At 42.3% G+C, this 102755-nt stretch overlaps 4 protein-coding genes and 1 pseudogene across 4 annotated transcripts; 3 read left to right on the plus strand and 2 right to left on the minus strand.

Annotated features, from left to right (window-relative positions):
• Nucleotides 1-24465: 24465 nt before the first annotated feature.
• Nucleotides 24466-53765, minus strand: LOC120053764 (AP-1 complex subunit mu-1-like). The gene is made up of 12 exons (XM_039001003.1): nt 53557-53765; nt 49396-49552; nt 49037-49104; nt 48667-48797; nt 48283-48430; nt 47967-48093; nt 47494-47636; nt 39384-39455; nt 39084-39242; nt 38777-38902; nt 32269-32344; nt 24466-25524 (listed from the first exon to the last, which is right to left on the minus strand). Exons 1-12 carry the CDS (start codon nt 53596-53598, stop codon nt 25502-25504), a joined length of 1272 nt encoding a protein of 423 aa, XP_038856931.1. The 5' UTR covers nt 53599-53765; the 3' UTR covers nt 24466-25501.
• A 4333-nt stretch (nt 53766-58098) lies between these two features.
• fam32a (family with sequence similarity 32 member A) lies at nt 58099-59667 on the minus strand. Its single transcript, XM_039000525.1, has 4 exons — nt 59546-59667; nt 59068-59209; nt 58879-58932; nt 58099-58775 (listed from the first exon to the last, which is right to left on the minus strand). The coding sequence occupies exons 1-4, from the start codon at nt 59620-59622 to the stop codon at nt 58707-58709; spliced, it is 342 nt and encodes a 113-aa protein (XP_038856453.1). The 5' UTR covers nt 59623-59667; the 3' UTR covers nt 58099-58706.
• A 9026-nt stretch (nt 59668-68693) lies between these two features.
• On the plus strand, nt 68694-70629 carry mrpl54 (mitochondrial ribosomal protein L54). Its single transcript, XM_039000526.1, has 3 exons — nt 68694-68914; nt 69625-69781; nt 69984-70629. The coding sequence occupies exons 1-3, from the start codon at nt 68731-68733 to the stop codon at nt 70114-70116; spliced, it is 474 nt and encodes a 157-aa protein (XP_038856454.1). The 5' UTR covers nt 68694-68730; the 3' UTR covers nt 70117-70629.
• A 1526-nt stretch (nt 70630-72155) lies between these two features.
• On the plus strand, nt 72156-78891 carry LOC120053168 (annotated as a pseudogene).
• Nucleotides 78892-79163: 272 nt separating this feature from the next.
• Nucleotides 79164-88607, plus strand: LOC120053765 (scaffold attachment factor B2-like). Its single transcript, XM_039001004.1, has 19 exons — nt 79164-79422; nt 80404-80494; nt 80601-80665; nt 80772-80954; nt 81078-81143; nt 81262-81307; nt 82055-82484; nt 83260-83306; nt 83456-83565; nt 85059-85208; nt 85372-85445; nt 85716-85848; nt 85950-86092; nt 86230-86535; nt 86836-86976; nt 87236-87278; nt 87414-87505; nt 87612-87728; nt 87850-88607. The coding sequence occupies exons 1-19, from the start codon at nt 79258-79260 to the stop codon at nt 87968-87970; spliced, it is 2523 nt and encodes an 840-aa protein (XP_038856932.1). The 5' UTR covers nt 79164-79257; the 3' UTR covers nt 87971-88607.
• Nucleotides 88608-102755: the final 14148 nt, after the last annotated feature.

The following is a 102755-nucleotide window of genomic DNA, read 5'->3' on the forward strand; positions in this document are numbered from 1 at the left end:
GGCTCCACCAGTCCCGGATGGTGTATAAGTTTGTGATATGTCCACATTATTGCTGTTGAAGTGACAGACTGGTGTGTCCACATTATAGCTGTTGTAGTAGGACAGACTGGTGTCCACATTATAGCTGTTGTAGGGTAGTGTCCAATTATAGCTGTTTGTAGGACAGACTAGTGGTCCACACATATAGCTGTTGTAGGACAGACTAGTTGTCACATTATAGCTGTTGTAGGACAGACTAGTGCCACATATAGCTGTGTAGGACTAGTGTCCACATTATAGCTGTTGTAGGACAGAGATAGGTGTGTCCACATTATAGCTGTTGTAGGACAGACTGGTGTCCACATTATAGCTGTTGTAGGAACAGTGTCCAAAATTATAGCTGTTGTAGGACAGACTAGGTGTCCACATTATAGCTGTTGTAGGACAGACGTATGTCCACTTATAGCTGTTGTAGGACAGAAAGTGTGTCTAAATTATAGCTGTTTGTAGGACAGAGCTAGTGTCCACATATAGCTGTTGTAGGACAGTGTCCACATTTTAGCTGTTGTAGGACAGACTAGTGTCACCTTATAGCGTTGAGGACAGACTCAGTGGCCACATAGCTGTTGTAGTACACTAGTGTGTAACATTATAGCTGTTGTAGGACAGACTAGGTGTCCACATTATAGATGTTGTAGGACAGACTGGTGTGTCCACATATATGCTGTTGTAAGGAACAGCTAGTGTGTCTACATTTAGCTGTTGTAGGACAGACTGTGTCCACATTATAGCTGTTGTAGGACAGACTATGTGTCCACATTATAGCTGTTGTAGGACAGACTGTGTGTCCACATTATTGCTGTTGTAGGACAGACTAGTTGTGTCTACATTAGCTGTTGTTTAGGACAGACTAGTGTCCACATTACTAGATGTTGTAGGACAGACTAGTGTGTCCACATTATAGCTGTTGTAGGACAGGCTAGTGTGTCACATTATAGCTGTTGTAGGACAGACTGAGTGTCAACCATGTATAGCTGTTGTAGGACAGACTAGTGTCCACATATAGTTGTTGTAGTACAGTGTCCACATATAGTGTGTAACAGACTAGTGTGTTACATTATAGCTGTTGTAGGACAGGCTAGTGTCCACAATAGTTGTTGTAGGACAGTGTCCACATTATAGCTGTTGTAGTACAGACTAGTGTGTCCACATTATAGATGTTGTAGGACAGACTGGTGTCCACATTATTGCTGGTTGTAGGCAGCTAGTGTGTCTACAGCTGTAGGGACAGATAGTGTCCACATTTATAGTGTTGTAGGACTAGTGTCCACATTATAGCGTTTTAGTAGACTAGATCTAGGTGTGTCTAACATTATAGTGTGTAGGGACAGGCTATGTCCACATATAGCTGTTGTAGAGACTAGTGCCACATTATAGTGTTGTAGTACAGACTAGTGTGCACATTATAGATGTTGTAGGACAGATAGTGTCCACATTATAAGCTGTTGTTATGGCAGACTATGTGTCCATAATAGCTGATTGTGGACAGGCTAGTGTGTCCATAATAGCTGTTGTAGGACAGACTGGGTGTCCACATTATAGCTGTTGTAGACAGACTGTTGTCCACATTATAGCTGTTGTAGGACAAGACTAGTGTCCACATTATAGCTGTGTAGGACAGTGTCCACATTTAGCTGTTGTAGCCGACTAGTGTGTCCACATTATTGCTGTTGTAGGACAGACTAGTGTGTCACATTATAGCTGTTGTAGGACAGACTAGTGTCCACATTATAGCTGTTGTAGGACAGACTAGTGTCCACATTATTAGCTGTTGTAGGACAGACTGAGTGGTCCACATTATAGCTGTTGTGGACAGTAGTGTGTCCACATTATGCTGTTGTAGGACAGAATTGTTTGTTACATTATAGCTGTTGTAGGACAGACTAGTGTCCACATTATAGCTGTTTAGGCCAACTAGTGTCCACATTATTGCTGTTGTAGGACAGACTGGTGTGTCCACATTATAGCTGTTGTAGGACAGACTGGTGTCACATTATAGCTGTTGTAGGGTAGTGTCACACATTATAGCTGTTGTAGGACAGACTAGTGTGTCCACAATATAGCTGTTGTAGGACAGACTAGTGTGTCTACATTATAGCTGTTGTAGGACAGAATAGTGTCCACATATAGCTGTTGTAGGACAGTGTCCACATATAGCTGTTGTAGGAACGACTAGTGTGTCCACATTATAGCTGTTGTAGGACAGACTGGTATGTACACAATTATAGCTGTTGTAGGACAGTGTTCCACATTATAGCTGTTGTAGGACAGACTAGTGTGTCCACATATAGCTGTTGTAGGACAGACTGGTTATGTCCACATTATAGCTGTTGTGGACAGAAAAGTGTGTCTACATTATAGCTGTTGTAGGACAGACTAGTGTCCCACATTATAGCTGTTGTAGGACAGTTGTCCACATTTAGCTGTTGTAGGACAGACTAGTGTGTCCACATTATAGCTGTTGTAGGAACGTAGTGTCAATAAGCTGTGTGTAGACAGACTAGTGTGTAACATTATAGCTGTTGTAGGACAGATAGTTGGTCCACATTATAGTGTTGTAGGACAGACTGTATGTGTCCACATTATTGCTGTTGTAGGACAGACTAGTGTGTCTACATTTAGCTGTTGTAGGACAGACTAGTGTCCACATTATAGCTGTTGTAGGACAGACTAGTGTGTCCACATTATAGCTGTTGTAGGACAGATGGTGGTCCACATTATGCTGTTGTAGGACAGCTAGTGTGTCTACATTTTAGCTGTTGTAGGACAGACTAGTGTCCACATTATAGCTGTTGTAGGACAGACTAGTGTCCACATTATAGCTGTTGTAGGACAGACTAGTGTGTCTAACATTATAGATGTGTAGGACACTGTGTCCACATATGTGTTGTAGGACAGACTAGTGTGTCTACATTATAGCTGTTGTAGGACAGACTAGTGTCCACATTATAGTGTTGTAGTCAGTGTCCAAATAAGTGTGTAGTACAGACTAGTGTGTTAACATTATAGCGTGTAGACAGGCTAGTGTCCACATTATAGTTGTGTAGGACAGTGTCACATTATAGCTGTTGTAGACAGACTAGTGTGTAACATTATAGATGTTGTAGGGACAGGACTAGTGTCCACATATAGGGTTGTAGGACAGACTAGTGTCCACATTATAGCTGTTGTATGGACAGGACTTCGTGGTCATATTATAGCTGTTGTAGGACAGAGATGTGTCCAATTATAGCTGTTGTAGGACAGGGTGTGTCCACATTATTGCTGTTGTAGGACAGACTAGTGTCCACATTATAGCTGTTGTAGGACAGTGTCCACATTATAGCTGTTGTAGGACAGACTAGATTACTGTGTCCACATTATTGCTGTTGTAGGACAGACTAGTGTGTCTACATTATAGCTGTGTAGGACAGACTAGTGTCCACATTATAGCTGTTTAGGACAGACTAGGTCCCATTATTGCTGTTGTAGGACAGACTGTGTGTCCACATTATAGCGTTGTAGGACAGACTGGTGTCCACATTATAGCTGTTGTAGGGGAGTGTCACATTATAGCTGTTGTAGGACAGACTAGTGTGTCCACAATATAGTGTTGTAGGACAGACTAGTGTGTCTAACATTATAGCTGTTGTAGGACAGACTAGTGTCACATATAGCTGTTGTAGGACTAGTGTCCACATTATAGCTGTTGTAGGACAGACTAGTGTGTCCACATTATAGCTGTTGTAGACAGACTGTGTTGTCACATTTAATATGTTGTAGGACAGTGTCCACATTATAGCTGTTGTAGGACATACTAGTGTGTCCACATTATAGCTGTTGTAGACAGACTGGTATGTCCACTTATAGCTGTTGTAGGACAGAAAAGTGTGTCTAACATATAGCTGTTGTAGGACAGACTAGTGTCCAATTATAGCTGTTGTGGACAGTGTCACATTATAGCTGTTGTGTACAGATAGTGTGTACATTATAGCTGTTGTAGGACAGGCTAGTGTCCACATTATAGTTGTTGTAGGACAGTGTCCACATTATAGCTGTTGTAGACAGACTAGGTGTCAACATTATAGCTGTTGTAGGACGACTAGTGTCCACATTATAGCTGTTGTAGGACAGACTAGTGTCCACATTATAGCTGTTGTTGGACAGGCTAGGTGTCCAATTATAGCGTTGTCGTAGGACAGTGTGTCCACATTATAGCTGTTGTAGGACAGACTGTGTGTCCACATTATTGCTGTTGTAGGACAGACTAGTGTCCACATATAGCTGTTGTGGGACAGTGTCCACATTAGCTGTTGTAGGACAGACTAGTGTGTCCACATTATTGCTGTTGTAGGACAGACTAGTGTGTTCACATTATAGCTGTTGTAGGACAGGACTGGTGTCCACATTATAGCTGTTGTAGGACAGATAGTGTCACATTATAGCTGTTGTAGAAAGACGGTGTGTCCACATTATAGCTGTTGTAGGACAGACTAGTGTGTCCACATTATTGATGTTGTAGGACAGACTAGTGTGTCACATTTAGCTGTTGTTGACAGACTAGTGTCCACATTATAGCTGTTTTAGGACAGACTAGTGTCCACATTATTGCTGTTGTAGGACAGAGTGTGTCCACATTTAGCTGTTGTAGGACAGACTGGTGTCCACATTATAGCTGTTGTAGGGTAGTGTCCACATTATAGCTGTTGTAGGACAGACTAGTGTTCCACAATTAGCTGTTGTAGGACAGACTAGTGTGTCACATTATAGCTGTTGTAGGACAGGACTAGTGTCCACATATAGCTGTTGTAGGACAGTGTCCAATTATAGCTGTTGTAGGACAGACTAGGTCATAGGTGTCCACATTATAGCTGTTGTAGGGACAGACTGGTTGTCCACAATTAAGCTGTTGTAGGACTAGTGTCCACATTATGTGTTGTAGGACAGGGACTAGTGTGTCCACATTATAGCTGTTGTAGGACAGACTGGTTGTCCACTATAGTGTTGTAGGATAGAAAGTGTGTTCTAAATTATAGCTGTTGTAGGACAGACTAGTGTCCACATATACTGTTGTAGGACAGTGTCCACATTATAGCTGTTGTAGGACAGGCTAGTGTGTCCACATTATAGCTGTTGTAGGACAGACTAGTGTCCACATATAGCTGTTGTAGACAGACTAGTGTGTTAACATTATAGCTGTTGTAGGACAGATGTGTGTCCACATTATAGTGTTGTAGGACAGAGTGTGTCCACATTATATGCTGTTGTAGGACAGACTAGGTGTCACATTTTAGCTGTTGTAGGACAGACTAGTGTCCACATTATAGCGTTGTAGGGACAGACTAGTGTGTTCCACATTATAGCTGTTGTAGGACAGACTGTGTGTCACATTATTGCTGTTGTAGGACAGACTAGTGTGTCTACATTTTAGCTGTTGTAGGACAGACTAGTGTCCACATTATAGCTGTTGTAGGACAGACTAGTGTCCACATTATAGCTGTTGTAGTACAGACTAGTGTGTCAACATTATAGATGTTGTAGGACAGACTGGTGTGTCCACATTATTGCTGTTGTAGGACAGACTAGTGTGTCTACATTATAGCTGTTGTAGGACAGACTAGTGTCCACATTTAGGTTTAGGACTAGTGTCCACATTACAGCTGTGTAGACAGACTAGTGTTTACATTATAGCTGTTAGGAGGCTAGTGTCCACATTATAGTTGTTGTAGGACAGTGTCCACATAAGCTTGTAGTACAGACTAGTGTGTCACATTATCTGTTGTAGGACAGAATAGTGTCCACATTATAGCGTTGTAGGACAGGACTAGTGCCACATTATAGTGTTGTTGGACAGGCTAGTGTTCTGTCATATATAGCTGTTGTAGGACAGATGGTGTGTCCACATTATTAGCTGTTGTAGGACAGACTGGTGTGTCCACATTATATGCTGTTGTAGGACAGACTAGTGTTCCACATATAGCTGTTGTAGGACAGTGTCCACATTATAGCTGTTGTAGGACAGACTAGTGTGTCCACTTATATGCTGTTGTAGGACAGACTAGTGTGTCTACATTATAGCTGTTGTGGACAGACTAGTGTCCACATTATAGCTGTTTTAGGACAGACTAGTGTTACATTATGCTGTGTAGGACAGACTGGTGTGTCCACATTATAGCTGTTGTAGGACAAGATGGTGTCCACATTAAGCTGTTGTAGGGTAGTGTCCACATTATAGCTGTTGTAGGACAGACTAGTGTGTCCACATATAGCTGTTGTAGGACAGGGACTAGTGTGTCTACATATAGCTGTTGTAGGACAGACTAGTGTCACATATAGCTGTTGTAGGACGAGTGTCACATTATAGCTGTTGTAGGACAGACTAGTGTGTCCACATTATAGCTGTTGTAGGACAGACTGGTTGTCCACATTATAGCTGTGTAGGACAGTGTCCACATATAGCTGTTGTAGGACAGACTAGTGTGTCCACATTATAGCTGTTGTGTAGGACAGATGTGTCCACTTATAGCTGTTGTAGGACAGATAAAGGGTGTCAAATTATAGCTGTTGTAGGACAGACTAGTGGTCCACTATAGCTGTTGTAGGGACAGTGTCCACATTTTAGCTGTTGTAGGACAGACTAGTGTGTCCACATTATAGCTGTTAGTGTCCACATATAGCTGTGTAGTACAGACTAGTGGTTAACATATAGCTGTTGTAGGACAGACTAGTGTGTCCACATTATAGATGTTGTAGGACAGACTGGTGTGTCCACATTATTGCTGTTGTAGGACAGACTAGTGTGTCTACATTTTAGCTGTTGTAGGACAGACTAGTGTCCACATTATAGCTGTTGTAGGACAGACTAGTGTGTCCACATTATAGCTGTTGTAGGACAGACTGGTGTGTCCACATTATTGCTGTTGTAGGACAGACTAGTGTGTCTACATTTTAGCTGTTGTAGGACAGACTAGTGTCCACATTATAGCTGTTGTAGGACAGACTAGTGTGTCCACATTATAGCTGTTGTAGCGACTAGTGTGTCAACATTATGATTGTAGGGACAGGCTAGTGTGTCTACATTATAGCTGTTGTAGGACAGACTAGTGTCAACATTATAGCTGTTGTAGGACAGACTAGTGTCCACATTATAGTTGTTGTAGGACAGTGTCCACATTATAGCTGTTGTAATACAGACTAGTGTGTTAACATTATAGCTGTTGTAGGACAGGCTAGTGTCCACATTATAGTTGTTGTAGGACAGTGTCCACATTATAGCTGTTGTAGTACAGACTAGTGTGTCAACATTATAGATGTTGTAGGACAGACTGGTGTGTCCACATTATTGCTGTTGTAGGACAGACTAGTGTGTCTACATTATAGCTGTTGTAGGACAGACTAGTGTCCACATTATAGTTGTTGTAGGACAGTGTCCACATTATAGCTGTTGTAGTACAGACTAGTGTGTTAACATTATAGCTGTTGTAGGACAGGCTAGTGTCCACATTATAGTTGTTGTAGGACAGTGTCCACATTATAGCTGTTGTAGTACAGACTAGTGTGTCAACATTATAGATGTTGTAGGACAGACTAGTGTCCACATTATAGCTGTTGTAGGACAGACTAGTGTCCACATTATAGCTGTTGTTGGACAGGCTAGTGTGTCCATATTATAGCTGTTGTAGGACAGACTGGTGTGTCCACATTATAGCTGTTGTAGGACAGACTGGTGTGTCCACATTATTGCTGTTGTAGGACAGACTAGTGTCCACATATAGCTGTTGTAGGACAGTGTCCACATTATAGCTGTTGTAGGACAGACTAGTGTGTCCACATTATTGCTGTTGTAGGACAGACTAGTGTGTCTACATTATAGCTGTTGTAGGACAGACTAGTGTCCACATTATAGCTGTTGTAGGACAGACTAGTGTCCACATTATTGCTGTTGTAGGACAGACTGGTGTGTCCACATTATAGCTGTTGTAGGACAGACTGGTGTCCACATTATAGCTGTTGTAGGGCAGTGTCCACATTATAGCTGTTGTAGGACAGACTAGTGTGTCCACAATATAGCTGTTGTAGGACAGACTAGTGTGTCTACATTATAGCTGTTGTAGGACAGACTAGTGTCCACATATAGCTGTTGTAGGACAGTGTCCACATTATAGCTGTTGTAGTACAGACTAGTGTGTTAACATTATAGCTGTTGTAGGACAGGCTAGTGTCCACATTATAGTTGTTGTAGGACAGTGTCCACATTATAGCTGTTGTAGTACAGACTAGTGTGTCAACATTATAGATGTTGTAGGACAGACTGGTGTGTCCACATTATTGCTGTTGTAGGACAGACTAGTGTGTCTACATTATAGCTGTTGTAGGACAGACTAGTGTCCACATTATAGTTGTTGTAGGACAGTGTCCACATTATAGCTGTTGTAGTACAGACTAGTGTGTTAACATTATAGCTGTTGTAGGACAGGCTAGTGTCCACATTATAGTTGTTGTAGGACAGTGTCCACATTATAGCTGTTGTAGTACAGACTAGTGTGTCAACATTATAGATGTTGTAGGACAGACTAGTGTCCACATTATAGCTGTTGTAGGACAGACTAGTGTCCACATTATAGCTGTTGTTGGACAGGCTAGTGTGTCCATATTATAGCTGTTGTAGGACAGACTGTTGTGTCCACATTATAGCTGTTGTAGGACAGACTGGTGTGTCCACATTATTGCTGTTGTAGGACAGACTAGTGTCCACATATAGCTGTTGTAGGACAGTGTCCACATTATAGCTGTTGTAGGACAGACTAGTGTGTCCACATTATTGCTGTTGTAGGACAGACTAGTGTGTCTACATTATAGCTGTTGTAGGACAGACTAGTGTCCACATTATAGCTGTTTTAGGACAGACTAGTGTCCACATTATTGCTGTTGTAGGACAGACTGGTGTGTCCACATTATAGCTGTTGTAGGACAGACTGGTGTCCACATTATAGCTGTTGTAGGGCAGTGTCCACATTATAGCTGTTGTAGGACAGACTAGTGTGTCCACAATATAGCTGTTGTAGGACAGACTAGTGTGTCTACATTATAGCTGTTGTAGGACAGACTAGTGTCCACATATAGCTGTTGTAGGACAGTGTCCACATTATAGCTGTTGTAGGACAGACTAGTGTGTCCACATTATAGCTGTTGTAGGACAGACTGGTATGTCCACATTATAGCTGTTGTAGGACAGTGTCCACATTATAGCTGTTGTAGGACAGACTAGTGTGTCCACATTATAGCTGTTGTAGGACAGACTGGTATGTCCACGTTATAGCTGTTGTAGGACAGAAAAGTGTGTCTAAATTATAGCTGTTGTAGGACAGACTAGTGTCCACATTATAGCTGTTGTAGGACAGTGTCCACATTTTAGCTGTTGTAGGACAGACTAGTGTGTCCACATTATAGCTGTTGTAGGACAGACTAGTGTCCACATATAGCTGTTGTAGTACAGACTAGTGTGTTAACATTATAGCTGTTGTAGGACAGACTAGTGTGTCCACATTATAGATGTTGTAGGACAGACTGGTGTGTCCACATTATTGCTGTTGTAGGACAGACTAGTGTGTCTACATTTTAGCTGTTGTAGGACAGACTAGTGTCCACATTATAGCTGTTGTAGGACAGACTAGTGTGTCCACATTATAGCTGTTGTAGGACAGGCTAGTGTGTCTACATTATAGCTGTTGTAGGACAGACTAGTGTCCACATTATAGCTGTTGTAGGACAGACTAGTGTCCACATTATAGCTGTTGTTGGACAGGCTAGTGTGTCCACATTATAGCTGTTGTAGGACAGACTGGTGTGTCCACATTATAGCTGTTGTAGGACAGACTGGTGTCCACATTATAGCTGTTGTAGGACAGTGTCCACATTATAGCTGTTGTAGGACAGTGTCCACATTATAGCTGTTGTAGGACAGACTAGTGTGTCTACATTATAGCTGTTGTAGGACAGACTAGTGTGTCTAAATTATAGCTGTTGTAGGACAGACTAGTGTCCACATTATAGCTGTTGTAGGACAGTGTCCACATTATAGCTGTTGTAGGACAGACTAGTGTGTCCACAATATAGCTGTTGTAGGACAGACTAGTGTGTCTACATTATAGCTGTTGTAGGACAGACTAGTGTCCATATATAGCTGTTGTAGGACAGTGTCCACATTATAGCTGTTGTAGGACAGACTAGTGTGTCCACATTATAGCTGTTGTAGGACAGACTGGTTTGTCCACATTATAGCTGTTGTAGGACAGTGTCCACATTATAGCTGTTGTAGGACAGACTAGTGTGTCAACATTATAGCTGTTGTAGGACAGACTGGTGTGTCCACATTATTGCTGTTGTAGGACAGAATAGTGTGTCTAAATTTTAGCTGTTGTAGGACAGACTAGTGTCCACATTATAGCTGTTGTAGGACAGGCTAGTGTCCACATTATAGCTGTTGTAGGACAGTGTCCACATTATAGCTGTTGTAGGACAGTGTCCACATTATAGCTGTTGTAGGACAGACTAGTGTGTCTACATTATAGCTGTTGTAGGACAGACTAGTGTGTCTACATTATAGCTGTTGTAGGACAGACTAGTGTGTCCACATTATAGCTGGTGTAGGACAGACTAGTGTGTCTACATTATAGCTGTGGACAGACTATCAGGATTCCATCAAATCAAATCTTTACCGTGGATTCCCAAAATGGCCACAAAGAAGTTTAATGCAACATGTTGCTATTAATTTATGCCTAAGACAGTGTTATTTTAAAGAGCCCAGCAAGTGAGGACTTCACTTGTGCCCATGCCTGTACGCTCCTCCTTGCTCCTATATAATTCCACATGAACATGCCATATAACAGTGGAATGGAATCCAGATGGACTATTTATTGAATGTTATTACTGGCATTTTCAGTATATTACAGTTTCTGTAAATCTTTCACCCACTCTCTCCCCTAAAGTATAAAGGCCTCAGTCTTCAGTCCTAGTAAATGGAGCATCAGCCTTTATTTGGTGATCTGAGCATCAACACACTCCTACATCCATCACTCCATTTGAGAGACAAATCACTGAAATTAGATTTCCAATGCCCCCCCCACCCCCGCTCCCTCTTTATTTCTGTGTACTGTATAGATCTTCCTTTTTCTCCCTCGTTTTCTGTTCTGTTGTACTGTAAAGTATTTACATTTACATAGGGCTGGGCGGTACACTCCCAGATCATTCAACAAAGCCTCATAAAGAGAAATAAGGAGCCAACTGGTGAAGGCTTTAATGCAGCAACATGCGCATTACCATTTAACAATAAACACCTTGTATTGAACATCCACTTTGAAGCTTCCTTTGCAGATCCAGTAGTAGTAGCCTAATTACCACAGGCATACTGGGGAGAGCCACTGAAATAAGGTGATAGCACAGCAGTCTGGAGATGTGTCTGTCTGAGAGCCACCGCCATTCATACTAAACAAGTGCTCTGCCTTCCTTCTGTTCTGTCTGATAGGTAAACACTGAAGGATTCAGTATTATCAAGCCCGAAACCCAGTCTAATACTAGGTTAAAAAATCTTTGTTATATGTGAATACATGTTTGATCCCACTGTTTTTGCATGCATTAACAACAGGTTGTATTGTATGGTGATGTTTTTTTATAAGCTTCTTTCATGCATTTATACAATGCAACAATTCAGTGCATTCAATGCACTCAGTCATGAAGTTGTATTTGTTTACCAAAAAACAAAAGCAGGTGGAAGTCATTCTTAACTTCAATATAGAGGCCTTGAGACCAGTAGAGCCCATTGTTTGAAATGCTGCTTACTGTACTTGGATGTGCTGCTTACTGTACATGGAGGTGCACTTAATTACCTCACAAACTAACACACATGGCCTACTACAGGACTAAGGTCTGGGAACACCTGAACACAATGTATGTCCCATTGTCCTATTTGTGTGTGTTTGTGTGTGTTGGGGAATGAACCTAGCTGAGTCAGGCCCCATGCTTCCCAGTCTGATCCCCTCTTTGAATCACTTCCTTCTCCACATTCCAGGGCTTTTTTCCAAAATGCTGCTTTCTGTGACTCAGGACGTAACCTCACAGTTGCCCAGGCTGGAGCTGCAGCATTCACACAGTCACAAACCCCCCACAAACCAACCATGTGTAACATAGGTTTCAAGGGCAGACTGGCTGGCCCTGTCCAGCTTTCAACACATAGGGACAGCATCGGACTCTCTATCTCTCTGTGTGCGTGTGGGTGTGTTGACAGGTAAAACAGCCTGCCACTTCCTGGTCCATGAGAATGCAAATCAGACCCCTTGTTTGCAGGCAATTATTTGTTTTATCCTTCATACACAGCCAACCATACACTGGCAGCCTTTGGTTTATAGGCAATGTTGTTGTGTTTTGTTGTTACATTGTATCAGTGGAAAGGGGGAGGAGACACAAAAATAGATTTATATTTATTTTTTACACAAAAAAAAAAACACACACACACACACACACACAAACAATGACATCTACTCTGGCCAGACCCGCATGCTCACACTTCCGTCCCTAGTGCTTGTATTATTGTTTGCCACATGGTCTTAAACTGTAACAATTCGTTTTTTCAATAACAAGTCATTCGATTTTTCCACTGTGTTAATGATGGCGGATGAAGTGACTTCCAAGTTTTTAATATACATTTTTTCAAGATGAGAAGAGAATCGTCCAGCCCATTGGGTATCTCACTACACCCCCATATGCCATGTCTTGAAATATGCAGACAGACAGATTAAAAGTACGTTTCCATTGTAATACTTCTGACAGCCAACTTTCTAGCTCTGCCCATAATTTTTGGACTTCACAGTATTCCCAGAAAGCATGGATTATTGGATCATTACATTTTACAATTGAGACATGACTCTTGTCATTGTGCTTTAGAATTTGTGAATTTTGTCTCTTGTATAATAAATACTATACATTAATTTATAGTGGATTAAGAATACATTTTCGTTAACTGTATTTAACAATAGTTATGCTCCAACTTTCCCTCCATCTTCTGCCAACATCAGTTCTTTTTAAGTCTTGGTTCCAATAATAAATAAAAAAACTAAGATATGCTCTCTCCAAGCTTTTGCATATCTTACCTATCACATGAACATTCCCTCAAGGTTGCTCTGATGTCTAAAAGATTTCAAATGCAAATTGTGAAATGCAACTTAAGGTGCATGTATTTGAAACTATCTACATTGGTCAGTCCAAAATTACTTTTTAACTCTGTCATGGAAATAAATGTACTTCCTGTTACCAAGTAATTTACGGTTTATATGCCTTTAGTTTTCCATGTGGACCAATTTAGCTGTGAATTCTGCAAAGCTATCCAAGGATTGTTCCATAAGGTTGTGTTTTTAGGGAGAGATATTGGTTCTTTAAAATATGTTTCAATTCCACATTGTTATAGTGCTCTTAACTATGAAGTTAATGTTCTTAGCTTTATCCTTTGAAAATAGACACGTAAATATATTCTAGGGATGAGCATGCACATCTTCAATATGAACCCATTGTTCCTCTTTAGTGCATTGAATTACAGTGCATTCAGAAAGAATTCAGACCCCTTCCCCTTCCTTTTTTCCACATTTTGTCACGTTACAGCCTTACTCAAAAATGTATTAAATGTTTTTCTCATCAATCTACACAAAATATCCCATAATGACAAAGCAAAAACAGGCTTACACATTTTTGCAAATGTATTAAAAATAAAAAACATGAATACCTTATTTGCATAAGTATTCAGACCCTTTGCTATGATACTCGAAATTGAGCTCAGGTGCATCCTGTTTCCATTGAGCATCCTTGAGATTTTTCTACAACTTGATTGGAGTCCACCTGTGGTAAATTCAACTGATTGGACATGATTTGGAAAGGCACACACCTGTCTATATAAAGGTCCCACAGTTGACAGTGCATGTCAGAGCAAAAAACCAAGCCACGAGGTCGAAGGAATTGTCTGTAGAGCTCCGAGACAGGATTGTGTCGATGCACAGATCTGGGGAAGGGTACCAATAAATGTCTGCAGCATTGAAGGTCCCCAAGAACACAGTGGCCTCCATCATTCTTTAATGGAAGAAGTTTGGAACCACCAAGACTCTTCCTTTAACTGGCCGCCTGGCCAAACTGAGCAATCGGGGGAGAAGGGCCTTGGTCAGGGAGGTGACAAAGAACCCAATGGTCACTCTGAGCTCCTCTGTGGAGATGGGAGAACCTTCCAGAAGGACAACCATCTCTGCAGCACTCTACCAATCAGGCCTTTATGGTAGTGTCCAGACGGAAGCTACTCCTCAGTAAAATGGACTTGACAGCCCGTTTGGAATTTGCCAAGAGGCACCTAAAGAAAGACTCTCAAACCATGAGAAACAAGATTATCTGGCCAGATGAAACCAAGATTCAAGTCTTTGGCCTGAATGCCAAGTGACATGTCTGGAGTGTGACGACCCTCCCACTCTGTCTGCCGTATTCTCTCTTTGTTCTTGTTTCCTTATTAGGATGTCGGTGGGCGGAGTTGGGAGGGTCGTCAGCTACATGGGAGACACCTGGGCCCAGTGTCTCCCAGGATAAATACACCACTTCCCCATTCATGGAGGAGACTCTCTCCATGCAGACACCTTGATAGATTTTGTTGTGGTTTTTTGTGACTTTTTGGTTGTTTGCTTTAGCACCTTTCAACACAACGCATTATCACATTCATGCATGCCAAAACACTCACTTACACTACTGATTACTGATTACACACACCATTGTTAATTGCATTTAGGTTACTTTATTTAATAAATATATTTTGTTACTCCTTAGCTCCACGTTGTCTCCCTTTTGTTACGGGCTTTGAGCCGGTTCGTGACAGGAGGAAACCTGGCACCATCCCTACGGTGAAGCCTGGTGGTGGCAGCATTATGCTGTGGGGGTGTTTTTCAGCAGAAGGGACTGGGAGACGAGTCAGGATCGAGGCATAGATGAACGGAGCAAAGTACAGAGAGATCCTTGATGAAAACCTGCTCCAGAGTGCTCAGGACCTCAGACTGGGGTGAAAGTTCACCTTCCAACAGGACAACGACCCTAAGCACAAAGCCAAGACAATGCAAGAGTGGCTTCGGGACAAGTCTCTGAGAGCCCGGTCTTGAACCCGATTGAACATCTCTGGAGAGACCTGAAAATAGCTGTGCAGCAACGCTCCCCATCCAATCTGACAGAGTTTGAGAGGATCTGTAGAGAAGAATGGGAGAAACTCCCCAAATACAGTTGTGCAAAGCTTGTAGCTTCATACCCAAGAAGACTCAAGGCTGTAATTATTGCCAAAGGTGTTTCAACACAGTACTGAGTAAAGGTATTGAACATCTCTGGAGAGATGTTGATATGATGGCACCGGTGGGTAGGGCCGTCTTATCGGCCCTCAACCAATCATGCTATTTTGTTTGTTTGCGTTGTTTGTAACTTGTTTTGTACATCCTGTTGCTGCTAGCGTCTCCAATTACTGAAAATAGCTTCTAAACATCAGAACTGGGATTTCTCACCTCAAACTGGATGAAGAGTTTTTCTTCAATGAGTCGTAACGCGAGGGATATACTGTTGACATCCGATCAGGCCTTGATCCCCATGATTCGCTGGAGAAGGAAACGTAGATTGAGGCAAAAGATCAGGGTTCCTTGTGAAGACCAGGCGACGAGTGGCGAATCTGCCCTTGCCCTCCGTTCTGCTAGCTAACATTCAATCGCTAGAAAATAAATGGGACGAACTGAAAGCACGTATATCCCACCAACCGGACAATAAAAACTGTAATATTTTATGCTTCACCGAGTTGTGGATGAATGGCGACATTAAGACCATAGAGATGGTGTGTTATACACTCCATCGGCAAGACAGAACAGCAGCTTCTGGTAAGACACGGGGCGGTGGCCTATGCATTTATGTAAACAACAGTTGGTGCACGATATCTAAGGAAGTCTCAATGTTTTGCTCGGCTGAGGTGGAGTATCTTAACTAGCCACTTTAAACAATGCCACTTTATTTAATGTTTACATACCCTACATTACTCATCTCATATGTATATACTGTACTCTATACCATCTACTGCATCTTGCCTATGCTGTTCGGCCATCACTCATTCAATATTTTTATGTACATATTCTTATTCATTCCTTTACACTTGTGTGTATAAGGTAGTTGTTGTGAAATTGTTAGGTTAGATTACTTGTTAAATATTACTGCATGGTCGGAACTAGAAGCACAAGCATTTCGCTACACTCGCATTAACATCTGCTAACCATGTGTATGTGACAAATAAAATTTGATTTGAAATTCTAGACAACCTCTGCTCCACATAGATGCGTACAAAGCTCTCCCTCGCCCTCCATTTGGCAAATCTGACCACAACTCTATCCTCCTGATTCCTGCTTATGAGCAAAAATTAAAGCAGGAAGCTTTAAAAAAGTGGTCAGATGAAGCAGATGCTAAACTACAGGACTATTTTGCTAGCACAGAATGGAATATGTTCCGGGATTCTTCCGATGGCATTGAGGACTACACAACATCAGTCACTGGCTTTATCAATAAGTGGATTGAGGACGTCGTCCCCACAGTGACTGTACGTACATACCCCAACCAGAAGCCATGGGTTACAGGCAACATTCGCACTAAGCTAAAGGGTAGAGCTGCCGCTTCAAGGAGTGGGACTCTAACCCGGAAGGTTATAAGAAATCCCGCTATGCCCTCTGATGAACCAACAAACAGCCAAAGCATCAATACAGGACTAAGATCGAATCATGCTACACCGGCTCCGATGCTCGTCGGATGTTGCAGGGCTTGCAAACTCTTACAGATTACAAAAAGGGAAGCACATCCGAGAGCTGCCCAGTGACACGAGCCTACCAGACGAGCTAAATGCTATGCTCACTTCAAGGCAAGTAACACTGAAACATGCATGAGAGCATCAACAGTTCCGGATGACCGTGTGATCACGCTCTCCGCAGCCGATGTAAGACCATTAAACAAGTCAACATTCACAAGGCCGCTGGGCCAGACGGATTACCAGGACGTGTACTCTGGCAAGTGTCTTCTCTAACATTTTAAACCTCTCCCTGCCTGAGTCTGTAATACCAACATGTTTCAAGCAGACCGCCATAGTCCCTGTGCCCAAGGACACTAAGGTAACCTGCCTAAATGACTACCGACCCGTAGCACTCATGTCTGTAGCCATGAAATGCTTTGAAAGGCTGGTCATGGCTCACATCAACACCATTATCCAAGAAACGCTAGACCCACTCCAATTTTCATACCGCACCAACAGATCCACAGATGATACAATCTCTATTGCACTCCACACTTCCCTTTCCCACCTGGACCCTGATCTCCTTTCCCCCGTGCCCTCAAGAAAGTTGACTTTGGTCTGAGAATTCCAGTTTACATATGATCATGCGAGGGTATTTAGCGTTCTTCTGCTTCACGCCGATCTGATGGCATCACTCCAGATCCTCCAGTGATTCATCCACGTCAAGCCCTTCTGATATCAGCTTGAATGGTCCCCTTTCCCCTCCATCTTCCGGTAGGGAGAATATTCTCATAATTGTTTTGCTTTTCTAGCTGATCCAGTTCATGTTCTGAAGTTTGAACCTTTGTTTCCAGAAGGCCAATTTTGTCTTATTTGTCCACGCGCCCGCCTTGTATATGCATATCTGAGACATATCCTCGAGGAGACACTTCTGTTGTGTAAAGGGCAGACCAGCTATGCAGAACTGGTCTTTGTATCACCATTATGATCTAAAGCTTATTAACTGATACAATGGCAGATTTGTTTTAGAGAGCGAGAGAGACTCACAGGCCTGCATGCTATTCACACCCCAGTGTTCTGCAGGGAGATACACCATTCTGGTCTGGAGCCGGAGCATGAGGAATGCACGCAACACAGCATCTAGACTCACTGACAATGCACTTTCTACTCTCCTCAGTTGTGATGTAACACAAATGGGCTGTAGTGATAGATATCCAATACCTGTTAGCATAAAACTATTCAATTTTGGAATACTTTGAAAATGCATCCTTCCTCCCACACTTTCTTGAAATGAATCATTGGTCGAACAAGTTTGGCTAGGTGAAAGCAGGGGTGTCACTATTTTGCATTCACAGATGCAGTCAAGTCAGATAAGTGATTACTTCAAAGGATGGATGCATTTTTAAAGTATTCAAATGTTGCCTAAACATTCTGCAGACAATGCAGTAGAAAGTCTGCAATGAAGTTGGAAATAGTTTAATACAAAATGAAACAGTAAAGCTCTTTTTGATAACTTTTATAGATGCTTGATTTTTTTTTTTTTTCGATTTAAAGTTTTATTAAGTTTTCAATCAACCAACCCCACATTCACAGATGTGACAGACTTAAAAAAAAAAAATGTTATATATATACATACATATATATATATATATATATATATATATATATATATATATATATATATACATATACATACACACACACACACACACACACACACATACACACAAATAATAATTATAACAAAATTTAAAATATAGAACTTGCAGCAGCACTATCAAGGTTCTTATTAGCTATTTCCAGCCTTAGCTGAGATGACGAGCCAATGATTAGTTTTTAGATTTTACAGCACCTTACACAACACGCATCTGCTCACCTCCCCGATCCCCCCATTCACTCTGTCCAATTTGAGATATAGTTGAGTAGTGGAGACCAGAGTCTATCAAACTTGGGCTGTCTCTTGTGGAGGTCATAAGTGAGCTTTTCAAGAGGGAGAAAGTCAACAATCTGGTCAATCCACATTTTAAATGTAGGAGAGGTACTAGAGGCCCACAATAGAAGAATACATTTCTTAGCAAAGTATGTAATGGTCATGAGCAAATTTTCTCTGTCAGGATCAAGAACAAAGTCCTGCTGGGCATTAAGAAGATAGAGACACAGGGTCATATCAAACTGTACATCTAGTATTCTGTGCAGCAGTATGTATAGATTGCCAAAATCTGGCAATCTCTCTACAGCTCCAAAATACATGCATATAGGTTCCACTTTCAGAGGTACATCTTTTACAGTTAGGAGAAATGTCTGTTTTCATTTTATGGAGTCTCAAGGGAGTGTAATAAAATTTGTACAAAAATTTGTAATTAGATTCTTTCATTTTTACATTAGTAGAGGAGCAGTATACCCTGTCGCAAACCTCCGCCCATAACTCATCACTGATAGTCAGACCAAGGTCCTTTTCCCATATTATTTTCAAAGGAGTAAAGGAGGAGCCTCCTTTCTCAGAAAGGAGTCTATAGATATAGGATATTTTGCCTTTAATGGATTGTGCTGTGACAAGAAGGGTTTCAACTTCATTCAACTGAGTTCTAAATCTCCTCTTGGAAGTAAATGAGGAGATGACATGTCTAATTTGAAGATATTAAAAAAAATGGGATCTTGGCACATTGAATTCACTGCAGAGCTCTTGAAAGGATTTCAGTGTAGTGGTCTTCTGATGAAATAGGTCTGAAAAGGTCCTGATTCCCAGAGTATGCCATAGATTAAAGTTGGCATCCCTCAGGGCTTTTGGCAAGTCTGGGTTGCCTACTATAGACGAGTGAGAACATATTTGGGAAGAGATGCCCAGGTATTTCTTACAGTCCCTCCACGCTAGTAGGGTGCTGTAAATCACAAATGTTTTGGCTATGTTGCCCACTTCACTAAAGTTATTAATGAATATAGTTGAGCTTAGTGGCAATGAACCACAGGATTGGGCTTCTATCTGGATCCACGTTGACTCTTGTCGTTTGTGATCCATGTTAGCATGTTGCGGATTTGGGCAGACCAGTAGTACAATTGAAGGGAGGGAAGGGCAAGACCACCCTTAGATTCAGGTTTCGATAGAGTGGAGAGCTTGATCCTAGGTTTTTTATTGCCCCATATAAATTTGGTGATGCTTTGGTTAATTGTTTTGAAAAAGGAAGCTGGGAGATAGCATGGGAGCATCTGAAATAAATAGTTCAGTCTAGGGAGGATGTTCATACGGATTACATTAATTCTTCCTACTAAGCTAATTGGGAGGGAGATCCAGGTTTGGAGGTTGTTCTTGATTCGATCCAGGAGTGGAAGATAATTCTCCTTGAAAAGCCTATTCAGATCTGGTGTTATGAATATCCCAAGGTATTGAAACCCCTGTGTCTTCCATTGGAATGGGCATAGTGTCTTCATAGAACTGGTGAGTGTAATATTGAGAGGGCAGACAGTGGATTTGTTAAAATTAATCTTATAACCTGAAAACGTGCCATACTGAGCAATTGTGTCTAAAATGGGAGGAAGGGATTTCTCAGGGTTGGATATGTAGAGCAAGACATCATCCGCGTAAAGCGAAATCTTGTGCTGCAGGCCGCCTGCAGGAACACCTATAATACTTGGATTGCTCCTTATCAACTCTGCCAGAGGCTCCGCCCCCAACAAGTAGAGCAGGGGGGACAGCGAGCACCCTTGTCTTGTGCCCCGTCCTTAAGGGAATCTGTCAGAGTTCAGTCCGTTAGTAGTCACCATGGCATTTGGATGAGAGTATAGTGATTTGATCCATTTAATAAAGTTTGGGCCCATATTGAACTTTTCTAAGACTGAGAACAGAAAGCTTCACTCCATCCTGTCGAACGCCTTCTCAGCATCCAGTGAAGCCAGCAGGACAGGGGTCTTCTGTGCGTTTACTTGATCAATAATATCAAAAAGACGGCGAATGTTATCAGAAGAGTATCTGTCTCTAATGAATCCAGTTTGGTCCGCTTTTATTATTTTGGGAAGAAGAGTGTTTATTCTTTTGGCGAGCAATTTGGTAATTATTTTGTAGTGGAAATCCAACAAGCTTATGGGACGGAAGGAGGAGCAGGATAGGGGGTCCTTGTCTTTTTTGAGCAACACTGTAATGCGAGCTGTGTGCATTGAGTCTGGGAGAACTCAGTTTTTGCAAAAATCCTCCAGCATTGGCATGAAAATAGGGCTAAGCTGGGGCCAAAAAGCTTTGTAGAACTCTCTGGGGAATCCATCTGGGCCTGGGGACTTGTTAGGTGGCATGGAGGTAATTGGCTCCAGGATCTCCTCAGGAGTGAAGGGGGAGTTGAGATCTTCTTGGTCGGTCTCTGATAGTTTAGGTAGCGAGATTCCCTCTAGGAAGGAGTGGAGTTCTGCCTCCGTGTGTTTTCTCTCAGAGGTATATAGTTTGCAGTAAAAATCATGGGTCAAAATTTTTGGGTCATATGTGACCTCGTCCTCTGCTGTTCGGATAGCCATAATTGTACGCTCTGACTGCTCTTTTTTTAATTGATAAGCAAGCAATCTACTAGGCCTATTCCTATACTCATGGTATTTCTGTTTAGTAAAGAAAACCTTTTTTTTAATCTCCTGAGTATAGTCCAAATTCAGTTTGGCTTTGGCTGCTTTAAGTTGACTCCAGGAGGTGCTGTCTGGGGATTGTTTATGTACTTTTTCACAGCGTTCCAGCTCCCTCTCCAGATCTAGCCTGTGTGCTTCCATTGCTTTTTTCTTAGAGGAAGCATATGCAATTAGATGACCTCTTAGTGTGGCTTTAGCAGCGTCCCACATTGTGGCTGGAGAAACAGGAGAATCTTTGTTGTCTTGTGTGTAGTTGTCTATCCATGTAGTTACCAATGTATGGAATGCTTCGTTTGATAGCATGGAGGTGTTGAATTTCCAGCTCTTTGACCTCGGGATGTTTTTGCAGAGGTCAAAGCGGAGGTGGACAAAGGCGTGATCCGAAAGCGCTATGGGTCCGATTGTACACGTGGCTGAATTTATGAAACTCTTTGGGATAAAAATGTAATCTATACGGGAGTAGGTGTTATGGACATTAGAGTAGTATGTATAGTCCATAGATGAGCTATTAGTCTCTCTCCAGATATCTATCAGTCCCATCTCTTTAGTAAGAGAGTTCAACATCTTTGCAGTTCTAGGATTTGCGGTGGGGACTTGAAATGATTTGTCTAGGGTTGGGTTCAGGGTACAATTAAAATCTCCAGCCAACACTCCAAAGGAAACACAATGCTCATTGAACAGGGTTATCATTTTCGACATAAAAGCAGGAGTATCTGTGTTAGGGGCGTATATGTTTAAAATAGTAATTGGTTGCCCATACAGTGACCCAGTTATCAAAATAAATCTCCCCTCCGGATCAGATATGTATTTGTCAATTATGAATGGAACATTCTTATGGATAAGTATGGCTGTACCTCTGCTGTTGGATTTGAAAGATGAGAAATACACCTGTCCCACCCAAGCTCTGCGGAGTTTGGCATGTTCAGCATCACAGAGGTGTGTCTCTTGCAATAGCGCGATGTCTGCTTTTTCCTTTTTTAGAGCACATAGTATCTTTTTCCGTTTTATTGCATGACCTAGACCATGGCAGTTCCATGTCAATAGATTTAAGGTACTAGTCATCGTCATCGAACAGTAATCGAACTTTAGTGCAAGTCATCTCTGGGTAAAGGTGGATAGTAGTTACAGCTGCGTTCACATAAAAGGAAAATAAATGGTTTACATAAAATAACAATCTCTGAACACCCCAGCCGAGTTCCCAAACAACTCGACATATCCCGTTGGATCTATTACCTCCCCGCTCAGTCACAATTCTGTGTTCCAACAACAACAACAAAAAACCGGGAACAGTTAGCAACGCACAACGTCTCCCCCTCCCCACCAAAGAAATGCCTCATCCTCTCCGCCCCGCATTGAGTAAATGACAACGTAGCCCCCGTCCAGACCCCATTAAAAATGGGAGAAAATAAAATCAATAGCCCAGCCTACATATAGTAGGCCTAGGTTATAATATGGGGCCTATCCATCTCAGCTAAAAGAACATAAATATAGATTAGACGGCTATAATGACATTTAGCGGGGCGGGTGGGTCTTTGGATATCGGCTATATGTTGTCTTACCTCCTTTAGTAATAATAGTAATCGCATTTAGTCATTGGTCCATTTCTCATTGACCTGGGTTGTCTTTCAAAAAACGTTTTGCCTCTTCGGGAGTTTTGAAGTGTCGCAGGGCTCCTTGGTGAAGAATCCTGAGCTCGTTTGGGTATTTGAATCCCCTAAAGATGCCTCGGTCAATGGAGCATTTCTTCACCTCGTCAAACTCTCGGCGCTTTCGGCGTATTCCAGCTGACAGGTCCTGGAGTAAGGTGAGTTTGGCGTTTCCCACTGTAATGGTGTTGGTTTTCGCCGCCTGTAGGACTCGTTCCTTGTCGGTGAATCTCAGGAAACGTATGGTGATTGGGCGCGGTGGTTGTCTGGCTGCTGGTGGGGGCCTCAGTGCTCGGTGAGCTCTCTCGAGTTCTATGGGCCTGTCAGTGGACAGGTGGAGCCACTCGGGAAGTTTGTCTTGCAGGTAGCGGATCAGTGGCATGTTTCCCTCTTCTTTTTCGCCCAGATTTAATAGAACACAATTATTCCTTCGCCCCCTGTTTTCCAGGTCCTCTGTTTTCTCTTCCAGCTGCTCTATTTTTTTTTTAGCATATGCTATTGTTTCCATGGCGTCTGTCAATAAGTTCTGTGGATAGGATTCGCCCCTCTGCCTCGTCCAGGCGCCCCGCGTTTATGGTTATCTTGTTGTTTATGTCAGGCAAAGCATTTTCCAGGAGTCACCTTGCCCCCTATCGCACTGAGCTGAACGTTAATGGCATCTAGTTTAGTGTTGAGTTCTGTACGTTGGGATCTCAGCTCAGAAAAGATGTCTTCGACAGAGTGCGAGGTTGGCATTCGTTGGGCCTCGGGGGGGGGAACGGGTCCTCTTGCTCCTGGCTAATGGCGCTAGCTTTTTCTGAAGCTAGCTGCTTCTTGGAGGCTTTTTCCGTCGCTAGTGCTCGAGTCCGGGTAAAAATGTCACCTGTAGTGTCACCTTTTGTAGCCGCCATGAATTTTTGACTAAAGCTAAATGAGTTTAAACTTGAAGTGGAGGTAAGATTAGGAATTGGAAACTACTTGTGCAGAGCTCCTAGTTCATGCGGCCATCTCGTTCAGGGGTCACGTGATCCCCAGGCCAGATGCTTGATTTTAAAGATATGGATAACAATACAGGGAAGTCAATACCACTGCTAAAAGAGGTTTCCTAATTTTAACTGATTGAAGGGTTCCTTGTGCCATAAGTATAAAGTAAGCAAAAGTTTGGTTGGATGATGAAGTACAACAAAATGTTCATTTTAAAAGATCAATTGGATGTGAAATGAAGGTATAAAAAAAAAAAGTTTTCAAAATCGATGACACTTTCAGATACATTTTCTGCATATGCAAAAGCTCTGGCCACAACGGTGTTGTGATCAAAATGAATGGACAAGAAAGAGAGAAACCTCAAACTTACAACCACTCGGACTGTTGTCTCTGATTTGGACATAAACATCAGTTTACAGCAAACAAGACCATATAATTTTTATTTTATGAGGGAGAAAATATCTGATGGTCAGATCACTATAGGGATGTTTTTGCAAATTTGCGGTTTACAGCTTTTGGCCTAGTTTTTTAGAACGTATTGACTTATATCAACCATGGCAGTCAATCTAAAAGATCTGCTAGCAATGTACAATACCATTTAATAGCTAGCTTCATTCAGAACGGTTTATAAAATGTTGCCTTCCATTGAGCATGTTGTATTCCACTGAATAATGTGAGGATAAGAAAACAAAAGAGATGAAAATGACAAAAATATAAAAATGTATCAACAGCTAATTAGCAACTTAATACATCCTAATAAACATTTAGGATTTGATTATTCACAGAGGTAATGGTGGCCTAAAGGAACTGCAATAAAAACTTGTGGCAAATATTTTATTATAGTTTGACCATTTTAAGTGCCCACTTCGATCTGCACAAATGTACCAATGCACCTTATTCTCATCATAACAGCCATACAGACTATGATGTCCGATGATTCCGGACCAGACAATATATTGAAGAGCTTTTTCAGCCTTGCATCAGGCTATCACTAAGTAATCAGGACAACCGATAAATCGAACGCGGTGTGTAAATTCACATTAAACTTCTTATAACACTTCACTGTTTCGTTGGTCACACTCAACTTGTAACACCTGAAATTGACCTTTAAAATATATGACCACATTGCAAGCAGGTGATTTAGATGGAAAAGGGGTAAGTAGAGTATCAACAATTGTATTGATTATTTGCAACTGACCTACTATAGAAATATCATACATCTCACTACTTTTAGAGCACAACTGGAACCAAATAAAAACGTATATTTATACATTTTCAGAGGAATATAATTTTTGTATTATGGCACTAAACATGAAACAAACTTCAAACTTGAAAAGAAAACAAATGAAGTCAATTGACAACAAATGTCCATGAAAAAGGACGAGAAGTAATTACACATCCGTGACCAACAATGTTCCATCCATAGAAATATGGGCCCTTCCCTTTCCTGCTGCAGTTTCTATTGGGTTCGGAGCTGGTAATCTGGAAAAGAAAATGGAAACCAATATCATTAGTGACCAAATCGGTAACATCAATTTAGCCCACAGTCATACATGGATATTGACTGATATATAATACATCCGTTTGGCCATAAAAGCCAATGCTTAGAGAAGCCGTTTTCCTACCCTTCCACCTTAACCTCAAACACTCACAATGGAAAAGAATTCATCAAAATGAATTGGTGTTTCAATATTATTTCTAGAGCCAAACAAAAGAAAACCGGATGTGTCTCTTGGGAGCTGGCTCCACCCATTGTAAAACTAACAGAGGACAAGTATGTATGAGACAACTGATTAAACCAGCAGAACCAGCTCAAGGATAAGTTTCCTTATTTTGGTTCCCTAAGACCAAAGATACTGTGTAAGTAAGGAGATGTTGAGTTAAGTTTCTCTGGTGCTTTGCTTGGCAGTGTGAGTTGTAAACAAACATCTTAAATACACAGATTTACAATGGGAAGCACACAGCTGTGTCGAGTTTGGTTTCTCTGCTCAGGCCAAGTTCTGACTGCTTATCTGTTCAGGAATCTCAGAGTTTTGAGTAGAGGTGAGCATGAGATCCACACTCCCCCACACAGTCCCCCACCCACCTACATACTGGCTTGTGTACTGCTTTATGTTTGTGGACTTTGTGTGTCCTCTTACACGTCACAATGTGGGCAAGCACGCAGCATGGTCCGGATTTAACGAGATCAGTACCGTCTGTTAGTAGAAACCTCTCCAAAATCACTCTTTAGCCTAAGAAACAGCCTCAATGTATGTAATAAAAAAAGACGTTAGACGTGGAGTGATGAAATGGTTTGCCCCCCAAGCCCAGCGTATCTGGTTTTCATTTGCCTTGAACCGTATCTGCTTTAAGAGCAATTAAGTGCAAAGGTTAAGGTGGAACAGTGTTTCTGTGGTTGCTAGGGGAACCAAGGGCAATTGGAACAATAGTGCCCGGAGCCCAATAGTATTGTGACGTGAGTTGACTTTGAAACACACTACTGACATATTTGTAATTTGTTTGTGATGGTGGTTGGAGAAATTCTGTGCCAAATTCAATAGTTATGAAGAGTCTAACACAGACGCCCACAAGTCCCTGCTACACACGCTTTAAATTTCACAACATGTTTACTTCTAGTGAAACTCAACGGTTCGCTTTCTAAATGTGGGGATTCATATCGTTAGTTTGAAATACTTTTTTCATGTGCATAAAACTGAAGACTTTTTGACCCTTTCTAAACATTTAACTAATAGAACTAATAAACTTCAAAATAGTACTACTCGGTAATATGACATTTCTTACAAAATATGATACTTTTAACAGAACTCTCTAATCCAGTCTTCACATCATTCTAAATAACTGACTCAGATGGATAAACTATTTTTTAAATTGTAGCAAACACATGCCACGGGCTAGACAATGGTTCTACTGGTTTCCCCCCTTCTTAACCATCAAACACATGCTGGTTCCCTATATGGCGTTTGAGAGAAAACATTAAAAGGGGTAGAATAAGACAGCTTAAGGTCTAGGACTACTTTGGCTGTGGTAATTGATAAGCTGTGTTTACAGGCCTTTACTGCCCGCTCATGGGAGATCTCTAATTTGGTCCTATGCGCCCCTCTCCCCAAAAACGTACGCACACAGTTCTTCTTGCGGAGATGGAGACAGTGCGTGGCTTTGCTGACTCAGGCTCCTGGCCATTGCACACTCACACAGGGACACGCAGATGATGTGCCATTCGCACGCCGTCGTCCACAACAAAGTGCTTGTCGGTGCAGGGGTGAAGCTAAACCACAGACCTGTGACCCCACAGCAACCGCCATCAACATGCCAATCAGGACCTAAGTCCACGTCAAGGCCCCCAAGCCACTCTGCAAATCTGACAAGGATTTTCAATCAGCCTGAAGAAAACACTAGGCTGCCAAAGAGATCAGGGCCTCTAGTTGACTTCGGGCCACTGCTTTGTTGTTGTACAGTGAAGTGTATCACTTCCCCATAAAATAACACTGCTCCTCTTTTAAAGTAATATGAAACGTGGAATTTGAAGTACTTCGTCTTTCATTGTTTGATAACAGAGTGATATGTCATATAGGCTAGGCATAGGTCAATAATGATTCACTTCTTTCCCTTTGAAGTTGTAAATGTAAATGGATGAGGTTAATAAAACCACAGGGTGCCACGCTTAATATTAAGGATTTGTAACTACTTTTGATCTTTAAAATGAATACAGACTGAATCATCTGTCAGTTAAGGCTGCTAACGTTGCATCACTTTCTTGAACAAAATAAAAGAAAATGGTTGTGTGGTAGCAGTCTGCGGTGGACACTGGCAAGGAAACAGTCTGGAAACGGGTGCCCAGTGTGGCAACTATAATCCAGAGCTCATCAAGATGATGCAAGTACTCAGATCAGGTGGCGTTGGCTTGTATTCAGTTGGGCCGTTGGGGGTGAATGTGGACTTAAAACTTGGCACTGCCCAGAGTACATGAGGTGGCCTACATGAGATGGCCTACATGAGATGTCTTGTCTTCCCAGTTAATTACAAACACCTTCACACATAGTTTATAATTACACATCAGTGATCGCCTGTGTTGCTTGATTGCTGTGACAGCTTACATAAACACATTAAGTTAATCACAGGTTTGATGAACAATAAAGTTGGATTTAGTATTAATTAGGAACATAAACAAAAGCTCGAGTATTCTTTAAACTCTAAGTGGAACTAATGGAATACGCCACACATGCATGCACATGACAAATACATATGCTTAGTATGGAAAAGGGTGGCTAGAACTTCCCTTTTGGTGAGATACAACAGTGAGATACAACAATGCTGGCACCGTTCTTAAATATAATTTTTTATATCTGTGTCAAACTAAAGAATTGAAAGACTAATCTATATGCGCAGTACATCTACTGTAAGTATTCAGCGATCCACTCACAGTTAAGGTCTAACCTCTCCAGTATGAAATCTATCACCCATACTTAAGACTTCAGACTCCAGCCACCCTAGTCAGACTGTTCTCTCTGCTACCGCACAGCAAGCGGTACCGGAGCGCCAAGTCCAGGTCCAAGAGGCTTCTAAACAGCTTCTACCCCCAAGCCATAATACTCATGAACAGCTAATCAAATGGCTACACAAACTATTTGCATTGCCCCCCCCTCCCACTGCCAATCTCTGTTGTCATCTATGCATAGTCACTTTAATTAACTCTACCTACATGTACATACTACCTCAACTAACCGGTGCCCCCGCACATTGACTCTGTACCGGCACCCCCCTGTACAGTTATTGTTTTACTGCTCCTCTTTAATTACTTGTTACTTTTATCCATATTTTTTTAAACTGCACTGTCGGTTAGGGGCTCGTAAGTAAACACTTCACTGTAAGGTCTACACCTGTTGTATTCTGCGCATGTGACTAATAAAATTTGATTTGACTTGAGTAATTCAACAGACCCACTGGTGCTTGTTATATTAAATCTTATCAGAACCATTTAGAGAAAATTACACTTTCAGTTTCAGCACTGCTAAATTCCCCTACTCACATATGCATGCCTAAATCATTCCTTGGCTAAATGCACTGGCAATAACCCAGTGACGAAAGGTAACAAACATTTAAGAGCAAGGGCAAGCAGGTGTAGTCCCTGTGGGCTGCCTACATTCGTAATCCGCCAACCCCAAACCGGAGGGGTCACCCTCGTTTGGCAAAGATCTCTCCGGTCGGCCCTCCCCTCTCGCTACGCTAGCAGGTTCTCACAGTCCTCTGGGACTTCAAAGCTTTTCCCCCCATCCTGTGTTTTTCTTCCCTTTTTTCCCACTCTTACAAAATAATGATTCTGCACCTCTGGCATTGATACTTAACTGCTTCAGCATATCTTGGTTTTATCTCTTCTCGCAGACAAAGGCGGTGGAACTCATCTATTCAGAGGGATTGAGACAAAACGGAGCTGTCTTATTGCCAGGACTCATTATACTTCCTGGTGAAAATGGATCACTGGAGATTAGACTTGGGCGGTATACCATATACACCCGGCTATTTTGAAATGCTGTCAATATTTTTGTTTTTTGGGGGGTTTGAGGTACCCTAAAGCTCAGGGGGGTGCATGCTACGCCACTGCTTATAACTATAACTTAACTATGTAAGATGTGCCAAATAAATTATCTCCAGCTCAGGGCTCCAGCGATGCATTTGGTTTGCTAACTTGCAAGATCAAGCTTGTTGTTTACAGCAGAGTCAATAAATCCCCTCCCGGTTAAAGATCTCTGCCTCCTAATTTTGTATGACAAATGAAAAAAGAAAATAGCAGCCCTTGTGTGCACTGCTGGTAATACTGTATACCCCAGTATGGTACAGGAATGGTATTAAGGCAGAGCTCGACATTCAGGGCTGCCCGCTGGCCCAGCAACCTCTGCCGAGCTCACCAGGGCAAGTTAATGAAGCTTTCATATGGCCGCTTGAGCCAGTACATTTTCAAACTTCAAAACAGAAAATAATAATTTATATTTGTAATTATTCCTTAACAATCTTCCCGATATCTGACGCTTCACACTATTTATTAAATCAGCATTCGGTTTCCAAGCGGAGGAAGCCTTCCCTTTCCGTCTCGAGTGAGCCCCGCCTCAGTAGGCTACGTCCTGGATACTCGTGCCGGACACATCTCAGCGGAGGCGGGAAGCCCAATTCAGAGTTGAACATCGGCACTTGGATTCCACACAATCACAGAATAAAAAGTCCTCCACCTGCTTTTCAGTCTTTTTTCATATCAGACATCATACACAGCGATGTCATTAGCAAAGAAAGGTTTATGTAGGCCTACACTATTGAACTGCTTGATTGTCAAGTTTATATAATTGTTTAATAACAGATTAATTCCTGAAGCTGTTAAGTAGCCATGTCGTTGATCAGCTGAATATCCATTGTTGGGTGGCAAAAGCACACAACTCCTCACACAGCTGATCGCTGAGTGGAAAATATGTTCTAATAAGCCCAGTCACTGCACAACACATATAACTGCAATCTCAGGAAGACAACAGTTTTGATTGCAATTATTGAAAAGAGCCTGATCATGGCTTTTCAGTGCTGTACGATTCATTTTTCAACTCCATTTTTACCGCAATTGGCAGTGTTTTACAAACGAGATGTCTGGCATGACAACAAAAAAAGTACCAGCGGGAAGCGCGTCGGCCAATTGAATGCATTAACGGTAGGCCTATATTCACTGGAAAATGCACACAATTACACAGTATTTATAAAACACTCAAAATCACATTATTTATTAGTGACATTGGGAGTTTTTTTAGAACATTTAGCAAGCAACAAGATGACATTTAGAGTGTGGCCTAGCTAATGAATAGCGTATTGTGGTTAACAATGCAGAAGAGCAACCCCATTCTTCAGCCATGTAGTCACCATGCTACACCCATCTGACTTCAGGTGATAATGCTTATTGCTATAATAGCACACCTGCCTGATAATATGGTTCATGTACACACCCTAAAAGATATTGCAATATATTATTGGGCTCATTTCAAGAGGAGAATATTACATTTTAAACAGTTTCATATGTTAAGGCTATTGTCATCCTTGAGAAGGGGGGGGGGGGGGGGGTAAATAGTGTAAATATCAGATTTTATGGTTAGCTATAATATTTAAAAAAAAAGGTACTTGCCCAGACTGCAAATGAAACATGAAATCACCCACTATTGAATTCTGCATGCCACTTGGTACTGGCCCGGCCCGCCACTGACAAATTTACCTGAATGTCATACCCTGGATACCGCCCAACCCTACTGGAGATACAGTTTGTCAGTTTTATTGTAGTAAAAAGATTGACATGAATTCCATCAGCGAGTCAGTGATTCCAAATAGGCTAGTCTTCAACTGTATCTTCAATTCACACACGCAGACAAAAACAGACCCAGGAACTGTAGTCTGACCTTGCACAGAGCAGACAAAAAGACTGCCCGGACCAAAAGATTCAACCCCCCCTGATTGACAAAGTATCAAAACAAGCGCCCAGTCGAGTGGAGATGAATGCCTTCCTCTGGTTGATATCGGAGATAATTAATATTGGCTGGGTTTGCTCTGCTTATAATTCAGACAGCCATTCGATGGGGTGTAGTACCGTATGACAGCTGGCCAGCGGCCGCCAAGAACAACGCTATTGCCTGGCTACTTCCTTCCTGCCAATCAGAGGTGGGAGGGGCCCTGTCTCAGACCATCTGCACAGATAACCTTATCAGGAAGAGAGGCCTGGAGAGAGATGGACTGCAGACTGTACTGTAGAACCTCACAACATGATGTACTGTACAGTAGAAGAGGGGAGAGAAAATAACCAAATCTACTGGCATTACAGACCCCTTGCTAGCAGTGTGTCTCCTAGATGTAGTCCATGGCAGGGAGAGAAAAAAAGGTCCCTGAAGCAACATTCAGTGCTGCAATTACTAAAACTATTGAAACCAATAAAAAGGCCAAGACATTTAATGTGAGGGGCAACAGAGTAGAAGCGCCAATGGAACCACGGAGGACCGGAGCAGAGCCACATGGCTGTTCAGATACATGCACAATTCAACACATAGGATTGATGGTAGATGACGGTGTTTTACATGCAGATGTTTAGTGGGTGGTATGATAATGAGAGATCATTATTACAGTATAATGGAATGAGATGAAGTCTTCTTTGAGAGAAGAGTGTGAATGCTTATTATTATTACTACATGTGTGGAGAATGTTCAACCTTACCCCCGTTCTGTGTGATGTATCGAACCCATGGCAGAGCCTGGTAGCCACTCTTCTCAATGATCTTCAGGTAGCGCACCTAAAAACAAGAGTGAGCAAACGTTTTCACAAAACATGTCTTTCATCACACAGAGCAAACCGTGTTTCAAGTGAGGAAGGTGGGGGGAGGGGTTGTAAAGTACACTATAACGAATAGAACAAAATCAGGTTTACTGTATATGATACTGTATTGTTTTTACCAGGATGATTTTATTGTTTATATTCACTCAAATACTAACTTTAACAATGCCATGTTTCAGGCAACAACCACAAAGGTCAAATATGCCCTGGCTGCAACACAAGTCAATGTCTGCAGATGAGAACTTCTCACATTCCAGAAACAAGCTGGTATGAAGAAGTGGTTAAGAACATTTGATATTAAAACAAAAGGTGGGGAACTAGCACTTCCCAATCCTAATTCTTCAAACTACAACCTATTGAATAAGATCCACCAAGGGTACACATATAGCAAGAATTTACCAAATCCAAATTGAGCCATACCACGAGGGGGCTAACTGTTCCAATAACGCCTTTTATCCACTTCCCTAGAGTCAGATGAACTTGTGGATACCATTTTTATGTCTGCGTGCAGTTTGATGGAAGTTGCTAACCGGCGTTAGCGCAATTGCCAACTAGCGTTAGCACAATGGCTAGGAGTCTATGGTAACTGCTAGCATGTAAAAATCCAGAAGTATCCCTTTAATATGCTTATCTTCGTGGTGCTCTTATAATTAATTGCGCTTCATATTCCCCCATTGTTTCATGGCCGGGCTCTCATTGAAACGAGGACCACCTTCAGGCATCCAGAGATTCTAACAGATAGAGAGTGGGGGGGATTAAGTCTTAAATCTTCCCCAAGATAAAACACTTGCAATAACAGCCCAGAGAATTACACTGACAGGCAGATTTGACAATGTGTAAATGGACTCAGCACACCACACCGCAGCCCAGCTCTCTTCACATAAATACTGAGCTTTTTATCAACACCATATGTGGAAGATGATAGTTTTTGCATTAGGGAGTGAAACACTTTACACCAAGGGTACCATCAATCATAACTGGGCCATAATGAAGAAAGCCAGGACATCACCGGCCCTTAAAGGCTCCTCAATGAGAACCTCTAAGTCTGATCTGTCTGGTGGTCCTGATGAAGATGCAACAGGCATGCAGTTGGCCACCCAAAATAAATATTTGATCTTCCTCTCAGAAAGGTGTGAACACTGCAAGTACTAGGGCACAACCTACCTCCAAGACACACAAGATTGATTTGTCTCATAACAGGCAACAAAGAAACAATTGATGTAGTTCTGTCCTTGAGCTGTTCTTGTCTATTAATGTTCGATATTATGTCATGTTTTGTGTGGACCCCAGGAAGAGTAGCTGCTGCTTTCGCAACAGCTAATGGGGATCCTAATAAAATACCAAATGGTTACAGAGGGTGGGCTGCTGCATTCCCCTATGAAAAGGCTGTGATCCCATAAACTGGTGCAAAGGCAACCTAGTAGGATACAAACACATAATTTACTCCACCGAGGTAAATCTGTCTGCTGACTTGACATTATTCATGTCAGACTAGCGCTGTATTTGGACTGTGAGCTGTAAATCTCCTCCCATTTGAGCACAATGCCAATTCCAAGTGTAATTTAAGATCTAAAGGGTGTTTGAGGCAGATCACACGACCGATACACAATGCAAAATGAATAGGTCTATATGCATATGGGAGGACTGTCTGAACTGTCTCAGAGCGGTGTGAGTGTGTGTGTGTGTGTGTGTGTCTGCAGTCTAGACAGTAGAGGCTCTTCTCATTGTGAGAACAGGAGGATCTCAGTGCTGGCATGTTAAAGCTAACATCAGTCAGGTCCAGTGGTTGTCATTGGCAGAACAGGAGTGCTAGCAGTTAAAGCAAGCCTACAAGGCCGATTCAGAAAGGCCTGGTGGTTATCACTGACAGTGTCCCTAGCTAACCTCAATTGTGCTACCAGCTCATACATAGACCTACATAGCAATAAAGATTATGAATGACGTACAGTACCGGTCAAAAGTTGACACACCTACTCATTCAAGGGTTTTTCTTAATTTTTTACAATTTTCTACATTGTAGAATAATAGTGAAGACATCAACACTATGAAATAACACGTATGGAATCATGTAGTAAGCAAATAAGTGTTAAACAAATCAAAATATATTCTATATTTGAGATTCTTCAAAGTAGCCACCCTTTGTCTTGACAGCTTTGCACACTCTTGGCCTTGATACATTCATACTTTAAAATCAGCAAGAATCACACTAACCTTTAGTCTCATCTTGCCTAAACGTGGTACCATAACTGAGCCTATTCAAAGTTCCCTAATATTTCACAGTTTCTAAAGTTTTAGTCATCAAGAGTCATAGTGAGAAACTGCCAGAGATACAGAAATAGTACCCACAGGGTGAAACAAGGACAAAGCATTATTCTCCTTCTGACATCTCCAACATTAGTTGACCTGTCTACAACTCTACATGGCCTGTGGTGAAATTGGTAGCTCCATATTCCTACACTACCAGTTAGTCACAGACAGTAACAAGGTTGGCTGATACGATTCTGTAATAAAACAGCTAAATCGAGGTGTAGCCTACTATACTCTATGTCTAAGTTGTCTGGAGCCTTACAATTTTAGATGTTTGTTGTTATAAACTACTGTAAGACCAAAGCAGGCACGATTTGGCAACATTTTTCACACAGTCGGTATAAAAGTTTCAGACACATTTGGAGCAAGCTAAATATGCCATATTTCAAGGACACCCTCTTGAAATACAGCATATTTAGCTTGGGGATGAATGTGTCCTCAGTCTTCAAGGATTTCTCTGATTGTATTCACATTCTGTATCGAGACAGTAGTTGTTTATAAGAGCTTTCTTCAGGCTCTGGTAGATCATTCACCATTTCAATAGCTCTTTGCCTCATGCTGATCAAATTAATAGCTTCAATTAATGCTGAAGCTAAAATAGGCACTGAACCTGTCAACCAGGGTCCAATAAACAACTTGTTTTTGAAGTTCTTCTTTGAAACAACTAGGTCTACATGACAGCTCTACTACCTACTGATAGATGTTTGATAATAAAATAAATAAACAGAAATAAAAAAAATGTAACCTTTATTTAACTAGGCAAGTCAGTTAAGAACAAATTCTTATTTACAAATGACGGCCTACAGTGGGTTAACTGCTTCGTTCACAGATCTTTACCATGTCAGCTTGGGGATTCGATCCAGCAACCTTTCGGTTACAGGCCCAACGATCTAACCACTAGTATACCTGTGCCACCCCAAAACAGGAACAACTTAATGTACATCAAATTAAGATCAAATGATCATGTGCTTACAAAACTTACAGCAAAGGCACATCCATCAATCAATTTCTTGGGCACCTGAATAGTACCACACAATAATATCTACTTTTCAGGATATCTGTCATGATGTCTGTGCCAAACACAATTCTTATTTTCATACACAGTACAAACATAATATGGACTATGATGTATTTATTGTACATTTTATAGTACATGAATACTTGCAGTTGGTCATGTGTTCTGTTCTGGTGGTTGACTGGGCCTATATGGAGTACATCTCTGAGGGGCTGGTGGGTCACGCCACTGTGTCTGAGGGGAGGAGAACCTAGCTGTAATTATCCCCTAGAGGGGGACAGATGAGCCCTGATGTGGCTCCCCTACCATCAGCAGGCTATAAAGAAAAAATGCTGCCCCTGCCTCTACAGCAGTCCAACCACTCTGGTGTTAAACTTCCCTTTTCTACCTCAGATGGGGTATGGCTGGGGAGCTTGATGCACATCTGCCTGTATGCCTGGCAGTGGGGTTAAACACCACTTTGATACGCTCTGATATACCACACTGTCTAATTAAGGAGCTGATGATGTGGTTCCTCTTTCTTTTTGTTGCTGGTGCCGCGTGTCGTGTGCGAGACAAGGGAGCGTGGAGAGTAAGCACGCACATTCGCACACATACACTCACACATGTAGCCAGGCATACGCAGAGGCACGCACACATACGCCCACACACCAGGGTTTCTGTTAGGAAAATGTGACGCCGGACACTTGACTGGCAGCATTTTAATTTACTGGACATTTAAGAAATGTACCGGACCAATATGCATTGGGTGCATGACCTGATTAGGGCGTCAACCCACAATGCTCAGAATGAATGAAATCACATGCAGATTATAGTAGGCCTAATTCATTTTAACAGAACAGGATGCAATAGTGTGCGTCCTTAACGAATTCCGATCCCAATTTGAAGATGTTAGAATAACGGTCCACATTTACTTTTCCTCAGCCAACAAGATGAGTAACGAACAGCAAAATCACAAACCTAAGTCAATCTTACTATCCTCCATAGTAGAAAAGTATACCTATTCTATTGGTCAGCTTGTTGTTCTGTGCGAGAAAGAAATAACTTATTCCAAACAGACAGAGTTGTCAGATGATTGATCCCAAACAACCAGTAGGCCTACGCTACATCCAAAAACATTTTAAAAGCAATGAGGCTCATACAACAGATCAGATTTTTTTGCTTAAAATGTTGATAAACTAGATTGAACAAAAATATAAACGCAACATGAAACAATTTTACTGGCTTAGAGTTCATATAAGTCAATTGAAATAAATTACATTTAGCCCTAATCTATGGATTTCACAAGATAAGTCCAAGCTGCCTAAACGTTCCCTCCATGCTAGAAGAGATCCTTGGTGGCGTGCGGTGGGTTCAGGGGTTCTGCACAATTCAAGAGGACCTGGAACACCAGCGAAGCGGCCTTGGGGTCAGCTAGAGCCAAAAAACACAGTAGCTCAATCAAACGCCCTAAATAGCAGCTTCCAGCGGCATCTCTCTGATGATGTCTCCATTGATCTCTGGTTGAGTGAGTTATTTTGAGGAGCTGCGGTTTACAAGCAACTCTTTCCTCAAGGTGCCATTACTGGGGTTAAGTAGGCCTACGTGTTGCTACGTTAACGAGAGCATCTTGGAGTGATGATGAAACCTTTCAGTGACCGTTCTCTGGTAGAACATAACAGGAAGACACTGTCAATATCTCCATCGCTTGCTTTCATTACAAAGTCCCCATTTTCCATTAGTGCCAAAATTTCCTGATTTCCAGAGAAATTCTAGCAAAGTGTAATTTAATCCCCTGCCTCTCAATTATGTGTGGGATGTTATTGAATGTGCTGCGTCCAGTGCAAAACATGATACGGGTTGTTTCACCTCAGAAAGCACTAGAGGATTGACACCCACCATCTCAGATTGGTCTGAAATTGTTTGTTAGAAACAGATACAATTACCATAATTGCAACATTCTGTTGAAATATAATTTGATCTGAGAAATTAAACTAATTGATTGCACCCAAATTGACCATTTTAATTTATAGGATTCATATCATATTCAATAAATATAGAAACTAACATCTGATTTGGATGAAACTTTTTCTAACAACGAGTTCGACATGAGGAATCCAAAGAAATGGTCAAAAGCCCCCCACGGACCCACCACACCAATCAACCCCAACAACAGGTAGTACGGAGGTGCCGGAGTACTGCATCTTCATCCTATGTAAAGTTCTCCCAGTGAATTTGGTGATGGTTTTTTTCCCACCTGTTCAGAGAAATGAGTCACAACTGTGGGAAGCATTGGAGTCAACATGGGCCAATATCCCTGTGAAATGCTTTCGACACCTTGCCCAGTCCATGCCCCGACAAATTTAGGCTGCCCTGAGGGCATACAAAGACACGAGGCGAGAGAACCTCCTCTGAGCCAATGAAAAGGCTTTCCTTTGATTCTCTGGGCTACGAAGTCATTTCCCTGGTGGCAGATCTGGAGGTTGATTGGATCGATCAGGGGATTGTTCTAATTGTTCTTCACTTAACCATCCCATCAACAAGCTTTTGACCATTATGTCACAGTATTTGTCAAAACAATGTCTCAATACAACAAGGCAATTTTGAGTGCTAAAAGCAGTGTGTGTGGATCGTGTTTTTATTTTTGGGCAATTGCCTGATGCTGGCTATACAGCACCTGTGCAGATCTTTCTGGATACAGTGCACACATTCTGCTGTTTCCCAGAAAGAGAGCAACTTGTCAACTCCTAAGCTCTCCAGTGTAGCTTAGTGACAGAGAGGCCAACATCTCTGACAGAGACCCACCAGGCAAACACTATGGTGATGAAGGGATGATGTTCTCCCTGTGTTAACTGACAGTGTCATATAGTCTGTAGTCAAAATACCACATACAAACAGCACCAGTACCCGAAGCAGCAAACCAAGCGCACCAAACCAGACACACCTCAGGTCTCAGCTTGAACAGGCAGACCTCATATGTTACAATAGCTCCATCATGTGTTAGAATGATTACCAGTTTCCCACTACTAAAAGCAACAAGAGACACCCCTGGTGGATAAAAGAGGTACTGCAGCAAGGAAGGCATCTTACCTGGATGCCAGAAGTAGTGAAGTAGGGGATCTCAAACTTGACACTGATGGGGGGCTTCCCCTCCTTGTCCTCTGCTTCCACACTGGGCAGACCGAAGTGGGCCCTCATCAGATACTCCTTACCCCCCTGGGACAAGACAAAAGAGCAACAGTTAGGATCATGGTGTTGTTTTATACATACATTTATCCAGGTTAGTTGTGACACTTGAGATCTGTATTTGTGGTTATGATGATCAGTCACTCAAAGAACCCCACTTTGAAAAATATGGTCTACTTTAGCATGCAGTCCAGTGTGTTGTTGTACTCACCGGGAATGACTTAATGGACCAGATGACCTCGCTGTTCTCTGGGATCCACTTGACACTGCCCACCGTGGTCTTGAACTTGGGCGAGTCGGCATCTGTGGGAACTGGAATGTGGATCTCCACATTGTTGGCTGTGGACCGCCTCTTGAACTGACTCTTAGCCTGAGTGAGTGAGATCAATATATTGTATTTCAGAAGATCATGCTTATTGTGTTTATGATAGCTTCGTGGTTAACTATTGATTTGATACCTAAGCATACTGTTATCTTAGCTGCTGGGTAACGTTGCAGGGCTGGTGTTTACCTTAATCATGTACTCGATCCTGCTGTGAGAGTGTTTCTCTATCACAGACTCAATCCAGATCAGGGGCTTCACCTGGGGACAACACATTTCTAAGGCTTAAAAAAACAACTTCTCAACAATGCAACAAAAGGGTCATTTCTGCTTTGACACATCTTTCTCATATATGCATAATGTCACAATCTCATATGCATAAAGAAATATGAATACCTTAAAGCTGAAATCTGCATAAGGTGAAACAGTGCTACTGTTCACCTCAGCGCATGTATTATTGTTTTTGTTAATGAAACCAGATGAGCATCCAGCATCGTAGCAACAACAAAAAAAGTACACTCTGCTGTTCTATCACACATGCAATGACGTCCGAGGGAAGAAAACAGTATGCGTTGTTTGAACTAACTTCTTTGTAGTTGTAATGTCGCAAATGGATGTGGCAGTTTCACCAAGTACGAATTCCAACTTCTACTTGAACACTTCTAATGGCATGCGCATCCCAAAAGGGGCGGTTTCCCGGACAGATATAAAGCCTAGTCTTGGACTAAGAAGCCCTTTGAATGGAGAATATCCATAAAAAAAAAAAAACATGGGCTTGCAGATTCAGTGACTAAAGATGCACCATGCAGAAATCGCGCTGCCATTTCCTGGTTGCTAAAATTCTAATAGTTCGCCTAATGTCAGTTTGTGAGACAAAACAAGCATTCATTGAGTTGAGAATCATTGTACCATCTAAACTGCTGTGAAATACATTTTCCATAACCAAAAATATTGTATACTCAACAAAAATAAAACCCTACATGCAACGTCACTTATTTTACTGAGTTAAAGTTCATATGAGGAAATCAGTCAATTGAAATAAATTCATTAGGCCATAAACTATGGATTTTACATGACTGGGAATACAGATAAGCAGCTGTTGGTCAGATACCTTTAAAAAACGGTATTCGTCACGGTATTTTTGTGCATTCAAATTGCCATCGATAAAATGCAATTGTGTTTGTTGTCCGTAGCTTATGCCTGCCCATACCATAACCCCATCGCCACCATGGGGCACTCTGTTCACAACGTTTACGTCGGCAAACCGCTCGCCCACACACCACCATACACGTGGTATGCGGTTGTGAGGCCGGTGGGACGTATTGCCAAATTCTCTAAAACAACATTGGATACGGTTTATGGTAGAGAAATTAACATTAAATTATCTGGCAACAGCTCTGGTAGACATTCCTGCAGTCAGCTTGCCAATTGCACATTCCCTCAAAACTTGGCATTGTGCTGTGTGACAAAACTGCACATTTTAGAGCAGCCTTTTGTCCCCAGCACAAGGTGCACCTGTGAAATGATAATGCTGTTTAACCAGATTCTTGATATGCCACACCTGTCGGGTAGATGGATTATCTTGGCAAAGGAGAAATGCTCAATAACAGGGATATAAACAAATGTGCTCAACATGAGAAAAAAGCTTGGTATGTATGTAAAATATCTGGGATCTTTTATTCAGCTCATGAAACCAACACTTTACATGTTGCGTTTATATATTTTTGTTCAGTATATTCAGCTGTTTGAAGCTGGTGTACAAAACCAAAAGACGCAAAAACAAAACTTCAGAACGGGAAGCATAGAAATAGCACACACAGAACAGATCTACCGCTTTGTAGACTTGCTTTCAACGGGAATGAAAGGTCTAATCTCTCTGAATTTGGTCGGTTCCCCAACAAAGTAGCTTTAAATCCCTGCTGAATATACATTTTTATAAAGATGCTTTTAATGTATGACTTTATTTGGCCATCTTTTTTCATTCTCCTTCCTCCCGTCTTTGTTTCTTTGTAAGTACTTCTATTTTATGATGTGAAGCACTTGCATTGAAAAGCGCTATACAAATAAAGTTGAGAGGGGATCACAGCGAAGCTATTGTTATTCTTAGATTATTATTTGTCCTTGATATGGTCAAAACTTTAGCACACAATGAGTAACTTCGTCAAAAAGAATGGTACTGATTGGCCTATAGGTGGCACTGTTATAAGCAATCTCACTTAAACCCTCACATCCACTATCCTCATTGACCTTGAGACTACATTTTAGGTCGAAAATTTACACACACTTAGGTTGGAGTAATTAAAACTAGTTTTTCAACCACTCCACAAACTTCTTCTTAACAATCTATAATTTTGGCAAGTCGGTTAGGACATCTATTTCGTGCATGACAAGTAATTTTTCCAACAACTGTTTACAGACAGATTATTTCACTGTATCACAATTCCAGTGAGTCAGTACATACACTAAGTTGACTGTTCCTTTAAACAGCTTGGAAAATTCCAGAAAATTATGTCATGGCTTTAGAAGCTTCTGATAGGCTAATTGACATAATTTGAGTCAATTGGAGGTGTACCTGTAGATGTATTTCAAGGTCTACCTTCAAACTCACTGCCTCTGTTTGACATCATGGGAAAATCAAAAGAAATCAGCCAAGACATCAGAAAAAAAGAATTGTAGACCTCCACAAGTCTGGGTCATCCTTGGGAGCAATATCCAAACGCCTGAAGGTACCACGTTCATCTATACAAACAATAGTACGTATAAACACCATGGGACCACGCAGCCGTCATACCACTCAGGAAGGAGACGCGTTCTGTTTCCTAGAGATGAACGTATTTTGGTGCGAAAAGTGCAAATCAATCCCAGAACAGCAGCAAAGGACCTTGTGAAGATGCTGGAGGAAACAGGTACAAAAGTATCTATATCCACAGTAAAACGAGTCCTATATCGACATAACCTGAAAGGCCGCTCAGCAAGGAAGAAGCCACTGCTCCAAAACCACCATAAAAAAGCCAGACTACGGTTTGCAACTGCACATGGGGACAAAGATAGTACTTTTTGGAGAAAAGTAGTTATAGAATAACTATCTTCAAAGTAATGACTCAGGACGTCGGGTTTGATATGAAAGCTTCTTTTAGTAATAATACTTGTTCACGTTACATTTACAAACTTTACATTCTACAGAACAATGAATAATGAGTTGCTAGCGCTAAGGAGTCAGGATAATCACCTGTCAATTGCACTTAACTAGCGCGTTCTCTACTTCCTGTCGCAAGGCATTCTGGAACTTGCAGTCAAAAGCCTAATTCAATACTAACCAGAACAAAATATGTATGTAGTTCTCTCAATCTCCAACACACAAATTCTAATACAATTACAAATATCTTTAGATAGAGCTCGATGAATTAACTCAAACATGAACTCTGTGACCCATTAAAGTTACAACAGTAGTGTCATACCCAAGAAGACGCAAAACTGTAATCCCTGCCAACAGTGCTTCAACAAATTGCTGAGTGAAGGGTCTGAATACTTATGTAAATGTGACATTTCTGGTTTTTATTTGTAATAAATTTGCAAAATGTTCTTAACTTGTTTTTGCGTTGTCATTTTGGGGTATTGTGTGTAGATTGATTAGGGTGTGATTAGGGTGCAGGCCAGGCAGCAGGCTGTTAGCCAGCCTGCCAGCTTAGTGGAGTCTGCCATTAGCACAGTCAGTGTAGTCAGCTCAGCTATCCCCATTGAGACCATGTCTGTGCCTCGACCTAGGTTGGGCAAAACTAAACATGGCGGTGTTCGCCTTAGCAATCTCACTAGAATAAAGACCACCTCCATTCCTGCCATTATTGAAAGAGATCATGATACCTCACATCTCAAAATAGGGCTACTTAATTTTAGATCCCTCACTTCCAAGGCAGTTATAGTCAATGAACTAATCACTGATCATAATCTTGATGTGATTGCCCTGACTGAAACATGGCTTAAGCCTGATTAATTTACTATGTTAAATGAGGCCTCACCTCCTGGTTACACTAGTGACCATATCCCCCGTGCATCCCGCAAAGGCGGAGGTGTTGCTAACATTTACGACAGCAAATTTCAATTTACAAAAAAAAAAAAAAAAAGACGTTTTCGTCTTTGAGCTTCTAGTCATGAAATCTATGCAGCCTACCCAATCACTTTTTATAGCTACTGTTTACAGGCCTCCTGGGCCATATACAGCGTTCCTCATTGAGTTCCTATCAGACCTTGTAGTCATAGCAGATATTCAAATTTTTGGTGACTTTAATATTCACATGGAAAAGTCCACAGACCCACTCCAAAAGGCTTTCGGAGCCATCATCGACTCAGTGGGTTTTGTCCAACATGTCTCTGGACCTACTCACTGTCACAGTCATACTCTGGACCTAGTTTTGTCCCATGGAATAAATGTTGTAGATCTTAATGTTTTTCCTCATAATCCTGGACTATCGGACCACCATTTTATTACGTTTGCAATCGCAACAAATAATCAGACCCCAACAAAGGAGCATCAAAAGTCATGCTATAAATTCTCAGACAACCCAAAGATTCCTTGATGCCCTTCCAGACTCCCTCTGCCTACCCAAGGACGTCAGAGGACAAAAATCCGTTAACCACCTAACTGAGGAACTCAATTTAACCTTGCGCAATACCCTAGATGCAGTTGCACCCCTAAAAACTAAAAACATTTGATATAAGAAACTAGCTCCCTGGTATACAGAAAATACCCGAGCTCTGAAGCAAGCTTACAGAAAATTGGAACGGAACTGGCGCTACACCAAACTGGAAGTCTTCCGACTAGCTTGGAAAGACAGTACCGTGCAGTATCGAAGCGCCCTCACTGCTGGTCGATCATCCTATTTTTCCAACTTGATTGAGGAAAATAAGATCAATCCGAAATGTATTTTAGATATTGTCGCAAAGCTAACTAAAAAGCAGCATTCCCCAAGAGAGGATGGCTTTCACTTCAGCAGTAACAAATTCATGAACTTCTTTGAGGAAAAGACTCCCCTTTAAATCTGCTTAGTTGTCCTGAGTCTGCACAACTCTGCCAGGACCTAGGATCAAGAGAGACACTCAAGTGTTTTAGTACTATATCTCTTGACACAATGATGAAAATAATCATGACTTCTAAACCTTCAAGCTGCATAATGGACCCTACTCCAACTAAACTACGTACTGAAAGAGCTGCTTCCTGTGCTTGGCCCTCCTATCTTGAACATAATAAACGGCTCTCTATCCACCGGATGTGTACCAAACTCACTAAAAGTGGCAGTAATAAAGCCTCTCTTGAAAAAGCCAAACCTTGACCCAGAAAATATAAAAAACTATCGGCCTATATCGAATCTCCCATTCCTCTCTAAAATCTTTGAAAAAGCTGTTGCACACTGCCTTTCTGAAGACAAACAATGTATACGAGTCTGGTTTTAGACCCCATCATAGCACTGAGACTGCACTTGTGAAGGTGGTAAATTACCTTTTAATGGCGTCAAACCGAGGCTCTGCATCTGTCCTCGTGCTCCTAGACCTTAGTGCTGCTTTTGATACCATCGATCACCACATTCTTTTGGAGAGATTGGAAACCCAAATTGGTCTACACGGACAAATTCTGGCCTGGTTTAGATCTCATCTGTCGGAAAGATATACATTTCTCTCTGTGAATGGTTTGTCCTCTGACAAATCAACTGTACATTTCGGTGTTCCTCAAGGTTCCGTTTTAGGACCACTATTGTTTTCACTATATATTTTACCTCTTGGGGATGTAAATCGAAAACATAACGTTAACTTTCACTGCTATGCGGGTGACACAGCTGTACATTTCAATGAAACATGGTGAAGCCCCAAAATTGCCCTCGCTGGAAGCCTGTGTTTCAGACATAAGGAAGTGGATGGCTGCAAACGTTCTACTTTTAAACTCGGACAAAACAGAGATGCTTGTTCTAGGTCCCAAGAAACAAAGAGATCTTCTGTTGAATCTGACAATTAATCTTGATGGTTGTACAGTCGTCTCAAATAAAACTGTGAAGGACCTCAGCGTTACTCTGGACCCTGATCTCTCTTTTGACAAACATATCAAGACTGTTTCAAGGACAGCTTTTTCCATCTACATAACATTGCAAAAATCTGAAACTCTGTCCAAAAATGATGCAGAAAAATGAATCCATACTTTTGTTACTTCTATGTTAGACTACTGCAATGCTCTACTTCCCGGCTACCCGGATAAAGCACTAAATAAACTTCAGTTAGTGCTAAACACGGCTGCTAGAATCCTGACTAGAACCAAAAAATTTGATCATATTACTCCAGTGCTAGCCTCCATACACTGGCTTCCTGTTAAGGCAAGGGCTGATTAAGGTTTTACTGCTAACCTACAAAGCATTACATGGGCTTGCTCCTAGCTATCTTTCCGATTTGGTCCTGCCGTACATACCTACACATACGCTACGATCACAAGATGCAGGCCTCCTAATTGTCCCTAGAATTTCTAAGCAAACAGCTGGAGGCAGGGCTTTCTCCTGTAGAGCTCCATTTTTATGGAATGGTCTGCCTACACATGTGAGAGACGCAGACTCGGTCTCAACCTTTAAGTCTTTACTGAAGACTTATCTCTTAAGTAGGTCATATGATTGAGTGTAGTCTGGCCCAGGTGTGTGAAGGTGAACGGAAAGGCTCTGGAGCAACGAACTGCCCTTGCTGTCTCTGCCTGGCCGGTTCCCCTCTCTCCACTGGGATTCTCTGCCTCTAACCCTATTACAGGGGCTGAGTCACTGGCTTACTGGTGTTCTTCCATGCCGTCCCTAAGAGGGGTGCGTCACTTGAGTGGGTTGAGTCGCTGACGTGGTCTTCCTGTCTGGGTTGGCGCCCCCCCTTGGGTTGAGCCGTGGCGGAGATCTTTGTGGGCTATACTCGGCCTTGTCTCAGGATGGTAAGTTGGTGGTTGAAAATATCCCTCTAGTGGTGTGGGGGCTGTGCTTTGGCAAATTGGGTGGGGTTATATCCTGCCTGTTTGGCCCTGTCCGGGGGTATCATTGGATGGGGCCACAGTGTCTCCTGACCCCTCCTGTCTCAGCCTCCAGTATTTATGCTGCAGTAGTTTAGACACTGGGTGCCGTCTTTCAGATGGGACGTTAAACGGGTGTCCTGACTCTCTGAGGTCATTAAAGATCCCATGGCACTTATCGTAAGAGTAGGGGTGTTAACCCCGGTGTCCTGGTTAAATTCCCAATCCGGCCCTCAAACCATCACGGTTGCCTAATAATCCCCAGTTTACAATTGGCTCATTCATTCCTCTCCTCTCCCCTGTAACTATTCCCCAGGTTGTTGCTGTAAATGAGAATGTGTTCTCAGTCAACCTACCTGGTAAAATAACAGATAAATAAATAAAATGTGTCGGGGGGCTAGGGTCAGTCTGTTATACCTGGAGTATTTCTCCTATCTTATCCGGTGTCCTGTGTGAATTTAAGTATGCTCTCGCTAATTCCCTCTTTCTCTCTCTCTGAGGACCTGAGCCCTAGGACCATGCCTCAGGACTACCTGGCATGATGACTCCTTGCTGTCCCCAGTCCACCAGGCCGTGCTGCTGCTCCAGTTTCAACTGTTCTGCCTACGGCTATGGAACCCTGACCTGTTCACCGGACGTGCTACCTGTCCCAGACCTGCTGTTTAACTCTCTAGAGACAGCAGGAGCGGTAGAGATACTCTCAATGATCGGCTATGAAAAGCCAACTGACATTTACTCCTGAGGTGCTGACTTGTTGCAACTACTGTAATTATTATTATTTGACCATGCTGGTCATTTATGAACATTTGAACATCTTGGCCATGTTCTGTTATAATCTCCACCCGGCACAGCCAGAAGAGGACTGGCCACCCCTTATAGCCTGGTTCCTCTTTAGGATTCTTCCAAGGTTTTGGCCTTTCTAGGGAGTTTTTCCTAGCCACCGTGCTTCTACACCTGCATTGCTTGCTGTTTGGGGTTTTAGGCTGGGTTTCTGTACAGCACTTTGAGATATCAGCTGATGTAAGAAGGGCTATATAAATACATTTGATTAGGGGGAAAAACAATTTAATAGATTTTATAATCAGGCTGTAACATAACATGTTGGAAAAGACAAGGGTTCTGAATACTTTCCCAATGCACTGTATATTTATTAAAGCCCTTTCAATGGAGAAACTCCATTATTAGTCTAAGACTACACTTAATCTTTGTCCGGGAAAACAAACTATAATGACAAGCCCATCTTATGCAATTAAACTGGCCCGTCTCTGATGCAGTACATACGTGTGTGTTGAGGCGGTAGGACATGAGCTCAAACTCTCCATCGGGAGGAATGAAAGAAATGGTGCGGTCATTCTCAAAGCGGGACAGACGCACACACTGGTGGAACTTCGTGTCCTCCAGCTCCACTGATTTACTCTTCCCACCTGTGATGAGCACAGCAATAGAAAAATATGGAGAGTTGGAGGGCATTAGAGGATTGGTCTTGGTACAAGTACAGTTCTGAGAAAAATGAAAGCTATGTTTAATTGAAATAGATTTAGAGGTAAGAGCTGAATCCTAACTTGAGATATGTGTGCACAACTCCAACTGTCTTGAAAATCATGCATTGCTGTCTATGGGAAATTGTGAGCAAAAGGCTAAGTGTCTAAAGTTAGGGCTGAGAATCCACACAGAAACAGCTTTGAAATCTACATGCATTTGTCTTTTAACTGAACTGTAACCCATCCAGTGGTAAACAGTGCAGAGGAACTCACGGCCAGTGTTCTCAAAGAGAACTTTGTCGTTGAGCCCCAGACGCAGCTCAGGCATCCCTGACAGGAACACCCGCATCTTGATGGAGCCCACGATCTCACTGCGCAGCACATTACCATTCGCACTGACCTGCACATACATGAGAAAAGGGGAAGTAGACATTTTACAACAATTGCTCAAATGTGTCTAAGATCAAATGGTTGATAGTATTTCAATAAAACATTGAATGATTTTGTCATAGACAAAAATAAACATTGCAAGCCACGACTGTATTAGAGGGAAGGGAGTGTTAGAACACAACGTGACAAGGCGCCTCACCAGAAGATTAACAGACTCAATGACGTCCAGGAAGACTTCATTCTTCCTGTACTTGATGCCCTCTGACCTCCAGGACACTGCGTTGGTGACGGTTGCAGGGGGGCGCGGGCCCCCCGTGTCTAGCTTGTGCCCCTCTTGGGTGATGTACCTAAAAACCAACAGAGACAAACAGGGTGAGAGGATAGGACAACAATGACAGATACCACTCTGTCTGCAGCCATACTGGGTGCTTAGGTGAAATTCTAGATTTACGGTACATACACTACTGTAGATCACTACGTATCTTGTGTTTAACTTGGAGGAATTTGAAAATGTTTAATGGAAGCAAAACATAGGTTTGTACAGAGTTTAGGAGACTGATTAAGGGCTGGAGAGGATACTCACTCTTGAAGGATCTTGCTGTCAGTGGTCTGGGGGTAGCCAAAGTCCATCAACTCATCCATCAACTCATAGATGATGACAAAGTTATCTCTGATACTCTCCTCTTCCAACTCCTTAAAATACTCTGAGAAAACCTGAAGAGACAAAAGGACTTGAATAAAGTTACCCACCTGCATTTTCTCATGAAGTTGGTAGCAGTGCATCATATAATAATTCAAAGACAAGCTATAACACATTTCTTACCAGTTAAACATCTGTAATAACCTATGGGTAATAATTGGCCAAATAAGACTACGATTTTCATCACCCTCTATAGTAAACACTCTACTGAACACCATTTTATACCGCATAATAGACAAAATATGCAACTCACCTGAATAATTTTGTAGAGGAAAGAGAAGACCAATGAGACACAAGCATTTTTCTTAGACGTTGCTACAACTGATTGAAAATATGTTAAGGTGAAGTTGATGTGGGGCTGATAAGTAAAACTAACATGAGCTGGAAAAGGAGGTCAGTTTGAGAAATAACTGAAAGTGGTATTTACTGGAAGTGATCCTTTTGTGAGCTCTCAGGGAGTAGTAGTATATTTGACATAAGCAATCAAACCAACCATCACTCCCTTTTACCAAGCGCAAGTATAATTTTCCCATTTGTATTGGGTGCTCTAATATTGGAAAGGCAAAGGAATATTGAGGCAGTAGTAGGATGAGTGAGTGGCAGTAAGGATACGGTACAGGTTGTTGTGTTTGATCCACATGAAGCGGACACCTCCGTGGGCCAGGATAGGGGATAAGTTACCCTCCTCCTCTCTGTCCATGAGGATGGGCATAAAGTGCTCAATCTCTGACATGTCCACATCTCCTCTGTAGTTACGGCAAACCAGAACCTGAAAAGGTGAAACAAAACAACAGGAACTTACTCTCACTTTCTCTATCCTTCATGTTAGGACATCTACATCGCCTGTGTCTCCTGACGACATCCTGAACAGGAATCACTGGCAATGTATTCATATCTTCCATTGTCCTTGATATGGAACACAAAAATCTACATAATTGGACTATGCATTTGAGCTGTCACACACAGCGGACAGTTTTTTTTAGGCACACCACCCGGTTCAAATGGTTCGCTCCTATGTACGTTGAGTGACGTGGCTTGCTATAAAAAGCAGGCAGACAGAGGCATTCAGTTAATGTTCGATTGAACGTTAGAATGGGCAAAGCGAGTGACCTAAGAGACTGATCGTGGTATGATCGTCGGTGCAGGGCGTGTTGGACTTTCCACACACAACTATGTTTAGGATTTACTGAGAATGGTGCAATAAACAAAAAACATCCAGTCATCAGCAGTCCTGTGGGTGAAAACAGCTCATTGATGAGAGGTTGAAGGAGAATGGCAAGACTCTTGCAAGCCACAAACAGGCAAATAATGGCACAGTACAACAGTGGTGTGCAGAATGGAATCTCGTAACGCACAACTCGCCGGTCCTTGTCACGGACGGGCTATTGCAGCAGAGGCCCATACATGGTTATCACAAAAACGACTCGTGGGCACGCGATCACCACTGGACTATTGAGGAGCGGTCCAACGAATTCCAGTTCCTGTTGCGTCATGCTGATGGCAGAGTCAGGATTTGGCATAAGATGCATGAGTCCATGGCCACATCGTGGCTGTGTCAAAGGTACAGGCTGATCGCGGTGGTGTAATGGTGTGGGGAATGTTTTCCTGGCACACGTTAGGTCCCTTAATATCAATTGAGCAATGTTTCCATGCACCGAAGCATTCCGGCTGTTCTGGAGGCAAAGGGGGAACCGACCCGGTAGGAGACGGGTGTACCTAATAAATTAGCCTTTGGATGAGGGCAACTGTTGGTGGTCACGACAACCATGGATTATAACACCTCTCGTCTACTATTCACAAGGCCACCACCATTATCATAATCATCTTCATTGCAGAATTTGTCTTTAATGCATCACGTGATCCAATGAAACAGTCCATTCAAAACCAGTCCAGCTGGTGGGGTAGCTAGCTAAGTAACATTATTTTCCCGCGGTTTTCAAAGCACTACTGATCTGATCGTTTCAAAAGGAACATTATTACGTGATCAATGATGTCCGAAGATTCGTTTGATCACATGGTTTTTCAAACGTGTGTTGCAAAATGCGAGATGCCACTGATGTCGCCGTGGTTCCGGTGAATTCTATGACTCCAAGCTGCTTTCAAACACGGACCTCTACTGGACACCGTACTTACAATGTACCGTATATAGACTTTTTCATGTAGCGTCACATGAACGATAGCTCAGCAGGTAGTCGCGGGGTCTAGAACACTCAAATGACAGGGAATGGGGCGAAGGCATTTAAAAAAAAAAAAAATGTTTTATGTGACACCACATCATTTCTGCACATTGTTACTCAAATATGCACTATGCAGACACTGCTCAGTTACTTCCTGGTTGTTAAAATTCTAATAGTTTGCCTAATTTCAGTGTGTGTGACAAAACAGGCAAGTGTAGTGTAGAGAATCATTGTATTTTACCTTTATTTAACCAGGTAAGCTAGTTGAAAACAAGTTCTCATTTACAACTGCGACCTGGCCAAGATAAAGCAAAGCAGTTCGACACAAACAACACAGAGTTACACATGGAATAAACAAGCGTACTATCAATAACACAATAGAAAAAATAAAGTCTATATACAGTGTGTGCAAATGGAGTGAGGTGGTAAGGCAATAAATAGGCCATAGTAGCAAAATTAATTAAAATTTAGCAAAATAACACTGGAGTGATAGATGAGCAGATGGTGATGTGCAAATAGAAATACTGGTGTGCAAAAGAGCAGCAAAGTAAATAGAAACAATATGGGGCTGAGGTAGGTAGATTGGGTGGGCTATTTACAGATGGGCTATGTACAGCTGCAGCGATCGGTTAGCTGCTCAGATAGCTGATGTTTAAAGTTAGTGAGGGAAATATAAGTCTCCAGCTTCAGCGATTTTTGCAATTCGTTCCAATCATTGGCAGCAGAGAACTGGAAGGAAAGGCGGCCAAAGGAGGTGTTGGCTTTGGGGATGACCAGTGAGATATACCTGCTGGAGTGCGTGCTACGGGTGGGTGTTGTTATCGTGACCAGTGAGCTGTGATAAGGAGGAGCTTTACCTAACAGACTTAGATGACCTGGAGCCAGTTGGTCTGGCGACTAATATGTAGCGAGGGCCAGCCGACTAGAGCATACAGTTCGCATTGGTGGGTGGTATAAGGGGCATTGGAGACAAAACGGACGGGACTGTGATAGACCGCATCCAGTTTGCTGAGTAAAGTACTGGAAGCTATTTTGTAAATGACATCGCCGAAGTCGAGGATCGGTAGGATAGTCAGTTTTACGAGGGTATGTTTGGCGGCGTGAGTGAAGCCGGCTTTGTTGCGAAATAGGAACTGGAGATGTTTAATATGAGTCTGGAAGGAGAGTTTATAGTCTAGCCAGACACCTAGGTATTTGTAGTTGTCCACATATTCTAAGTCAGAACCGTCCAGAGTAGTGATGCTAGACGGGCGGGCGGGTGTGGGCAGCGAATGGTTGAAAAGCATGCATTTGGTTTTACTAGCGTTTAAGAGCAGTTGGAGGCCACGGAAGGAGTGTTGTATGGCATTGAAGCTCGTTTGGAGGTTAGTTAACACAATGTCCAAAGAAGGGCCAGATGTATACAGAATGGTGTCGTCTGCGTAGAGGTGGATCAGGGAATCACCCGCAGCAAGAGCGACATCGTTGATATATATACAGAGAAGAGAGTCGGCCCGAGAATTTAACCCTGTGGTACCCCCATAGAGACTGCCAGAGGTCCGGACAACAAGCCCTCCAATTTGACACATTGAACTCTGTCTGAGAAGTAGTTGGTGAACCAGGCCAGGCAGTCATTTGAGAAACCAAGGCTGTTGAGTATGCCGATAAGAATGCGGTGATTGACAGAGTCGAACGCCTTGGCCAGGTCGATCTAAACTGCTGTGAAATATATTTTCCATAACCAAAAATATTGTATTTTCAGCTGTTTGAAGCTCGTGTACCAAACCGAAAGTAAAATAATGAAAAGTAAAACTTAAGACCGTAAAGCATAGAAATAGCACACATAGAACATATCAACCTCGTCTTACTTGCTTTCACCGAGAATGACTGATCTATAACTTACTTTTCTATGCAAATTTTGTTGGGTCGCCCAAAAACCTACATATTGCAGCTTTAAACAATTACTTGTCTTGAGGATCTTAGATAATACCATAGATTCCGTTTTTGATAGCAAAAAAATGTGATTCAAAGCAAAAAAAGGAAAGCATAATGTAAGGTACTTATCTGCAATGCAATGGTAACTAATTGTAGGCTACGAAGACGAGCGAATAACCGCTGCACCATTGAAATTTGATGAATAGTGTGGAAAAAAACGTATAAAACATCAAACGGTACTTTTCATTGCTGACCAGAAGATGTCATTTACATTTTAGTCACTTAGCAGACGCTCTTATCCAGAACGACTTATGTATGTGAGTTCATACATTTTAACAAAAAAAAAAATGTGTACTGGAACCGGCACGCTTGGCACCGACGATCATCACTAACGTGCATTGTTAAAAAGTTCCGAGTAATTAACCGTTTTTCGGCACAATTTGGTAAAAGCCCCAAAGGCTTCAGAAAGCCTCGGTTTCCCATCACTACTTTCCCATGTCAACATAAAGCTCTCAAATTCAATACTCTATATTTTTCTTAGAACGTAAACTAGCTAGCTTTATATTGTAACTTGTTCATCAAATCGTGCAATGCATTATTAGCTAAACATTTTAATGTGAAACACTTGTTATTTAGCTAGCTAGCTAACGTTAGCTAACCCAAATCTGTCATGTCCTCTTACCTTGCCTTTGAGGTCTAACACGTAAACAGCACTTGCTGACATTTTGCTTCTAGTTCGCCGTAACTTACTACGAGTTGGTGATAAATATATTTATAATATCTAAATATTACAATATTAAAAAAAAAAATGCGGTAGGGTAGCATCCAACTAGGGGTGCTAGGTGTTTTTCGCTACCATTGACCGGGTTTTGTGCACACGTCACTTCACAAACCAGAAGACACAAAACGTTATATGCGCCACTTCCGGGAAGCTGTCACCGCCTTCTTCTTCGGTGGGGTTTATCGGCGGTTGGCATCCAACGTTATGGTGCATTACCGCCACCTACTCTACTCGAGTGTGAGCCAGAGACAAGGATAAACGAAATCCTACCTGCCAGCCCCGTTGCTCAAAAAATATAAAGTACTTGAGACTATATCTAATGAAGTTCCACCCAATATACTCTTTAAACTAATTTCCTGTATCTCCTTCTCCCTCATACTAGATCTAAGCCTCTCTCTATCCCTCTGATCCTACCCACACTGTAACAATACATGCTCCACGGTCTCTGTTTCCTGGCAATAATCACACTTTCCCATTGGATGCTTTCCAATCACATTTAAAGTCTTATTCAACTGGCTGTGTCCCACCCGTAATCTTGTAAAAATAGCCTCCTCTCTTCTGTCCCTTCCTGCCGTCCTCCCCTCCCCAACTTTCCCCCGAACTTGAAATAAATGCCCGCCCTTAGTATCTCTATTCCACTGCTCCTGCCATCTCTCCACCATCACTGTCCATATCAGGCTTTTTGCCTCTGCTTTGCTTACTGAAACTACAACATCCCTACTACTAAGTGCTTGTTTAGCCAGTACATCAACTGCCTCAGTCCCCTCCAGCCCCACATGGTCTGGGACCCAAGTAAATCTTATCTGTATACCCATCTATCTAATCCTGCAATGGATTTGTAGTACTTCATAAAGTAGGCGTTGTCTGCTACCTGAGCTAAAGGACTGCAGACTCATCAACACTGCACATGAATCAGAGCAAATAACTACTCTGGCTGGCTTTACTTCCTCCACCCACTGCAAGGCCAACAGTATAGCCATCAGCTCCGCCGTATATACAGCAAGATGATCTGTAATATGTTTCCTGACTGCCACCCCACATTCCTGCACTATCTTTTGAACCATCTGTGTAAATGGCCACAAAATCCTGAGACACAGTATACAGACGTCTCTTAAACAAATCAGATGGATCAACACCATCCCTATCTTTCTGTAGTCTCTCCAACACTTCTAGAACTACTGGAGGCAGGAGTAGGGGCGAGGTAGATTTATAGGAATAGCTACCGTTGGACTGAACTCCCTTCCATATAGTCCTATCTCCTTCACCTGGGTATTACCCACCGACCCAAAGCTTGTGTTCTGTCCTCACTCATGTTCCCAGCATGCCTGTAAAATCCCTTTCGCAGGATGAGACACTCCATGTTCCTGTAGGTTGACCCAATAATTAATTGCCAGATGCTGTCTCCTAATCTGCAATGGCATATCCCCTATCTCCACCTTGTAGCGATGCCACTGGGGAGGTCAAAAACACCCCACTACATATTCTGAGTTCTTGCCCCTGTATGTCATCTAGCCTTTCAAATGAGGTCCATACACTATACTTCCATAGTCTATTACAGATCGGATCAATGCAACATACATGGTCCTCAGTGAGGAACGCCCAGCCCCCCACTCCTTCCCCGTCAGACTGCGCATCACATTGAGCACCTTCTTAAACTTTCCCACCACTCTTTCAATGTGTTCTGCCCAGGTCAGTCTAGTGTCAAAGTATATCCCAAGGAACCTGAATTACCCCACCCTCTCCAAGTTTCTTCCATATAACCTCAAGTATACCACATCTCACACCTTCCTCCTGGTAAAGAACACTGTCTGAGTTTTCTCTACAGAGAACCTGAATCCACACATTAATGCCCACCGCTCTACCTCATCAATTGCTTCCTGTAACTTCATGACTATGTATGGCACATTTCTTCCCCTCTTCCATAAGGGTCCCATCATCTGTAAATAATGACCTCCCAATATCCGTCTGTACCTGAGTAAACATCATTGATCAAGATTGAGAACAGAGGACTAATGACGCTCCCCTGCGGTGTACCGTTATCCACCAGGTAGCTGTCTGATAGTCTTCCCCACCCTCACCTGGATAGACCTTCCAAACAGGAAATCCTTTATCCAGTTGTACATTCTTCCTCCTACCCCCATAACATCAAGCTTGGTTAACAACCCCTCCTTCCACATCATATCATATGCCTTCTACACATAAAAAAGACCAGTGGTGGAAAAAGTACCCAATCGTCATACTTGAGTAAAAGCAAAGACACAGTAATAGAAAATTATATGAGTAAACGTCTAAAAGCATTTGGTTTTAAATATACTTAAGTATCAAAAGTAAATGTCAAATTCATTATATTAAGCAAACCAGACGGCACGATTTTCTTGTTTTTTATTTATTTACGGATAGCCAGGGGCACATTCCAACCCTCAGACATCATTTAAAAATTAAGCATTTGTGTTTAGTGAGCCCACCAGATCAGATGCAGTAGGGATGACCAGGGATTTTTTCTTTAAGAGTGTGAATTTGAAACTGTCCTGGTAAGCATTCAAAATGTAACTTTTGGTGTGCTTTTGGTGTGTCAGGGAAAATGTCAGGGAAAGTACATTATTTTCTTTAGGAATGCAGTGAAGTAAAAGTTGTCAAAAATATGAATGGTAAAGTACAGATAACCTAAAAAACTAGTTAAGTAGTACTTTAAATTATTTTTACTTAAATACTTTACACAACTGAAAAGATAGCTACAACAGTCTCCTTGTTCACCTGAGCCTTCGTGACCTCTGCTTCTAAGCAGAGCACTGGGTCCATAGTTCCCCTACCCTTCCTGAACCCACTCTGACAGGGCATATACTAGCCCACTGTTATCCAGGAAGTAAGTTAGCCTCTCCGAAATCATACGCTCCATAATCTTAAATACATGTGATGTTAAAGCTATTGGCCGATAGCATGTTGGCCTCATTGCGTCCTTCCCTGGCTTCCGGATTGGTACCACTACTGCCTCCTTCCAGCTGCCTGGTAGTATCCCCTCCTCCCACACTCTGTTGTACAACACCAATACCTTATCCAGTGCCTCATCACTAAGATGGGCTAACATAACATAGCACACCTCATCTTTCCCAGGTGAAGTTAACCCAGCCTTACCTATTGCCCTTTTCATCTCTGCCATGGTAAATGGTGCATTCAATGCATCATTTACATCCTCCCTCCTATCCAGAACTCCAGGGTTCTCCTCTCTCGTTCTCTCTCTCTCCCTCCCTCTGACAAATTTGCCGAGCTATGCATTTGGACAAACGCTTTGTCAATTATCTCTGCCTTCTCCTCTGTTACTGCCATATCATCCCCACTCGTCAACACTGGATAATCCCACCCCCTTGTGACTCCACTCATCCTCTTAATCATCCCCACACTTCCCATACTCATCCTCCCCTCCACACCTGATTTTCTCTTTACATGCTGTTGCCACATGCCCAAACCTCTGGCAGTTATAACATCTTAAAGGCTTCGGGACATAAACCCTCACATAATAGCTCATATATCCTATGGTTGCTTTATTTGGCAGTACCCGGTCCTTGAAGTTTAACAGAATAGATGGGCTATCTACCCTAACGCCACCCCTTGTTGCTTGCAATCTTTGAACGTTTACTACAATGCCTTCTCAAGTTGACGCTTACCTCTTTAGTGCCAAGGCACTCCTGTCATCACCCCTTTAATCCACTGATTCCCTGCTTGACCAGGCCAGCTGCTAGACACCACCTTACACTTCCCTATTTACTTCACGCAGAGCTTTTTCCCTCTGCGCCATGTCCTTACAGAGCACCAACAAGCTCCCATCTCTTAACACTTTAGCATTGACAACTTCCCCAATCAACTCTTGTATCGCAACCTTCACAGACTCATCACCCCAACTCCCCCTTCCTCCCTAAACTTCAGAATCACTTTATGCTCCTCCTCTCCATGCTGCCCTCGCAACTTCTCTCTACCCCGAAACCGCCGCTAGAGTTGGAAACTATGTTCTAGCAACACCTTTTCCAAGACAAATGTTTCATTCATACATAAGACATCATTTGGTCGATATTGTTTTCTATTACATATTAGAATTATTTTAGAGACTACACAGTACTTATTTATGCATGTGGTGGTATAAGAGACCAGGGCGCATATACACAAAGCGTTTCAGAATAGGAGTGCTGGTCAAGGATCTGTACATATAATCATATTCATTATGATCTAAAGGCCAAAACTTTTCTGAGATCAGCACACCTACTCCAACAATTTGGGGCTATAATAATAATTGTAGGATCTCTATGCCTCTACTTTACAAATAGATGGTTCTGCAGCTCAGCCTGTGGAAAATACCAACTAAATGTCATTGTGCAATCTTTACAGCAACTAACTACACACAGTCAATAATTACAATCAACATTATGGTGTATAAATTAATGAATTTCCAAATACAAGGAAAGGTAGCTCACTTTAATCAAATACACATGATTACAACAGCATTCTTGTGTAATCTAGTATAATTCAGCATATGGAACAAATGTATTCACAAAGGGTGTGTTCGTAAAGTCACTCTGGAGTGCACTCTGGGCATTTGTAAATTCAGAGCGTTGTAAGATTGTCTATTCATGAATTCAGAGCATACACTGGAAGCTCTGGCCGAGGAGTAGGATTGATTAGAGCGTTCTGACCTTACACGGCAGTAAAGCACCCAAGCTAACTGGCTAACATTGGCTAGCTACTTCCAGACACAAATGAGAGAATACCTCACTGATCATTTTACTCGCCCTAGCAGAGCTGGTTAGGCTGTTTTCATGTTATCCAGAGCGTTGGTGAATAACTGTGCTGCTGGCAACAATCTGTCCTATTCAACGGCATTAGCAAATTCATCAGTTATTCTGCGCTTTGGCACACAGATGAGTGCTCTTAAATCTGAGGAGATAGCCAGAGTGAATTTAAGAACTGACCCAAATTACATATTAACAAACAACAAATGTGTCACAATGGGCATAAAAGGAACTTTTAAAGCATATTCTAAAATAGTGATCCAGTAGTCCTCTTCATTTGGTCCAGCTGACTTTAGGAATATCGTAATGTTCTGTCAGGCTGTCCAGGTGACGGTTGAAATCCTGCAACAAAAATACTGTTGTTTATAGTAAATGCCTCAACTCAAATCTCCCCAAGCATATTTTCTGAATTACAGTAACTGCATAAAATAATAAAATGTCTTACCTCAACTCTCCTCTTGTGAGTTTTTTCTGCTTTGTTCAAAATCCTCTCCATTTGCTTAAAGAAATGAAAGGGGGGGGTGAATAATGGTATTTTAAACTTTAAGCATTTCATCCCATGACCAACATTTTATCTATTTCAGTGCTTTAACATCAGTTGGACAATACATTTAGCTAGAACAATGAGTATTACCCTCTTCTCTTGCATCTTGTCAAATGCAATTTGAGCTGGTGTTCTTTTGTCAATGTATCCACTCTTGGTCTCCTCCTCTTCGTTTCGATTTGTATTAATTTGCTGCTCCAAACGCTTCTTCTCTTTGTCCTTCTTCTTCTTTCTAAAAAAATAAATAAGAAGGTAGGTAACGTTACACCAGCTAAAGCTTTGAGGGAAATACTAGATTAGGCCTACATGTCTGCTTACTTGCACTTAAAGCTACATGAATAGGCTGACACTAGCTACGTATGTAACAATTTACAGTGAACAACCGATGATGTTGCTGTTGTTGCCATGTGTGCTTGTAGCGAAGCTAACTTTAGCTGGCTAGCGAATTTAACGTTAGCTGGTTAATAGGGACAGAGCTAGCTACTCTTTCACGTCCGACCAAGGTGAAAGAGATACATGGGTTTTAGAGCACACTGACTTATAAGTAATAATAACATGAAATACATACTTTTTACCAGCGGACACAACTCCAATCCCTTTCAATTTCAGGGAGCCTTTCTGAACGGTGGCGTATTGATCCGACATCTTTGTTGTTGTGGATTCGTCGTCTTCTTCTTCTGTGGATTTATATGGCGGTTGGCAAACAACTTTAAGGCGCATTACCGCCACCAACTAGACTGGAGTGTGGATCAGAGACAGTGGAGGTCTAAATCGATGGGGGTATTTGTTATGTTCCTCTGGGTAGCAGCTCATGTGGGAGTAGAGGGGAATGAGGAAGTGGGTATTATCGCCAAGCAGGCTCTTAAACATCCTAATGTTGAGATGGAATTGTCAATCAGTAAAGCAGAAGCCAAGGGGTTATTAATAAGAACAGTGGTTAAAAGTGGCAAGAATTGTGTAACAGAGAGACTAAGGTAAGACACCCGTATAAGATCCAGGAAAAGGTGGGGGCAGGGAAGTCCTCAGGCCGAGAGAGAAGGGAGGAAAGTGTACTCACAAGGCTGAGACTAGGACACACAAGGCTAAATAGTACATTGAAATTGGTGGAGAAACATCCGACTGGGAGGTGTGATCATTGTCAGGCGGAGATGGAGACAGTGGAACATGTTCTATTTCAGTGCCAGAAATATGTGAGAGAAAGGGAGTGATTGTCATTAGATTTGAGGAGTAATGGGGTTGAAAGGCCAGGATTAAGTGAACTGCTGGGGAAATCTAAAGGGGATGTAGTATTTCATTATGTATTTCGTTTCCTTAGGGAGACGAGATTATTGGGTAGGATTTACCCCATCTGTTTCACCCTATATAAGCACTGCAAAACCTCATAAAATACATCCTTTCCGCTCTGAGACACACATGAATTCTGGCCTCACCTCCTCCACCCACTCTGCAGCCAATAGTATGGCCAACAACTCCATTGTATAAACAGATAAATTATCCGTAGCTGTTTTCGTCACTGCCCCGTCGTCCCTGTTTTAGGGTTCTTAGATCCATCTGTGAATATATTAAGGAAAGCATACTATTGTGTTCTTAAATGTTCACTTACAACTGAATCGACTCCTTCCTCAACACCCTCTCAAGCAACCCTAGATCTATCACTGGCTGAGGGAGAAACCAAGGTGGGAAAGCAGAGAGAACCACAGAGGGGCTGAACTTCCTCCCAAACAACCCCATCTCTCTCGCCATGTAATTGCCTATCCACCCAAAGCTTGTATTCAGATTTAGTTCACCTTTTTTGTAGGATGTGTAGCCTTATGTCCTTGTAGATTTACACAATATGTCATGGCCAGCTGTCTTTTTAACTTAAACGGTATCTCTCCCAACTCTACCTGCATCACTGCCACCGGGGAGGTCCTGAGTGCTCCACAACATATTCTTAGGGCTTTGGCCTGGATAACATCTAGCTTTTTAAAAAATGTCTGAGCTGCTGATCCATATGCTATACTTCCATAATCCATTGATGACCTTAACAACGCTATATATCATTTTCAATGCCCTTCTATCTGCCCCCGCTCCATTCCTGACAAGCAATCCATCACATTCAATATTTTCTTTCCTTTGACAACTACTCTCTTAATATGCTCCGTCCATGTCATTTAAAGTGTCAAACCAGAAGCCCAGGAACTTAAACCCTCCCCAGATTCCTTCCATACAACTTCAAGTATATTTCCTCTCCAACCTTCCTTCTAGAAAAAAACACAGTCTGTGTTTTCTCAATTGAAAACTTGAAGCCCCACCTAAGGGACCACTGCTCTACTTCATTAATCACTTCTTAAACTCTTCTGGCTCTATGGGTAATATTTCTCCCTCTCTTCCACAGCACTCCCATCATCCGCAAACAACGACCTCCCAATATCAGATCTCACCTGAGAGAATACATCGTCAATCATAATGGAAAACTTCTGGTTCGACTCCTTCCTCAGAGCTTCTGGTCGAGAGCTTCTGGTCAGCGGGGTGGTGGCACTGGGATCCTCATCTCTCCCAAGTGGACATTCTCTCTTTCTCCCCTGACCCATCTGTCTATCGCCTCCTTTGAATTCCATGCTGTCACAGTTACCAGCCCTTTCAAGCTTAACATCCTTATCATTTATCGCCCTCCAGGTTCCCTTGGAGAGTTCATCAATGAGCTTGACGCCTTGATAAGTTCCTTCCCTGAGGATGGCTCACCTCTCACAGTTCTGGGTGACTTTAACCTCCCCACGTCTACCTTTGACTCATTCCTCTCTGCCTCCCTCTTTCCACTCCTCTCCTCTTTTGACCTCACCCTCTCACCTTCCCCCCCTACTCACAAGGCAGGCAATACACTTGACCTCATCTTTACTAGATGCTGTTCTTCCACTAATCTCATTGCAACTCCCCTCCAAGTCTCCGACCACTACCTTGTATCCTTTTCCCTCTCGCTCTCATCCAACACTTCCCACTCTGCCCCTACTCGGATGGTATCGCGCCGTCCAAACCTTCGCTCTCTCTCCCCCGCTACTCTCTCCTCTTCCATCCTATCATCTCTTCCCTCTGCTCAAACCTTCTCCAACCTATCTCCTGATTCTGCCTCCTCAACCCTCCTCTCCTCCCTTTCTGCATCCTTTGACTCTCTATGTCCCCTATCCTCCAGGCCGGCTCGGTCCTCCCCTCCTGCTCCGTGGCTCGACGACTCATTGCGAGCTCACAGAACAGGGCTCCGGGCAGCCGAGCGGAAATGGAGGAGAACTCGCCTCCCTGCGGACCTGGCATCCTTTCACTCCCTCCTCTCTACATTTTCCTCTTCTGTCTCTGCTGCTAAAGCCACTTTCTACCACTCTAAATTCCAAGCATCTGCCTCTAACCCTAGGAAGCTCTTTGCCACCTTCTCCTCCCTCCTGAATCCTCCTCCCCCTCCCCCCCCCTCCTCCCTCTCTGCGGATGACTTCGTCAACCATTTTGAAAAGAAGGTTGACGACATCCGATCCTCGTTTGCTAAGTCAAACGACACCGCTGGTTCTGCTCACACTGCCCTACCCTGTGCTTTGACCTCTTTCTCCCCTCTCTCCCCAGATGAAATCTCGCGTCTTGTGACGGCCGGCCGCCCAACAACCTGCCCGCTTGACCCTATCCCCTCCTCTCTTCTCCAGACCATTTCCGGAGACCTTCTCCCTTACCTCACCTCGCTCATCAACTCATCCTTGACCGCTGGCTACGTCCCTTCCGTCTTCAAGAGAGCGAGAGTTGCACCCCTTCTGAAAAAACCTACACTCGATCCCTCCGATGTCAACAACTACAGACCAGTATCCCTTCTTTCTTTTCTCTCCAAAACTCTTGAACGTGCCGTCCTTGGCCAGCTCTCCTGCTATCTCTCTCAGAATGACCTTCTTGATCCAAATCAGTCAGGTTTCAAGACTAGTCATTCAACTGAGACTGCTCTTCTCTGTGTCACGGAGGCGCTCCGCACTGCTAAAGCTAACTCTCTCTCCTCTGCTCTCATCCTTCTAGACCTATCGGCTGCCTTTGATACTGTGAACCATCAGATCCTCCTCTCCACCCTCTCCGAGTTGGGCATCTCCGGCGCGGCCCACGCTTGGATTGCGTCCTACCTGACAGGTCGCTCCTACCAGGTGGCGTGGCGAGAATCTGTCTCCTCACCACGTGCTCTCACCACTGGTGTCCCCCAGGGCTCTGTTCTATGCCCTCTCCTATTCTCGCTATACACCAAGTCACTTGGCTCTGTCATAACCTCACATGGTCTCTCCTATCATTGCTATGCAGACGACACACAATTAATCTTCTCCTTTCCCCCTTCTGATAACCAGGTGGCGAATCGCATCTCTGCATGTCTGGCAGACATATCAGTGTGGATGACGGATCACCACCTCAAGCTGAACCTCGGCAAGACGGAGCTGCTCTTCCTCCCGGGGAAGGACTGCCCGTTCCATGATCTCGCCATCACGGTTGACAACTCCATTGTGTCCTCCTCGCAGAGCGCTAAGAACCTTGGCGTGATCCTGGACAACACCCTGTCGTTCTCAACTAACATCAAGGCGGTGGCCCGTTCCTGTAGGTTCATGCTCTACAACATCCGCAGAGTACTACCCTGCCTCACACAGGAAGCGGCGCAGGTCCTAATCCAGGCACTTGTCATCTCCCGTCTGGATTACTGCAACTCGCTGTTGGCTGGGCTCCCTGCCTGTGCCATTAAACCCCTACAACTCATCCAGAACGCCGCAGCCCGTCTGGTGTTCAACCTTCCCAAGTTCTCTCACGTCACCCCGCTCCTCCGCTCTCTCCACTGGCTTCCAGTTGAAGCTCGCATCCGCTACAAGACCATGGTGCTTGCCTACGGAGCTGTGAGGGGAACGGCACCTCCGTACCTTCAGGCTCTGATCAGGCCCTACACCCAAACAAGGGCACTGCGTTCATCCACCTCTGGCCTGCTCGCCTCCCTACCTCTGAGGAAGTACAGTTCCCGCTCAGCCCAGTCAAAACTGTTCGCTGCTCTGGCACCCCAATGGTGGAACAAACTCCCTCACGACGCCAGGACAGCGGAGTCAATCACCACCTTCCGGAGACACCTGAAACCCCACCTCTTTAAGGAATACCTAGGATAGGATAAAGTAATCCTTCTAACCCCCCCCCCCCCCCCCCCCCCTTAAAAGATTTAGATGCACTATTGTAAAGTGGCTGTTCCACTGGATATCATAAGGTGAATGCACCAATTTGTAAGTCGCTCTGGATAAGAGCGTCTGCTAAATGACTTAAATGTAAATGTAAATGTAAAATGTAAATGTAAAACAACAAAGGACTAATCATATCAAAATCAAATCAAATCAAACTTTATTTGTCACATGCTCCGAATACAATAGGTATAGACTTTACCGTGAAATGCTTACTTACAAGTCCTTAACCAACAATGCAGTTCAAGAAATATAGTTAAGAATATATTTACTAAATAAACTAAAGTAAAGAATTAAATGTTACACAATAAAATAACGAGACTATATATGGGGTACCGGTACAGAGTCAATGTGCGGGGGTACAGGTTAGTCGAGGTAATATGTACATGTAGGTAGGGGTAAAGTGACTATGCATCACAGGAGGCATAGTCACTTTTCAGCAAACTTAATGATGGTGTTGGAGTCGTGCCTGGCTGTGCAGTCATGAGTGAACAGGGAGTACAGGAGGGGACTGAGCACGCACCCCTGAGGGGGCCTTGTGTTGAGGATCAGCGTGGCGGATATGTTGTTACCTACCCTTACCACCTGGGGGCGAACCGTCAGGAAGTCCAGAATCCAGCTGCAGAGGGAGGTGTTTAGTCCCAGGGTCCTTAGCTTAGTGATGAGCTTTGAGGGCACTATGGTGTTGAACGCTGAGCTGTAGTCAATGAATAGCATTCTCACATAGGTGTTCCTTTTATGCAGGTGGGAAAGGGTAGTGTGCAGTGCAATAGAGATTGCATCATCTGTGGATCTGTCAGGGCGGTATGCAAATTGGAGTGGGTCTAGGGTTTCTGGGATAATGGTGTTGATGTGAGCCATGACCAGCCTTTCAAAGCACTTCATGGCTACAGATGTGAGTGCTAAGGGTCGGTAGTCATTTAGGCAGGTTACCTTAGTGTTCTTGGGCACAGGTACTATGGCGGTCTGCTTAAAACATGTTGGTATTACAGACTCGGACAGGGAGAGGTTGAAAATGTCAGTGAAGACACTCACCAGTTGGTCAGTGCATGCTTGCAGTACATGTCCTGGTAATCCGTCTGGCCCTGCAGCCTTGTGAATGTTGACCTGTTTAAAGGTCTTACTCACATCGTCCTTTGGAGAGCGTGATCACACAGTCTTCTGTAACAGCTGGTGCTCTCATGCATGTTTAAGTGTTACTTGCCTCGAAGCGAGCATAGAAGTAGTTTAGCTTGTCTGGTACGCTCGTGTCACTGGGCAGCTCCCGGCTGTACTTCCCTTTGTAGTCTGTAATGGTTTGCAGCTTCTGGGTGAGCATTTTCATGTTTGCTTATGGCCTTATACAGCTGGTTGAGTGCGGTCTTAGTGTCAGCATCGGTTTGTGGTGGTAAATAGACGGCTACGAATAATATAGATGAGAACTCTCTTGGTAGATAGTGTGGTCTACAGCTCATCATAAGGTACTCCACCTCAGGTGAGCAATACCTTGAGACTTTAATGTTAGACATCGCGCACCAGCTGTTATTAATGACACTTCCCTGGTGGGTACCATTATCTACCTCATAGCTTTCTGACAGAGCTCCCCACCCTCACTTGTATTGATCGCCCAAAAATCAAATGTATCCAGATAAAAACCCTTTGTCCAACCCCCACGTTATCCAGCTTGATAAGTAGGCCTTCCTTCCACATCATATCACGAGCCATCTCTACATCAAAGAAAATGGCTACCACCACCTCTTTATTTGCCTGTGCCTTAAGTATGATTGACTCGAGGCACAATACAGGTTCCATCGTTCCCCCTGCCTTTCCTAAACCCACTTTGATCTGGTGACAGTCCTCTACTCTTCAGAAAGTACATCAGTCTTTCCGTTATCATCCTTTCCATAATTTTACATACATGAGATATCAACGCTATCGGCCTATAGCTTGAAGGACTAGTAGTGTCTTTTCCAGGTTTCCGTATTGGCACCACTATCGCCTGCTTCCAACTTCCAGGCAGTTCCCTTCCTGCACACCTTATTGTAAAGGCCCAATACTTTCCCCATTGCAGTGTCACTGAGATGAGCCATCATGATGTAACACATCTCATCCTTCCCAGGAGATGTTATCCCAGCTGTAGCTAATGCTCTCTTCATCTCGGCCAACGTAAAAGGGCCATTCAATGTATCCCCCACCATCTCTCTCTGATCCAGGACCCCCCGGATGTCCTCCAATACTCCCTCTTAGCTGTAATTATGGTATGTTTTCAACATTCTGAAAGCCCTTTTCCTACTCTCCACTGTTTCTCTACACTCATCACTCCACTATTGGACTGCGTTACTCTTTCTCCCCTCTGTACCAATAGGAATCACCTGCCTTGCGGCCCCTACTATTGCTCCTCTTATTGCATCGACTGTTTCTATATCTGAATTAAGATCTACCTGAGACAACTCCTGTTCATTCAACTCCTGGAACTGAACCCACTCCGCTTTCCCAAATATCCATCTCCTCAATTCATTTCCTACTGATTCTTCCTCCCTCAATCCTACAGTACATATGATAGGATAGTGATCACTACCCACTGCAGATTCTTCCAAAACCTCCCAACTACATCTGCCTGCCATTGAACTTGAGATCAAAGTAAGATCCAGAGCAGATTCATTTCCTGTTACTGGGTCAATCCTGTTCCCCAGCCGTCATTAAGACTCACAAGCCCTTTCTCATCCAGTAGTTCCTCCAACACTTGTCCATTTACCTAAGTCTGTAACCCTCCCAAGAGCGTACTATGAGTATTAAAATACCCACACCACATTACCCATCTCCTATCTTGACCTTCTACATTCCCAAGGACCCGCAACTCCAGTCTCTTACACGGGTTGTAAAAGTTCACTATTACCATATTCCCCCCTCCCAACCACACCTCCACCACTACATACTCCTGTTCCACTCCCTCTCCCACACACCTATTAGGGATCCCTCACTTTATAAAGGTAGCACACCCTCATCCTCCCCCTGCCACCTTATCTCTACGGACTGCAACATAACCTTGTATTACAAAACCTCTAGTAGGTTTTAGCCATGTCTCCTGGAAACATCAGGTTTGGCTGGTAACTCCTCAAGAAACTGGTTGAACTCTTGCCCATTAGCCATCAAACTTCTGGCATTCCATTGAATGATTAACACCATAATGCAAATGAACCAATACATGATTCCTGGCTGGACTGATTCTCAATCTTATTGAGGTCACCCTGTACATTTTCCCATGAAGTTACTGTGATCCCAAGATACCTCACTGCCTGCTCCACTATGATCTTTATCTTAGTCCTTGATTGTCATTTTTTGGTGCAATTGATTGCTGCTGTCACAAATGAAACAACCTTCCTCATGTCTCCTACCAGTCTTGTATTCTCCCCCATTCTGCTCCCTCCATCACGCCCAACCTACATCCCAATCTGCCCTGGAATACCTGCTCTTCTAGGTGCCCCGATTGTTTCTGTGTGAACTACCTTCACTGCTTCTGCATACGAGATGTTAAGCTCACTCCTCACCTGCTGCACTTCCCACCTGTATTTTCATCACTGAACAACCCCCATATGCTACACTATGGGCACCCCTACAGTTACAGCACTTTAACTGGACCCCATCTCCCCATCTCCCATATGCATGTTCTCCCCCACACTTCGCACATCTCCTTTTGCCTTAACACACCAGAGCTACACGCCCAAACCTTTGACAGTTATAGCAATGCAATGGTTTCAGAACATATGCTCGCACATAGTAACTCATATACCCAATCCTAACTTTTCCTGGCAATACCAGATCCTCAAAGTTTAGTAGCACTGACAAGCTATCCACCTTCTTCCTTTCTCATGTAATAATGCCCTTCACCCACTTCCGTCCAGTTTGATCCGGCATGCTACTATCAACCACACGTTTACATACCTGCTTGAGTTTGAGCGCCAACTCATACTGTTTAGCATTGAAACGCACCACCACCAAACTTCCATCACAAAGAACTTTAGCAGACACAAACTCTTCTACTTTACTCTCCAAATCCCTAGTCAACGCGATAGGACTCACATCCGTAAGTCCACCTTGATCCTTAAATTTCACCAACACCTTGAACTCCACTTCTCTCAGTACAACACTGTGAACCGAACCTCCCTCATCATCACTACTCTCCTCTGACAAGACCTGCAAAGGCTCCTCAGGCTTCCTCTTCTTCTTAACCTTTACTCTTACTATACCTCTACTTTTTTCCACTCCATCACTACACTCCATCCGTCCTCCTTAACTACTAACCCCGCTACCTTTCCATCCATCTCTGATACAGTCACAGTCCAGTATTGATCAACCACCTACAACGGATTTCTGTGTCAACCTGTTGTTGTGGATATCTTCCTCTCTCGATTTCATGCAGATGAGTTTAATGATTGGTACTTTGCTGTCGCATAGAGGCACAGTGATCGCATGCATTCCTCCAAGCAGGTGGCAGTAACGTGCAATAGAAATTCAGCGACGGCTGATACGCTCGGTTTTCCTTAGGAGAAGAAGTTACCCGGAAGTGGCGATTATGAATGTCAAAGACATGCATGGTGGCCATTTGTGTTATCCCTTACCGCAAGAAAGGATGGCAGGGTACGGATTATTCTGCTCTACAATGAGAATTAAATGCTTTGCGACCAATACACCTGTGAGATTTTGTATGAGTAACCTGTTGTATAGAATTCCGACGTGTGGATATGCAAAGAAAGTTGGTAAGTAAATGGCGTCTGTAAAAATCCTTCTCCCCCACAATAAAATGGTACGGTGGATAATATGTTTACAAGAAAATGTCTCTAGCTAGCTAGTTACCATTAGAAAAGATAACTGGGTGATGAACCCAGGAACAGGTAAATTACAGACATGATGAGCAATGTTATTTCTTTGATTACAGTATGAATAATTATAGCATCAATATAGTGAGGTAGCTAGCTACTTGCTATGTACCACAGTTCCTGACATAACTTCATGCATGTGCAATCAAAATAATTATTTCACACCCACCCACTGAATCACAGCATCTGACTTGCTTTTGCATATTATCTCTAATTGTGAAGTTTATCTCAAGGCACTGGATCTTTAGAATTTCATCCGAGTGTTTCCTTGCCACATAGCATTCAGGACAATATCTTGAGCCAATGATGTTAAATATATGCTATTGCATTTACAGATCAATTAATCAGTTAATAAATGTAACTGTTTGTAAGACTTTTTTCAAAATCTATACATGGAAACAATTTCATATGTTTATCAAAAACACTGGGGAGAGATGGCTAGAACAAAGCAGAGACAAAGCAGAAGTCCAATCTTGTTCATGTTCTCTAACTCATTGTTCCATGTTTTGTAATAAGACCAGTGAAAGCTGTGCTAAAGTATTGAATGAGTCATAACCTGTTTTCATCTCAACTTACTTTCTCTCTCCCAGCTGCCAAAGGGAAGGGCAAGGGCATGGTGAAAGATGTGCTGAAGGGACCGGAGGTGTGTAAGGACCCTGTGAAGCTCACCTCTCACGCTGTTGGAGTCAACATTTTTAAGCAAGGAGACGACCCTGCACTGAAACCTGCCGAGGAGTACCCAGAGTGGTAAGTGCTCAAATATGGTACTACCTTGAGAAGATAGCTGGAGATCAGTTATGTTTTTCTGGGATATTTTATTAATGCTCAACTTCATGTCCATGAATAGCAGCTTTTGTTTTAAACATATAATGTTATTAATTAATAATTACAAAGCATTTCATATGAACAATTTAAGTGACACCAAGCTGCTACCTCTCTTGCCTCCCAGGCTGTTCCGGTTGCAGCTGGGTCCCCCTAAGAATGTCCATGAGCTGGAGCCAGATAGCCATGAGTACTGGAAGGTCCTGAGGAAGGAGCACATGTTGCGCTTTAACAGGTTACACAAAGGGAAGAAGCTGTAGGACCCAGAGCCAGTGAGAGAGAGCCCCTCAGTGATCAGCTGCTCTCTGCAGATCTGTGTTGTGTACACCAGACACTACAGCATAGCTGTAACCTGACCAACTCAATACTGTCAGTCTGTATGTCATCTTTCTGCTGAAAAGGAATCACCTTGAGAACTTGGACTTGTTGTAAGTAAAGTCAAAAAGAAAGACCTGGATTTTTTATTAATCTTAACTTTTGCCTTTTGATTTCTTATCTCAAATGTTACCATCTATAAACTTCTTTGAAAAATATCACACATTCAATTTTCACATATTATGTGAGAGTAGGAGTTTTGATTCACATCTTGCAGATGGCATCTGGAATACTCTGTGATCGATGCATGGCGGTGCTAGATACTTTCAGAAAAATGAAGGCCTTGTTTATTCTTGTCATTTGTCAGAGTGAACACCTAAATAAATACCCGTTGAGGTCTATTTATTTCATGCAAGAGTTTGTCTATCAATGGTGAATAAACATCATTCTAAATTCAATGACTGTTTCTGTTTTTATTATTTTTGACATTTTGATTTTGATTAATCTGCAACATGTGGTTGAGTTTGATCATTCCAAGCTTCTCTGGCTGAGTTCACAATGGAGCCCAATTATGATATTTTTTCCACTAATTGGTCAATCACATCAGATCTTTTCTCAACAGCTCTTTTCCAGAGCTGATCTGATTGGTCAAAAGACCCAATTATTGAAAAAGATCAGAAAAGGGGCTATCTGTCTAAATGCATTCTTAGATATACTGTATATTTCCCCCTGAAGCTGAGTGTTGGTGTGCATAGATAGAGAAGGTGAAAGTAGGCTAAACCTAAGGGGGAACATGGTTGCTTTCATGAAAATACAAAGGGATGACACAAAAGAGGAAACGATGTGAAATGAGGAGTGACGCATTGTTAACCTAATTGGGAGAATATTATTCACACAGACGAGATTGGCAAAGGCAAATTACTGTAGGCTACTTCTGAAATAGAGATTGAGATTTAGAGATTTCTGAACTAGTAGAGCGTTCGGTCTGTCTGTTCTTCCACTGTAAATTATTGAACAACTTATCTAATCGAAAACATCATCGGAATCGGTAAAGAAGCAGGGGTTTGTATGCTTTGAGATAAACATAGTAGTTTACGTGGACGAAGAAATTAATCTCAGGTTATTCCGTATGCATCTGAATAGAACGCAAGTAAATGGATGCGCTTTCAGTTTTTTGGTAAATTCGGATAAATAGGCTACAGCAGTTATTTATTTGTTGTTATAATCTAATGTGTTAATTTTTAGGAGGTAGATCAGCTTCTTTTTTTTTTTGTATACATGTTATAGCTTTTAGCTAGGCTATGTAAAATCCAATCATACGTTATTTTTGCATGCTTTGCATACCAATCACTAAGCATCAGCAAGTGAAAGTTGTGACAATGTGTCTTCTGTATTGTTCTGCCATCACAGCCACTCAAGGTGTGACTGGCACCCTTGACTCTGAATGACCACTGTTGCAGTCGAGTTACCGCTTAAAATTGTTTTAATTTGAGAACTGTGAAAACTAGGATCAATAACCATTATTTACAATTGTTATTTTCCCTCCAAACAACAGTATTGTTTAAAGACAGATTAGAGATAGGTGACTGGAATCTAAGCATTGGGACGTTAAGTGAAGGAGCTCGGAACAGGTTAGCTGACATGCTGGACAAAGCCAAATGTGGATGGCGACAACTTGCCAATGTTATCACTGAGCAATCTCGATTCCGCTGCAGGTGAGACTTTGAAATTAAACACTCAATGTTAAAAACATTGACTCATAATCAATACAGATTTGATGTTGATATGTAAATCCATACCTTATATTCTTCACAGAAGAATCTTTGTCATCTTTACCCAATGATAACAGTCAATCTGTAACTTTTAATTTGTGATGTTGTGAAGCTGTGGAAGTCTGAAAGATGGCATAAAGCCCCATGGAGAGAATGAGTGTTTCTCCTGACCTGACAGGGGTTTGCCACCATTGATTGACAGTGAGAATGAGATGATCAGCTGTTCGCTCCAGATTCTCAGCCTGACAGGCAGCCCCGGCCGCTACCTCCTGGAGAGACTGTCTGAGCGCTCCTTCACCCTGGGCTTCCTGCTGCACTGCTTGAAGACAAAGGAGCACCATGACGCTGTCCAGTACCTCACTGCCACAAATAGCCTAAACCTCAACAAATTCCTAACTCTCTCTCTGAAATATGTGACATATAGTCCAGCTCCATTTTGGCAAAACATCAACACTACAGGCATCCTCTCAGTCATCTTACCTGGTGTGTGCGTGCATGCGTGTGTTTGTGCGTGTGTGTTTATGTGTGCGTGTGTGTAGTGATGGAGCGGATCCAGATAACAATGCAGCCCAAGGCCCAGCATGCTACAGAGGGAGGCAGGTGGTGCTGGTCTGTAAGGCCAGTGGTCCTACTGCTATTGGCTTCCAGTGGTTCAGAGGCAAAGAAGAGGTCAGTCCATTGCATATTCCAGTCATTATATACCCAGTTCCCACATACAGTGAGAAGTACTGTTGATTTGAGGAAAGCATTTTAGACATGCAACACACAAAACATGAAGAAGATGCTTCCATGCCACTGGGCAGTGAGTGAGATAATAGGTTCTGGGTGGAAGCAGTCCAGAGCTGGTCCTTTGCCCTTTAACCCCAACCTACCATGGACACTGCATCTGCAGGTTCAAACATGGAGAGAGCTTAATCTTCTCCCAGTGTGCACATGTCCGCCTGGTCCGGTCAGCTGGCTCCAGCGCAGTTAACTCCATGATAAACTATGATATTAGAACATAATAAGGTAATGTACATGACTGCTTGCTTAGCCAGTACCACTTTCTCCTGATTCGGCCCATATCTGGCATGAACTCGGGACATCTGCCAAAATGCGGTGTGGTTCAACTATAACACCGACATTTTGCCAAGTCAGAGATGAGTGGCCGAGACCGAGACGCGTGCGGACAGCAGTGTACACATCAATTCAGGTTACAATCACTGATTCATAAACCCTTTTTGGTGTTTATCAAATGGCACTGTAGCCTAATAGTAACTGAAGTCTGGACACTGACTGTAGGCCTCACATGTAGCCTATTATAATGTTAACTCCTGCAGAATTAAGTGTTCCTCACAGTAAAATGATAGACCAAATGTACATTTTGTCTCAGGAACATGAGTGGAGAAATATTATTTATTTATTTCAACATCTTGAGAGAATGCGATTGCGCACATAGGGACTGTTGTGTAGTCTAAATGTGCAATTTCATCCAGCTATATAAAAGATGACAGTATTTCATTTTCAACCACATAAAATATGCATCCAAGACGAACTGAAATACTACCAGAAAGGTGTTGGATCGTTTTCACAGCTTTTCATTTTCTTTAAACCAGTCAAACTGATGTCATTTGGAAATCTCCCTGGTCCCCAAACGTCCTCGCTCCATGAGAGAAGCAGAAATGAAAGAGAAAACTTTACCGATGTCAACTAGATTGTTGATGATGCATTGATCATTCTATCAATTTATGACATCATTCTGATGAGCAAGGCTTTATTTAATATTCTGGACGAGCATCAAGTAATAAAAAAAGAGAAGCTACATGTACCTAATTATAGACAAGTTGACTAACAAATAAACTACCAAATGTCGGAAATTATAAGCAGAAAAATGTAATATTCCCTCACCCTCCTGTCGTTCAGCCGTCCCTGAATAACGTGCCCAGCTAGCTTACATGAGCCTTTTGAAGTAATTGTTTGACAGTCAAATGAAAACGTCATGACTGGTTGTGTTTATGCCACATTAAAAGGTAGGCTAATACTTTGAAAGTTAAATGACAAATCTTTACTATTGGCCCACAGAGATCCTATTAAATTAATAGGGATTCTATATGTAATTCTATGATTAGGCCCATATACACTACTGTTCAAAAGTTTGGGGTCACATAGAAATGTCCTTGTTTTTGAAAGCAAAGCAAAAAAATGTGTCCAATAAAAAAAATTATCAAATTGATCAGAAATACAGTGTAGACATTGTTAATGTTATAAATTACTATTTTAGCTGGAAACGGCTGATATTTAATGGAATATCAACATAGGCGTACAGAGGCCCATTATCAGCAACCATCACTCCTGTTAGCTAATCCAAGTTTATCATTTTAAAAGGCTAATTGATCATTAGAAAACCATTTTGCAATTATGTTAGCACAGTTGAAAACTGTTGTCATAATTAAAGAAGCAATAAAACTGTCCTTCTTTAAACTAGTTGAGTATCAGCATTATGGGTTCGATTACAGGCTCAAAATGGCCAGAAACAAGAACTTTCTTCTGAAACTCGTCAGTCTATTCTTGTTCTGAGGAATGAAGGCTATTCCATGCGAGAAATTGACAAGAAACTGAAGATCTCGTACAACGCTGTGTACTACTCCCTTCACAGAACAGCGCAAACTGGCTCTAACCAGAATAGAAAGAGGAGTGGGAGGCCTCGGTGCACAACTGAGCAAGAGGACAAGTACATTAGAGTGTCTAGTTTGAGAAACAGACGCCTCACAAGTCCTCAACTGGCAGCTTCATTAAATAGTACCCGCAAAACACCAGTCTCAACGTCAACAGTGAAGAGGCGACTCCGGGATGCTGGCCTTCTAGGCAGAGTTCCTCTGTTCAGTGTCTGTGTTCTTTTGCCCATCTTAATATTTTCTTTTTATTGGCCAGTCTGAGATATGGCTTTTTCTTTGCAACTCTGCCTATTAGGCCAGCATCCCTGAGTCGACTCTTCACTGTTGACTTTGAGACTTCTGTTTTGTGGGTACTATTTAATGAAGCTGCCAGTTGAGGACTTGTGAGAAACTTGAACGACGGCATCCCTCCACAGCCAGGGCAACTGAAAGTGACTTCAAACTTAGTGTTTGGTATTGCCACGTGAGTTTCTTCTCTGCCGCCTAGAAGTACCTCCTTCACTCAAATACAAGTATCACAGAATGTGTTATATTAATCTCTGATTATGCCTCGGTGTGTGGATGCAAAGGCCTTTGAGGTGAACAAAGACGATGTGTCTCATGGAATCTTCAAACAGTTTCCTCAAACAGAGAGTCATGGAGGACGATAAGGTCACAGTCATGCTGGACAGGGTGGCCAAAGGTATCACTATTACTGATTACATTCAATATACGCTACACAAAAATACATATTTCAAAGTATTGTGACATATCATGAACACCAATCTTTAAAAATGTCTGTTAATGTAGTTTCTCTGTTTGGTTCATGTATCTGTACAGACATGGGTCTGTGTGAGATCACGCGAGTGCGGCAGGCTCTAGAGTTAAGCAGTAATCTGTCTGAGCTAGTGCACTCACTGACCGCATCCAGAGCTCTTGCTGGTCAGAGACCACCTCAGCACGTAACCTGCAGTGGGCCATAGCACATGGTGAGACCTTTGGCTTATTCACCATGCATTTTTCAATCAAGGTACAGTAGTGGAGTGACCAAATGGATTTTGAAGCTGGGTCATCTGTGTAAATCAAGATAACATTATCCCTCTGAGCTAATGCCAAGGCATTCACTCTTGGAGCTGATATGAGTTCAGGTAGAGCTAAGTAAGCACTGCATAACGGCTTCAATAAGCATTGCCTGTCTCTGTCCAGTTCTTCCAGAGAGCCGTAACCTGCAGTTTGACTGTGGCGTAAAGGTGCAGCTGGGCTTCGCAGCAGAGTTCTCCAACATCATGATCATCTACACCAGAATATTGGAGAAGACCAAGGACATTGTGTCCTGCTTTGCCAATCTCACAGACTTCGCTGAGGTTAGCTGCTCCATTGTCAAAACATCTTAATATGTTCAATAGTCTTCCACTGCAGCACAATCTGGCTTGGTGACCCTATTAAACATTGCACAGTAATAGGTTTCTGTCCTGTAGACATGTAATCATACTCGTTCCTGTTTCCTATTGTGTTCTTTATGATGGCAGGGTTTGGATATGGATCTGAAGATGGGTAATCAGGAGAGCCTCCTAGATGTAGGGAGTTTACTGCCAATGGACATCCTTCTGCCCACAGAGCTTCCAGGCCTCTACACCCGCCTGAAGGGCGTACAGAGACTCAAGGTGAGGGTTCAAATTACACACTGACTCTCGGCGGTTCCACAAGACAGTGGGACCAGTGTTAGTATTGGAAATCCAAATCGGATATCATTGTTACCAGATTTGTCAAAATCAAATAACATTTTATTTTATACATGCACCAAATACAACAGGTGTAGACTTTACCGTGAAATACGTACTCACAAGCTCTTTCCCAACGATGCAGAGTTAAAAATAAAAACAATATATTGGATATGGGAGAGCCCAGCTACCCTGTAGGAACCTTGCTGAAGTGATTATGAATCCCTTCTCTGTGTAGGCCTGTGGTTTATATGAGCTATGTGACTATCCCTTTTTATGAGCTCTGACGCATCTGTCTTAGCTTGTTCTCATTACAGAAGGAGCTGACATTCACTGTGTACCTTCAGCATCGGTATGCGAACTTGGATGAGGAGGTCCAAGAAAAGCAAACGGTCATTGTGGGCAAACCACTGGTATACAAACTAAATCTCCACGAACCTTGGCTTCCTTGCTCCTCATGGTCAAGTAGAGGACATCACATATTGGTTCAGTAACATGCAAAACTTCCATTCATGTTAGTCCTGTCAATTTGTGGAACGTAAGCGTGCGACCCATTCTGTTTTGTCTACAGACCTACACATTAACGTATTGTGCAACTTATTGTTCTACTGTATTTTAGTCAATGCCACTCCGACATTGCTCATCCTTCTTAATTCCATTATTTTAGATTTGTGAATTGTTAAATACTACTGCACTATTGGGACGAGGAACACAAGCATTTCGCTACAGTACACCCGCAATAACATCTGCTAAATATGTGTCTGTGACCAATAAAATTGGATTTGATTTTCATTTGAACTTGCATTACAACAAATTGATCCCATAACCTGCATTGTTTATATGTTAAAGGATACAGAGATAAAAAAAAATTGTAATGGGTGTTTGTGAAAATTGTATGAAAACATAGTGCCTTTTCTATAGTTCAAAGCAGAACCATTACATTTTGGGCATGGTATTATTACATTTCTTTCACATGGTGGTATGAAATATTAGTCATTTTTTAAAACATAAATAACTTATTAAACCGTGTTTTTGAACATTCAGAATTTCAAATTTCCCTTTAATACAATATAAACAAATAATTTCCTAACAAGGACACTGCCCGGGATGGTGGTAGGAAGAGCGTGCTTGTTTGAAATGGAAAAGTGTTGCGGTAGCTTTTGATAAAGAAGTACATCAAGACGAAGCAGCTGCTTTATAAGCGGGATGCACTGTTGAGCGCTACATCCTGAGGGTTTCATGCTGATTGTATGGAGATTGTGACAGCTGTTTAAATGGCGTCCCTTGAGAAGGCAAGAACAAGATGTATGTCAGGAGAAGTGCAGTATTATCATAAGGAAACATATACTTGGAATACAGAGGAGGAATGGAGGGAAAAAGAGAGGCAGAGGAGTTCTAAGAGAGAGAGGGAGGAAGAGGGTGAGCTTGAGTCAGTTAAAAATGGTGGAAAAAAGAACAATAGTAGAAAGTGTAAGCAGAGTGAGCTGAAGACAGGAGGAGAAATGGAAGTGAATGAGGTCAAAGTATCGGAGGTGGTAGGTGTGGTGAAGTTCTCGGAGCCCGAGGCTTGCGCCATCGGTCAGGATAAAGATGAGTCTGTGATAGTAGAAGTGAAGTTTTTGGAAAAAGTGGACCCTTGCCTTTTGGCTGATCCATTTGTGGTTTCAGGGTGGGTGAAAACAGAGTTGGGTGCTGTGGAAATGGTGAGGGTAACCAGAAGTGGTCTTGTGATAATTGTTTGTGTTTCTGCTGGTCAGAGGGAGAAAGCGCTCTGCATTAATCGAATGGAGGCGAGGAAATGTGAATTGTTTTGCTCTCAAGAAAAGCGTGCCATTGAATGGAGTGATAACTGGGGTAGCAGTAAATGTAAAAGTTGACCAACTGAAGGGGAAGATTCCCGGTGTTTGTGATGCTCGTTGTTTGGTGCAACGCAGACAGGGTGGCGTGAGTGGTGAAAGTGAAGAGTCATTGTCTGTTCTTTTGAGTTTTGATGTTGAATCTTTGCCCGACAAAGTGATGTTAGGATATATCCTGTACAAGCTTTTGTGTCGAATATATTACGTTGTTGCCGGTGTCAAGCTTATAGGCTTGTGGCAGCAGTGTGTAGGATGGAGGTTCCTAAGTGTGAGAAGTGTGCAGAAGGCCATGAGACAAAGGAATGTGTATCAATGGGGAAAGTAGTGGTATGTGTTAATTGTAGGGGTGCCCATGGGGCTGGGGATCAGAAATTACCCGTGCGAGAGAGGCAGGTCGAGGTTTCCAAGGTTAGAGTAGTGCAGAAGTTGTCATATGCTGAGGCAGTGAAGAAAGTAGAGGAATATGGGTCAAGGTGGACGGATCCTGAGAGGAGTGGTGTGAGTAGTAAATATGTACCAGTAAAGAGGGATATGCCAATAAGTTATATATGTTTCAGTAAGATTGGATTTTTTGCATTTATAGCATGGTTATCAACTGTATTGCAGGGATGGAACGTAAGTCGCAGAAAAGGTTGTGGTGGCAGCTGCAGAGAGGTATGTGTGTGTGAAACTTGACATCAGAAGAGTTACAGGGTGTGTTAAGTGGTGGTGTCCCATCCTTTCAGGTTCTTGGCATGAGGTAGGATTAAATATATTTAAAAAGTGGAGTACGGTGGTGTTATTTTTTGTGAGTGTAGTGTTAGATGGTCGGGTATTTGTTTATTTGTTTATCAAGTAAAGTATAAGGGAGTTGTATTCCAGTCTAGTAGGGGGCGGTAATGCAGCATTTATTGGATGCCAACCGCCGTTAAACCTCGTCGAAGAAGAAGAAGAACACTGCCACCTACTGCCCTCAGGTACAAACTGTTATCAAAAAACGCATGCGCAGTGGAATGTCCTTTTCAAAGTACGCCATTTTGTAACAGTAGACCGCCTGTTTTCGCGCAAGAGAGCAGCTATTCGGTGATTGCAAACACTTTTTTGTTGCGTTTTCTCAGTGTAATAATGGCTGAAAACTCTTCGGCAGGAGAAGCTGGGGCTGTTGAGATTCCTGAGGGAGCGATTCGCAAATTGTCGGAGTTGAGAGTCATTGACTTAAAAGCCGAATTAAAAAGACGAAATTTGGACACCATTGGCATCAAGAGTACGCTGACCGAGAGGCTGAAAAAGGTAGACATGCTAACTAGTAGATGGATAACGTTAGCTGTGCTAATGTGCTTGGTATTTTGCTAACTGAGATGACCTTTCGTGTTAATTCCACAATTAAGTGGAACCTGTAATTTAATTAGTTAATATAATTATCAATAGTTAGCTATAACCACTAGCATTAGCTAAATTTGATATTCACTCCAAATGAAAAGTGAACGTTAGCTAACCATGGCCTTGCGTTGCGTTAGCCACATGGTTCCCTTTCCTCGAGTACCCCTACTCCGTATTCTAGAACTAACACACCCGATTCAACTACCAAAAGTCTTGGTGGTTAGTTCACCATTTGAATCATATGTTCTAGTTTTGGAATACATAAAATACGTTGAATGGAGGTGGGTAACTTACTGAGAGGTTAGGGCGGCGCACAATTGCCCCAGTGTCGTCCGGGTAATGGGATTGTTTGGCCTGGGAGGCATTATAAGTAAGCCGTCATTGTAAATAATAATTTGTAATTAACTGACCTGCCTAGTTATATAAAGATTCAATAAAATAAAAATAGAGGTTTGCGAAACACGGCCCCTGCCTAGGCCTGCAGCTAGCTTCCCGAGTCAGATGGGCTTCCGAATGGCGCAGCGGTCTAAGTGCTAGAGGTGTCACTACAGCCTCCCTGGTTCGAATCCAGGCTGTATCTTAACCGACCGTGATTGGGAGGCCCATAGTGCTGCGCACGATTGGCCCAGCGTTGGCTGGTGTAGGCCGTCATTTTTTCTTAACTGACTTGCCTAGTTAAATAAAGGTAAAATAAAGATGTATACATAGCTAGCTAACGTTAAGTAACAATAATTCCACCAGCCAGCACCCTTGTAGCCTATAACTGACCACATAGCCGTGTGTTTAATAGCCAAATTGGCTTAACTCCTGAAACCAGATCTAACATAGTTGGCTAGGTAGCTAGATAATCATGATAATCATTCATTCATCATGTCATCAATTTCTCCACAGGCGATTGAAGAAGAGGGTGGAAATCCAGATGAGATGGAGGTTGTTCTCGATGGAACTCCTAAGAAGGCACTGGCTAAACGGACCTCCAAAGGTATTTTAAAGGAGTGGAAGCAAGGTCTTAAGTCAGCAATAATATCTTGAAGTAAAGATAAAATATATTACAGAGAGCCTTAAAATGAGACATTGCTCTTCTGCAGGGAAAAGACAGGAGAACGATGAACCAGAGGACTGCACCATGGAGGAAGATTCGGGTGATGGGCAGGTGTGTATCAACCATTGAATCACCTGGTTTAATCTAATGTAATCGCTTTGCTCTACTGTTAGTCTCCCTGGATAACAATCTATTGATGAATTCACATGCCTTCAAGGATGACATGGAAAACATGCAGGACATGGACATCCTGGATATGAATGTGCTTGATGAAGCTGAGAATGACAACGGTATGCCGGGAGAGGAGGAGTATGACACGGATGAAGTCCTGAACGAAGATGAACACGACATCGGCATCTCTGGCTTTACTGAGCCAATGGGCAAAGCCAAACCTGAAGAGGTGAGACACATGCGCTAGAGTTGTGTGGAACAGTCATGTCTAATGATTACAATATTACCGTACTTGTTTGACATGTTGCACCATGCTGGTGTGTGAGTCTTTTTTTCCTCTTTCTAAAACTAGGATGTACAGCCTAAAGTAGCAGACATGGAAGATAATGAAGATCTCACTTGCCCATCAGCTAAAGAGGTATAGTTGGTCATTTGTTTGTAGTTGGAATGAAAACACACTGAGTGACAGTAAAAAGCCATTTGTGGTTGGTACCGACCAATGTTACACTAGATACATTTTCCCTTTATTTCTTTAGGTTCAAGAGAAGGATCCGGATCCCGAAGACTCAAAGGAAGAAATAGGTACCTTTTTGAGAAGTGGTTGGAAGTTCATATGAATGCACACTTTCTTTTTGCAGTGTAAACCTTGGAATGCAAGTCCGTTAGATACAAATTATTGCTGTGGTTGGTCAGAGACTGGAAATCCAAAGATAATTGCTGACTGTGTGTTGATGCTTGTTAACTAAAATTGTTAAATACTCACATTAATCTGTCCATTTTTGGCACCCTCCTATTATTAACACAGAACTGGTTAACAATCTGAAGCACAGAGCCAGTAATTAAAGATGTAGTTAGTGAGATGTTGCAAGTGATATGCAGTGTTTTTAGGTTGCCACACAGAGCCAGAAGAAAAGAAGACTGAGGCCCATTTGAAACCAACCATTCAAAAGCCTAATATTCTCACTGGACATGAGACTAATGGAATTCTGAATTCAATGTCACTTACCACATTATGGACACTCATGAAGTCAGCACTTGCATGAAGACGGACCTTCCTTGTGCCCCTGGTGATCTTGTGGCTTTCTTCAGATCAGATCTTTTTCTACCTTGCGATCAGGTGAACTGAAATGGTCGACTTGAATGAGGAGTTAGGCTGCTTGGTCAGTCTCTTTGGTTTTTCCAGTCTCTTGTTACGTGTATATCTGTGTATACATAGTTCAATGACAGCGGAGGGCCACGTCCTTTTCCAGCCTTGCCAGTTCCACGTTAACCATTGCTGTGTTTCAGAAGTAATTAAACTCTGCCATTCTATTCCTGTTAAATCCGTAGAAAATGAGAAAGTAGCCGGGTCTTGTTTATCTGAGCCACTAAATGAAGAGTGCCAGGAGCCACCAACTGAAGATCAAGGCACCACCGTGGACACGGTCAATGTTGCAGAGGAAGACGATGTGTGCGACACCACTAATGCAGAGGAGGCCATCAATGTAGAGACTGAACTGTCGTCTAGCGACAAGGACGTTGCTAAGCTAACTGAACGTCAAATTAAAGACGCTGAGAACACGCAAAATGTCCCGGAAGACACCGTTGACGCTGAAAGTACTCAGGCTGTTAGTGTAAACGAGCAGGGCGGAAGCGCTGTTGATTCTGAAATGGTTTCTAAGGCTGAGGGTGAGGAGGAAGACAAGACTGAAGAGAACGCTGCAGAATCAACGGCAGTGAAAGAGTCCTCTTCTGTTGAGGGCGATGATCAGAAAAAGAGGTTTGTTGTTTTCTGTCTACTAGAACAATGGCTATCTGTTGCATTGGCTCCTTTTTTAGCAAGTTTTGGTGCTCTTTTGGAGGCAAAATGGTCTGCGCATTTGTCAAGTTTTCATTTTGTCATTCCCCACCTATACCTCACCTCTTAACCATCATAAAGGAATGTATAGATGTGGTAAAGAGGTCAATGGAACTTGACCAAAACAATGGAAACGCGTGGTGGAAAGATGCCGTGAGGGAAAGAGCTCAAATCTCCTCATTGCCCCCCCCCAAGCAAAATTACTCAACTTTTAGGCTATTTGTGTTTTTTACACTATTATAAGGTAAAAATTGGAGTATAATGCTTGTATGGATGTCAACCCCAATGAATGTTCATGTCATTGTCTCCAACTGCATTACAGTTAAACGAGTGGCTATCACCGTCTATGCTACAAGCTTATACGAACAGGACTTAGCATTTAGCAGTCACTTCTAAACCTGAAAATGCACGGCTACTAAATGTAATGCAGCCCAATCAATCCAAATAAGCACCATTCCGGCATCCTTCTATCCCTCATGGTCTACGTTCCATTGACCTCTTTACTGCATCTATTGGGAGTTTCTTTGACCATCTAAGGCAGCCTAGTGACATTGACACCCACCCAAATCACTGTGATGTTGTATATGCTGGGGATAATTCCTGTGTGCACAGGGTAAGTATAATTCATCTGGATGAGACCCCCTCCCCCAGGTCTTCTAAGTTCCAAATATTCATTGTGTGTTCTCTTTGCCTTTAGTTCTGATGAGGAAAAGGGTAGCAAGCCTGACTCAAAAGAGGATAAGGGTAAGTGTGAATATTGTCCCCCTCTATCGTTTTGTAATTGGGATGTCCATTGTAGATAATTGCAAGTAATGTGCTCTCGCCTGAATGAGGTGCTGAATCAGCTCTGAGTTGAATGTCCACCTGAGTCATGTTTGTCTGTGTTCCAAAAGCCCCTGCAGGCAATGCTCCAGCTAGTAGTGGCAGAAACCTGTGGGTTAGCGGGCTCTCCTCCACCACAAGAGCGACTGATCTGAAGACTCTGTTCAGCAAGTATGGGAAGGTCAGTATCCTGAGGAGAAATACCACCCTTTTTGGTGTATGTGCATGCATGTACACTGAACAAAAATATGAATGCAACATGTAAAGTGTTGGTCCCATGTTTCATGAGCTGAAATAAATTTTCCCTGAGTTTCCCTACATGCAAAGAAACGTATTTCTCTCAATTTTGTGCACATTTATCCACCTGATGTGGCATATCAAAAAGCTGATTACACAGGTGCACCTTGTGCTGGGGACATTGAAAGGCCACTCTAAAATGTGCAGCTTTGTCACACAACACAATGCCACAGATGTCTCAGGTTTTGAGGGAGTGTGCAATTGGCATGCTGACTGCAGGAATGTCCACCAGAGCTGTTGCCAGAGAAATTAATGTTAATTTCTCTATCATAAGCTGCCTCAACGTCGTTTTGGAGAATTTGGCTGTACGTCGACCATCCTAACAACGGCAGACCATGTGTAACCATACCAGCCCAGGACCTCCACATTGTCTGATAATAGCCACCCGGACAGCTGATAAAATTGTGGGTTAGCACAGCTGAATAATTTCTGCACAAACTATCAGAAACCGTCTCCGGGAAGCTTGTCTGCGTGCCCGTCGTCCTCACCAAAGTCTTGACCTGACTGCAGTTTGGTGTCGTAACCAACTTCAGTGGGCAAGTGCTCACCTTCGATGGCCACTGGCATGCTGGAGAAGTTCTTTTCACGGTTTCAACTGTATGGCGTTGTTTGGGCGAGCAGTTTGTTGATGTCTACGTTGTGAACAGAGTGCCCCATGGTGGGGTATGGGTAGGAGTAAGCTACGGACAATGAACACAACTGCATTTTATCAATGACAATTTCAATGCAGAGGTACCGTTATGAGATCCTGAGGCCCATTGTCGTGCCATTCATCCGCTGGCATCACATCATGTTTCAGCATAATAATGCACAGCCCCATGTCACAAGGATCTGTACACAATTCCTGGAATCTGAAAATGTACCAGTTCTTCCATGGCCTGCATACTCTCCAGGCATGTCACCCATTGAGCATGTTTTGGATGCTCTGGATCAACGTGTAAGATCAACCTGGTCTTCCGGTTTCCCATCAATCTCCAGCAACTTCGCACATTGAAGAGTGGGACAACTTTCCATGCCACAATCAACAGCCTGATCTACTCTATGCGGAGATGTCGTGCTGCCTGAGGCAAATGGGCACACCACAGTGACTTGTTTTCTGATCCACTTCCTTCCTTTCATTTGTAAGCATCTGTTGGTCACATAACTTGTCTGTATTCCCAGTAATGTGAAATCCATAGATTAGGGCCTAATGAATTTATTTAAATTGACTGATTTTTGTTATGAACTGTAACTCAGTAAAATCTTTGAAATTGTTACGTTTTATTTTTGGTCAGAATAATTGAGGAAGATGTGGAATGGTACTACCTGTTCTTTTGGAGCCCACACACACACTTTCCTTGCCCAACAATTAGGGTCCTATCATTCTCCATCCCTCAGGTTGTTGGAGCTAAAGTGGTGACTAATGCCCGTAGCCCCGGTGCTCGCTGCTACGGCTTTGTCACCATGTGTTCCACAGATGAGGCCACCAAGTGCATCAGCCACCTGCACAGGACCGAGCTCCACGGGAGAATGATCTCTGTTGAGAGGGTGAGGGTCATTATCTACCACCGTGCATATCAGTTGCCTTTGAGACCGACCACTGCTGTACACACAACAGTAAACCTGTAGTGTTTCTCAAATTAATGGGTTGCCTTCATTCAGAGAAGTGAGGTTTGACCATTCTAATCTGTCACTTTGACCGCTGTTCCAGGCTAAGAATGAGCCTGCTGGGAAGAAACCTGCTGACCAGTCTGGCACCGATGGGATACACTCCTCAGACTCCAAGTAAAGGCTGAGAACACGTCATTACACATTAAGTTATTATGTACTGTATGTCATGTAGTCTGTACAAGGTATGACAGCAATCCATGCTTTGGTTTCATTTCCCTGGCAGTGGCTGGTACTGTTTCCAGCATTTGGAAACCGTGCCAGGGAAACTAAACCAAAGCATAGATTGCTGTCATACCTTGTCCATAGACTGCGTACAGGGTAAGGAAACCAATATGTCACTTTGTAGTTTGGGTGAACTATTCCTTTAACATTTTCTCTATCCAGGTCCGATGCAAACAAGGATGAAAAGGCTGAAGGGGAGGTCGGGAAAGATGGAAAACGCAACGAGAGAACAGTGGTGATGGACAAGTCTAAGGGAGAGCCTGTTGTCAGCGTGAAAGCCAAAAGCAAAGACCGGGTAAGATACCCACATGTTGACCTCTGTACTCCATCTATTGAACTTTCACTTCAAACTTTTTTGAAAAGTGGTTACGCTACATGATCTGTTATTCAATCCAGAGCACCAAGAGTCGTGACCGCAAGTCTGCAAGCAAAGAGAAGGATATACTGTCGTTTGACCAGATCAAGGAGCAGCGGGAGCGAGAGAGACAGAGACAGCGGGAGAGGGACATCAGGGAGGTGGAGAGACGCAGACACTCTGGGTGAGGAGTTGCTCTAGTTGCAGGACATTTCACCTGAAGCCAGCTTGTTATAACAGTTGGTAGTATGCTTTGAAAAGGGACTCGTCGTTCAAAGTGGGATCAGCTAAAAAATATCTCTCGTCCTTTGTTTGTTCCAGTGAGCGCGGCAGTGGTGCAGACAGCCGCACGGAGCGCGAGCGTATCCGCCTGTTCCGGGAGAAGGAGGAGCGTGAACGCCTCCTGCGTAAGAGAAACTTCCTGGAGGTGGAAAAGGAGCGGCTGAACTTTGATCGCTTGGAGCGTGAGTTCCTGGAGCGCGAGCGTCAGCGAGTGGAGTATGAGCGCCGACGTGAGCAGGAGAGGATCCAGCGGGAGAGGGATGAGCTCCGCAGGCAGCAGGAGCAGCTGCGCTTCGAGCAGGACCGCCGGCCCCTCAAGAGGCCATACGCCGACGTGGACAGCAGGTACACATTTTATCCCTGTCTTTCCCCCTCTCCATAGCATCAGTCTATGTCGCTGTTATAAAATAGATTTTAGTTTATTTTTACAGGGACAGTGCACATTAATCAACGTTTCAGTAAAAGTGCCAGTTTTAGCCAACTGGCTAATTTGCGACCGCAGTTCCTGGGCAGGTTTTTAGATGGATATGGCCACAACCACAACCTCAGCCTCTAGATCTTCCGTATGCATGCCTGTCATGTAAAGGTGTGCGTGGCTTGGGAATATTTTATTGCGACTGACTGACAAAGACCTGCTGCTTGTAGGAAAGACAACTGGCAGGACAACAAGAGGCTGGCTATGGATGACCGCTATGGGGGGCGCTCAGACTTCGGTCGCCAGGAGCGCTACCACGACTTTGACCACAGGGACCGCAGTCGCTACCAGGACGATTCCGTCATTGACAGGTACAGAGTAGACTAAGGTTATTTGCCGCGAGCTGACATCAGCTGTTATGAAGGTTTATGACATCATTGTCCTTGTTGTGTAGGCCTTATAGGGGTGTCAAATATTTTTCGACTGATTCTGTAACAGATGCCTATATGTAAACTTATGTAAAGGTAGTATTACTGGCCAACTGCTTGTTTGTGGTGAATTTGTAGTTGTATGCCACATGCTTTGATCATTGCTGGATGTTTGTTTAATAATCTGAGATCTTTCCTGTAGGAGGGACACTTCACGGGCTGTGGTTGCGGACCGGGATAGTGCGGTAAGAGACATGGCCATATGTATGCATTGAGGTCCTTGTAGGACCACCTCTGTTTTACAACATTTTCTCCCATTTAGTGGCTTTTTAAATGTGTACTTGATTGTTTTTTTTTTTATCGTGCTTCCCTCTCGGCAGCACTTCTCCGACCGTACCGAGAGGCACGGAAGGGACACTCGTGACACCTGGACCGCTGCAGGAAGTTATGACAAGCGTACTATTAATCCAAGGTCAGCTTGATTTAGATGGCTTTGACAAGTTTATTTACCTCTCACCAGTTGGAGACCAATGTGTGTTCTGCACTTCTCTGCGTCAACTGTCTGCTGTTTCTTTCAGGGTGGGCCGTGACTGGGACTCAGGACGGAAAATAGATGGGGACCGAACATGGCAAACAGGTCGAGACGGTGGCATCCCAGGCCAAAGTCACATTGGGGCACGGGGAGGAATGGCAGGGTAAGTTGAAATATATATATAGATGGATTCATCTTTTGAGCCAGGTGCAACTTTTATTCCCTCCAGTTAGGGCGAAAACCTTTTAGCAATACTGATACTTAGTGTCTTTTCTCACCCACAGTCGTGGTGGCTACATGCCAACGGGGACCTCCCAGTCCCTCTCTGGAGCTCTGAATCGTCAGAACCAGATGATGCAAGGCAGTGGGATGCAGGGTGGCGGGGCATTCGGTCGCCGCTACTGAGGTCTGAACACCCTTGTTCCCAGTCACACGTTTAAGTGTATGCAAGTGAAACCGTCTGCAGCTTGTATATTGCTCACGGAAGCTTCGTGAATTCAGATGTTGCTTTTATAGTCCCTTTGACTTTCTTTCCTCAAACTAAGACACGATTGAACTGAACATCTGAGTTTTAAATGTCTCTGATCAGATCATCCATCGGTTTTTCATTCTGACTGTCCTTTTGTTTTCAAATTGATTGGATTTTATTTTTGGTGTATTTTAAGTGATTTGTATGGGTTTGAGTTTTGGTAGAAATGCTCAGGAATGCGTCTGCTTAAACCGTTCGCTAAAACCTGTGGGGAACTTGGTTGCGGAGAAGTACGAACCCATTAATGATCATGATTGTGTTTCAGACTTCATTTCAGTAACTGTCACATTGTCTTTAGTTTTTGTACTTAAACAACTCTTTTTCAGACTTTGTATTGACACTGTAACTTCTTCGCAGAATAGAAGTACCATGTTCACAATAGGAAACAAATCAACTGTGTCAGATTCAACTGCAGTTGTACTATACCACTGGATGGCACCTGATGGCTATTTTTCTGCGAAATGAAAATGCTGCCTAATAAAATTCTTTTTGCAGTGCAACTGCTAAACGGTTTTTTGACGTGTCTTTCTCATCATAATGACAATATAATGATTAACATTTACCTGTCAAACATGGTTAACAACAAAAGGATCATGGTAGATGTACAACTCTCCACAAATCCAATAGAATAGTGGGCTTATAAAAGCTCAGGACTCTTCATGCAACCAGTAAAAGAACAAGGACATAATCCTTGTGAAATGTGTTGTGTGTTTATTTCAGGTTGTTTGAGCCTTACATTTAGCAGTGGTTAGGTTTAAAATCAGAAATTGTATAAATGGGTGGGGTTAAGCCATAATTATGATCTTTGTGGCTGTGTTAACTAATGACCTTTCCAAACGTGTGGTTATCACTACAGCCACAAAGTCAATTGTAGCTAAAAACCTACATATTTCCAAAATGTTTCATTAAAATCTGATTTTAATACTAAACTTAACCACTTTAACCTTATGCCTTACCTTGAATTAAGACAAACGCACATTACATTTTTTTTACCATTTAGCCCATGTTGCTGTTGTAATTAGTGACAACCTTTTGAGTGTTGTAAACTTGCTTGGCAGCTCCAGTTCGTGCCATGCATTCAATATGATGGCTAAGACACAGTTGCTTGCAAATGGGATCCACCCAAAGTGATTTCAAGTGGAGGATACAGGTACTTTCTTAGAGTTAATCCTTAAATCTGAATTATGAGTTTTAGGAACCATTTAGGTATAGTATAAAAAAAAAAATTATGGAAAATAGGTTTTTGACCCAAACCTTGTCCTGGGGACCCCAAGGATGCATGTATTTTTATTTTTTTACCCTAGCACTACACAACTAATTCAAATAATCAAAGCTTGAGTTATTTGAATTGGTGCTAGGGCAAAAACAAATATTGTCCCCAGGACTGAGTTAGGGAAACTCTGTATTAGCCCATAGAACCGTTTTGAGTAACAAATTCATACAAAGAAAAATTTATGTTGGCAGATAGGCGGTACCAACTTCACACGAGTCCGTGAGTCTTGTGGGTGTCAAAGAGAAACGGTAGGCCAAACCGTTTGGATGCTACAGAAGTTTGTGAGGAATGATTTTCGGGATGTCTCATAGTCTGACAAACATCGCTGTAGCTCAGCCACCTTCCACTGCAGATGCGGAAGGCTGCCATTGGCAGATGCAGTGGATTGAGACACAGCCCATGCAAAATTCTATCTTAACCTTATGGATTGGTCATTTAAAAAAAAATGTTTCGCCTAAAATGACATACCCAAATCTAACTGCCTGTAGCTCAGGACCTGAAGCAAAGATATGCACATTCTTGATACCATTTGAAAGGAAACACTGAAGTTTGTGGAAATGTGAAATTAATGTTGGAGAACAACACAGATCTTGTAAAAGATAATACAAACAAGAAAACATGCGTTTTCTATTTTCTAACCAATCGATTGCACCAGCCAATCAGAATTTTGATGGCCTCCTGCACCGCTCACACTTCTGACCTGGCAAATTCGATGGGAAGCCCCAGAATTTAACCCAGGGGGCCCTGCGACTGTCAGTCTAACTGACACAAACACACACCCTTTTAAGAAGCTCGAACCAAAGTCTGCGTAAGTGGCCGTTCAAGTGAGCATGCTTTTCCGCAAGAGACCAATGGCGCTGATCTATTGTTTCCCTCCCCGCGGTCTCCACCCGCCCCGAACAGACAAAATTAGCCAGTAAGGTGTCTCGCTTCTGGAGCAGCCCCCCGGGGGCGGTGGTCAATAAGTAGACCAGCGTGACTGGAAAAAATTAGGGAGGTCAACTCATCCCAAACCATCTCATTTGGGGTGAGGTCAGGTGTTTGTGGAGGCCAGGTCATCTGATGCAGCACACCATCACTCTCCTTAGTCAAATAGCCCTTACACAGCCTGGAGGTGTGTTGGGTCATTGTCCTGTTGAAAAACTAATGATAGTCTCACTAAGCGCAAACCAGATGGGATGGCGTATCGCTGCAGAATGCTGTGGTAGCCATGCTGGTTAAGTGTGCCTTGAATTCTAAATAAATCACAGATGATGTCACCAGCAAAGCACCATCACACCTCTTCCTCCATGCTTCACAGTGGGAACCACACATGCAGAGATCATCTGTTCACCTACTCTGCGTCTCACAAAGACACAGCGGTTGGAACCAAAAATCTCAAATTTGGACTCATCAGACCAAAGGACAAATTTCCACCGGTTTAATGTCCATTGCTCGTGTTTCTTGGCCCACTTAACCAGTATCTCTTCTTCTTGGTGTCCTTTAGTCGTGGTTTCTTTGCAACAATTCGACTATGAAGGCCTGATTCACGCAGTCTCCTCTGAACAGTTGATGTTGAGATGTGTCTGTTACTTGAACTCTGTTAGGTGCAATCTGAGGTGCAATTAATTGATGATTTCTGAGGCTGGTAACTCTAATGAACTTATCCTCTGTAGCAAAGGTAACTCTGGATGTTCCTTTCCTGTGGCGGTCCTCATGAGAGCCAGTTTCATGATGGCACTTGATGGTTTTTGCGACAGCACTTTAAGAAACTTTCAAAGTTCATCAAAAAGAAAGGATGACCAAGGCACTCTTCATATAATTAATTAAAATGCCTTTATTAGTATGGGATGTTCAATAGAAACAAAAGTTTTTTAAAAACCGACGCGTTTCGGCTGCATGGCCTTCGTCAGGGAAGGCCATGCAGCCGAAACGTGTCGGTTTTTAAAAAACTTTGTTTCTATTGAACATGCCATACTAATTAAAGGCATTTTAATTAATTATATGAAGAGTGCCTTGGTCCTCCTTTCTTTTTGATGACCAATTTACCCCTTTTACCAAAGAGCACCTTCTATCTACCAAAATCTACTATAGTGTACCTTAGTAGCGCTTCCCTTCCTCCTCTTTCAAACTTTCAAAGTTCTTGACATTTTCCGGATTGATTGACCTTCATGTCTTAAAGTAATGATGGACTGTCGTTTCTCTTTTCTTATTTGAACTGTTCTTGCCATAATATGGACTTGGTCTTTTACTAAATAGGGCTATCTTCTGTATACTCCCCTACCTTGTCACAACACAATTGATTGGCTCAAACGCATTAAGAAGGAAAGAAATTCCACAAATTCACTTAGAACAAGGCACACCTGTTAATTGAACTGCATTCCACCTCATGTAGCTGGTTGAGAGAATGCCTAGAGTGTGCAAAGCTGTCATCAAGGCAAAGGGTGGCTACTTTGAAGAATCTAAAATCTAAAATATATTTTGATTTGTTTAACACTTTTTTGGTTACTACCTGATTCCATTTGTGTTATTTCATAGTTTTGATGTCTTCACTATTACTCTACAATGTATAAAATAGTAAAAATAAAGAAAAACCCTTGAATGAGTCAGTGTTTCCAAACTTTTGACAGGTACTGCATTTCATAGATGACATTCTCATACATAACATTTGTGTACAGAGACATAGATCTACCAGCAGGACTGAAAACGTAATTAAAGATGTTATGAAGCCAGATCTACGGTCTATTGACACTGGTCTCTTAATTGGGTTGTTGTTTTGAACAAGGTGCATGTCTGTGTTGAATCACACCTCAGTCTCAAATTTAGTCAAACTCAAAGTACTAAATGGGGAAGCAATCTATGAATTCTATCTGCTCCCTCTCCTAAACCAGCACAGGCTTCCAAACTACAGTACTACCCGTTTACCTCAAATTATAAATTACATTCTGATATTGTTGAATGAATCTCACACAATTTAATTCCATGATTGGATCTTTGATGGTCTATGATCGTGTTCTTTATTACAGCCTACTGCATTCAAGTGCAATGTTTGGCTAAAAACGAGAACATTATGCAAAAGATGACAAGTTAAATTAATGTCATTGCCACATCTCTGGTCTGAGTTAAGAACACTGCAGACAAAGGGTGACTGCTTGTCTCTAATGAAATGTGCCCAACTAGAATCCTCAAGGGTGAAATGTTGCACAGAATGTGCCAGTCAATTTTGATGAAATAAGGTGAAAGCAGATAGCGGGATGGATGACCTTCGACCCGTACACTGTACTGTACAAATTGTGTTGCCTTGACCCTACATTTATCCTTTTCCAAATTGCAATAATTGTTCATATTTCTCCTTGGTGAACAATACAGAGATGCCAATACCCAAACAGATACCTACCAGAGAATACATTTTTGCTTACTTATGATTTTTTTTAAAGTAGTGTTTTCAAATCAATAACAAAACATCAGTACGTTTCAAAAACATGGAAGGAATTCTTCTAATTTCTCAATTCTTTGAGCCCAATGCTTATTGTTCCTCTTCTGGAGTTCTCTGATATGTTCCTCTCTATCCATTGCTCCCCCTCTTTGTGGGGTTTCTTCAAGACAATGGCTATTTCATTCAGAAAGAAGAATGGTAACAGCACCCTCAACTTCTACACGAGACAACTAGATTATGTATATGGCCACTGTTAAGAAACATGGCATGGCCTATACAAGTGGGAAAGTGTCCTTTAAAATGTAATTGTCATGTCAGGTTACTATCCAACCCTGTTAATGAAAGTTAACTCTGGTTTGTGTGGTGGCACATGTTGTCCAAATCGGCCAGGGCATGGCAGCCACCTGTATTGAGGAAGAGAGTAATTTGATTAATACTGCAGACTCATACTTTTAACAGAAAAATGGAAGGAAATTATATAACTCCACCCTGACTACTTTAGGTCAAGTGTAAGGTAAATAAGGACTAGGGTTGCAAAGGAGGATATATTACTAAAAACTTTTGAAGTTTACCAGTAAACTAACATGTGTATTTTTCAAGGATTTTATGTAATCTTTCACAAGACATCTAGTGGCCCTTTTGGGTACTTCAGATTATCACAGCTGTCTAACAATCTCTGGCCCTCTGTGTGGCTTTATCACATGTAACTTACAGGATATGAAATCATTGAATAATATGATTTTAAAATATAAAAAATAGAATGACAAAGCTGTCTTATCCTAAATATGAACCATTAACTTAGTGAATACCATTGGTGTTATGAAGGTTTCAACATGAAATATAATCTATATATTTGTTTTACAAACTTGCATTTATTTTTATATGTTAATATGTATTTGTTAATGTTTCGGCATCAAACTGGTGGCAGTTGTGAAAAAAGTCAATCAAATCAAAATCAAATCAAATTTATTTATATAGCCCTTCGTACATCAGCTGATATCTCAAAGTGCTGTACAGAAACCCAGCCTAAAACCCCAAACAGCAAGCAATGCAGGTGTAGAAGCACGGTGGCTAGGAAAAACTCCCTAGAAAGGCCAAAACCTAGGAAGAAACCTAGAGAGGAACCAGGCTATGAGGGGTGGCCAGTCCTCTTCTGGCTGTGCCGGGTGGAGATTATAACAGAACATGGCCAAGATGTTCAAATGTTCATAAATGACCAGCATGGTCAAATAATAATAATCACAGTAGTTGAGGATGCAGCAAGTCAGCACCTCAGGAGTAAATGTCAGTTGGCTTTTCATAGCCGATCATTAAGAGTATCTCTACCGCTCCTGCGGTCTCTAGAGAGTTGAAAACAATAGTTGGAAGAGTTGCAGAGTTAATTAAAAATAGATGCTTTTTTCATGAACTTCTTATGGCTGCAGGGGCAGTTTTGAGTAGCTTGGATGAAAGGTGCACAGAGGTGCCCAGAGTAAACGGCCTGCTCCTCAGTCATAGTTGCTAATATATGCATATTATTATTAGTATTGGAAGTTTCTAAAACTGTTTGAATAATGTCTGTGAGTATAACAGAACTCATAAGGCAGGCAAAAACCTGAGAAGAAATCCAACCAGGAAGTGAGAAATCTGAGGTTGGTCGATTTTCAACTCATCGCCTATTGAAAACACCTTAGGATATGGATCTGTTTGCACTTCCTACGGCTTCCACTAGATGTCAACAGTCGGTAGAACGTTGAATGAAGCTTCTACTGTGATGTGGGGCTGAATGAGAGGGGAATTAGTCAGTGGTCTGGCAGAGAGCCAGGTCATGGTCACGCGCATTCCATATGATATCGACTTGCGTTCCATTACTTCTATGGACACAAAGGAATTCTCCGGTTGGAACGTTATTGAATATTTATGATAACAACATCCTAAAGATTGATTCTATACTTAGTTTGGCAAGTTTCTTCGACCTGTAATATAACTTTTTGAAGTTTTCGTCCGAAGTTCGCCTGGACCTGCACGAGCGTTTGGATTTATGTACTAAATGCGCTAACAAAAGTAGCTACTTGGACATAAATGATGGACATTACCGAACAAAACAAACATTTTTTGTGGAAGTGGGAGTCCTGGGAGTGCATTCCGATGAAGATCAGCAAAGGTAAGTGAAGATTTATAATGCTTTTTATTAGTTTTGTTGACTGCACAATTTGGCGGGTAACTGTATGGCTTCCTTTTAGTGGCTGAACGCTGTTCTCAGATTATTGAATATTGTGCTTTTGCGGTAAAGATTTTTGAAATCTGACACAGCAGTTGCATTAAGAACAAGTGTATCTTTCATTCTATGTAAAACATGTATCTTTCATCAATGTTTATGATGAGTATTTATGTTATTTGACGTGGCTCTCTGCAATTTCTCTGGATATTTTGGAGGCATTTCTGAACATGGCGCCAATGTAAACTGAGGTTTTTGGATATAAATATGAACTTAATCGAACAAAACATATATGTATTGTGTAACATGAAGTCCTATGAGTGTCATCTGATGAAGATCATCAAAGGTTAGTGATTAATTTTATCTCTATTTCTGCTTTTTGTGACACCTGTCTTTGGCTCGAAAAATAGCTGTGTTTTTCTGTGATTTTGCTGTGACCTAACATAATCGTTTGTGGTGCTTTCGCTGAAAAGCCTATTTGAAATCGGACACTTTGGTGGGATTAACAACAAGATTACCTTTAAAATGGTATAAAACACATGTATGTTTGAGGAATTTTAATTATGAGATTTCTGTTGTTTGAATTTGGCGCCCTGCACTTTCACTGGCTGTTGTCATATCATCCTGTTAACGGGATTGCAGCCATAAGAAGTTTAATTAGGCTATTTTCTCTTGAACCATATGGTCTATCTACTAGAAACTCATGGACAATATAAACTCCATTTTTTTAAAGTTATTCAAGTATAAATGACCAAAGTTACGGTAGAATGCCATGGATTTTCTGTTAATGACCACAATTACTGAAGATTACAGTAAATTACAGATGAATTTGCAACCCTATTCAGGACATAGGCCTACTGTATTAGATTTTTCTCAGGCATGTTTTTCTTACAACATTCTTGAGTTTTCTCAGACGTTAATCTTATCTTGTTTTATGGTATTATGACATATGTAATAGGAATTGTGAGTGATATTGCTAATAATATTATATTGTAATTATTATTAGTCATAGCTTCACCCAGCTGCAGATACCCTGGAACCCATACATGTCGGGTAACACAAGGACGTGTTTAGGCTTTTCTCCTCTAAGAAAAACATCTGCCATTCAAGGATTGATTATTTAACAAAACACAGAAAATTGAAATAGGCTAGAAAGGTCATTTGTACTTTATTTTATATCCCCAGAGGACTATCGCATGCTGTTTCTAATATTAAGTAGCTGATCACGGACAGTTCCTAATCAGTAGAGATAGCCACTGAATGTTTACTTCAAACATCCCACCTAGAAGTCCTTGCCTATCCTCTTGTTTTGGGATGCCTCTAGCATGAATGTCCTTGTGTCTGTTGAAGTGTTGGTCTCTTGGCTGCAGTGCTGCAACTGATGGCCCTTTCCCAAATACCATGCTTGCCTCAAAGAGGGTCTTCTGCACTCAAGATACTTTAATTCCCCAAAGCTTGCAGCAGGGGGCGATGCAATACCACATTTGGATTCAAATTATTTTCCATTGCCATTACCTCCCAAGGTTACATCTAGAATTGATTGCACCTGAAGGTCTCATGGAGGATATGACTTTTCAAACAGATAATCTTCTCTTAGTGGTGGGAATGTGGGTCTATTGACACACATTATGTCTATCAGGCTTTCTCCCCTCTAGAACTGGGAGTAGTGAAACGATATGGGTCGTTCCACCAATTGGGTGGGTGCCTTTTGAGTAGTGTAACTTGGTAGGAAGAAAAACTTGTTTTCACCTAATTTTAACATTCTGTCACAAAGATCACGTTCAACTGAATAAAAAACATACTTTCCTATCTCAAGAGGTGTTAAATAAAATAAAAAATGACTATAGTGAGTGCATATTAAGTGCCAAGTAAAGTAACAGGGTTGATGATTTAATCTTAAATCAGCCATGGAATGGAAGCTTGTTGTGTGCAACAGGGAGGGCAATTGAATGCAAGCTTTTCTAGCCTATCTATGGGTAACAGGGTTCACGTGTTATGCTCGACCCACTCAGTTTTCCACCACAAAACACCAGAAAATTGCCTAAAAGAGTATAACCTGCTTTGACACTAGGGTTTGACTATAAGATTTTAAATGTTTCTTCTGAAAAAAAAGGAATAGTCAAAAGGAATAGTTTCACCATGTTAAAATTAAAGTTCAGTTCATATAACAGGGTCGACCTTAAAATGAATCACCAATCGCATTAAATAAATAATAATCGCCAGAAATGACTGTCAAAGCAACAAAATAACTAGGACTTTACACCTTCGAGAAATGTCTGGGTGATTTAAAATTAGTTAAAATCTTCACAGTAGTTACAGAGGGTGTACAGAGGTACATTCCTGGCACTTTAGCAGTTCTTTAAAAAAAATTGTATTTATTGAATGTTCCATGCAGTGCTCAATATTAAAGGGCACTTCATTTAATATAACAGGCATTTAAAATGCAATATTTGTGCACAATTCTACTTAAAATATCAAAGGGACACAAAGGCACTCATTTTGTGGAACAACCCATATACCTTCACCTTTCCCAATCTTTGAAGCATCTTGAAAATAGTTCACTATGGCTGGGGTAGCAGCCTGCGGCACATGGGACATTGGTGGCCAGTCTAGAGTCTAACACGTTCCATTATTCTATGATTGCAGCCTGAATGGGCTTCAATGGACAGAAATGGGTCAAAATGTTGGCCCTTGGTTACACTTGAGCTCTCCTGCACTATTGACTTTCATACATGGACCCCAGACTGACATACAGAGCCTTCACAAAGTATTCATACCCCCTGACTTTTTCCACATTTTGTTGTTACAGCCTGAATTCAAAATGGATTACATTGATGTTCTCTCACCCATCTACACACAATACCCCATAATGACAAAGTGAAAACATGTTTTTATAAATGTTTGCACATTTATTGAAAATTAAATACAGAAATATTTAATTTGCGTAAGTATTTATACCCCTTTGCTGTAACACTCCAAATTGAGCTCAGGTGCATCCAATTTCCTTTGATCATCCTTGAGATGTCACTACAACTTCCTTGGAGTACACCTGTGGCAAATTCAATAGTTTAGACATGATTTAGAAAGAAACACATCTGTATATATAACGTGTCAGAGCAGAAACTATACCATGAAGTTCAAGTAACTGTCCGTAGATCTCCAAGATAGAATTGTGATGAGGCATATATCCGGGCAAGGGTATAAAACAATTTCTAGAGTGTGGAAATTTTCCAAGAGCTCAGTGGTCTCCATCATTGGGAAATTGAAAAAAATGGAACAACCCAGACTCTGCTTAGAGCTGGTTGTCCGACCCAACTGAGCAAACTCTGACAAAACTAGAATGTTCCTTGTCTGAGATGGGAGAACCTGCTAGAAGGACAACAGTCTGTACAGCATTTTACAAATCTGGATTTGATGGGAGAGTGGCCAGACAGAAGCCAGTTCTTAAAAAAAGGCAGATGACAGCACGCCTGGAGTTTGCAAAAAGGCATGTGAAAGACTGGTAGATTTTTTTTCATGATATGGCAAGAATGCAAAGCGTTATGTCCGGAGAAAACCAGGCACAGCTCATCTCCCATCTAACACCATCCCTACTGTGAAGCATGGTGGTGGTGGCAGCATCATGCTATGGGGATGCTTTTCAGAGGCAGGGAGACTACTAAGGACAGAGGGAACAATGGATGGAGGCAAATACAGGCAAATCCTTGATGAGAACCTGTTTCAGAGTGCAAATGACCTTAGACTGGAGGAGAAGATTTACGTTCCAACAGGACAATGACCCCAAGCATACAGCCAAAGCAACAGTGGAATGGCTTCATAACAAGAATGTGAAAGTCCTTGAGTGGCCCAGCCAAAGCCCAGACTAGAATCCTAATGGAAATCTGTGGAAAGACTTGAAGATTGCTGTTTACCGCCTCTCCCCATCTAACTTAACAGACCTTGAGAAAATCTACAAGGAATAATGGGAGAAAATTCCAAAATCCAGATGTGCAAAGCTGATACAGACATACCCAAATGTGTTACTACAAAGGATTGACTCAGGGGTGTTAATACCGACAGTACCAGTCAAAAGTTGACACACCTACTCATTCAAGGGTTTTTCTTTATTTTGACCATTTTCTACATTGTAGAATAATAGTGAAGACATCAAAACTATGAAATAACACATATGGAATCATGTAGTAACCAAAAAAGTGTTAAACAAATCAAAATATAATTTATATTTGAGATTCATCAAAGTAGCCACCCTTTGCCTTGATGACAGCTTTGCACACTCTTGGCATTCTCTCAACCAGCTTCATGAGGTAGTCACCTGGAATGCATTTCAATTAACAGGTGTGCCTTGTTCTAAGTGAATTTGTGGAATTTCTGTCCTTAATGCGTTTGTGCCAATCATTTGTGTTGTGACAAGGTAGGGGTTGTATACAGAAGATAGGCATATTTGGTAAAATACCAAGTCCATATTATGGAAAGAACAGCTCAAATAAGCAAAGAGAAATGACAGTCCATTATTACTTTATGACATGAAGGTCAGTCAATCTGGAAAATTTCAAGAACTTTGAAAGTGTCTTCAAGTGCAGTTGAAAAAACCATCAAGCGTTATGATGAAACTGGCTCTCATGAGGACCGCCACAGGAAAGGAAGACCCAGAGTTACTTCTGCTGCAGAGGATAAGTTCATTAGTTACCAGCCAAATAAATGCTTCACAGGGTTCAACTTAAACTGTTCAGAGGAGACTACGTGAATCAGTACTTCATGTTCGTATTGCTGCAAAGAAACCACTACTAAAGGACACCAATAAGAAGAGATTTGCTTGGGCCACGAAACACAAGCAATGGACACAAGCAATGGAGACCGGTGTAAATCTGTCCTTTGGTCTGATGAGTCCATATTTGAGATTTTTGGTTCCGTGTCTTTGTGAGACGCAGAGTAGGTGAACGGATGATCTCGGAGGTGTGATGGTGTGGGGGTGCTTTGTTGGTGACACCGTTTGTCATTTATTTAGAATTCAAGGCACACTTAAACAGCATGGCTACCACAGCATTCTGCAGCGATACGCCATCCCATCTGGTTTGTGCTTAGTGGGACTATCATTTGATTTTCAACAGGACAATGACCCAACACACCTCCAGGCTGTGTAAGGGCTATTTGACCAAGAAGGAGAGTGATGGAGTGCTGCATCAAATGACCTGGCCTCCACAATCACCTGACCTCAACCCAATGAGATGGTTTGGGATGAGTTGGACCGCAGAGTGAAGGAAAAGTAGCCAACAAGTGCTCAGCATATGTGGGAACTTCAAGACTGTTGGAAAGATATTCCAGGTTAAGTTGGTTGACAGAATGCCAGTAGTGTGCAAAGCTGTCATCAAGGCAAAGGGTGGCTACTTTCAAGAATCTAAAATATATTCAGATTTGTTTAACACTTTTTTGGTTACTACATGATTCCATATGTGTTATTTTATAGTTTTGATATCTTCACTGGTATTCTACATTGTAGAAAATAGTAAAAATAAAGAAAAACCCTTGAATGAGTAGGTGTGTCAACTTTTGACTGTAACTGTATATAAATGAAATATTTAATTTCATGTTTTCACTTTGTCATTATAGGGTATTATGTGTAAAACACAGCAAAATGAATAATTTCTGAATGCCCTGTACATTAATTAGAATGGTTGTCTGTTGAGCTATGTCAGTGTAATGAGAACAACAGGCAATTTGTTGAACACATCACAGTGTGGACATTATTTGGTTTAAAGGCATGAAATCGATGGGCTTCTCTGTATTGAATCATTTTATGAAGTGGGTTATGAACTAAAGGGGTTAATAGATGGATTGGGTAAGTCTAAAGATGAAGGTGGTTTGATAATTCCCATAACCTACGAACCCAGGGAGATCCAAGTAATCTAGGGCATAGTCTTCACTAATCACTCCCGACCCTTTGTCTCTGAATTCCGCTCATTTGCAGGGTCAAATGTCACATCTAATGTTGGTTTGAATTAGTTTCACTAGCAACCAAAAAAGCTCACAAAGTTAGTTTGAACCATTGATACCCGTGGTAAAAACATATTATTCCTATGGGATTAGAACTAAAGGCTGAGTGTGCAGGGAACAGAGGAGAGAAGAGAGCTCTATATCTTGGCTTTTCCTAGGGCTGACTATTAAAGACTCCATATCGGACTAGACAGCCGTACATTTACAACTTTAGAGACCTCATTAAATGTTGAGGTCACGTGGTTACATGTGGGTGTTTGATGTCATATTTCACATCAGGCCGTTCAACCCTGGCCAATCGGTTTAAGGCAGGGTGATTTGGGGGAGTCTGTCAGGGAGAGGAACAGCAGCAGGAGAGATAGAGGGTATCCTATGATTCAGGTTTGAGAAGTTAACTCAAACTTTGGTCAGTTCGGAGTTCAACACAGGATAACTGGTCATACGAATGTGGCTCACATTTTAGTCAGGTAAATTTCTATAGCAACGAATCCTTCAGAACTAACCTGCTCCGTGACAGGCTAACTCAGGACTAACTCCGTTTGTCTTGAATGAAGTGTCTAGGACCTGAGTTGATGACCAATGAAATGGGATTCTCTCCCTCTCACAAGAATTGCGACATCGTCCCCTTCATTTGAGGAACTGATTAAATATTTTATGAATCAAATGTTTTTTTGTGTAAAAAAAAGAATAAGATGTTAAAGACGGCATTAACGATAAGAAAAAAGAGCACTTCAAAAAGCCTATTTCACAACATAGCCTGTTGAATTTGCAAGATAACTTTTCCTTCATTTTGATTTCGGCACAATTTTAAATGTGACACTGACTTGCCCATGGATTTATGTTTCAGTATTGTCTCAATTAAGAGTTTGGTGTTCGACTAGCCATGTGTGACTTACACACGCAGGCGGTCAAGCAATATCCGCTGTCGTAGTCCGCTGTTGTAGTGCGGATGAAACCTAAGCTGGAATGTGAAACTAACTGAAGCTGGTTAGCTTTAGAAAACCCTGAGTAGATCTAGCTTTCTTCGTATGATGCCCCTATAATATAGCCGTAAAGAGCAAAATATTTACCTGGAGGAGCCCACCTCTAGTCGTGACAGCTGTGTTTCTCTGGAGGTAAACCAGATCAGACAAGAAGTGGAATTAGGGTTTAGGTCTTCATTTCAGTGTCAGACACAGGACATTGTCTGGCTACTATTCTTACTGCCATGATTAGCTCCTCTGTCCCTGGCATGAAAATAGTTAATGTCATGTTCAGCAGTTGCTCTTCATCTATTACCATTTACAATAACTTGTATTAATTGTGATTTTTAGATCAGTTCGATTCTGTGTCCCCTCTAGGTACGTATATGCAGTGCTTGTCTTAGCACTCTTCCACCTCTCCTTTCATATTGAGGTAATATGTGCATACCTCAGACCAGATGAAGTGCTGGTGTCTGGCTTGTGTCATCACAGTGTGGCCGGAGGAGATGCATTTCTCAGCTGTAGCCAGTTTGTCATGCAGCACTGCAGGGCCTACTGAACAACATCCAAATGAAAACACATTACAGTAAAATATGATTTAAAGCAACTGTTATCCTGCTGTGTGTAATCTCTTATATAGGAACCTGGCTTTGACCCTTTATGACTGAGAGTGCACCATAGTTCTGTCCAGTCATTGGGTTGCCTTGTTCCGTTTGGGATGGGAATGTCTCCTTTGAAGTTTCCTCAACTGAAAACTTTCACGTTTGTTAATTGAATGAGTGGATTTGCAAGTAAAAGGAGGTCTATGAAAGCCCCAGATGGT

This window comes from Salvelinus namaycush, chromosome 9 (assembly GCF_016432855.1).
Source record: "Salvelinus namaycush isolate Seneca chromosome 9, SaNama_1.0, whole genome shotgun sequence".
Taxonomy (NCBI): domain Eukaryota; kingdom Metazoa; phylum Chordata; class Actinopteri; order Salmoniformes; family Salmonidae; genus Salvelinus; species Salvelinus namaycush.

What these genes read in the sequence shown, in the direction of transcription:
- LOC120053764 (XM_039001003.1), bottom strand. Translation starts at nt 53,598, where the DNA reads ATGTCAGCAAGTGCTGTTTACGTGTTAGACCTCAAAGGCAAG. An exon ending in CCTACCGCCTCAACACACAC is followed by an intron (nt 39,456 to 47,493) that starts GTATGTACTGCA and finishes TGTTGTCCCCAG; the next exon opens with GTGAAGCCCCTGATCTGGAT. An exon ending in GGTCCATTAAGTCATTCCCG is followed by an intron (nt 38,903 to 39,083) that starts GTGAGTACAACA and finishes GTCTTGTCCCAG; the next exon opens with GGGGGTAAGGAGTATCTGAT.
- fam32a (XM_039000525.1), bottom strand. Translation starts at nt 59,622, where the DNA reads ATGTCGGATCAATACGCCACCGTTCAGAAAGGCTCCCTGAAATTGAAA. An exon ending in ACAAGATGCAAGAGAAGAGG is followed by an intron (nt 58,933 to 59,067) that starts GTAATACTCATT and finishes CATTTCTTTAAG; the next exon opens with CAAATGGAGAGGATTTTGAA. An exon ending in CTCACAAGAGGAGAGTTGAG is followed by an intron (nt 58,776 to 58,878) that starts GTAAGACATTTT and finishes TTTTTGTTGCAG; the next exon opens with GATTTCAACCGTCACCTGGA.
- mrpl54 (XM_039000526.1), top strand. Translation starts at nt 68,731, where the DNA reads ATGAATGTCAAAGACATGCATGGTGGCCATTTGTGTTATCCCTTACCG. An exon ending in TGGATATGCAAAGAAAGTTG is followed by an intron (nt 68,915 to 69,624) that starts GTAAGTAAATGG and finishes TCTCTCTCCCAG; the next exon opens with CTGCCAAAGGGAAGGGCAAG. An exon ending in GCCGAGGAGTACCCAGAGTG is followed by an intron (nt 69,782 to 69,983) that starts GTAAGTGCTCAA and finishes CTTGCCTCCCAG; the next exon opens with GCTGTTCCGGTTGCAGCTGG.
- LOC120053765 (XM_039001004.1), top strand. Translation starts at nt 79,258, where the DNA reads ATGGCTGAAAACTCTTCGGCAGGAGAAGCTGGGGCTGTTGAGATTCCT. An exon ending in GAATGATCTCTGTTGAGAGG is followed by an intron (nt 85,209 to 85,371) that starts GTGAGGGTCATT and finishes CCGCTGTTCCAG; the next exon opens with GCTAAGAATGAGCCTGCTGG. An exon ending in TACGCCGACGTGGACAGCAG is followed by an intron (nt 86,536 to 86,835) that starts GTACACATTTTA and finishes TGCTGCTTGTAG; the next exon opens with GAAAGACAACTGGCAGGACA.